This window comes from Clarias gariepinus, chromosome 15 (assembly GCF_024256425.1).
Source record: "Clarias gariepinus isolate MV-2021 ecotype Netherlands chromosome 15, CGAR_prim_01v2, whole genome shotgun sequence".
In the NCBI taxonomy this organism is placed as follows: Eukaryota; Metazoa; Chordata; class Actinopteri; order Siluriformes; family Clariidae; genus Clarias; species Clarias gariepinus.
The window spans coordinates 10,774,123-10,918,301 of record NC_071114.1 but is presented as its reverse complement, the minus strand read 5'-3'; the positions used below and the strand labels follow the sequence as shown (position 1 = coordinate 10,918,301).

Sequence of the window (144,179 nt, the reverse complement as noted above, 5' to 3'; positions counted from 1 at the left end):
TTTTGGTATTGGGAGAGAGAATGGAAATCCTGCCAGAGATCAGCAGAGAGCTCTCCCTGTGAAATGTGAGCCAGTGATTGGGTCTGAACGTCTGTGGATTGAAGAGCAAACAGAACATGACTTAAAGAATGACTCAATGGCATGAAATACGTAGACGGCAACTAACAGATATTGTTGATTAATTGTGTATAAAGCACAGATTTAGATAGGGAATGACTTTATGCTGAAATATGAACCAGCACATGGAGATATGGATAAGTACAGTTGCCAACTTTGAAATTCTCCTGTCATCATTCACTTTACTTTGCTCTCTGCACATGAAATGAAGCCAAAAGTGGCATAGAGTGGCTTTTTCTCTGGCAGGAAGAGTCCTCTCAGAAGTTGTTAATTTATTACGGCATAATTCACAGGCGTGAGTGCGATGTGGCGAAGAATGTCTGGACAGGCTGGAACCTCCTTCATTAGCGCTAAAGTCTTATGTGTGGAAATTACTGACTCAATCAATAAACAAAGCCAACGCGTTGAAATATTTATCAGGGTGCAAATCCATCTTCGCCAATTATCTAAACATCCCTCGTCCCTGTTAAGAGTAATTCAAAGAGCCCTTTATGGATGTTAGTACACCTTATGACTGACAGCGTCCCTTTTCCGTACATAAGTGCTGGCCCATTAGTACCTAAAACTGTCAATAAAAGGAAGTAAACTCAGACGGTCTCGGTAAGCGTCTCTCCATACAGACATGCTCATCCGGACTTTGCTTTACCGAACCAAAATGAGCTCCAGGCGTTTGAATGCCGCTATAAAACGGAATCAATTCCTTGTTAACACATGGATAAGTACAAATTAGGTTTTGTTAGAAAATACAATGCGATAAAATTAGATGTGAACTCATAAAGACTTTAGACCAGAGTGTAAATGTGCTTTGCATCTATAAGTATTTGTTTATTTGCTTTTATTTAATTCATTTATTTATTTAAACTAATTTGAAAATATATGTTTTTGTATAATACTAATTTAAAATTAGAAGCTTGTGAGAAAGTGTTTTTTTTTTTTATTATTATTATAACCACCCCACCCTCCCCCATTTATTTATTTATTTATTTTAATTCCTGCTTGGTATAAAGAAAAGAAAATGCAACCTGCAAAACAAATCTAAAATATTTAAGAAAGTACTGAGATATTTATGTTTCAGTTTAGTTTTTTTTTTTCCTTAAAAAAATTATTAATTAGTTTGTTTATCAAAGATTAAAAAAAGCATTTTACCAAGCAAGGATTAAAAGATATTCTTTAAAGTTTATTGCGGAATATATTTGGGGTTTATAGGGGATCAAAATCAAGCACTGTTCAGCAATTTTGCTACAAAATGCTTAGATTTTGGTGCTAAATAAATAAATAAATAAATCCTGCCACATACAAATAAGAGCCACTGTTGTAGTGCATTTGTGAAAAGACGCAGTGATTTAGTTGAACTGTTACAGGCCCAGAAGTTTACAGGCTCAGGAAGATTATCAGTGATGTATGGCAAAAGGTTTAAAAGTGTGTTGAATGGGTTTGGCTGCTACTGTTTGAGATAAACATGATAAATGTTGTGGTGAATTTCAATTCTGCTGAGAGTTCATCTCCAGCATCTGTTTCTCTGTCAGCAACTTCTGGCTTGAAAAGGAACTGAGTGACAGGGCTGATGAGCAGTTTATAACTACGTGTGTGCTAAGGATAAGGAACGAATATATTTAACGTTTAAGGTGAAGAAGAAATTGACATAAAGGATTCCTTTCCTGAACACACCATTTCGTGTTCATTTACTCCACACACACTTTATCCTCTTTTTCACCGGTGACTGAGTAGCACAACCTTTCGGGATGGCAAGAAGATGCAGTGCACTGATGGTTGACCTGGCGTGTCTGAACCTTCATAGACCTGCAAGCTGACAAGTTTTTTTTTTTTTTATTGACTTCCATGTATATTTCTGCTTCTTTTTTTTTTTTTTTTGCTGCCAAAAGTTTTGAGGTCATGAACAAGAAAGCGCATGCATGCTTGCCGTGTAACAGTCTGTTTTATGACACCTTTTAAATATTTGATGGTCTTATTAAAAGCATCTAGATTCACACCTTATCCGGAATGTTTGATAATTACTTGTATCAAATATATAGTGAGTTAATTAAACCTTAAATCATGTTACACTTTTAGAAAAAAAAAAGTTAAATATAGAAAGTTCTCAGCTTTGTACCTCATAAAAATTCTATCCGGGTAGAATCCTCAGGCAATGAAACTTCCTCGGAAAAATTATTACAAGGATTCCAAATGAGTTTTAAAAAAAGGATTATTATTATTATTAGTGGTATTAGTATTAGTATTAGTAGTTGTGGTAGTATTAGTATGAGTAAAAGTCATTATACTACGATCCAAAGGCTCCTTGAGGATCCTTTATTTCTCTTCAGCAACCTTTATTGCATAATATTACAAGCATTTTGCTGTGTGTGTTCCTATCTGTGCATATTACTAATCTGGTCCTTCTGACTGGGCAGACTGGCCACTACACAAGTCCCCAGCTGCAGCTGAAGCCGGCCAAAGTAAATGAAATAGAGTGTGCTGTTTTATTGTTGCCTTTCCACTGTCTCCTGGAGCCAATCCCACCTGCTAAGCTTAAGATCTAATCTGGATATTATCTAAAGATATAAAGAACTATAACGAGCTCCACAACACAATTATTAAACCAAGGCAGGGAATGGACATTATAAAAAAGCATCTTATTGCACCCCAAGAGACAGTAATATTAAAAATGCTTATGAAGGGTAGCTTTTATATAAAATATAATGTTACAAAAATATGGCATCGGTTTCAGATTTAACTAATCAAACCTTCCTGAGTTGAACTGAGTGTTGCTGAAGCAAAGAAAGCGATAGGTTATTTCCAAACCAGGACTGGAATCTTGTGTAGGAAATGGATTACAGTAGTAGTGAATTGTACAGTATGTACAGTAATTACATAATGTAATTAAGGAATTACACAATTTAGTGTTTATGATTTTACGTTGGCTTTCGTTGAACTTCTTTGATATAGTGTATATCCTAATCCCAAATCTTGAAAATAGTATAATTGATGTTAAAATAAAAAAGAAAAGAATTAGATTTTTTTAAATGAGATATGTTAAATATTCAGTACTGTATATGGATGCTCATTTACTCTTTAAATGTTTTTTTCTGCATGTACCAAAACAACAACAACAACAATAATAATAATAACAATAATAATAATAATAATAATAATAATAATAATAATAATAATAATAATAATCATCATCATCATCATCATTATTATGATTATTATTGTTCATATTATTATTATTCATATTATTATTATTATTGTTGTTGTTGTTAATTACATAATTTTTATTTTGCTGCTGATATTGTTGCGTTTTGTGTTTTATTATTATTATTAGTAGTAGTAGTAGTAGTATTGTTATTATTATTACAATTGTTATTATTATTATACATATCATTAAAGCTATCCTTGTACAATGTCCTTTATTTTTCTTAATATGCTGTTTTTTTGTTTTGTTGCTGTTGATATTGCTGTTGCTTTTTGTGTTGTTCTTTGTAATAATAATAATAATAATAATAATTATTATTATTATTATTATTATTATTATTATTATTATTATTGTTATTTTTATTATTATTATTAAAGTAGCAATAGGTATGGTGGTAAAAGACCAAATCATTGTGCAAAAGAATAGAGAAATGTTGAGCAAGAGACAAAAGTCCTCTAAATTTGCAGTCATTAGAGAATAATCCCGTGTTGGTGAGATATAAAGTGTTTCAAACAATTTCTGATGCTTTCTCTCTCTCTCTCTCTCTCTCTCTCTCTCTCTCTTTCTCTCTCTCTCCTTTTCTCTGTGACAGTATTGTTCATTATATTCCCTGTAGTACAATAACGTTCATTATTTGACCGGCTCACTAACATGAAATCTCCTCTGTCAAGGGCATTACAAATCATCAAATATTCTGATTTGCTAAAATGTCTGCTCATTACGATTGAGCAGAAGTGAAAGACAAACACACGCCTAGTCTCTGTCATACGCCCCTCTGGGTAGGTGGCTGCTTAGGTACCAGAGTTTGAGGGAGACTTCAGCAGGATATGCGCTCATTACAGAACCTTCTCGTGTTAACATTAGTTTTAACTCACATGACAGTGCTGGACATTGCCTGGAGCAGCACTGAATAAAATATGCTGGTAAGGAATGAGAGCGTCATGAGATTTTAATGATTTTTCATTTGCTGCTTTGCAGTGAGGACATGCAAATTAAACGGTGGAAAATAATTGGGCTTGGATCTATCATAATCATTGGTTTCAGCCTACCATTATCATTATCATCACTGTAATTCTTACAGTTTATCATCCATTTTCAGACTGACCCCAAATAACTAATGTCACTAACACTGGGGAAAAATCTCTTCTCCTTCAAATTGGACGGAGCTGTGAAGCTGCATATTACGTTTTAAATAAATGACACTGGCTAATTTAAGATAATTAACATAGTAAGAGATAATTAAGGGGATAATTACGATAATGGAATAATTATGCATTTCATGCAAGAACATGCTCTGTGTTTATGCACCAAACATGTCAGTTTTTGGCACTGACAAAGCTCCATCCGAGGAGTGTGTGACAGCTACGAATCTCAGACTGACAAGTCATCTAACATCCAGTTTCTCTCTTTCCTCATCAGGGCATTCCTCTTCATTTCTAAGGTTTTTGTGGTGCACAGATATTAAATTTAATCATCATTATCAGTGTCATCGCAGTAATTTAACCTAATGTCACGTTCCATTGTTTTACCGCTCATTGTTTTCTCTGCTTCACTACTAAGCCAGTTTTTAATTAGTGGAGTGTGTCAAAACATGAACACAAAAACCCATGCCAACAGCTGCATCTGTACAATTTCCATTCAGATATAATGGTCCCATGCAGATAGAATGGCTTCATGCAGATTTTCTGACTTTCCAGCTGCCTCGTGTCAAATCGGCTCACATTATTCTACCTTCTGTTTCGAATTAATTCTAAAAATACGGCTCCGTGTTTAGTTTGATAAGCCCCAGTTCTCCCATTTTCGAGTTGTAGACAGAAATGTTAAACGCTCTAGCACTGGGGGAAATCTGTGATGGATTAGATCACATCAAATAAATGTTTGTTCACCTTAAGCCTAATCATGTTCCGATATACAGCTTTTATCTTCTCCTGCTAAATCTACTGTAGAGATGAGGTCGAACAAAGTTGAGTCATTTACTCACAGCCATGTATTCTTTTAATATCACAGCCAAAACACTGAAATACCTGAATCTGAATTATGTTTTATTTCAGCTGACAAAACAATTGAAGTAAAAAAAAAAAAAATACACATTGCATATCTATGTATCTATCTATATATGTACATACATATACACACAAGAGATGTTCAAGTCAAACCGGGACTTTTTCATTTTGCAGAATAACAGAACACAGTTCTGAGAATAAAAACTCCTTTTATGTTTTTATATAATCCGCTGCTACACCACCATCACACCACCATCCCATGGTTCCACTAGTGCTAGATGCCATTGAGGTAAAAAGTTTTCTTATTATGCCGCAACCATGATCAGACTAATTATGATGCTTTACTCATAAAAACGCTGGCCTCCCAGGAACTCCTTCAATCATGTGGAAATGGCTTGGAACATGGTAAGGACTTGTCACAGGGAATGTGGCAATAACTCCCAGCCAAAATCCTTTAAGGTACAAGTGTTGTCCACTACAAATACAAATACAATACCTAGTAGTGTATACTTTATTTTTTATTTTATTTGGGGCCTTATTTTTGTTAAATAAATAATAGCACAGTGAAAATAGCTATATTTAGTTTGTCTGAGGTTGTACAGTATTTTACTATTTAGACCCACCAGTATCAAGAGGGCTAAGTGAATTACAGTTTACTGTACAGTTTTGTATGCTTGCACAGGCAACAGCTATGTGTTATAGATATTTTTTCTATAAGTTATTAAGTACAGAAATACAGTATATTTGCAGTATATATTTGCTGTGTTACTGTGTGTATCATAATCCCTACTGTACATACAGCACATACCTCTCTGTACTGTTCTAATGCTGAGCTTGTATTCACACTTTATTCCTTAGCAGTGCTCTAGTCCTGTTTTTCTCTTTCCTTTTTCTCAGCCTTGTCATGTTCTGCCTGGTCTCGACCTGTACACTGTATTGGGTCATCCTTTGTATGCTGTGTATTTTCTGTCCCTGAAAGAAATCATCTCATATTAACTGAATAGGAAATGTTTTTTTTCTTTGTATTGTTTTTATTTATATGCAAATATATGAATATAAAATGTTATATAAAAAAATTTAACATACAAACAAATACACTCCAGGCAACCAGTGTCTATGGTAATAGCACAAAAACCCATGGTTATTCTAATAATTTACCCCCAATATTTTCTTTATTTTTTAATTAATAAAGTACTTTAAATCCAAAATCTCAATAATAGGTTTGCAATTGTTAAGTGTTTACTTTTAAAATCACAAAAAAATATCATGAAAAAAGAATAAAAGAATGAGCCAGATTTTGTATTTAACAGGATTAAGGGAATGGTGTTGGAATAAAAAATAAAAATGTCCTAATCTATAACGCACAGTTCAAGGTGGGAACATGTTTCTGACATAAGATGGTAAATATATTCACACTATAATACAAATGTATTCAAGGTAAAGCTAATCTATAGAGGGCTGGGAGATGGCTGCTGGTACAGTACAGTAGGTGCGCTCACACATATCGTTGTGAAGGACACGCTACTTAAAGTACGTATATACTTATATTTCTAAATGTAATATCAGTCGTGCATAAATGACATCTGAATAATGGAATTACTCAACGAATAAAAAATTCTGATCTGAAAGGAATTGCACACAAGGACTTGCTCTGCATTTATGACCTTGTCTGTCCAGACTCTAACCCCTGCAGTGGATTCCATTGATTCTTGGTAATGTCTAAACAATGAGACCTTGCAATTATATTCAAGCATCTCTTTGTTTAATGCATTTGTATTCCACACTTATATAATTATTTATTTATTTATATAAATACTTGCTGTCCACTCTATTAGGAACATCTGCTTTTTTTAGGCAGTAATCTAATCGGTCAATCATGTTGCAGGAGTAAAAATACACAGAATTCAATCGCTTTAGTTAATGTTCAAACATCAAAATCCGAAAAATGTTTAATCTCTTCGACATGGTTGTTGATAACAGCAGGGCTGGAGCAGGTATTTCAGGAACTGCTAATCTCCAGGGAAACAAATAACAAGCTGTAGACGTTACACACAATGCTGAGAAATAAATACAATGTATCCTTGAATACAGAGACTGCATGTTGAAACGCCTTGTTGTTAAGAGACCAAAGGAAAATAACCAGCCTGGTTTACGTTCTATAGTAACTCAAACAATCACTCTTTACAATGGTGGTGCGGAGAAAAAAAAAATTTATGAGCAAAACATCAAACCCTGAGTTAGATGCACTACAATAGCAGGAAAGCACTTCTTCTTCCACTCTCGTCAAACCGAAACAGGATTTTGAGGCTAACATGGACGCAGATTCACTCTAACTGGACAGTTACAGCCTGGAAAAAGGCCAATTGATTTTTTTCCTCCTAATCTTTAACTGTGCAGTCTTATGCACCTATTAAAAAAATGTAATTAGTTAAAAAAAAATTGTTTTATATAATTTCCTTAACATTCAGCAAACACAATATCTGGGTGTTCTGAGAACACTTTCATTTTATGTTGTTAAACATGCTTACACTGATGCTGCAACATTATAAGTTGTAGGAATCTTACCACAATGTACTGTATCTAATATTTTCATAATGTTTTCGTCTAACTGGAAACACTGCATGAACAATTGCAATAACATTGTGTACAAAATAAAGTTCATAGAACCTGTTGAATATGAAACAGAACATTCTGACAATGGTCTCTGATGATTAAATACACACACACACACACACACACACACACACACACATACACACACACACAAAAACAAAACAAAAAAATACCCAGTGGATATCTATGTATCTTGCAGGAGAAAAAAAAAACACATCTGTTTTCAATGCCCTTTTTTTCTGGCAATACGTATATCATTATTTAAAAGACACAGCATAAGTAAAAACAGAAGGAAAACTCTTTCAACTAGATACGAAGCAGCAGAAGACTTTCATTATGTTAATATTACTCTTTAGAAGTAAAACTTACTTAATAGCAGTCGCCCTTAATGACTGCACTGTGTAAGATATTCGCGAAGCACTGGCTCTTCTTCCAGACAGCATTATGCACAGCGCCGTTTACCTTCAGGGACATGGAGGAAATGGATTAATAAACTGACCTTAATGTGCTGTTGCTTTCTTTCTTCAGGGGATTCTCCACGAAGACAAGGAAGAGCAGGGAGACGAATCCAACAACGGCAATATGTTGTTTGGCAAAAGACACGCACTGGATTTAAGCAGCTCAGTCATGGCTGTTTTATGTAGAGTAATTAGGCATCAAAATAGCTACTAAGCTTGAAATGTCTTTCAAGCTAAATATATACTGCCACTGATAGATGAGCAAAAACAAGTTTCACCCCATTATGTAATAAAAATACGAGACATTTGACAAGAGTTGAATCTGTGCTATGTGGCATCCAAGGTCAGTTCTGTCCCACACAATCGAATGCATTAAAACCCACAGAGCTGGACTTCCACCTTCAAAGGTTTATCGTTTTTTCACAGCAGCACAGCTATGACAACATCATGAACGTTCCCAGGAAAATAAATTCTTTGAGAGTGAGCATGCATGATATAATTTGATTGCTAAAGATGCAGTACTTCAAACCTTAAACATCTGTGATGGCTCATGTTCCTCAGTAATTTAGGAATTATTTGGCATTGAGACTTTAAATTGCATCTTGTTGCAGAGATCCATGACTTAACAGGAAAATGATCATATTTGGAAAGCCACTCCAAACTTTACAGTTTAGCATTAAAAAAAAAACTATAAAAAGAAAAACCAACAGCTTTTAAATGAGACATGGTCAGGTTCGACTGGTCAGGTTTTGGGTATAAGCTCTTTCACCAGCCGTAACTGGATAAATAAAAAAGAAGTGGTTGAAACATGTATGTAACTGAATATATCTGAGATGTGGAATAAAGTCCAATTTTTTTAAGGATGTAAAACATCAATAAATGAATCTAAAAAGAAACAACAAATGCATAATGTTTATTGTTTATGTTAATGGGATGTGGAATGAGATGATTTTAATTATAAATTATTTGTTTTGTATGACAGTAAAAATATAACTACTTATTTAGACACCTAACATAATAACATTATGAATACAGTATATATTTACTACACAGTGATGTAAATGATTTTTCGAAGAACTGAATTATGACCTGCCATGTAATGTAAAAAAAAAATAAATCTAGAACTCAAAGCTTGTGATTCTTTAATAGATTATTAATAGATTAAAATTCTAATGGTCCTTCAAAAATGCTATCTATCTATCTATCTATCTATCTATCTATCTATCTATCTATCTATCTATCTATCTCTTATGTGTGTATATATATATATATATACAGGTAGGTAAAGACAAAACTCTAAATGATAGTGAAAAACTCTTTCAGATGACTTTTCACCTTTCTTTACACTAGATGTGCATTATTAATAAAAATCAAATCGCACATGGAGGAACTTTGTGGCAAGTTCAATATGGAAAGTAGCAGCGTGCATTTTTGTTTATTTTTTTTCAGGTGCTAAGTGTCTAATTTTTCCTTCTTGGGGCTTTAATTGGCTTAACAGTAGTGCAGTTAAGGTCATTTGGTCAGACTGTCTCAACTGTAATAAGCCAAAGGTTGTAAATATATGTGTTGTATAAATTTAAATTAGAAGTAGGTGCTTTTTCCAGGAAGAAGAAAGTAGAGAGTCGCCACCCCACTGGCTTCCTGCAGCCATTTGGGCTGCATTACTGTAGGTTTCATTAGGAATCTGGATTGGTGGCCAAAGCCCGTCCTTTGTTCTGTGCTTTCGATGCTGCAAGGCTTCTTATTGTAAGCCTGGGACTTATTAGAACGCCTTTGACCTCATTATCCAATATGGACCCAGCTGTATTTTCATTTTTAATAAAAGCGCAACCAAGGGGGAAGGACAGAGAGAAAAAAGGCATCTCACCATTAGAGAATATCTTCATACAGATGTGAACGTCTGCAGGAGATGGAGAGGACACTCTGTGAGACTCCAGGTGTTCCTGCAGCAGGTGTGTTGAGGATTCGAGAGTCGCTGGCACTATCCACTCAGCACTATCATCTCCGCTTCAGAACGGAGGCTGGATTCTTACTGACCTCTTCCATTGATTACCTCATTAGTGTTATGAAAAGAAGGGAGGAGGAGAAAAAAGCAACACCTGCACTTTTCAGGAAGTGCTGATTTCTTCTCTGTGGAAAAGCACACGTTTTGCTTCACAGCAGGTGGCTGAATGCATTCAAAGCATGTGTGCTGAGCTAAAAAGAGATTAGTCAGATTAGTCATTAAGATTAGTAATTAAGGGTGGGTTTTTTCATAAACTGGGGAAATTTGCAGGTGAGCGTCACTAGTTTAAAGCGGAATTATCTCTCGTATTCATAGCTATTTCGGTGGATTTCTGTAAATCCTAAATTTAAGCTACAGATTTATCTCCTATATAATTCCGTTTAACCTACAGATTTGATCAGTGAATCTCCTTGTTAATATTTATCCTATGTTGCTATGTAATGTTCATATGTTAATCCTTGCTAGCTGACACCTCATCCTGGATAATCTTATTTTGAAAAATTATTTTATGCTACAGTGGACTCTAGTCAGTTTAAGTCAGGATGTTAAAGTTTTATGTTACTCTATAGTGTTCCATAAAGAATTATAAAGTGTTGTCATTAAAAAACAAAATGTGCCTTTACTGCACTTTATAGATTGTGTATAAAATCAAGCTTTAGCACCTGATTCAGTAAGTTTGTGTAACTGTTTTTAAGCAGAACTAATTGGAATAGTTCGGTTAAAAAAAAATTGGACATTTGCTATGCACTGTAGAGGAAATCACAGCTGCATGACTGAGTGCAGGGGTTTGTTGCAATCCCTTAACACAAAATTTAATTTAGTGTAATAATAATACAAATAATAATAAAAAAACAAATAATAACAATAATAATAATAGTAATTATTATTATTATTATTATTATTATTATTATTATTATTGTTGTTGTTGTTGCTCTATTAATAATAATAATAATAATAATAATAATATCAACAACAGCAAAATATTATTATTCATTTGTATTATTATTATTGTTGTTGTTGCTATTATTATTATTATTATTATTATTATTATTATTATTATTTATCATCATCATCATCATCATCATTATTATTATTATATGGACACTTTTAAATATCGTGCCTATTTTGCCATGCCTTACACCTTTTTATTCCTAAACTTAAACAATAAAATTCTGGTCTTGTGTATTTTTTACATATTGATATTATGTCTATTTCATGGAAAAATATAATAATAAATTAAGTTTGCAAACTTTATTTTATTTAATTAGCTTAACCTACACCTACTAGTTCTTACCATTATTTATTTTTCTTCATTCTACATATTTTACTTTAGCAGAAATCCCGCCTCTAATTTCTACCAATCCACTATACCATTACAAAGCAAAACATTAAACCCGAGATTGTGTTAGTTTCCCTTGTGCCACCTTGGCAGCTCTGGCTCCTCGGGGCATGACTTCTGTGGGTGTGCTGTGGTGTCTGGCAGCAGGACGTTGGCAGTGGGTCGGATTTGTTTGTCCGGGTGATAAGCCATATTTAATTTAAATAGGTAATTAAATATAAAAAGATCTACATACACTCAATAATAAATAATATAATTTTGATAATAATAATAATAATAATAATAATAATAATACAGCCCTCTAGTTACACTTTAATTTGTGGACATTATGCAGAGAATCACTGTTACATATTTATGACATGGTTATTTATGTACTGTACTATGAAGTTCCTGGCCATCACTTACTGTACATAACCTGTGTACAATAGCCTTAAATCTGGGGTTTATTTGTGGCTTTGTGTAAACATATTTATTTAGCTGTACTTACTATATCTCTCATACACGTGTCTGCTCAGCTGATGGGAATTTTAGGCGCGATTACTTTCAGTTCCTTTAAAACATTTACATTTGCAGCATTTAGCAGACAACCTTATCCAGAGCGACTTACAAGAGCTCAATGCTTGGTTTATATTCTGTCTCACTTGAATAAGCACATCTGCCAACTGAATAAATGTAAATGTAAATGCAGTTGAAAATGTAACATTTCAAATATAGTCATGGCAAAAAGTTTTGTGCGAAGATAATAAGATGGTGTTGCGAGGACTTTCCTTGTTTCAAGTTTCTCACTCTTTTTACTTAAGCAGTTTAGCTTTTTGGTTCAACAACCGATCCAGCAGAGAGCTAAAATACAATCCTCCTTCTCAATCAATTCATCCCAACCATCACAGGACAAACATCAAACACACTGATCGAACACAGCGCCCCAGCCTACGTTATGTGATCAACGCTCGCTATTGTATATAGAGTCATCGATTTTTCAAATCACTCCAGGGCACAGAGAAGACACCAATCTCTCCAGCAGCAAATCTTTAGGAGCATGGTTCATTTGATGTTAACAATCAAAAGCTTACTGTCACATCATATACAGGTAACATGTGATTGTCTGATCCTTTTCTAGTTTTTTCTTAGAATAAATGTACATGAGTAGCAATAACCAGAATATAGTATACTGTATACTGCTTTTATACATTTATTTATTAAAAGTATTTAAAAAAAAAAAAAAAAACACTGATAGGGTTGTTTGTGGACCTCTAATGACTGAAGGAAAAATCCCTAACAAAAGCTTCTATTGCTTGTAACCCTAAGATAATAATATAAGATATCCACTAAATACACTTCATCAATAAGCAGATACAATATTCAATGTATAATTATTAAATTTAAAAAATTATAATAATACTTTCTGCAGTACAAATTGGCATAAATACTAAACAAAATACATGTTATTATCAACATTCTTCAAAAACATTCAATGCTGGATTTTATTATTTTAATACAAACATAATTTAGGCATTATAATATACAGTATATATATATATATAGAGAGAGAGAGAGAGAGAGAGAGAAATTTCATTCATTCATCTCGCTATTATCTAGACCAATTTTTCTCACACATACACAATTTATTATTATTATTAATATTTTTATTAATTTATTATTATTATTTTATTATTATTATTTTTTTGTTTTAATTTTTTTCCTCTTTGTGAAGCAGCTTTGAGACAATGACCATTGTTAAAAGCGCTATATAAATAAAATTGAATTGAAATTGAATATATATATATATATATATATATATATCTATATATATATATATATATATATATATATATATATATATATATATATATATATACATCAATATATGCTGCTATATTTAATTAAGGCCACGTTGGAAGTGTTGCAGTACATCTCAGTGGTCACTATGTTCTGCCACCTGGCTTATTGGTAAATGAAGGATATAAAATGTGCACGCGCTGCCTTGTGAGTTGCCTGTCCCTGCAGGAGAAAATTTTCAGCAGGGAGTCATCATTCTTAAGCAGGAGAATGGGGACAAATGCAGTTACTGCTGCTGTTACACACATTATTGGCACAGTCTCAGGAGCTTTGGTAGTGTGCCACTCGCCAAAACCAGGAGAGTCCCATAAACTCTGCTGGTGTGATATATATGACAGTAAAGATCTGAAAAGTCATTCACACTGATGATATATTATAAACCACAGTGGTACAGAGGAACAATTGTTCATTGTGGGTGGAAACAACACAGATATCAATAGCTTACTGTACAGTACAGTGCAGAGTTTACTATTCAGTGTCAACTTTAGATAATATTAAGCGTGAAATTCCCAGGAGATTAGAAGTTAGAAGTTTACATTGTGAGTTTATACAAGGCGTACTGATCAGCCATAACATTAAAACCACCTGCCAAATATTTTGCAAGTAGCTTACACCATTAAAATATCCCTGATGGATGGATGGATGGATGGATGGATGGATGGATGGATGGACGGACAGACCGACCAGCCATATCATTAAAAGCACTGACAAGTGAAGTGGATAACATTGATTATCTACTTACATGTACATCAATCTGTCAAGGGGTAGGATCTATTAGGCAGCAAGTGAACAATCAGTTATCGGTAGATGTGCCAGAAGCAGCAAAAATAATTAAGCAAAATGATCTTAGAGTTTTTCAAGGGACACACTGTGATGGCTAAACAGTAGCGTTTAGAGCATCTACAAAATTAAAGATCTTCTGGAGTGTTCCTGGCATGCAGTAGTCAGTATCTACCAAAAAAGGTTTAAGGAAGGACAACCAGTAAACGGTGACTGAGTCAAAGGTGTCCAAGGCTCACTTACTGTAGGCTTAATCAATGGCTAGCCTGTTTGACCCAATCGCCCAAATAGTTGCTGTAGCGCAATTAGCTAAAAAAGTTATTCCTGGCTATGATAGGAATGTGTCAGAACACACAGTGCATCGCAGCTAGCTGTGTATGTGCCCAGTCGGAATGGAAAATCATTTAGGAATGGTTTGAGGAATATGAAAAAGAGTTTAAGGTGTTGGCTTGGTGTCCAAACTCTCTGGATCGAAACCAAATTCAAAGTTTGTGGGATGTGCTGGACTAAAATGTCTGATCCATAAAGGACCTAAACTAAAGGATCTGATGCTGTGGTGTCTGATACCATAGCACACCTTCACAGGTCTTGTAGAGTCCATGCCTTGATATTTCAGAGTTGTTACAGTGCGGAACCTACAGCATATAAGGTGCTGATTTTGTTGTTATTGCTAATATACTGTATATTCTTTATATATGTAAAACGTAAATCCCACTGCTGTAATGTGAACACAAAGCACCTGTCCTTACTCACATCCCCGTAAACACAAATCTCTTGTGATCAGCATTATTAAAGTCTTACAAAGTTAAAGATCCGTACTATTATTGCCAAAGAATGCACATTTTGCATTTTTGTTATAAGTGCACACTACTGACTATCAGGCACAAGCACTGATAATATTGTCAAACTTGCTGAGATGGTGGAATTACCTAACTTGGGGGAAAAATGTTTCCCTATCCTCCTCTTCCTCTAATTTCTACACTGTTCTACAACGGAATATTCCACAGTAGATTGATAGAACTGACAAACTGCCACCATCATTTTCAAGCGTAATATTACCATACAATGGGTTTTATACTACGCCAATAAATGCCTACATCTGTTTTCATACACGAGACGCCTGCCGTTACGTCATACAGATGGAAGCAGAACGGACCATCTGTTGTGAATGTTCTCCTGATCTACATGTCATATTTGGGCAATGAGAAACGAGCGTGCCTAGCGAGAGCCATCATTAGACCATAAATCTATAACTTCCTGACAGACTAGCCACAGGCCATTATCTCCGCTTTAATTCTTCTCATTGCTGCTGCATGCAATGGAGATTTTTTTTTTTATCTTTCCCCCACTTTAAATAAACACATCATCTTCCCCAATGACGATGAGTGAAGTCTCTAAAGGAGTACTAAAGATATTCCTTTTCCATTTCTTCCTACATTCCCTTTATGAAATGAGCCTGCTCGTGCTTTTTTGTGGCTTGCTCTACGCATGCTGAAACAATACTGTCCTCCATAAAGGACCATCTGGAAATCAGATCACAATTTTCTACTTTATTTGAGGTAGCAGCAGGCAAGATTCCAAACAAGCTCAACAGGAAGTGATGTTAATGATTCATCCATGAGTTTAACGATCTAGTCCCAAACTGGCACTGGTGAAAAGAGAGGAACAATCTAGCTAAAGAGGGAAAAAAAACGAACTGTAATTTGCTTTTATGGATAAATGTGATGGTGAACAGACAGCCATGCTTCTTCATTTGAATTTTGGGACCTATTCACTTAGCTAAGAGACTTCTGAGAATTATTTTTTTGATTGTCATATGAATCATTAATGGGCTCTTTACCAGAGTCTGGCTCTGACATATCGGCATTGCTCTTATCATTCAGGAAGAAAGTGAGAAATGAAGCTCGCACTGTTTGAATTTGTGTGTTAAAGCTCATTTATAAAGTGTACTACATATTAAGGTCTGCATTTTTTCCCCTAATAACTGGGAGCTGTTTACTTGATCTATGTGGGTTTGTGGTCAGCAGTCGTTTGGCATAGATTAGAGTCTCTCAGAGACTAATAATAATAAGTTCCGTTCTCAGAGGCTATGTGATGCGCAGAACACAGTAAGATTAATGTAAATGCTCCTTCAGGATGTTAGTTAGAACCTACAGCGTGGGTTTGTCTTGGATGTTAAAAGGGACGACTGAAAGGAATATTACATGGAACATAAAAAGAAAAAAAACCTTAAACCTAGACAGGATGTATAAAGTACATTGTGTACAAACAGAAAGGTTTCAGGATGATCCATAATCTGTCCTTCTTTGAACTTTTTTGTTTAAATCAGTTTCTAACGTGTAAAAGGCTAGTCTAGCAGAAGCATGTAATCATGCCTGAGGTAAAGTTGGGAACTGGGACCAGGACTCAACAATTTTTTTTCTGTCATGTTGGAGGAAGAAGGTGCAGTAAAATAAAAAGCTGTCGAGACATAAAAAGGCCACGTTTATTAACCCTGGAGTGGATTGCTCATGCATGTACCTTTACCACCTTCATCTTGGCCTTCACTTGCAGTAATGGCTTTATCCTGATCGGGCAGGCCACTTTAGTCTAAATTACTAATTGGGTTATATTTTGGGAAATAGAACCAACTAAGTTCATTAGGAAAAAAATCCTATGGGAGCAGGCAGGAGTGGGATTAAGAAGACAGCCCCGCACATGCCTGTAACCGGTGGGTTTCTACTTAATGATGTTGTCAGTGGATTTGGTGGCTTTTCAGAACCCTTGAATGATGATGTCCCAGATGACCAATCAGTGACCACAACTGTTTGTTCACCCACGTACTGCTTAGTTCTCTAAATGTTAAACTCTTATCAATATCTATAAGCACTAAACGATAATAATTTTCTTCCTTTCGTGATTATTTCCCAACTACCTGCTAATAGTTTGTTACTACCTACTAATTATTTAATAAATGACAGTTTGTTTGTGGTGCCAGTACCAAAAGCATCTTTTTTTTTTTTTAAGAAATAAGTTCTATACTCTATACAATCAATAAAACTCCATTTTATGTTTTTATGAAATCTTAATTTTTTATTTATCAGGTATTGATATGCTAATAGCTTAATGTTAGTGATGGGTCATTCATGAACAATTCGTTCTTTTTGAACCAGTCTTTAACGTGACTCAGAAGAACGAGTAGTCTCAGAGAGAGCGATTTATTCTATTTCTACTGGGAACGCATGCGCAAAGCTTCGAAAAACCTCTGTAGGTTATGTACAGGAAACAGAAATCAGTAGTTACCTTTGAGTCTTTTGTTTCGAGTCGTTCGTTCTTTGTCACGTGCCTCCCATAGACACTATGCAGTGCAATACTGTAGATTCAAAAGGACGAACGACTCAGACTGGAAGATATGAGAGGTGAGCTGCTCATTCTGTTTATTATAATGTGTCCAGCTGTATTTTAATATTTTCATTACTGGAACTATAGCCAAAATTTGTGTATGTAGACGTGTTGGGGGTCTGTTTATTAAAAATATAACATTTTATTTTATTTCAGATCAAAAGAACAAAATGAACTAAATGACTCGTTCATTTTGATGAACAAGCTTCAAAGAACCGAGCCACTAAAATGATTCAAACTTCCCTTCACTGCTTAATATATGTCTTTACATGGACCCTAATATTTTACTTATAATCAGAATAATAAAAATACATCATGTATCCAGTACAGTCTGACCTGATCTAGCCTGATCAGAATGAATTTTCAATGAAAACGAGAGCGATGGTGTAAACCTTTGATAAACCGTTCAATAGGTACGGTAAATATTAGCCGTGTGAACACAATCCGATCGTTTTTTCCAGGAAGGAAATTTTGCTTCTGTTCTCGATGGTTAAATCTTAGAACGACTCTCTCCCACCTGTGTTTACTTCCAACTTTTATCTGAGGAAGGGGCATTGATTGGCATTGACTCACCATGTAACCAATTATAGATGAGATTGAATTCATGTAAATAATCATAACAGAAAAAATGGGATTTTTTTAGAAAAAGATGAGAAGCCTAACCTAAAACAAAAAACCCTTGTTCCTTCTTCTTTTTTTTCTTTTTCTTTACATTCGATTAAATGCTTCACAGTATGCAGAATCACTTTGCGCATGTCAAAAAAGTTACTTGACGATCAAATGCTTTGCTTAATCTTACATGTAAACAGTAAAGTTGGAATCTCGGTCAATGATTTCAACCTGAAGAATTGAAACCTGATGAAATTGCAAATTAGTCTGTGACATCAATTGCTGACTCCTAGTGACTTCTCGTGAATGCATTAATTACTTTCCTCTGAAAAGCCTAAAGGGACTAAGGCCAACCTACAGAAGCATACAGTAAAATTTTAAAAGAGACATTTTAGCTATTGTGCAGACATGTCTATACCTATACGCTTAACACTTCCCCAGACATAATGACTTTATAATACCATACTGTATTTATTTATAAACATCATTATGCTTGTGGTATATGAACTTAAACACATGAATAACTTCAATGCTTATAAATAAAACAACACTTCAGGATCATTAGTTTAAAGTATGTGTTAATGACAAACTTCTTCAATTTACAGGCTTGCCTGTTTACACGATACTAAAAACCTCAGGGTCGATTGAAATGTGTAAACTGAGATGCGAGAAAAAAAGCCTTAATTTAAAGGGATGAAGGCAAGATTTCAAGGCAAGATTCCTTGCTTAAGGTGAGTTTATTTGAACAGACGATGCTTCTTCTGTAAAAACCTAACCGTCTGTGATAGTCATCAACCCAGATTTGAATATACATGGAAGTGTGCACATGCTACACGCATGCACGCGAACACACACACACACACACACACACACACACACACACACACACACACACACACACACACAAGCACAGACAACTGAAATATGTTCTAAGCCTCCCGAGCTTGCAGCAAGCTCAAGAATAATCTCCTCAACACAGACCACCTGCTATGCCACCCCCATGCCTTTTTCATAAAATTCATGTTGCCACCTTCTTTTCTTTCATGGTTCAGCAGATTCCCCCTCTCCTCACAGCTCCGCTCATCGCCGAGGCCCAGATCACCCACACTGAGCGCAATCAAATAGTAAAGCCGCTATCCAGATGGCCCCGCTCATGTCGGTTTGCAAACTTCTTAGCATAGCTGTTGGCTTTCATCAGCAAGACGGTTCCTGATTAAAACTCAGACTGTCGGAATGCTGAGTTTATGAGAACTGATTAAAATCACAGAAAAAGTACGATTCTGCCCTACAGCTCGGAATTGTGGGATCGGATCTATCTGCGTATGAAGCAGGAAAAGGCTTCATTTTATTTCGGCACGTTTGAGCAGAATGTTTTGTGTTTTTTCGTACTAATTTAGCGTACATTAATCCATAAATAATCTACTATAATCATTTGTGCTTTATGATAACTGCTGTTGGAGTATACACTAATCCATGCTGAATCCATGCTGTAAAAAAAACACACAAAAAAAAAAACAAGCAAAGAACAGCTTTAACAATTAACCTGAATCGGAATCCATGCTGGTCTACACTGTTGGCTCTTTTATTGTTTTATTGTATTTCTTTCCTTTCAGTGTGGCATCAGCGGGTACATGGTTTTAGGGTTAATTTTCAGCTGCACCCCAGGGAATGCATATTTAATTCGTTAGTCAAATTTGATTAATTTTTTCTCCATATAATGAAACTGCAGTCATTATAAAGAGCTGTTAAAGGCGGTTGAGGCACTGGACCTGAGCTAAACTCAATCACTGCATCCACTTAACATTTCAACTGCAGCAAATATTCACTTGTCGGCTCAAACAGGGATCAAGAAAAACAAAAACGAAACGAAACTGTTGAAAGGCGTATTGTCTCAGATGTTCAAAATAAATGTTTAGCTTGACCTTTTCTTGTGGACAAGTTCACATCTGTTTGGTTGTTTTCATGCACACAAAGCAGTTTAAATTACAATGATTTGCTCTGTCAATACTCAAACAAAGGAGAAAGTGCAGACGAGTGCCACATTAAGGGAAAAAACAGTGGCTCTGTTACGTTGGAATATTTTGAGACCACTTGTCTCCTTAGAGGGAAAAGCTGCAAATCAGTACAATATGATTTGTCCTAATCTGATAATAGAATATCATATATGGTCTATTGTAGGATTTAAGTGGTGCAAATTTTTTAAAGAAGACCGTACAACTGTGAATGACGATCCCACCCCAGGTGGCTCAGAGCCCACTGCAGCTGTTCCAGCGAGCATTCAGCGAGTGGAACGCCTGATCCTTAAAAAATCAATGGTATACGATAACTTGTCTGCAACTTTCCGAAGAGATGCATGTCTGTGGGAACTGTACACACATTCAGCTATTGCCACAACCCCTGTACAGACTTGACCTCGCTTTAAGCCATTTCCTTTATTTGTTTAAAGGAGTTCCAGGGAGGCCAGCATGCCAGACGTGAGGCTTGATCATGGATCTGGCACATTGAGAAAACTTTCCTTTACACCTGGTCGCGCATACATCTGATTGTATGTGCATCCGGGAGCCGTTCAAAAACCTGTTGGAAAGCTAAGCAAGTTTACATGTTTTTGTGTTTTTTTCCCCCTTTTTTGCAAGATTTAGTGAAATAGCACCACAGGTTACAGGAATGTTATGAAGCAGATAAGCAAGAAGAAATTAGAGCCACTTTAAGTTTCAATTTTAAAGTAGCCGGTAACAAGAGGAATAATAAATTAATATTTAATGTCTATTTATGTCATATTTTACTTTATTTACATGTCATCCCTAAATGTTTTGATTGTTTTTATTTGCAAAAATAAACGTATATTGTTGGTGAAATTGGTAATATTGGCTGAAACGGATTATCTTGGGTTAAGATATCATTCTGCAACATAAAATTTCGGCTTAGGAACTCATATGCCATTACACTAGTGAATTTTTTACACTCATAACTGTGCTCTGTTAAAAAAAAAAAAATGCACACCACAAACGCACGCACGCACACACACACACACACACACAGAATTAAAATTTGCCAGAGGACTGATCTGATATGGTGTTTCAACTCAAACCACATTTATAGGAATATTTTAGCCCAAATGTGTACACTGAGAGAAAGCAGATGTGTGTATGTTTTATTTTATTTTATTTATTTTTTTGTGTGCAAATCGACTTGGAGTCTCCATCAACTGTTTCCTCCATCACAGTCCAGGCTGCATTTTTCTCTTGGTGCATCATCAGAGCGCACTAATCAGACAATTGTGCTCTTATTATTTTTTTCCCCTAGTTTAACAAAAACCGTCTCTTCTAATTACACAACAAATCCCGAGGGATTTCCTCCAGAGATCGTAATCAGATAATGACAGTGGAAGAAGTTGTGTGTTTATTCACCACTGATTAATCAGAGACCTTTAATTGCTACGTCTTCTTTTCAGCAGTTTGTATCCAAATCAGCAACCTGGAATGAGAATGAGACAAAAACATGACATTGATGGGACAGAAATGGGTGACAGGAGCATGCCAAATGATTAAGAATAGCAGATTATTATTATTATTATTATTATTATTATTATGTCCTGTTATACTGTTAGAAATATGGTTAGAAACTTGGGCGTCAACAGTCACTTTCTAACAATGGATACATTTCCTTTAATAAAAAACGGAATTGATATTTTTATAAATATTGTTGACCAAAAATATTACATTACTGTATGTGCTTAGAAATCGCAATACTGGAATACTTCATTAATAATACATGTTAATGCTAAATTAAATATTATGATCAAGTGTGCACTTGGTACTATAATCTCTAAAGCCAAAGGAATGTTTCTTGACTTTTGTGAAAGCAATAATTGTAACATACTGTTCATCTGGCACAAAGCTTGTGAGATGAAGCAGGGAGTCTGATAATGGCTCAGACATACCGAGAAACCTTTCTACTTTTACCTTGATGGTATCTAAGCACTAGTGAAGCGCTGGGATAAGTGTATTAGTGTAGCAGCGGATTATACTGTATAGAGAAATAAAGCTACAGTAGTTTTTACTCTCGTCACTGTTTCCTGTTATTTTGTACAATCACAAGTCCTGGTTTGACTTGAATACCTGTAGTTCATTATGTTACAAAGAAAAACATATACCCATTAAGCTTCCTATAAAAAGAGTTACTAAGATTTTTACCAGAGGCTGAAATGTTGTAAAAATACACACATTATTAAGTAAAAGTGAGAAAAGGAGCAGGCTTTTGTTATGGATGTTCTACAACATTAAATGTTAAAAAAAAAAAAAAAACTTCCTAGAAAAAAAGTACAATTAAACAAATTGAAATTAATGTCGAATTGCTGTAAGAATAAAATGCTTAGTGACAAATAAAAATATCTTAAATATATAGTGGTTACAGTAACTCAACTTTGTGTTGGGATCAACATCATAGTACCAAGACATTGATTATTTTCCTATAACAGCCTTGTCATGCTTTATTCTTTACTTTATACATCATGGCATCTGCTGCAACGTGTTTTAGTGTAGAGATAAAGGTGTTATGCATTCCTTTTTTCTTTCAGGATGTCTTGTTTTTAGAAACCTTGTCACATTTCAAGCGAAAAAAATAATACCCTGATCTCATATACTAGTTTCACATAATGTTATCAGTGGCCACATCAGATTTCCAGATAGATCAGTATATTATCACACCTGCTTCTAACCGAGTTGGTTTAAATGACTTTGCTGTTATAAGAAAATACTGCTGCAGATAAAGAAGACTAGCTAAAGCTTTGCCAAAACATCTTTTTTTTTTTTTTTATTAAAATGCAGTCCAGCCCGGCACCAGGACACAACGTGCGGGAAATAAACTAAAACAAGCTGCCACTCGGGGCCACTTTGTCCTATCACACAAAACAGCATTTATTGAAATAAATTTGAATTAAGAACATTCATTCCCAACCTCCCCCCGAGGATACACACGTTCCTTTTTGTTCGGGCTGAGGTGCTTGCTAATACTGCAGGAAGAGCAACTCAGAAGCATGCAGCGCTAGGTTTTATATCCAGTGGGGGAATCATGTTTTAGTGAACAAACCTTTAGTGGGAATTGAATTCCAGTATAGTGAGTGCGAAAAGTAGAGGATTAATAAAAATGTCACCAATGTTCACGTTCATGTGTGGAGATGTCAAACGGTCTACACATTTGCATGCGGTTTATAAAAAGCAGACTAATTAAGAAATATATATTATTTACTGTTAAAGCCCTCTTTTAGATTTTTTTTTTTAATTGCACTATAAAATTTTGGCATTTGGTAGGTTTGATCATTTTTCCATCCTGAGTGAGGATGTTCTAAATTTTTCTTTTTTAAACCATAGGTCTCATGCCAGGAATACATCTACTTTACATGAATACTGATGTCTTTTTTATATTTTCGCTCAAATGCACACTGAACTTCAGTTTGACACTGAACATAGAAAGGTGCATTCGATGCCTGAGCTATAAACTGAACAAAGACAATTCGGCATATTGGTTGAATCAAAAAATCTGAGCTTCTTGCGTTCGAGTTACACGGCTTTTCAGTAACGAGGCCATTTCATCCAGCTCAAAGAAAAACATGAACACTGCGCTGTGCTGTATAGTCTAAATATAGACCACTATCACCAAGAAAACCTCTCGACCTGAGACTAATCCAGCAAGCAGTCAGGTGATGACTCACAGCTAGGGGTTGTACAGACTAATTAACGAGTCAAGTTATACATTCATTAGTCAGTGCTGTGGGGACAAATGTTACCAACTTTGAAACTCTGTCCCTGTCTCTGCTGACTTTTTAGATATGGGATTGTTTTGCATCTGATCTGGCGTTTTTCCTCACAGCACTATTATGCAAGTTTGTAAATCTAAAAAAAGTGGTGTTTATGTAAAGCATAAGCATCAGCATTGTTTCCCAAAGACTAACCACTAATCACCACTCTTTCCCAAAGGCCAATCAATAATCACTAATGTTTCCCAAAGACCCGTCACAGATCACTATTGTTGCCAACATCCAATCATTTATCAAGATGGTTTCCAACTACCAAGGATCGCTATTGTTTTCCAACAACCATTGTTTTCCAAAGGTCAGCCCTGATCACCCAAAGACCACTCACTGATCACCAATTTTCTCAATAATCAATCACAGATCCAGATGCTTTCTAACAAGGAATGATCATCATTATCCCCAACTACCAATCACAACCCACAATTTCTTTTTTACCCAAAGTCCAGTCACTAATCACTAATTACTATTTCTTTCCAAATCGAATCACAAATCGTTTTAAACTCTTATCTTGGTAATATTTCCTTCACAATTATTTATGCATAAAAAACAATCATGTAAATGGGAAAGAATGCAGGACATTCTGACTTCACAAAGTAAATTCTACATTCTACTGCAGTGGGAAATTGTTTATTTTTATTGTATCTAATTATGTTCTAATAAACCTTTATCACTATTATTGTTGATTCCTTATGGTTAAGTGTCAAAATATGCAGGGAACTTATTTATTTTTAATCCATCTCTTGCTTGCTTGTAAAGGAACTCTGATGCTAGGAATCAACACTTTCTCTTACACATATTTTCATATGAACTAAGTATTTATGACACTACACTACCTTTGATTCCAAAAATATCAGGAAAAGCTTCTATGCTCATGCGGTATAAACAAATAAGCAATTTAATCCATAGTGACCCTGACCAGAAGAAAGCACTTATTAATGAGAAATGAATGAAGGAGAAAATCCAGATCTAAACCAGACACTCAGAGATGCACGGAATCTATTCATCATTTAATGGCCTTTGTCTCACAGGCTTTGTATGTAACCCCCTTTCCCATGCACATGTCACGCCTCCATGACTTTTTTTTGTTGGCTCCCACAGGATCCTATTTCCAAGGTGCAAGTCTAGTTAAGCATTCCACATTTATGTCAAATGGTTTTAAAACAGGGTATTATAATAGAGAGGGTTATTATTTCACACATTTGTTGTGCTCATTTATTCCTTTTTTTTTTTTTTTTTGGTAACTGCATCAAATAAAAAAAGGAATTGAAGCTGGAAATGTAATTTGCAGACTTTTTATTAAAGTACATGTTCTTTGCACTAATATTATTGTCCTTTTTTTGCTTCAATTATGAAAAAATATGACTAGTCATCTGACTACTTTTCTGAAAAGCAAAATTTAAAACAGAAAAACAGTAGATTAAACGCTGTTTAAAATGTCTGCTTAAAAATAGAGTATTATGCAAAACTCTTGAGCCACCCCTAATTTTTTTCATATTAAATAAAAAGAAAATAATTATGTAGATTAGAGAAATGAGAACAAATAATTTACTGTGACAGGATGCAAAAGGCAATTAAATTTTTTTTGTTTATTTAACAACCTCAGCAGCAACCTCATTTCCCCTCTCGTCCGTTCCAACCACTCAGCATCACTGGTATACTAATCACTTGATTATCTGTCATCATCTGCACCTGTTCTGCGACTTACTGTATGCCTTAATGTTCGATGTTTTTTATGCTTGAATGATTCCTAGGTCACTGTGTGGTTTAACACACAAAATGTATTCCTCTGAAGCTGCACAGGTACAGGGACTGAAAAAATGAGACAAAAACATGTCCTTCAGGAAGCCGGAAGAATTATTCCTCAAGACTACATTAAAAATACAAGAAAGTCTGGCTCTTTGAAAGCAAAATATGAACAAATGAGGGGTCAAGACGTTTGCACAGTACTGTAGATCATAATGCTTTGAGCGACTGCATGCAGCTTTTAATATGCATCCCATGACCAATTACGTGTGAATACCTGCATTAGCCAGAACACATAAACAACCCTTTCAACCACAAATTAATTTCTTACAAGAAAGGTTCTGTAGGACTTGTGCTTTATTAAAGCTGATCCTGGGTCCAGAAGATATTACATTTTAAAGGAAGAGCTGCACCCTTGTGATGACTTGCAGAGAAATGAGATGACACATAGAAGTATTAAATTCACATCACAAGGTGACCTGTCATGAATGGAGATTTGTCGGAGGAGATATTGCTTATGTAAGATAAGACACTTTTTTATTGCTGGTTATGATTATAAGTACTTGACTAGCAGGTTTTATTTATTAAAGAACAAATTCACAGAAAAACAACTGAAGGAGAAATAAGTATCAGTGTTTACATTGATTTTACCAGCACAAACATCCGCACCGGTAGGCAGATGAATATTTGAAACTGATCTAATGTGACTTATATCCCAATCCAAACGCAGCCAAGAGCTCCTGAGGCATTATGGACCAGAGCTGTATGACAATTTCTGTCCGAGCATCCATCTGGAATCTTAATGAGAATCAACAATACATCAGAGACATTTATTATATCTATTTCTGCTTCTTTCCATCACCCAACATCCCCGCTATCAGCAAGGCAACATACGATCAATGCTCACTCGCATTCAAGGTCAAAACATGTCCCAAACCTGATCAATTAAAGAAGTGCTGATTCAGTGAGATTTTTCTTTCCTCTTTGTTTTAAAATAACATGATGCATCCCTAATAAAAGATGATAACAAAAACTTTTTTTTACACCAGTGGAAAGGATATGAAAAAACGTGGCATTTTTTTTTTTTTTTCTGCTGCTGTTTGATCTGTACCTGTCAAACAAGCTTTAGAGTTTAGGGTTATAGGAGGACAGAGCACTGTGTCAGACATGACAGAGTGTCATGGAAGGAGAACCTTAGATGGATCCGAGTAAAGAGAGTTTCGGGTCATTGGACAGGAGACATGGATGATGAGGTGAGGATTTTTTTTTTTTCTTCAGATTGTCAAAAGGGAAACGATACGAGTGCTGAGTGGAAGTGAACAGCAGATTTCTTATCATTTCTCAATTAGCCTGTCTGATAAGTAAGGAATAAAACATGAAGGAGGAAAAGTCGGTGACAAAATGTTGTGGTGGGTCACCTTATAGTTGACTATTTTCCAATAGACTATAGCATTTTGTCAGTGAAAGTACTAATCTATTGTAGAATGACACATTGCACTTTTCCCCTATTTTATAGCTGAATTTAAGTTCTGTAAAATTAATTCTTGCTGCTACTTTGTATGTTTTTTTTCAGGACTGTCCGCTTCCTCAGCTTTTGGATACTTAGTAATAATTATAAATTCCCTCTCACTCGTGTTAGTTCCACCTGCTGGTTCCACCAGCTGCAGAAGAATATGTGTTGGTGGAACAAAGTAACTGGTTAAACAAATAAATTATAATCTTTTGATATAAACTCTGTTATCTAAAAAATAATATCACACCCGAGGACTTGCTGTTGTGCTGCATATCAGCCGTGCTGACATTTAGTACAAAAGCGTTCCCTCTTGTGTAATATTGCTTAATTATAAACCAGCCCTTTTTTTCTTTTCAGTTAATATATATCCTCTGGATGTCTCTCTAATATGTCACTGTAGTCTAATGTAGTAAAAGCCTTGCAGCCGGATCGGGTTTGTAAGCCATGCTGCTATTAAAAATAAATAAATATAAAACTCAACACATTCTTGGCCTGATCAGAAAAGTTAATTCAACAGCGCTGTTGTTTAATTACGTTTTAAACCAGAGTCAGCGTGAAGTGACTTTTAACCATCTGCTTATGTTCACGTAATACAGTAAAAAGCTTTCGCAGTGAACGTGTTGCAAACAGCCTTGAAGACCCTTTGAAAAAAAAGTGTGCAGATACGCACTTGGTGAGTTGTCACAATAATGGAAATACTAATTAATTTGAATTAACACACTCCTTTGGGCATGGACACAGGCACACACACACACGCACACACAAACACTAAAGTTACTTAAATAAAAACATGCTATAAATATAATAGCCAAAAATTCACATTTATTTATTGTTAAACAAGTGTTGAACTTTACATTATTTGTATGGGCTCCTTACTAACATGTCAATGCAAAGAATGAACCAGTGCTGTAATGTATTCACAAAAGAGTTCAAAAGTATCACTGAGAATAATTTAATAAATAAATATCGGAAATCTATTTAGAAGAATGAGTCTGGAGAGCCTTGTGTTTGCCTGTGGACTTGAGTGACTTTCATGTCGTCCGGATTCTCTGAGAATCTTTTAAACAAAGGCAACAGAAATCCTAATTTCCTCCTAAAGCCTGACGCTTTGGTACAGCAAACTCATTTTCCTGAACAAGATAGAATTTGATGTCAGCAACCTCTCTAAGCTCTGTGTCCACTCATTTCATCTTAATCCTCCCTCCAAACACACCGTGATGAATAAACTGTAAGAACAAACCATTTTCTTATAACATGTGCAACTTTTTTTTCCCCACACAATAGTCTCTTCTGGATGTCTTAATTAAAGTCTTAATTAAAATGTTTTCTTCTCATAGTTAAGGTTGCCTTTTCATTATGTACCTGAAATACAACAAAATATATTTTTGTGCCTTTATCCTTGATGGTTCGAGTGTACAACCATTAAAAGATAAGGCCTGGGGTTTAATTTGCTAGTGGTTATACAGCAAAATCTGATCTTCATTGTAAAGACGGGGCCGTTGATCCAGACTACTGAACTTCCCAAAGAAACAGTCCCATTAGAAGCATCTTAGAACACATCTCTGCTTACGTGCTGGAAACTCCGTTTTTGTATATAATACAAAACTGGATTTAAGATAAGTGACCCTATGTACAACCTCTGACAAACATTGTATGAGCTGAAACAGGAAATACTATTATTTGGTATATTTTTCTCTTTTTTTATGTGAAATCATTCCATAGTTCTGAGTCAGTCAACATTGGCAGCGCTAAGACTTCGCGTGTCCATCAAATCCCATGTTTGATTTTTTTTTTTCCAGTCAAATCAGTGCTGATTTAGACAAGCAGAATCACACTGCAATGCAGCTACACCGGACTACACGTCTTTGGGGATGTCAGCGGAACAGTGGAGAGCTATGTTTCTGAGGGGAAAGTAGTGAAAGACGAGAGGGGGAGATGAAGTATGAACCTTGTTCTAAACCCTCCCCTAGTACCCAGTGTCCTTGTGGCAACTGGTGCAGATTGTTTTTTGAAAAAAAAAAAAAAAAAAAAATTAAGAAAAAGAACATATTAAAGGCTTGTGATGAGCTGCATCTGTCCTTCCCGTACGTCCACCTCTGGCTCGCACTCCTCTTTAGGGGATTGGGGGCTGGGGATTATATAACCGTCACTGCTTCCCCTGCTCATCTGATAGTAGCTTTGCAGCTGTTGGCCGGCCCCTAAATCGGGCATGCTCTTGTAGAAGGCGTCCTCGTCCTCGCTGTGTTTGGAGGGCGAGAGTTGCTCTGTCTGGAGGCCGCTCTCGGTTAAGGGCGGGTCTCTCAGGTTCAGCTCTCTGGAGTACAGGGAGTCCGTAGTGGGTGGCTGCAGGCTGTGTTTTGTAGCTGTGGGCTCGGTTCTCGCTCTCTCCTGAGTGTAATACAGGAGCGAGTGAGTCCGCTGGGGGATGAGAGGGGCATCCAGGTGGTGCTGGTGGTGATGGTGCAAGCTTAGACTCCCCACCATTAAATGGCTGCTCTCGCTGTCCACGGGTACCAAAGATGTAGTTTCAACCACAGTAGCTTCCTCTTTTCTACTGGTCCCTCCCACAGCTGCATTCCTCGTGGACAGATGAGGCTCGTGCCGCTGTTTTTTGGCGAATGTCCTCAGGTTGCTGTGAACCAGGTCTGAGATAATCATCTTCTCGAAGGCAGCTTCGTCTAGGCCGATGCCGCCGTTGCCGTAGTCCCCATTCCGAAGCGAGTAGCTATTATTGAAGTTACCATTTAGCGGTAGAGTATCCATTGCACTTGTATCCCTGGCATTGTTCATTGAGTGTCCTACAACAACAGAACATGTGAGGAGGGGTGTATATTAGTCACTACTGGCCCTGTAACGATAGAAAAAGTTTAAAAAAAAAAAGATCAATTATGTTGTTTAGGACTGGCTTTAGATTTCAAGCATGACACTTAAATCTAAAGCATTTTTTATGATGTTAAATGCATTCTCTATAGTCTGCTAGCATGATAATCAAGATATCCTAAACAACATAAAAAAGAAAAAGAATTGCACAAACATCACAAACACATTTTAAAGAACACTGCCAAAGTGGAGCCACAGATGGGCAAGTTAGAATATTAACATAATTCATCAGTCTTTCAGCTTATTTTGGGAGGGGGAGTGAGAATGGGGTTCTGTGGGGAGGTGGGAGGATATGAGAAAAAGGAAATGAAAAAAGCACATGGCCAAAAAAAGGGACCAAAAAGAAAAAAGAAAACCACAGACAGCCAAGTCTCTCACAATAAAGAAGCCAGCAAGCAAATCCAACAGCACGACAGACAGGCAAGTGGAAATGACTAACTTGAGACAACTCACATCATGTCTGTCTGTTCAGGCTGTCTGGCCTAAGAGTAGCTGATGGACAAAAGAAAGAAACAAAAAAAAAAAAAAAAACAACAAAAAAAAAACAACAACAACAAAAAACAAATGACTTCATTGTAAAACATGATGTAATCACTGACAAAATCAATGTGAGCAAGGGTTCATCAAATTAAGTCTGATAGACAATTAAAGGCTTCTCTCCTCATTAAATGTCACCATTCAGTTTGTTTTTGCGAGCTGGGCCGTTAAGTCTGCAGCTAATTGAGTGGGTACATGAGTGTTGTTGCCTTGGGCAGGTGAAGGTTGATCTGAAGCCTACGTTCTCCTCACAGCTTGCAGCGAAAGTTTCAAATGTTTTTTTCTGCCCTTTTCTGTTTTTAACACCATAAAGACTACGCTAGGTTAACAGTTATCAGCAGCTCTTTAAATTGAGGTCTTGGGACAAAAAAAACAAACAAAAAAAAACATGTAGTAAAATGGTGAAGCAGACAAAGAGGGAAGCATTTGTAATGCCTAGCAGGGGTTTAAGATCGAGAGAAAGGGGAGTAAAAGGAAAACATTCTGTTGAACCTTACAACTATGATATGTGTGAAAACTGAACTGTGTTTTGCTGTGAGATGGCTTCTCAGTGATAACAGCCAAAAATAATTAGCATTTAGAAAAACTGGCAATCAGTGTAATTATGATCCGGAATAAATACGTACACAAAGCAAAATTATAGCAACTGCTATAGAAAAAAATAACTTAATTTTTGCCACACTGATATCCTGGTTTAAATTACCTGCAGACATTAATAAAAGTGATCCAAATGATATCATCCATTTGTGATCATAGTAATAATTTAATGAGGAGTGAAGTTATGATACTGCATCTCTAACACAATTCCAATTACGCACAGAAAGTGGAAAGTATTGAGACTAAGGCATTTATTTATAGCTCATTACTGGATGGAATGTGTTACAAGTAATACTGGGGTAAAAATGCTATTTTTTAAATATATATATCAGAGTTATATTAGTGTTAGTGTTGTGGCTGACTGGTGTATAGTAATTGTTTATTTATTTAACCAATTATCTTTAAATATAATTTCTATGTAAAAATGTTTGAGTATTTATTTAAAATAAATAATAACTGACCAAGAGATTGAAAGCTTGAACTATTTAAATGATATTGCAAGCATGTATGATAATAGTATACTCGTTACATTGAATAGTTTTTCGATGTTACTTTTTAACCTTAGACCTAATCCTTTATTCAGTATATATCAATATATATAACCTACTGTCATGAACGCACATTTATTTACAAATATATTTTTCGTGGGCGATGCATTTTCTAATATTTTTTTTATTATTATTTATATTATTTTAATAATATAAAATATTGTCAAATATTTAAATTATCTAAATGTATTACAGTTATGCATTTGTAACAGTCATTAATCATATCCTATACAGCCAGGGGTTATTGCCATAATCATAAATTATATAATAAAATAAAATAATTATAGTTATAATAACTAATTATTATATTATATATATATTATTAAATATTAATTATAATAATTATATATTAAGTCATATGGTATTCACCTGTAATAATGCAGACACAGGGTTAATGATAATTTTAAGGCTACTTTCTAAGGTTACACTAAAACTATGATCATACAAGCAACATAGTATTCATATTTGTTAAGTCATTAACATCTAAAATACGTTCGTACGACAAGTCCAGTTATTGAATAATTTTTGGCACACATATTAAAGTGTGTTTTTGCAACATAAAAAAATTTCTTCCATTCCTTGTGTTACTGACATCACTGTTCATACTATTACATTTTTAGCTTCTTATTGATACACATTGTTTTATCATGATTATTATGATTATTATGATTATTATTAGCAGCAGCAGCACTGTTTTTATCATAAATCTTAAAGCTATTTAATGTTGAGTGCAAAATTAAATTAAAGAATTGGTCAGTCTGGATAAAGGCCATATTTCACCTTGTAAGAATTTCTGAACCGCTTGCTCACTGAATATAGATGGTCTGAGGCTAAATCAGGGTCTGTGCCTTTTTAGAAAAAAAAATCATGCTGAAAAAAAATTTACATTTGATAGGCAAAGTTAAGTTTTACTCCCATACTTGTCTCTCTGTAGGTCGCTACAGCCATGCAGCAAGAGGGAAAAAGCAGAGCAAATAGATATTAAGGTTTCACATCAATTTCCAAAATGTCACAGCACTTGAATGTCACACCCTGGGGCAGGCTTGTAAATCACAGGGACATATGCTTTAATTGTGTTTTAGGCTGAAGCTAGGGAAATGGACACCAATCAATTTTAACTTGATTATGCAGAATTGGCTTTAATTCCAACGGAAAAAAAAAAAATGAAGAAAAGGAATGGCTTCATGCCGTTGTCATGCCACATTTCTGAGGAAAAGCTTCAGCTTGCTTCATAATATTCACCTATTATTCTCTGAAATACAATCAAATCTATCACACAATCAGAAATCAATAGCAACAATTACAGTGTAATGAACTGTGAACAAAATGTATACAGCAGTGTTCTCTCTAATAAACTAAAAGGCTGTGTCTTGGAATTGTACACAGTTTATCAGAGATGACACTGAAAAGTTTTAAGATTAATAATCACTTTAGGTTTGTATGACAGAGAGAGAGAGAGAGAGAGAGAGAGAGAGAGAGAAAGGGAGAGATACAGCACACCAGCAAAGGCATCATCAGAGTAGAATAGAGGAATGCAGTGGTTTAGTAAGCACACCTGGAGAGTTAAAGACAGGAGCCGTAGGAGAGTTACATACGACCGTTTCGGCCAGTAAGGTATTATACGGGTTGTTAGTGCCTTGAGGTCGTAGAAGAGGATTTGTTAGTAGATAATTGGACGTCATTCCTGGATCAGTAAGAGAGAAGGAAGAAAAAAAAAGTTCAGAAAACATGTACAAAGATACAAGATCTTATAATTAATACTTAATCCTGACCAAAATCTGAGTTCATTCTAGAGCATTTATTACAAAACATTTTATTTCCAGAATCAATCTTTTATTTAGCTTTGTTTGCTTGTTTTGATGAAAGGCTAATTATTACTGAGCTGCTTGGTATACCAGAAATGTTTACTATGATCCAATCTGTTATTACAAGCACAAGCCAGTTGAATTATAAGGTGAAAAGGAGCTACCAGCTTTAAAGAATCTTAACACTTATCTGGACAGACTGGTAAGCATCTCATTTGACTGTACTCGTTTAGAATTTCATTTTCACCCATAAGACGCATATGTTTAAAAAAGAAAAAAAAAAAAATCCCATCTGAAATATTTGTGTTGGACAGTACAAAGGAAGAGAAGCATGAAGAGCGGAAAAGGATGTCAGCCTCTCCTGACTTATGCATGCATGAAGGACTGCTTTAGCATACTAGAGCAAGCCAAAGCGATGACTAAGGAACACAACCTTACCACTTGGGTCAGCTAGAGTTGAACATCATCTTCTCATCATCATACATTTGTGCCCTGGCTAAATAATAAATGACATTTTTTTTCTAAGTCTTTCAAATAGCATCCACTAGGTCATTGTACATCTTGATTAATTGATGTGCCTGGGTGTGTGTTAGGAGCAAAGGAACTAATGAACTTAAAATGTGTAGCTCTTCTGAACCATGTGACTTTTAGTCTAGACACACACTGTTATCTTCTTATAAACCGTACATCATGCAGAGATGTGTGACAAATTAAAGAAAAAAACTAAAGAAAACAAAACAGTGACTCGGGTATGCTGTTGTGGCACACACCTATAAAGCGAAGGATTATTCCAAATCACTCTAAGTTATTTTGAATGATCATTTTCATCCTATCGGGATAACAGTGGCCTTTACACTTTTTAATTACACTTTAAATTGATTTTTCTTTATTCTGTCACCCATCCAAGGTTTAGTACTACAAAACAATGAGTCTATTAACATTTACTGACAAAGGAAAACTATAACCTAACATCACTTCTCTAATTTATTAGTTCACAAAAAGTTCAAGAGACTAAAATGATGTTGCACTGATGGTTTCTGACTGACCTTGGTTGAGGGTTGATGTGCTGTTGATGTCCCCTGAAATAAATGAAGATTCCGACTGCTTTCTTACAGTGTCGTTCCACATTCTTCTGATTCGACTCTGTTAGATTAACATAGACAGTGTGTAAGAGAAAGCCTTAAACCAAATTATCGACAATTTAATAAACATCAGATACAGGTCATTATTTGGGAGCATGTACATAGAAAAACCACCATCTGTCAAAGCGCTTTAAAAATCAATGCACTTCTTCACTGCATGCTGTAATAGAATCATTACAGGTTACATATATTACATGTTTTATATGATCAGTTCACAACCTTGCTTTCGATTCACAACTGTGCTTTATCTTTCCTGAAACCTAGAGAAAAAACTGGGTCAGCTCGGTTCTTCTAGGCGCGGTGTGCTGAGTTTACCTGTGTGCCAGAGGAGTAGCGAGCACTTGTCCTTGTTGTTGCTGTCTTCGTGGAACTGTGGGAGCTCTCGCTTGGCAAGCTGCTGCAACAAGATGTGTGGCGGAGGCATTTGCTGTACTCTCGACGAACCTGCAATTCAAAAGCCATTTGTGATCTTCGAGCTCCTGAATGTACGTTTCTGTTAACAACTCAAAAACTCTTATAACCAATTTTACTAACTGTGGTAGAGTATAAAAGGTGGGCTCTAGATTTAATTAAGCAGTACAATGTTCATAGGAAACCTAAGGTAATATATAATAGACTAAAGCTCACTTTTTTCTGAAGCACACAGTAGAAGATGAAGATGAACATGCCCTGAAAGCTGTTGAAAATGGTAAAGAGATAGGCCAGCACAATGGACTCGCTATTGATGAATAACAATCCGAAGGTCCAGGTAAGAGCCAGAAGACATAGCAAGGCAAATGCTCCTAAAACCCAGGACCTGCAAACAAAGACACACAACAACAACGGTGAGCCTGCGGGGTGTCATTGAATGTGAGGCTTTACAATAGGCACTGATGATGGCTCGAAAGTAAGACATTTACTAAAACATAAAAATAATAATAATTAGAATGTGGGTGAGGGGGTGTGGGGGGTGTGGGGGGGGGTTATATATAAAACATATATATGGTGTAATAAAGTTTTAAAAACAGGTCCATATCATTTGAGCTGGGGCTGGGAGAAATGAGAAATGTAAGGGAACAAAACCAAGATTTGAATAAATAAGAAATGGAGAAATATGCACGTGTATCAATCTGGTTCTCAGTCATATATTAAGATATTTCGAGTGTGGGAATTATGTGTGTGCCACACTAGCATGTGAAGAAACATGTCATTTTGAGCTGCATTTAGAAGGAGGAGAGAAGGAATATTTGAGGACTGCAATCATTTCAAATAGGTCCATTACACTTGAGGAGGCGCTGACAACACATCTTGGCTAGCTAAGAAACCAAAGAGATAGAGTTAGAAGTAAGAAAGGAACTGAAGGGAAAAAAAAGGAGAAAGGAGGAGTGGTGTGTGAAGATTCAAGGGAACCTTCAGACACCCTTGCTGACAGATAAGAGCACTGACAAACATGGAGGATGGGCATTTTAAACTGAGGATGAAGGAGCTGGAAGGTCAGAGGAAGACTGACGAGAGTGGCAGAGTGATGAAAGGGAGACTACGAGGCTGAGAAAGAAACGTCTAGCTGACAGTCTTACTTGATAAATGGTTTATTATCTTCATAGCTAGAGAGCGTGGTAAGCAGGGAAGAGAGACAAAATCGGGTCAGACAGATCAGAGTCCAGTTTTTAAAAAAAAAGAAAGAAAGAAAGAAAACTGTGAAGCTGGAAATTGTACAGAGATGAAGCTGGCAGGGTCAGAGGAAAGATGATGATCATTATCGTTGTGTATGTTATAATGATGTGGATGGAAATTGTGCTGAGCCAATTCACTTACGCAGAGTAAGATACTGTACAAAATGTAGAACATATGCTTTAAAGTGAGTCAGACAAAAGCAGTACTGTAATAAAGATTTACAGTCGTAGTGGGCCCTCTTTTTCTTTTTTTTTTTTTACATCTATACTTCCTTTTTCAACTAAACAGCAAAACCAGAAACATTTGATTTATTCAGCATGTAATATGTGAGCACAGCTATACAAACAATATGGGTTAAAACAGGTCGTCGTGATAAGACGGGGGTCTAGTGAAATTTCATTGGAAATGTGCCTGTATATATTTCTGCCATGAAAAATTTACAACGGCGCTAACGTTTTATGAGTGGCCATCATAGGTTGTGATATATGGCAAGAGCTTACCCAGGTAAATCTGTATTATAGTAGCCATCACAAACGCGATAATTACTGGTTCGGGTAAGAAAAGGGTGACAGAGAGAGAGAGAGAGAGAGAGAGAGAGAGAGAGAGAGAGACAAAAAGAGAGACAAAAAGAGAGAGGGAGGGGGTAGATGAAGAAAAACAGGAAGAAAAAAGAAAGGAGATGCCACAGATTAGCTCTCTCCACATGCAGCATGCATATAGTGCATCCAGTGCCATGTGGGCTACGATCCTTGGCCCTGCAAGCTCAAATTATTTAAAAAGTTCTGACAGGATACAAGCAAAATTATAACACATCCAGGTTTAATTTATTAATTTTTTTTCATTATTTCAGGAGTATAAAACCCTGTCAATCACTTTTGATGAAACTCAGGATTTTGTCTTTTGAGTGAAATAAGTGAGACAAATTGAAAATTAAGGCATGTTTGAATATTATTACTAGACATTAAACAAATGATAACCACACTTGCAGGACCATAAAGTAATAAACAGACATATTCTCATTTCTAGTACTAAAACAGGTTCTGTTATTTTCCAAATGAAACACATGGAAACGCTGTTAATCTCTCTCTCTCTCTCTCTCTCTCTCTTCAGCACCCTGCTAAAGACAAACACCCACACACAGACACTCACACACCCCTCTATTCTACAGGGAGACCTCACCATGAAGACTTTAGTGAACACTATCAAAACACGGGAATCTAAAAAGAACTTTTTTTTTTTTATATATTAAAAGTGATATGTTCTGGACGTAGCTGACATTTAAAAAACAAAAAAAATTAGAAATATTTCTTCTGTCCTGTTCTACTATGTAACATGAACTACACAGAAATATTAAAACTCGGAACAGCTTCACTTACTTTATGTTTTCCAACCTGCTGGAGTCTGGTTTCAATGAAGTAGAGTGCTTCACCATTTTGTACATTGTGATGACCAGGAAGATGAGATTAAGCTGTTGAAAAAGAGTTAATGCCTGTGTTAATAAATCAAGGTACTCTTAAAAAAAAAAAAGAAAAGACAAAAAAATTTCAACTGTGGCATTCTCGAGAGGAGGAAAAAAGAGGAGGGGGCTAAACATCGCTGCAGCCCGAGTGAAAGTGCCGGAGCCGACTGCTGGGTGATTCTATATTGATAAAGGTGTGAAAAATGAATGGCAATCCGGCACGCTGCAAGATAAACACGAGCTCTGTTAAGAGAGAAGTGAAAACACAGAACAACAGTAGACAAAAACAATTATTTAGGGATGTAAATGGGGCCAGACTCAAAAGGTGTGAATGAATGAACAGTATGTATCTGTACAGCTCACGCTCTTTCACTCCCGCACTCAAACCACACACATAAACAAAACTTGCTGAGGTTGCAAGATCCTTTTTTATAATGTGGCATGGTATGTGCTGTGAACGCTAAAAAAGAAAGGAAAAAAAAAAGCATATTCATAATGAACAGCACCAGAAGCTGGTGTGAAATACGCTTCGGCACGGCGACTTGCTTCTTTTTGATGCCGCACAATCTAATTGATTTGTACACTGCCCTCAAACAGCAGAGATAATCAATATACCTCCTCCCTCACATCAGCAGCTGTTACACAGGAGTCAGTGACAGGACACAAATGCCAATGAAAGAAGGAAGAAAGGGATAAAAAGCAGAGCAGAACAAAACAAAACAAAAAAAACGGCGTATCGGCCCTTTTTGGCAGATTGCCGCGATGCCGGCGTGACGTTGTGTTTGTTGGTGGCACTGGCGTGACTCCATGTACTGAAATGCCCTTCATACACTCTCACACTGCCTGGAGTGGTGACATGGATCTGATGAGACAGGAGAAGAGGGAGTGTGTGTGGGGAGCAAGGCAAGCATACACTCCACCATACACACCACCAACTCACTTTCCCTGCTGCCGTCCCTGGGGCTTCCGCTACCTTTGTGAGAGCTGTTCCTGACTTAGCTCCTCTCTCTCTCTCTCCCTCTCCCTTTCTATTCTCTCTCCATATAGAAAGCCCTGAGCTGTACTGTGGAGAAAGCTTTTTACCGCGCTGTGGGAGTCGGCGTGTGTGCCCAGTGAACTCTGCATGAACCGGATGAAATATTAAAGGTGCAGATGGAGCTGTCCGGATGATGCAAACAGCTCACGATGTGTCATGATCCGATGCCTCGAGACCACTCATTACTTCCATGTTCTTCTTTACATAGATCTAATGCCCCTTTGAGTCCCAGAGGGAGCCAACCTCTGGCTGCCTGCACGCTTCCAAAAGCTTCCAAGAGCCACCACTTTTAAAAAGCACTGTAAGAGGAGCAGTGTTTGTCAAAGCTACAAGCTCACCCTAGGCCTTTCATGCTCTATTCAGCAGAAGTGCTCTATTTTTCCTCTTTTGCTAGAATTAGGCTGCTGCGAGAGTTGCACGTTGAATAATGAGATTGTCTTTGTGTGCATTTTTCCCCTTGCCTCCCCCCCTCCCGAACCGCTTTTCTCACTGACAAGGACAAAGCCAATTTGCTGAGAAACCCTATTTCTATTAGTATAAATGTACACTGTGCTAATAAAAATAGGGTCATGGGTTTCAGGGGAAACCTTGGTCCCGGTGACTCCCCGGAGAACTCCTCGCACATTGTCGATTGGGAGAATGGACCGCGACAACTCCTTGAGAACTGTGACTCCTGCTGCTTGAATCCTCACCAATAAATCAGCTTCATAAGGGGCACGGGCCTTGGGTTGAAGATGACTGGAACATGGATTCTGGTAATCAGAGCTGTTGCAAACACATACATCAAACCGGCATATGGTTTCTGGCAGAGAAGTGGCTAAATGAGAGTGTCTCACATGCCTCTGAAAAAGAGCCCTTTGGAGAGCTTTCAAACTCAGGGTGATGCCTAATCTGCAACTTGTTAGTGGAGCATATTCTTTAGCAGTCTTTTTTTTCTTCTTCTTTTATCAACGTTTCATAACTTTCAGCACGCACAAGGACCATGCTCTCCCCAGCTACTGTAAGACAAACGGCACTTTCCATTACTGTAATCTCGGCGTCTGACAGCACTCGAGGAGGTCATGTCGTCTGCGCATAATGAACTTGGCCTTGGTCAAACATTTCTCCACCTTTGTCACCTCCTGTCTTCATTTTCAGCGTGACAAGCATTGACCCAGGACAAAGATTAAAGAGGGAAAACAAATAGATAGCAAAACTCTAAAGCCAAACAGCTCATGTAAATACCACCTGCTAGAATCCCCCCCGCCTCTCTCTCTTTTTTTCTACATCCTTCTCCTCCTCAGCTTCCCACAGGCCTTTTGCTTCAGTGGCTCACCAATCTACTTGGAGGCAGCGAAGTCATAACCAGTAAATAACGGCATGCTCGAACAGCAGCTGTGTCAATATGATATGTCATGTATGCCCTTCGTCTGAATGCTCCTTAAAACCAACTATAGAAATGCTGTAGGGGAAACGCAGCTGGCAGTGCTGTAGTATAAGGGAAAGTTACCCGAAAAAGTCATGCTGCAAAAAAAAAAAAAGAAAAGAAGAAAAAATAGAGAAAAGAAAATCTCAGTGTGCCATTTAATATCGGTCCTTCACTAGCATGCTGGGTATTTTTTGAGGATAACACTATACTTTAATGCTCTGTTGTGAAAGCCTCTCTGCATCGTGGCACAATTATTCCCACAAAAACATTACTCAGGCCTTTCACACCAGCTTTTCTGAGTGCTCCTCTCCTACAGTGGGTTGCATTGACTGGGTTTGCTGAGACTGAACTGATCTGCACAGAAATCGAAGCGCTACGATCGGCTAAATCAAGCCAAGGAAATAACAAAGGCAGCCTGGCTTGATGTTTTCACACCATGGCGCTTCTTGTCGCAGCATCTGTCATTGGCTTGGAGAAGTCAATTATTGCTTTAACTATGAGGTGTATCGTTCTGGCCAGGTCTGGAGGCAAGCACCTATTTTTTTTTTCTTCCCCCCCTTTCTTTTCTTTCCACTTGGTATGCACACACTTTCCAATGCAGATGCACATGCAAACAGAGCCAAGAATAAGACTGAACATACCATAATGATTAAGGTAACAGGTCCAATAAAACTCCAAATGAAGTGGTTGTCCAGTCTCAGCCAGCATCTACACAGAGGGACAGACCACATGTATTAAAACCTAATTTAGCCTGCAAAAACATTACATATACTGTGTTCGGTATATAGTACGCTTCAAAAGTCTTGCACAGGCATATGCAAATACATGCTGTAGAGCAAGGATGTCATAAAAGGGGGAAAAAAACTATAAAACACAGTAAAAAATTAATTTATGGAATAAATTAAATATGTGGTGTGAAAATTGTTCAAGGACCCTTTAGTCTCACGTACGATTTGTGGAGTTTTATGAGTAAATTAGCTACTAAGTTAGCTACCATTGACTGTTTATTGAGCATCCTGCAGAACTCAAGTGTTAAAATAAAAAAAGGAGAAAAAAGGGTGCTTAAGACATTTGCACAGCACTAATTTTATATATATATAAATCATTCAGTATTTTCATATATAATAACTGTTTTCTTATAAAACTGCACAAATCTGTCTAAAACTGATTTTAAGAGTTTTTACTCCAAATATTAACTGTTTATTTTATTACTCTTTATTGCTCTTTATAGAAGTTTAATTATGCAGAAATGTTTTTAAAAGCACCTTTTGCTTATGCCATATTTCTGTATGTGCCCAGGGCTTCTGCACAGTACTATAAGTAAAACAGCTGTTAGGTTTTACTGAGCTTGCTGGAGAATATGAGTTCTTCTGGTAACTTTTTCACACTCGCTCCTTTCTATTTTCATGCACATCTCAGGAGCGTACATTAGGTTTTTGTGTTTCCATCTGAAAACTGGTCTGTCTTGTACTATATATTTTTTTTCTATACAGCCATGCATATATTCTCCTGGAATGTTATTTATTTATACATTTTTAAGTTTTATATGGAAATACTGAATGATTTCGTACATAATTATGCAGACATGATAAACATATATAACAGAATTGGTGCAGCATATAATATGGTGCCTAAGACTTTTGCACAGTACTGTATATACACACGGTATATATAGCACATTTATTTAAAAAGCGATGTCATCTCTTGATAAGGATTAAGAGGAGGGGGGGAGGGGGGGACCTCACTAAGATAGCACATTGTCTGGTGTGGATCACATTACGATGTTGTAGGCTTGGCAAGCCAGTGTATACATTACTGTTAAATGCAGCTCAAAGATGGTAATTGTCTGTAAAAGTATCTAGGTGCTCTTGTCTGTGACCTCCGGCAAGAAATATTGATTACCTAAATTAGTGCAAACTTACACTGTGCTAATAGAAACCACAGAAGACATTTTACACACACACACACACACACACACACACACACATTTTTCTTGCTATCCTTACTTGTGAGGACCTTCCATTAATATACTTATTAATGCGGCTAAAAAAAGCTGTTACACTCATCGCATCACTTGTCTCACACTGCAGTGTTACAAAGAAAACACAGTTCATTCCATAAGCACTCGTTTTCTATATATATTTATCTGTAGAAATGTGTGTGAGCTGCATTATTGCCTTTAGCCATGATTAAGAAGAAGCTTAGACAAGGCAGTGTGACCTGTATTAGGCACACATTAACACACACACACACACACACACACACACACACACACACACACACAAAGAGGAGCCCTTAGTACCTCTAGCCTGAGCTAAAACGCTATCATTAATCTGTGTAAAAGCCTTGCCATGCAGCACTTGTCTTTGTTAGAGTGTGTTTTACAAACAAGAGCCCGCTAGAGGCTTTTTGAGCCGATAAAAACCACAGTCACTTCAGGTGTCCTCTTAAAGATTTACTGTGTGTGTGTGTGTGTCTCATCAATGTTGCAGACAGCGCTTCTTGCGCACGAGAAAAGTTAAAAGTTGCCAATCCACAGCAGACTCTTCCACAAACACTGATTAAAACCGGATATTCGCATTGGCTTACGCTTTCTCCGTTCCGTAGCTCTTGTAATCCACAGCCGCGGACACGCCCACGACGATGGCGGGAAACAGGTAGCCCGAGACGTAGTAATATTTCTTTCGTGAATATTCGCTCTCAAAGATGTCCACGAGCATGAGATAGAGATGAACCCCCTCCAGACACATCCAAGCAAAAGAGGACAAGAAGAAATAATGCAGGATGCCGGCGACGATCGCGCATCCAATCTGTAAGACACACAGATGTTATAGCAGGACGAATGAAAAAATCTGCTTCTTAAACCTCGCGCGTGAACCTGTGAACAACACTGTGATAATGGTCTCAATTAAGTGTTATTTGCTATAAAATCTTATTGAGAAACCAAACGCTATAAAGGTTGTGTTTAATAGGAATAAAAATAAACAACTATGATTATAAACAAACAAGAACTCAGTGACGGCGCAAGGAATCATACACTCTGACCCTGCCTCGCTTCTTTACTGCATTCTCTACAGAGGACTACAGCTGAAATATGAAATCGTTAACTTTTTTTCTTGGAGGAAGAGACTCAGTTTGACACGATGTACGACAGAAATCCAAAATCAATGTTTCGCCTTCAGCGCTTACCCTGACTTCTGTCACGCTGCGACCAATTAGGAAGAGGAGCTCGGCGATGAAGAGGTTAATGCAAAGGTTCTTGTGGATGGTGTTCCTGTCACTCTGCAGGCCACGGAAGAAGCAGAATGTGAAGATGCACATGGCCAAGCAGACGAGTGAGACCACAATGCCCACACGAGGGATGACCGTCAGCAGCAGCTTGTGCTCTCTGCCTGGGCCCTGGAGAACGACAGGATGGATGGAGAGGACATATAGGGAGGAGAGATGAATAAAACGTTTTGCCAAGGCGATGATAGATCATGTGTGTCACAACCATCTGTTCGAGCTTCCTAAGAGCTACAAACACCTCCTGGATTGTATATATATGTTCAACACGAATGGGTGAGGGTTACTGGGCCACCGTTTACTTCCGACCCGATCTTACCAGCATTTCCTGATGAGCCATAAGGACAGCGAAATTTGTGAGATGGCTGCACGAGCAGGTCGTGTGGGTTTTGTTGGACTTAACAAGCTTGCAGCCTTGTGTGGACCAGTATCCCATCATGCTCCTTTCTGAGTAATTCCAAAAGGAGCAGTTTGAGTTGAAATAGTGTTGCATCTGGCGAAAAAAAAAGGCAAAAAAAAAATTTATTCATGATGTCATGCACCTAGATCGTATAGCATTAATTCTTCTCCTTACAAAAAACGCGCGGCGCTCGACGTGCAGTGCCGTTGCGAAACAAGTGAGAAATTAAGCATGGGACCATTGATTATATGAGCTTCTAATAGAGAGTATAATGGTTTTAAGGCATGTCTGTGAAAATCACACAATTACTTTGATAGAGAGGAAAAATCAAGCAGAGGCTTCCTCTGGGAGCACTTCTGACCACTTTAAAAGACAAATGATAATTGGTCTTCTGGTAATTTCATCCCACATTGTCTGGCTAATCTGGGAGTTAATTTTCCAATTGAAAAAAAAAAAAAGGGGGAATTGTATCACTTACGTCCTAATGTCGACAAACAAATTAGTATTCATTAGGAATTTTGTCAAGATAAATAATCAACAGTTCATTCTTAGTTAATTTCATGTTCAATGGCTTTAACAAATGCATCCCTGACCTTGCAGGGTATTTAAAAATGAGGAGAGTTTACAAGCCCCTTATCTTTTCTGTCTGCTTTCCCACCGCTCCTGCTCTTATGACTTGTGTGTTTGTTTAGCTGTGAGACTCACATCGATGTGTTCCAGGGTGAAAATCACTGGCTCGGTTATATAGACTCGGCTGGACTCCTTGTTGATTGAGGCAGCGATGACATCCGAGTTTACGGCTACGGTGAGGTTGTGGCCGTTCACCTCGCTGCCCAGTTTGATTGTTGCATTCTCAGTACTCAGGAACTGGCCCAGGTTTTTGTACAGAGCAAAAACCAACTTGGCAACACCTGCGATTTAAAAAGAAAGAAAAGAACATGAAAGAGATTAAGTGCTGATGTACAACGATCAGGTTTCTGCAGCCCACAACAGGTAGGTATTAATATATATATATATATATATATATATATATATATATATATATATATATATTAATACCTATATATATGTTATATATATGTAATAATATATATATATGTTTTTGTTCTTATATATATATCTCATATATATAAGAGTCTGTATGTACACAGAATTTCACTTGGTGCTCTGCAGCCCTGTGAACGAAGTGCGAGCGAGAGAGACGCGGCTAAAGTTCAGGAATCTTATTTAAAAGAAAAGACGTTGTGAGACGAACAGCTTCAGATAGGGCTGCAATATATGAGGTAAAACTGCTGATATCCAGGAGCTCCCCAGATATGCCGAGTCATGCCCACCGTTCCAGCGTTATTAATACGACTAAAAGTCTTTAGACAGTCTCGCCTAAGGGATGGCGTCAGTGCTGTGTTATAAGTCTGAAATCAATAAGTTGGTGTGCTGTGCTCCTGAAGGAAGCGAAACATATTGCCCTGTGCACGCACCACGCAAGCATGGCTTCAACTTTAAACCAAGATCTCTCATGAAGACTTAGTCTGATTTTATAAAGAAGTGATCAATGATCAGGAAAGTGGTCAAAGTAGAACATGAGGGAATTATGGAATTATCAGGATGGACATCCAGTGTGGTCTGTACGATTTCCACTCAGTCCTGTTAATTGTCTTCCTAGCTGAGGTTAACAAAAGTGACTGCTGAAATACAGCATCCCTGCTCCTACACACAAACAGTCGCTTATCCAATGATAAATGCTTTAAGTCATCTTTGTCCAGATGTGTTTGTTTCTACAGAAAACACACGTACCATTTCTCTAACGAGTTTCCTACACACGCGTTTATTACACATTTATTTTTAGCCGAGTCCAAAAGAGGCAACATAAAATGGCAGGCTTTTGCAGCAGTAATTATGCGAGAATGGAGGCAACCAAAAACAAGTTGCCTATTCCAAAACTGCAGGTACACACCAGGAGGGAATAAAAAAATAAATCCATGTATACATGAAAAAAAAACATGCTTTGGAACTTAATACTTTTCATGCCTTAGACGCATTTCTTTTGCCACTGCTGTCTATGTTTGTGTGTGTGTGTGTGTGTGTGTGTGTGTGTGTGTGTGTGTGTGTGTGTTTTTACCATTCCGACTGTTCAGTTTAACTGTATTGGCTGTCAGCTGGATAGATATCCCACCCTTGCTGCTCTGGGGAAACTTGAAGTCCTGCACCTGGCCATCTGTGCTCAGCACATACACATCCAGGACTGGATAAAAAGAGAGAAAAGAAAACATTTTGTCCTGAGGCTTTCTTATTTATAATTAATTATCTCACCATTCCTTGATTTAAAAGTAAGCTTAACATGCTTTCCATACAGAAAAATAACAAATCAAAATTACCTGCAAAAAATGAATTGCATTTGTTGACTAAATTTAGAGAGGAATATCTGGCACATCCAAACACACACACACGCGTTCTACTATTAAAACACGGACTAAACAAGGACATGCGCATATAATAAAATCAAATATCAACATGATTATCTCTCTGTATCTGCATTTTTGGTAAATTTACTCTCAAAGTGCAAAACACTGGGTACAAACAATTACACCCTGATTGTAACCACCTATTTCCATTTATCAAGGCTGATAGTAATTACTGACTTCATGACTGCAGGCGTATTTCATGCCCTTGAAAAGCTGGAAAAGTTATTGTTCAGATGAGACATCAATGACCGGAAGGCTAGACTATTTTTGAAATCTATTATTTCTTTTCTGTGACGGGCAAAACAATTTTGTAAAAACATAGAACCTGATAATAAATGAAGGAGGGGGGGGGGGATGAGTGTGGCAGGGTGTGTGTGTGTGTGTGTGTGTGTGTGTGTGTGCAGGGGTAGCTCAGTGGTTAAGGCAGTGGGTTTCTGATCTGAAGGTCCCAGGCATCACCAATTTGCCACTGTCGGCCCCTTAACTGCTCAGATTTTTAATGAGATAAAATGTAAGTCACTCTTTATGAGGGCATCTGCCAAATGCCATAAATGTCTTTAAAAAAAAAAAAAAAGCCTGAAACCAAAAGTAGTTCTAGAATCATGCATCTTCGTTATGACCTTTGCTTAGTTTTGTAAGTGTACCGTGGCCTCAGTAGCTTGTACACAAGAGCTTTGTCTGTAGATTTAAGGCCACATCCCAAAAGACCAACTTGCACTTAATTAAATTAAACATGGATTTTCGCCACTGAATAATCACTTTGCTGCAACGTACGAAGCTTAATCCAAATATGATTCCTGTTTAAAAACACAAAGTACATGCACTTTTAAAATGTCTAGACTGGAAATCCCATTGTGGCAAACAAGACGTATTTTAGATTAGCCACATTTACCGGCAGTACTCACTTATATTGCTGGCTGGCACTTTCACTATTGCTGGTTCCATTAGATTGTCAGCAAGGACGAAGGCTCCTTCTTCGAGAGTGTCTAGTAACATGGTGGCAGCGTGAGTCTGCTCTGTGATATTCATGCCTCTCCAAGACTTCAGTGCTTCTGGCCGGAGCAGGTTGTCCACGGTATCCACGATAGCCTGCGAGCAAAAAGGAACCGTCATGTTAGCACTGATAATGATGTCGAAAGTCAAAGCTTTTGATTTATACTAGTGCCAGATAACCTATGTCTACAAAAACAAACATGCATGCCTTTACAACGTGACTACCATGTTTTGGGTAATACAGTTTCTTTAAAAAAACTAAAAAAAAAACTAAAAAAAAAAAACTAAAAATAATAATAATAATAAAAAAGACGGATCTGCATAAAAGCATATTCCATCCACCATAAGCACAATCAGTAAGGAAAAGACAGAGGGGGAGATGCTGATTGTGAGAAACTGGACAGTAATACAGTTTTTCCATATGTTTTGGCTTTGTACTTCAGCACAGTAATTTCAGCACAATTTAAATAAAATAAAGTGCTAAATGCCAGGGTTCATTTTAAAGGTAATTACAACCAGTAAAAAATCTTTAATCATGGGATTTTCCCAAACAAAACGTAGAGAACAGCATAAAAGTTCCCAAGCGCCGTGGTGCATGTTGCAATAACAGTCAGAGCACTATGCTTCTTTCATAGAGTCAAACATGTAGTTTACAAATAAATCAGACACATATTTTTAACAGCTTTCTGAGCTTTCAGAATGCGATCTAACCAAATACTGAACATCCTCCACCGCTCACTGCCACACTTGCTGTGCACATTTGCATATATTCCAGTACATACATGGATAAGTCCTGCACTGACATCACCGTCCTCAATCAACAATCACTCAGGTTATTCTTCTATTCTTTCAAAGTTACATTAACCATTGTTAAGATTTCAGTGATGTGGCAAATACAAAGCACTATAGTATTCACAAAATAAGTTTACTTTAAACGCATCGACACAGTTGTCTCTCATCAACCCGTTTGCGAACCGATGATTTAATGGATCATCAGGCAACCTATCTAATTCAGTGTTCATTGGTGTGACATAGTTTTAGGGCTTATAGTTTTATTATGCTTAAGGCTTGCAATGATAACATCTTACTAGCAGGGGGTACTCACACAAACTGTGGGGGGTCAGGGGATGTCGCCTGCACAATACATCAGTAATTATTCAAAAAAACACCCCAAGCAGACTTACGCACTCACAGTTTTCCTATGTGCTAATAACATGCAAATATATGCGGAAATTCTGGATCTTACAAAACAACATTATAACTCCACAAATAACTTAACATAACAATGCAAAATAACGTGTCTATTTATCCAGACTGCTTCACAATGCAGGAAAGCCTCCCGCAGTCTACCTGTGATTTAGCAATTTGCTATGTGGCTCCAAACTCCTGCTCTTTATCCATCTTTCATATTCACACCTGCAGGGTAATGCCACTAGCTGCTGTTGACACTGGTGTCTGACTACCAACAGCTTGTTACTCCTAGTACCAGGGTTTACAGTTTTCTGCATTTCTCAAGCATTTATTCTTTTAAGCATTTTTAGCCCTATATTTTTTGCTTCTGGCAAATTTACCACTGATGCATGAAAAAATACAACAGGTGAAAAACTGATCACAATATGATTCTGATTATTGGAAATGACCCAACTGTGAATAAATTATAAACTCTAATACCGACTGACATAAGTCATATGTGACGTACCTATGGTGTATAGTATAAAATCAGTATGTCTACTATCAATTGTTGTTCAATTACACACTAGACTTTTTCCTAACTTTTAAAGTGGAGTGATATTTGGTTTTGTATTTCCCAAACAGCTATCCTAAGCTGTTCGCACAAAACCGTTTCAAGAGGTTATTAACAATGGAGCAAAAAGAAGCACTGAACAAGCTCTGTGCATGAAAACAGCTTGTCAGAGAGGTCAAAAGAGGATGGCGATAATCGCACAAGAAAGCAGTCGGGCCACAACTAGGCTAATCACATCCGAGTTGAACACTGCTTTGCTAAATGCCATCTAAGGAGCACTTACGGGACGCTGCCACAAATGGGCCACAACATAGGAAATGGGAAAGTGTGGGAAAGTCGCCTGGCCGTGGAAGAATTGAGATTTCTCTTGCATCGTGGATGCGATGCACGTACGTCTGAGTCTGTGACGGGTTATCACAAAGGTACTAACCGAGGCAGTTCCTGGGGCTTAGGTCCAGGAACATTTTATGTTGGAACGCATTTGTAGACCAGGAGTTACTGTAATGGAGCTCGCTGTGCTGAATGTCATACATGCTTTCAGTGAAATACCATCTGTGACAATGGCAAAAATAGACTCAAGGTGTGAAACTCAACCTTGTGACTGTGTGACTGCTGCTACACCACTTAAAAAGCTTTTAAAAAGGTACATTAATGTAAATGTTAGAAAGCTCAAAATGCCCAGCCTCCTGCATGTTAGCTTCTTTGTCTACCTTTATTCCACACTAAAATGGCAATCTTTATGTAATTTGTTTCATTTCTGCTATTTTACATAATGGTAATGTTCCCTGTAGCGTGCTGAAAAACACAGGACGGTAACTTGTCCGTGAATTGTGCAGCTCTCGCTCTGAAACTCTTATTTTCCCCGAAGGAGAACCAGAGCCTATGGGGTAGACGATGTTTTCCTGGCACACATTTATCCCTCCATGGTTACAGTGTATCCACACTTGCACATAAAGCATGATAATGCACCATGTCTCAAGGCATGTATTGTCACTGAATGGTTGCAGCAGCATAACAGCCATTTCTTTCATAGCTTTACTGGTCTGTTTAACCTTCACATCTCAATCCAATAAAGCATATTCGGTACAAAGTACAAAGCGCTGCTTACCGCAAGATTGCGCAGCCATCCAATTTGCATTAACTGCACAATGAGGTCATTTTTGTGTTTGTTCGACAGCATTTATCATCACTTCATGCGATCCGGAATGCCGGAGAAGGCTCGACGCACCTATATTGGATGAACAGAATGGGAATTGCACTTCTTTTTTTATTCACAGTTGTCCCATTTCACAGGATCATAAGTCACTAGATATAGTGACATCTTAGGTAAAAAGCTTGTGTTTAACGCTTGCTTAGAAACCCTGCCAGGCCTGTAACGCTCAATAAGGTTCAGGTCAGGCGATTCGACGGCAGCCATACATCTTCCGTGCCACCGCGTTTCGCTGTTCAGCTGATAAGCATTGCAGGGTGCCCTTCTCAATACATCGCAAACTTTTACTCTGGCCCGGGCTCAGTGTGCATGAGATTAGTGTTATGCTAAGTCAGCCCCCTTTACTCCACCTTTACTGATGTTCCTTTCATCACAGAGCCACATTCAATTCATTTACTTTGTGACACTAAGTACCAAGTGGTATTCCATCACTACCTCGTTCCTCCAACCAAGCCCTCCTCCGTTTCTTTCTTTCCTTCCTTCTCTGTCCTGAATAGCCTTAATAAGATCACATATTTTATTAATTAATATTTAATGAAATGCGGCGAATGGAGAATTTGCGTCATCCTACCCTGATTAAGAGATAATCGTGTTACACGTCTGAAGCCTGTGGTTTGAAATCTGGAATTTCAATTTGGAATCATTACAGTAGCTATAATGAACCTTGTTACATTGCTTATATAACGGCTAATGTCTCCGTTAAAAGACAATGTGCTGGAATAGAAAGCCCAAACTAATAAGAACCGTGTCACTGTCCAGTTACATGCTGCACCTTAATCATGCCTTAATCCTCTCCTGACAGGCTGCTGTACGATGCAGACTATCTATGTGTATAGCATACTTTGCAAAAAAGTGCATCCAACCAAAATAATCTGCTGATTTAGCCTGCGCGCTCACAGTGCGCATTTAAAATATCACTAGACCCTAAGTGGACCACAGTTTTTTGTTTTTTGTCTAAATGAAAAATAATGTACGATCTTGACATAGCATAGAAATCAAAACATTTTTTTAACAGCTATTCAAATTGAGAAACAATGAACAGCCAAGCTGCAAATCAAATGCTGACACATACTGCCATGTACCATAGCAGGAGACAAACTGCACTGATTAGTAAGAGATGATGGTTCCAAGTCACAGTATAGCTGGCACAAGCTTGGAGGGCACTTGTAGATCAAAATTCATCAAGTGATGGAGAAAATGAGACGCTACATGGCAGTGAAACATGCCGCTTAGCAGTGGCAGGGAAAGAGGGAGGAGTGGGAGGAGGAACATGTAAAGAAAGGAAAAATGGTACCGTTGGCACAAGTATACCTTCATATATGCCCTGCATGTCCTTTCTCGCTTTTGAAGCTTTTTTTATTAGAAAGGAGACAAAAAGACAGATGAAAGAAAGAAAGAAAGAAAGAAAGACGTTAGAAAACACTGGCCCTCAGACACACATAACTGTTCCACATGGACTTCAGCAACACTAATGAGCTGTTTCGATTGCTCGTTCTCTTGTGTGCATTAAGGCCAAATTTAAAAGGTGGTGTCTGGCCAAAAAATCAAAATCAATATACTGCAGACGATTACATCAGTTGTATGCCAAATTTCTAATGCTTAACGAGGATTTAACCCTCTGAAGTCACAGTTATCGCTGGCGATACCAGAAATAATACTAGATTAATTATCTAGAATAACAAACTCAGAACCAACAAGAAAAGAAGAAAAAAAAAGAAGTGAATATGAATTTGTTCTGAGTAAAACACCGCACTAATGCACCATTTTTGATTGGTCTCAACACAAAAGAGTTAAAAGAATTCGTCTGATCATTTCTACAAGCCTTGAGTAAAAATAATATACTGCTGTGTGTGTGTGTGTTTTTTATGTCCAGTAATAAGTGCAACAACAGAGGGTAAAGTCGTGAAGTTGCTGAGTCAGCTCCATGTGCCTAAAAGTAAAGTTAAAAGACAAAGATAAATCTATTTCTACCTTGTTGAAGCTCCGTCCGGTAGAGTCCTTTTCGCTTGGCCTCAGCTCCTGTAGTTGGGCATCCAGGATGTCCACCAGCTGTTCCATGAGCCTCATGGTGGAACTGATGTCGCCGGGGAAGATGGGCCCTTTGGTGTGCTTTGCTAGCTCGTTGGCCAGGTTGGCCGCGTTCTCCCCACTCCGAATCTGAAAGATTGTGCAAATTAGCCGCGCAGCAGGAGCTGAGAAATATCATTCTGCGTCTGCAGGCCTCTCGCCCCTAATTATGACATCTTCACGCTGTGAGGAAATATGCTTCGCTAACAGCACCCACGAGCCATCGCTTAGTAATTAAAAACTGATAACACATCCTGTGCGCATTAGACAGGGTTTTTTTTTTTTCCCTACTAAAAAAAAAAAAAAGTTAATTTTGCTGCCGCGTGAGGTGTGGGCAGTCCATTGTATCTAATGGCAGCCCATTCGAACTTCAGTTTGCAGAACACATTAGCCCTTTAAGAGCACGCATTCAGACGATGCGTTATCAGATCGAGCAGCGGGGCGCCCTATTGGGTAGCTCGAGGCTACGTTTCTCAATCTCAGCCAATGATAGCGAGAAGCCTGTGCTCAAAATTTGGCACTGGGGACTGTTTTATATTCATGACGGTGAGCTCAACAAACTCTCTGAGCTATTAGGAATATTTGTATGTCTGGTGTCATGCAGCTGGATGAATACAAACCTTCTGAGCCACTTGATTGACCCAGTGAGAGGTGCAGTTGCTTAGATCTGGGCCGTTAGGGTGCCAAGCCCCGGTGGAGAGGACACACATGTAGGAGGCAGTGCCTGAAAATAAACCCACTTTAGGACTTGATTTGTTATGTACATGTGATATCACATCCATGAAAGACATGCGGTATAATACTGCTATTTCATCTGTGCATGAAACACCTCACTCTAAAACATACAACATTCTCAAACAACAAGTAACAAAGCCCCGGTCATGACAAGTGCTCTGCTTCATGCCTCTTTTAAGTGAATTGCATTCGGTGAAGCAAACACACTTGCCTCTGGTTCCTTTGGGACATGGTCGCTCCACAAGCATGCCCCTCTGTGTCTGAGGCCACAGGATGTCCCTTCGCTCTACGCTGTCACAGAACCGCTTGGGCAAAGGGAACGACTCCAGGGACGGAGGTGTGGTAGTTCGGGACGGGGCCGCTGGGGGTTTAGGGGGCTTGTTGCCAACCCTGGTCCCCGTAGTGTTTATGGTTGTTGTTAGGCCTCTATGCTGTGCTGTTGTTGTTGTCATCGTGGTGGTTGTCATTCGGGGTGGTGCTGGCACTGAGGTGGCATCTGAAATAGGTGGGGCTGAAAAAAAAGAAAGACAAATTTAGTTCAACCTGTTTTTTTTTTTTTTTTTTTTATAGCTTATAAGAAATGCAAGTTCTGCTGCCAGTAAATCTTTGATCTGGAATTGAATTATAGAAAGAGAGTAATATGGAGACATTTTTTTATGACCTATATTTTATTCCTGGCACATGGCAGAAGCATTAATGATGGAACAACAATGCTTGCGTCTGCTATTTTCAAGAATGCTCAATTAGATTTCAACAACAAAAAAAGGTTATATTCCACGTCCATTTAAAAGACAATACGTGATGGACGAAAACAATCATTGCTTCTGAAATGCACACGAAACCATGCATTTGGTGTAACTCGTCTTAAATGCTGTACTGGAAAATAAAGGTTTCTGTCAAAAAAAATACGTTCAAGATTTCTTGTAGTTAAATTTGCATCCTATCAGGAAAGCAAAAACGTCAATAATGCCATCCTTGCTTTGATAAATGTCAAAGTCTTCTTCGCTGCTGCCAATTCACATTCGTGAGTCATTACCCACAAGTTTGTACCTATATATAAAGCTGGCTGAAGTGCATAAATAGTGTACGGTGAAAACACAGAGCTGTTAAATCACAGCATGTTTAAATCTAAATAAATACTGACCAATATCTTGTACCTCCAGCTGGATGGAAACAGCTTAGTCTGGCAGCCTGCTGATAATAGCCCCATGTGAGTGTGTGTGAGATTCCGGTCCGGTGTGCGTGCGAAAGAGCTTTCTCTTTGAGATTGGTCATGACCTACTGTGAATTAGTCTCAACTGACCGGGTGGAGAGCTCTGGTTCGATTCAGACGGCAGAACTACTCCAGACTCTCCACCCTGAAAAGCTCGATGTTTCCCCTGATCAGGTTTTTGGCGCTGTGCCTGCCGTGCTCAAACGTTCATTACTCCTGTTCCAGTTTTTTCTCCCTGACACTCAACATGTGTACATTTTTCCTGCTTGTGGTGCTGAGGGAAATAACACACTGCTAGATATTCTCAAAACAGAGCTTTTTTTTATATAACAAAATCAGGTGTTAACACAAGCTGCTCCCTGAAAAAAATATGATCTGCCAATACACACTGAATTCCATCTTTGTCTCTGGAAGCGAGGGTCGTTGCATCTTTGTGATGTGCTATGCAGGTGAAACACTTCGTGACGTTTGATGCCGGAGTGAGCGCCAGCCCTAGGGATTCGAGGCGACTCCCAGCCTGGATGCACTGTTTAAGAAAGAGACTAAAAGTTGTATAATTATCGTATCCGCATATAAATAAACGGTTATGCGAATTTCCTTTATAATGAAAAGCTCACACAAACACCATATTAATCACTGTTGCCATGGGGACGCATCCACCATGGTACTCCATTATAAATCGCACTAAAAAAAAACCTCACATAATCTTTTTATGATTTTAAAATTACCACTGAATTGTTACATTTTAAAGTTGGCAAGCTGTACACACATCGCCTTCAGCTGAGATAGCCCCTTGTCATAAATTAAATGTAGTGTGTCAGAAAATGAAAACACATGCTTTCCACTAGGGGTAAGTAATTACTCGTTCCCTTGTTCTGAGTCGTCAGTAAAACCCACATTAATGAGTGTAAGTGATACCCACACCCACTGTAATACATGCCAATTGCCATGTTTTTTTTTTTTTTTGGAAAGGACTCAATTCAATTCAATTCAGCCAACTTGGAAAAATCAACACAACCTCGTCTGATCCCTGCTAATGTTTATTTAATGCTGCAGACATGTTTGTAAGAAAATAACTCAACTTCATTTCGGGGCAATTAGCGATGTGACTTACTGCAAAACATAAAAAGTTTAAAAAACACAGAAAAAATATTATCTCATCTCCTCGCTGGAACCTTCGTTCACAGACTCACAGAGTCAAATAAGCATGCAGGCACGTCTACGTGTTGTGAAACCCATCTCATAAATCAAAGCCGCAGTCGTTTAATCGAACCGCTTTTATTCACAAGTTTTACTGGACCTTATAAAACACTATAGTGTAAATATCACCAAAACATTTGAAAGGAGAGATCGGAAAACAGCACGGCTAATGAAAGTATAAATCATGTTTCCGGTTCTTACACTCCCATAAATTGTAGCACTGCAGTTGAACTGTTGCGCATTGCAAGTTCACGTTTGTTTACAGGTAAGATTACGCACAAGCCTGTTTTGTCTCTGTCTGAAATTCTGGAACCGCTGTAACATATTTTGCAATGAGATGAAAGGAAAAGGGAAATGCATTAAGGTCAGCATCGTCTTCCCACGTCTGACATTCTCTGATTTCCTAAAAGAAAATGACTACATGATTATCATTCGAACTCGTACACGTACGGTGTACGTCGGATTTCTTCGCAGTGCCGCTGCTGGTCGGAGAGTTACTGGTGCCCGGCAACTGAGGTTGTTGTGGAAGGGAAATAACAAGCTTTCCAGCTCATGTTTGTGTGTCACGGCTAATTTCACATGCTGAGTGAGCGATGCAGAATATTCACCTCCGTGTTGTTTAAAGTCTAGAACTGTGTTATGCTGTTTGCACACATGGAGACTACCTTAGCGTTGCACAATAACTTCCAGCGTTGTGCAGCTGCTCTGTAATTTGGACTGGCAAACTAGTGTGTGTTCAAGTACACAGCATTTACTTGTACGTTTCCTGATGGCCTGCTGGTTATCAAAAACATTCATTTGTAACCAGCGTTCGGAATTAACAAGCTGAAAACAGAAACATGACTAAATAGAGTGTGTTTTTGTCTTCCTAGATCAGGGAACCAATTCTCTCTCTCTCTCTCTCTCTCTCTTTTCTTTCTTTTTTTTTATTAATGGGCAGTTTGTGAACCTAGAGCATGTTTCCTTTTTCCATGACAGCAATCTGCTTAATTCATTTTTTTAACAAGGGATTTCAATCAGACTCAAATTGGTCCTGGGTGTTAATAAAATTAGTCTGTTGGGTAATACTGTATACTTCATACATACAAGGCATTTGTACCCTCATGGATATCATTATGCCACCTGCTTATTATGCTTAATAGGTTTAGGAATTCTGGAAATAATACACTGCCTGGACCAAAAAAAAAAACACCATTTGGATTTAAATAAGCAAATACTTAAGAGCCTTTAATTGGATAATTACTGCAGTGATTAATATGTTTCAGCTGGCAGCATTTTTAAAAACCCCAACAGATACGGCTTCTCGTTTCTTAAACAATAATGTGATGAAGACGTATCCTGTGGTCGTGGAAAAGGTGTCTCTGTGATGTTCAGAAGGGTCAAATTATGGGTCCTGCAACAAGCAAAGAAAACAACTATGGAGATTTCTGGAATTACTGGCGTTGGGTTAGGAACTGTCCAAGGCATTATAAAAACCTGGAAGGATAGCGATGAACTGTTAATTTTAGGAAGGAAATGTGGTCGGAAAAGAAAAGAAATCATGAATGACAATGACCAGAGGTTACTTGAAAGCTTGGTGAAGTTGCATCATATAAAACAAGACAGAAATCGACAGGATAAACCACAGCTATGTTTAATAGTGAAACTAATAGCATTTCCATATGCACACAATGTGACGATAACTAAAAGGATTGGGACTTCTGGAGCAATAGAAAATAAGTCATGTGGTCTTCTGGGTTCAGACTGCTCACATCCCAGAGCGATGGTGTCCACTAGACAGGGCTCTGGAGGCAGTCTTATCATCTGGGATTGCTTCAGTTGGTCAGGTCTAGACTCAGCAAGGTTATGTGGCAAATCAAATAAAGTTGGCTGACGACCTAAATGTGTTGAATAACCAGGTTATCTCATCAGTGCATTCTGTCTAGCCTGATGGTATGGATATATTCAATGATGAAAATGGCAAGATTTATCCTGCTCACACTGTGAAAAAGTGTTTCTGGGAACATGAAAAATCGGTTTTGCGCACGAATTGGCCGCCATAATCCTGACCCTAGCCCTAACCTCTGTAGCCTCTGATACAAGATCGCAGCCAGAAAATTGAAATCTGGGTGAAAATAAATTTGTGATGTTACATAAGGTTGTAAAAACAATGACACGGCTAATGCATGCCAGAATCAAAGCTCAAGACAGTCCAAAGAAATATTAGAGCGGGAACCTTGGGACTTGTTGACTGTTTCTCATAACTCACATAGCTCGAATCTTAAAACTCACAGTTGGGGAAGTTTCTCTGAAAGGTTGCATATGAAACAATAAACTGCTTTAAACTGTTGCCTCTTAAGTGGACTGAAAATTGAATTTTGGAAAGAGCGAGAAACTTTTACAGACACGACACTATCTTACTGCTGAAGGTTTTTCTTGTGCACAGGTCGAGCCAGAGACATTAATCATGTCTGCGTGACTGTTTGATCAATCAATAGTCTGTGCTATTTTTAGCCTGGCATATGTGATACCTAGGCAAAAGATTAGCCCGATTCTTACCTAGGTACCACAACAGCCGAGTACAGTAAGTACAGCACCGCTCACAGGGCCGGTGTAATTTGTTAAACCTTCATGTACTCAAAAAATGCTGTTAATTATATCAAGACCACATTGCGGTGTGGGCCTTTTTTTTTGACACTTCACTTCTAGCCCTCGACGTTGTATGCTTTGGCAGCGATTGTTCACTCGACCACTATTCACACAGCACCCAGGCATTCTCTGATATTAATTCGCCCTCTGCAACAACAAGGACCATTTTTCTTAAGCTCAATAGACCAGCAAACCTGAAATTAATATGTCTGTCGAACAGCAAGCCCAAAGGGAGCCTTCAATTAGCTGTCAAGGAAGAGGACAGGAAAGAAATATTAAGGGAAGAAAGCGAAGAGTTATAACAGGTATATTCATAAGCTGCGGGGATGACAGACGCTCGTTTTGTACCCCTTAAACCCCCTCAACTTCTTATAATAAATCGGGAATCACCGCTGGGTTTAAGAGATTCATTGGGAATATAAAGGCAATAATCTATGATGTGAAAAGGGGGATGTTTTGTCGTGTATGTTGTCAGCGTACAAAGTCTGTGAGTTGCGCTTTTTATTCTTTCTCGAGCTCTGACTGTCTGTGCACAGTACGGTGAAAAATTAAAAGTGACAGCCAGTGTATATTCTATATTATGCTTAATGGCCACACTCAGATGTGCGGAGCTCGCCCGTTCGCATGAGTAATGCCTGGCCTGTTAGCTGCGCCTCGTTGTGTTGAGTAACTGCAGCTAACGGATGCGCGGTTGAAAGAGGTGCACGACGAGATCGATGCCTGGACTAATTTTCGAAGAAGATGCACGAATCGGGAGTGGCACGGGGTCCTTCGGCACACCGCTGAGTACATTATCAAGCTCCAAACCCGAAGACAAGGACTCCTGCTCTGATTAGTGCCTCTTCTACACTACACCGAGCGAGTGTGTTAAACAATGATCTTCATCACCACTGAAACATTGCTCCCAGGTGGTAATCAGCCACTAATGGAGAGTGCAACAGGAACCAGGGAGTCAAAAAAAAAAAAAAATAAAAAAGCACAAACAATTACAGGCTTTTGGGAGAGGGGTTGAACGGGGTGTCAAAAATTAAAGTTCATCCTCTGAAAAACTACTTAAAAATCACAGCAGGATGTGTATAATCCTTCAGCAATAATTAAAGGAGCTTAGTTCGTAGCTGTGTAATAGTGCTCCTAGAACTATAATAAACAAGTAATTTCAAAAGCTCTTTACAAAAAAGCATAATACAGAATAATACCATGCATTGAATCTAATTAGTTTTGTTACACGCTTTTGTGTACATTTTTTACAGCCCTTAAATTAGCTCCGTCTTTACTGTAACAGAGTTACTCAGATCCTCAGAGCTTTGACTCTCTTTTCATAAAACTGCTTCAAGATAATATCACTGCAGTATACTGTAGTTTTTGATACGCCATAAACGCATGTGCTTAGATCTAAGACCGTGTCTTTCATAGAGATTTTCCTTTCTAGAGTATTAAATCTGCAGTTGACTAAGCTGTATGTGCACGCGTGCATTTGTGCTCTCTGCACGTCTCTCATACCATGAACAGTTGACCTCCCACTCACTTCAGCCACATATTCACTCACTTACTCACTTATCCACTTATTCACCCACTCACACTTATTCATTCACTCACTCATTTACCCACTTCATGGACTCAATCACTCACTCATTCATACACTCAAGTCACATGCTCACTCACTCACCCACTACAGTCACTCATTCACCTACTTACTCACTCCTCCATTCAATCAAGTCACATGCTCACTCACTCATCCATTCACTCACTTACAGTACTCACCCACTCCAGTCACTTATTCATCCTCACTCACTCATCCACTCATCCACCCACACACTCACTCACTCAACCATCCACTCAAGTCACATACTCGCCCACTTATTAACCCACTCATTAACCCACTCACTTATTCACTCACATACTCACGCACTCAAATCACATACTCACCTACTAACTCACCCACACACTGACCCACCCACTCACTCAAATTTTCCCATATCTTTAGTGTGCATGTCACTCATTCTGCACATGTGAAGCAAAACCAGCCATGATACGCAGGACAATATTTGCTCTGTTACAGTTACATCACATTTCCATGTGATGCAGAATCACATGAATCCATAGAACCTTGTGAGTGATTCACCCTATCACCCGAACAATTGCAAGTCATCTGTGGCTGGAAGCCAAGGAAGCACATTAGCTACATTAGCTGGGTGAGAGGAACAGCACACTCTTTCCCTTGTCAATCACAGCGCTGCTAATACTATGCACATGTGAGCACATGTATGCAGAAGAGGGTGGACTGCACATTTTCCTCCAAGTGGGTTACACTATACCACCAGTTTAAAAAGATGCGGTTGGCTAGCTTCACATGGCTTTTAGGAAGCTTGTGATCGTCTTCACCTTCGCTGGGTCTTGGTTGTGTATAATACTGGTCAAACTAAAATAGGGAGAAAATGAAGAAAAAAGGAAGGACATTGGCCACACTTTTACAAAGCTGAACAGAGGTTGCGTGTGTGTGTGTGTGTGTGTGTGTGTGTGTGTGCGTGTGTGTGGTAAATGGTTCCCCAGTGCACAACGACTTGGTCAAAACTAGAGCACTGGTCATGCCTGATTGACCAAGCTTTTAATAACGCTAGTCAAGTACGTCTTATTCAGAAGTTATTGACCTTAAGCAAAGAAATTAATCGGACATACACACAAACGGCAAGATTTTAATTAATATACATCATTGTTGAGTAAGGTATTCAAAAATATTTGGCTGATCAGTGCCTAGCTGCCTAAACACAGGTACTACAAGTGCTTTATATATAAGAAACCTTATACAGAAACCCTATACAGTACACACACACACACACACACTACACCAATCAGATGTCCATATGGAATCCAACCTTACTGGACTCGTATCATAATAATACTCAGTTGAAACATTGATCCTAATCATGTACTACAGAAACCTAGCCATCCATGAAATTGCAGCTCGACTCCAGCGCATCAATTAGCAAAAGGTAATATATCAAACTAAAAGTTTGATCATACATTCAGAGCTCGTTTTAGCTCTAGGAGAACAGTTAATGATTTAACTACCCTATAAATCACATGACCGCTTTTTTCCTCGTCCATCTTATTTAGACATTTGCCCAAACAGAGTGAAGCAATAGTTTTGGGATTGATTCCTCTTCATGACGCTTGAGGAGCAACCGATAGCACGGAGCCCTGGATTGCCTGAAAACACTTTAAGAGAAACTATAGCTATCTCAGTTAGGTGATTATCGAGGTTTATGAGCTAATTGTAGGGGCTGTGACAAATAAACGCTCATTAGTAAGTCTATAAAACCCATGGCAGGCTGGTGTCGAATAGTTTAGAAATGGCTGGTGCAGAAATATACCATAAAATAGACAATTTTTAACTTCAACAGCACAGAGGGTCAGATAAATGAATGGTTATATTTCTCGTGTAGAAAGCCTTGCACTGTTGAACTTTATTTTAGCGCCTGGCTCAAGGAAACTCCTACCTTTTGTTCGGAGTGAAATTTCTCAAAGGGTGTAGGCTTTCTGCTGTATGCGCTAAAAGGCACGGTAACTATAACAGAAGTATGCCTGCTTATGCTCGTATATGCAAAAAAAAATGGTTTCGTCAGATGGTGGCTTACTGTAATAATGTGTGTGCTGATTTAAATGCAAGTCTCAGAGAGAAATCTCCTCAGCCGTATTTGTCCCCTGGCATGTGGGAGTGAGAGAGGAAGTGCTGTTTACTGCTGGTCACGCTGAGGTGAACCATCAGCAGCTGTACAGACTGCCACCCACATGCTTAGGAACCCAGTGTGAGCTAGGAGAAGCAAACAATAAGGAAGGAAGAAAGAAAGAAAGAAAAAGAAAAAAAGAAAGAAAGAAAGAAAAATCTTGTCTGGTTAGTTGAAAGCATTTATTTTATTCAAGTGTTACTTCTACTTTAGAAATAACGGCATGTTAAATAACGGCAAGGGGAACTCAATCTCTTTAACTGGGAGGATACTGTATATATGCTGTGATAGCAGGAAAGGATTAGGTAATCCTGGACCTTATTTGATTCAGGTATGTTTATTTGCACTGCATTTGAAGTATTTAAAAATACAGCAATTAATTTTGTCATTAGTATTATATACACTGAAAATAATGTTAATGTATTAATATATTTAAATTAAGGGCAGAATTTCCCAAAATAAATAAATAATGGTAATAAATAAAATTGACTGATCAGACTCGTTTAAAAAAAAAATTCAATACTAAAATACACAGTACCAGTCAAAAGTCTGGACACGCCTTTTAATTCCATGGTATGTCGTGCTTTTTATTTCTTTCTACATTGTAAAAAATACTGAGGGCATCCAAAATAATCTAAGGTGCTGTCTGTTTATTATTATTAATTTTTTCCTTATCAATTATATAGGTTTTTTCTTAGGGGGGCTGGGGAATTCATTATTGTTCTAGAATATAAAGAAAAAAAAAATTAAAACTTGTGTCCAAACAAGTACTGTAAATAAGATAAGATGAATTTAACATAGAAAGCTATGGAATTTGTAAACCACTTTCTAGACATTTCTTCTCATTTTCAAGCATTTTTCAATCAGTTGGCAGGTGATTTTGCTTCTTTTCTAGAAATAAGCAAGCAAACATGAGCTGCAAAATTAACTGCCAATCAAACAAAATTATGTCAAGCTTGAAATTAATAAAACATGTCCAGAAATAGGTATAATAACCTTGTAAAAAGTTTGCTGTGATTTTATTGCACAAAGAAAAATTCTACCTAAATGTGATTATTTATTTGCTAAGACAGTTTTTTTGTGGTCCCCCTACCCATAAAATCATTCACTCACAGATGGGTGTAGTGCAGCAGGGTGTAGAATCTAGACTAAGCGACCTGTGCTGTAGTTATAGTGGCGGGATGTGACATCACCTAGTTTGACATAAATACAGCCCCTGACCCCCTCAAAAATAAAAATTCAATATAAATAAACCCATTTGTTTTGGTAGAGCAATGTTTAGTTTATTTAAAAATGTGTTGAAAACCTGACTGCACCAACTCTAATAATTGGTTAAGGTTTGCTATGCTAAAAGATTTCATAAATCTTGCCAATCTTGTGTCTTTTAATATTTTCAATCGCTACTTAGCTGTATAATGTTTTGGGATTTAATACCCAAACACATGTGTGCTATTTCACTACCACACACACACAAACAAAAATCATTTTACATATCTTTGTCTGATCTTTGGAAGAATATTTGTAAATGTATTGTATTCTCCTACCACAACTCAACCGTTTGGATGAGGGTTGTACTAGGGAATATACATGAATAAATAAAATAAATAAATAAAACAAATTTTGCCCCAAGAAAATATAAAATGCAACCTCCCCCAAAAAAGTCTGGATGTTAAGGGATTATTTTCAGTTTACTTTATCTACTTGACTTTACTTGTCCACTGAGTATCAACGAATTAAAAACTTACCGGCAAAATAAATTGGACATAATATCTGAGCTCATTTTCAAACTATTTCTCCATCTTTCGTCATCAATTCACAGTCACCCAAGAATCAAATATGCAACGACTGCTTAGGTCTGCACATTTTCTTTCTTCAGTGTGTGCTTTTTTTTCACTCTCCTCTCTCTGTCTTCTTAATAATCTTTCATTCATTAAAAAGATATAGACTCCAGAAACGTTCTCTCTTCACAATTACCTCGAGTCATTCTAATAATAGCAGTGTGGCACCATTTCAATCCCGACTTAACTGCAGAACAAAACATCTATAAATATCAAACTTTCTCCTTCGCATCGCAATGCAGCAATTATAGCTCAGCATGTCTCGCGCCGGCAAAAACGCAACTTGAAACAATTTGCTCATGGGTGAAGAACGGGGAGAAGAAAAACGGGCTACAGAGAGGGTAGTCATCCTTCCCTTCATTATTCAAATCTAACCTAACGTGTATACTGATCGTTGTCCATGGGGAACGAAACCCAGCTGCAGATGCGATTTAGTTAGAGTAAACTCCAGCTGCACGGCACACTATGCGTCTCAGTTAAAGACTCCAGTCTGTCAGTATTGAGGACAATGAATACATTTAAAAACCCTTGAGTCTGAGTAATCTGTGTAAAGTTGCTTGACCTGCGGATTTTAAAGACATTTATCTGGAGTCTTACTCAGACCTTAGCATGGAGGATGAGTTGGATTATGATTATTAGAATTACAATTCGTCGCTCGTGTTATTCACTGTTCATGGTGAGAGTCAGTTTGACACTGTGGACTGCGAGGTGTCGTTTCTGCTCTTGGCAGATAAATTAAGAACATGCCTTGCTGAGGTGACGTGGCCTCTGAGACTAAGCTCTGTCTTTCTTATCGCCTCAGCAAGCGGCAAACTGTTTGTTTAAGAGCTGATAGTCAACCGGGACTTTGTGCCTTTGAGAGAGATCTATTGTTGCTCTGAGAGTGCTTGTGTACCTGTCCGGACAGGTATGTCTCTACCTGGGCCTCCTGCGAGGGCAGATCTTATTCTCTCTGTGGGAAAAGAGCCGGTTACTTTGGTCCCTTAAGACTAAGCACAAGGGAAGCAGGTAGCATCTGAAGAAAATCTCCTGACACAGATGTCTTATGATATGCTAACTGAGCTCATGATGTTGTTTACTGTTGAGCCCAGTAGCCTCGATTTTCCATTGGCCGCTTCCGAAACGCATTAAACACCGATTAGATCTGAAATTTAAAAAATCACTCAGCCGTGATTTTTAACACAGACCTGCTAGAATACTAGAGAAATACTAACCGACTGGCATTTGTACATAATCGACAGAAAGCGCTTACCCGTATATATGAATTAGGATTATGTTCTACACTTGTCACACTCTTAATGTTGTAACGTGTGCTGTCGCGTAAGTTATACTACGATAGTTAAGGAGCCGACTTACTCCAGTCAGGTTCCTGGCGAATCCCAGGACGCACGATGTAAAACACCTCTGATGGGATGCAAGATTAACGCAGGACACGCCCTACACACGAATATTTACACCTGGGGTAATTTAGAGTAGCCGATCAAGCTACTAGCAGGAAGAAACCAGAGAACCCAGAGGAAACCCACATGAAGCCTGGGAAATCTGCTCTGACTTACCGTGAGCTGGATCAGGTGGTCCGAAGGCCAAGTTGTAGCGCAGGACGTAAAAGTTATTCCACACGTAGAGCTGGTTGTCCCTGGGGTTGTACTCCACGGAGGCGATGTACTGGTACTGGTTGGGGAAGTGAATGTCCACGTACTCACCGCGGCCCTGCTTGGTGTTGTACATGTAGTCGATGACGCCTTTGCTCACTTCACTCTCGTTGTCCTCATATGTGGACCGGACCACGTAGAGCACGCCGCAGACCATAAAGGCGTTAGAGGCTGAGCGCTTGTCGTATGCAGTTTCCCAAGTGGCCTCAAAGCGCAGTGTGTAGGGGTTCAGCTGGCTCAGGACCATCATGCCATTGTTCTGCTCAGTGGCATAAATCACCCACAGGCCATTCTCGTCAACGGCCAGGTCGATGTCCGTCTTGCCGCCCCACTTGTACGGTGATGTGTCGTGGTAGTTTGCGTTGTTGATGATGGCCTCGCCGCTCTTGATGCGTGTGCGCAAATCGAACTTCACAATGTTGCGCGTTCGCTCTTTGTTAAAGAACACGGCACCGTCGTACACCACGAATCCGGTGCCGTCCACTCGATGGGGAAGTTTGTACGTTAGGGTTTGTCTGGAGTTCTGAAAATCATCGAGCGACGAGTACTCGATTAGTGTGTCGGTGCGGTATGGTGTCCAGGGCATGAAATAAACTTTGTCTCCTGCTTGGAGAGGATCTTTGCACCAGGCACCGGCTTGCTGCTCCGCCTCGTACAGAAAGGAAGGATCTCCGACAGCTTTCAAAGTTCCGGGACAAACAAAAACTAGTGGCAGAGAAGAGCAGAACAGAGAACAGTCAAGCGTGAGCACATGCAGGCCAGGTGTATTGCAATTAGAAGGCCAAGTTGCCAGCCTGGCACTACATCAGCTTGACAATTGGATGGTCTGAGAGGACAGGGACAGAAAACACACACTGGAGTGGCTAAGAAGCTGAAGTTATTCAGCATTTAAATGGAATAAGAGGGAGTTTATTTTAGTGTGAAGAATCTGGATCTGAAAGTAACTGAAGCTAAAAAAAAAAAAAGAAAAAGAAAAGAAAAAAAAAGAAAAGAAAAATAGTATTATGTGTTTGAAAACAAAGTCTCCCTGCTGTTCTGGACATACTGTACACCAAAGGGAAATCAGGGTATTAAAAGGCAACGGAAAGTCAAAGAAAAAAAATAAATAAAAAGAAAAGAAAGCAACCAAACGGTCCTGTAAATAAACCAAGGCAACTAAAAGACACTTGGTAAAAATAAAGAAATTAAAAATGACAGGGAGATTTTCAACAGCACCATACAACATGTCTGCAAATGTGTACACTGAGACATTTGGCATTTATGTGGCCTTTATGCTATACCTAAGAGAGGCTTTCTTTCTGACTAAATGGTGCAAATGTCACAACCATTATGATTTAAAGCAGCATTACTTTTTTGAGGTGTTGCAAATTTTATTTCTTTCCTGAACACGGACACAATAATCAAATGTGACAACAGCAGCGAGTGGCAAGGTAGAGAGAGAGAGAGAGAGAGAGAGAGAGAGAGAGAGAGAGAGACAGATAAATTAATGAGAAGACAGAAATACAGAGAGAAAAATACAGACAGAGAGAAAGATAAAAAGAAAAAAAACAGACATGATAAACAGGCAGAAATAGAGAGAAAGAGAGACAGATAAAAAAAGAGGAGTCTGACAGATAGACAACCAGGCAAATAGTGACAGAGAGAGAGAGAGAGAGAGCGAAAGAGAGAGAGCAAAAGAGAGGGAAAAACAGAGATGGTGAAAAAGAATGAGAGAATGAGAGATAGAAGGAAAGAACGACAGTTAAGGCAGTGAATTTAATAGGCTAAGAGAAAACCTGTTACCATGGCATGCTATGGGGGGGTTGGAAAGCCAGGCAATAAGAGACCGAGCCAAACAGAAAGACAGATAGAGCACCCAAGGGTAAAGGGGAGGAGGGAGGTGGAGGGGGGGAAACCCCGACAGACTCCAGCCTCTCGGCTAACACATCGTAGCTAACATTTAAGTTGCAAGTGTCTTATCATATCTTTATAATGAGTGCTCCTCCCAGTGCTGCAGTTTTACTGACCTTTACTGAATCAAGAGGATTTTTTTTTTTCTTAGAGCCTGCTAGGATCAGAAAGGCAAAAGTAGGGATAGGAAGGTTTTTACAACCATATGCCACAAAGAAAAAAAAGAAGAAAAAAAAGAAAGAAATGAAAAAGGAGCTACAGGGACTTTAAATTATGTCAGTTATTTACCTTTTTGCTCCACTTCTATTTTAAGCGTGGGGAGAGAATGAAAGGGGTGCAAGGGGGGAAAGAGAGATTAACATGAATTAACTATCATGTTCATGAACACATGCAGTTAACATGTCATGAGTTAAAGGACATCATTTACAGTCGTACACCTAGTCAGAAAGAGAGAGAGAGTTAATTTAGAGGCACTCATGCAAGGTCATTTGCTCCCCTAATTAGAGAAAAAGACTGCGTTAGTAATTGAGTGGTAAAAGAAGTGCAACAGGATTTATTGGCCTTATGCAGACAGGATCAGATCCGTAACCCTGCATGCTGGAAAAACAATTCCCAAAAGGAGACAAGTGAAAGAGTACGATATTTTACAGTTTAGCTATTTACAACACCATTTTTTTCTAATTTAAAATGATTAGATTTAACAAATAATAACACTTCATGCTGGACTATATATATAACAGCAGATATTCCTTAGGAAACTTTCTTAGCATCTATTACATAAATAATGTCAAAAGATTATTTATTTGTAAAAACAACCCTTGGAAGGGTAATAAACAATAGAACAGAAGAAAACATCTAATCCAACAAAACTATGGGATTTACACTGCAAAAAATGAGAAAAGTAAAGAAATACTGAAGACATAAAAAGTAATGTACTTATTCTTATTATGAGATCATATAAGTTTATAGGACAAATACAAAACCATTAATCCTATTTCCAGATGTACCTGTTTACAGATACACATCCTAATCTGATCTCCTAACCTTGTTGCTTTTGGTCTGTCGGCTGCTCCCATCAAGGGGCGCCACAGCAGACCATGTGATCTGCACACAACTTGGCACGGTTTTCATGCCGGATACAGTTCCTGATGCAACCCTCCCATTTTATCCAAGCTTGGAAGCGGCACTGCATCCAGTGGCTGGGTTTTTTACAAATAAACCCTGAAATAAGCCAAATTACCTGGCAATAAAAACATTTTAGAATGCCTTATGGTTTAATAATATGTTTACTGAAGAACAGTCTAATCAAGTTATAATATTAGCTGATTTATCAGGGTTTCAGCTATTTTTATTTGCTAAGAAATATATACTCGTTTTTTGCAGTGCAAGAATTGTGAAAAAATAAACCTTTGTCTGAATAGAGAAAAAAAAAAACTATACAATAGTGAATCAAATTATTATTTAATATAAAATGTTTGAGACAGAACAACGCCAGCATCCTGTAAATTCAAACAAAGAGTTGTCGTGTTAAATAAATGGGCAGTGCTGTGGACGGCACATAAGCGGAGAAATCTGGAAAAGGGAATCATATTAAATCATGTGTTAAAATTAAAAACAAATAAATAAAAGTAAATTGGCACATGAACACAAATAAGAAACAAATCCACACCATACAATTTATCATTCATTCTAGCACACGTCAATATCTGGCATAATTACAGACTCTTGACTGTTGTATTTTCACTACATTCCTTTTTGTCTATAAATTAAGAGGACAATGCTGTCCTTATAAAAATAAAAAAAGGAGCTTGGAGAAATGGGATTTACTGTCAGACGGCTTTCATTTTTTTAGATGTGTTTTGTGCTCCTCACTAGAGATCTCGATGTGTGTAGTAGACAGTCAACTCCCAAAGATACTCTCCTTGTAGACGGGACAAGTGAGTCTGATAATAATATAAGCATCCAAATGCCTAATGGACCAAAACAATCTGCCCTGGTGATGTGATAGAAAATCTTACCACAGAGACGACTTTGTTCAGTTTGACTTTTGTTTGTCTTTTATAACAGCGTCAGTTCTTTTTCATTATGCCTACATTACAGACACCTAGCAAAACATAACGGGATGTTAACTGTTATTAATGTCATGTGTTTTACCCTGAGACTTCACGCTTTTTGGGTCGGGGCCTCACTACTTTATTTTATGTGGTGCAACTCACAGTCTTCTTTTCTCCAAATGAAATAAGATAAAGCAATTGATACAAAAATCTGGAATGATTTCATTAAAATGTATGAATGACAAGAAGTGAAACTGTCTAGAAGCCTCATGCCTTTCTCACAAACTGGCATACTTGCACAGGCTCTCATCTTTTCTATCAGAGTAAACACACATTTAATTTGACATTGCTGAATTAAAAACAATTATTAACTGTTCAACCTAGTTAACAGAGATGGGAATCACAAAGGAGCACACGCTACAAATTATCACGATACTTAGGTCCTGATTTGATCTGTTTCCTGATTCCTAAAGTATCACGATTTTATAAACATCCTCATTCAATATTAGTTTTTTTTTTTTTTTTTTAGATTTTGTTACAATTCTAAACAACCTAATCAAACAGTCCGCCTTTACCAGACATGATGCTGTGCTTCCTGCCAATGTGTGAGTAGTTTAGACTGCATCACCTGTAGGAAGGAACTGCAACATTTTACCAAAAGCAAACCGTTAAATAAAAAAAGATTTTGTCGTCGCTGAGGCGATTCATGCATTGCCAGACAAACGAACTAGGACACATCACTGAATCGGTTCTGACCCAATTTCTGACAGGTTAGTATTTAATTCCATATATTTATTGGGGGCGTCTGTAAAAACTTTTATCCAAAAATGGTTAAGAGAACGAAAGACTAAAATTTAAACAGACCTGGTGTACAACTTGTTAAATCGAACATGTTATTATTAATGTTGATGTTAAATTAACTTAAAAGTTAATTAAATCTACTGTCTTTGTTTGAGGTGTTGTTTTTTTGCTGCCATTCTCCTGCTCAGCATCACCCCTAGGGAAAAGACTGCGATGTAGATATTAGGCGACTTATTATTTTTTAAGGATATATTGAAACTGCACTGTTTACTGCACATTACTGCAGACTCACCTCCAACTCCACCATCCAGCTGAGTGTCTGCTGCGACTCCCGACCCCACAGCCGGTAACATTATTACGCCTCTGAACCCTGAAATTGGTGAAAATGCTTGTCCTGTCTTTTTTTAGGCTCTTGGGTCTGGACGATTAAATAGTTTATCGCGATATTTTAAAATGGAAAAATGCGAGCGATCGATATCACGTAAGCCTAACACCTAAAGTACAGACACTACTGGGAGTTTGGTAACCTGTGAATCTATAACAAGCTTTAGATTTGATTTAATCATCAGACTGCAGCGCTTTTCTGTGAGTCATCTGATATTCTTCAGAGCAGCGTGGGCCATGTGGTACAGCCGAGGGGTCAGAGATTTGGTCAAAGTTTTTATATTTGTTTTGGTATTAATTATTGAGCTCTTGTAGCTATCTACAGTAAACCTCAAAAACATAAAAACATGTAGTCTATAAATAATGTCAGCTTGGACGTCATGATTTTCGCTGTTGGATTTTTTTTATTATTATTATTTTAAGAAATAAAAGGCTCTCTAGCTACAATAAACAGAAATTATATTTTTTAAAGCAAAAAACTAATATCTCTATACTTCAGGAATCAGTTTTAAGGGCTCTGTGGAGTTTAAGCTACAGTAAAATGAATCTCTGCCTGCAAATGCTTCACGAAAAGCAACTATTATTATGTCTAGATGCTTTCTCCTGCTCTTCACTAAACAAAGCCTTGATCTTATGATACATATTTTGCTTTCGCATACTAAAATGCGTAAATAATGCTAAAATTAAACAATATATCCCTAAATATCATCTAGGTGTTGAGGAGCACATATGACATCTAAAAAAATCAACAGACTAACAAAAGGACATGGTGGTCGCACACATATGGGCAAAAGTATGTGGACACCTGACCGTCACACCTGTACATGGTTCCTCTGTAAAACTTTGCAACACAGTTGTACATGATGTCTTTGTGTGCTTTGTGTGCTTTTCTGTAGTGATTTAGTGTGTTTTAGCTTTTAAATTTTCTCTTTTCTGGAACTAAGAGACTTAAACCTGTTCCAGCACGAAGACACTCTGTGCACATGGCAAACTTTACAAAGATGTGATTTGTTAAATTTGAAGTGCAAGATCTGGCGTGTCCTGCACACAGCCCTGACCTCAACCCCACTGAACAGCTGGAAGCCTGACTGCACCCCAGGCCTCCTCAGAGCCTGATATCACTAATGCTTTTGTGGATAAACGAGCACAAAAAGGAGACTAAATCAAAAATGTGATGTAAAGCTAGAATTATGTTTGTGAGAATCAAGTGTCCACAAACTTTTGGCTATAATGTATGTGTTAAAAAATGAGTTTTTTTTTTTTTTTACAAAATGAGAAGTTCTTTAAAGAGAAAAGAAAAAAAACATAATAATAATAATAATAATAATAATAATAATAAAAAAAAATTAAAGATCTCCCTCAAAATGATTACTGACAAATAAACTAAGTAATTACTGTTCCCTTGTAAGGGCTGTTTAACATTCGCTTTATAATTATTTAAGCTCAGTTGGTTCTTTAAAAAAATCATAAATAAGTAACTAAATGAGTAACTTATAACATAAGAAATTATAAATGTCAGTAAACACAAGGTTTACTTTCTGCATAAAGAAAATGATGGCTCATACTTACTATAAGGGACACATTCATACTGGACCTCAAGGTATTTGTAAGTTCCTGGGCAAGGGTCAGGGAAGACATCCGTTCCCGTAATGACAATACACTGGGTTCGATTATTGCACCTAAGGGAGGAAGGGAAGGAGAGAAAGAGAGAGAGAAAAAGAGAGAGAGAGAGGGAAAAAAAGACAAAATGTGAGTGAGTTACAAAAAGCAGGGGGAAAAAAAATCAGCTAGAGATTTTAGAGTGTGCACCTTTAGAGCGCACCAGTGCTCGACTGCCAGTAATGCAATTGGTCTTGTTGTGCTCGGGTCAATATGAAACAAACCGCGTCATTTGAGTAAAAGGCCAGTGGATTCAGAAAAGAATGGCTTTGTTTGGGATGAAAAGAACGAGACTGAACATTAGCAGAGGGAACGGACGCCGCAGCAGCCGACTCAGACGAAACCAACAATCCAATCCAAAGTGTTCACTATTAAATCAGAAAGATTTTAGAGGGTGTATTACAGGCTGATTAATCAGAGAGAACAATGCTTATGAAGCGTTTCCTGTTCGGTTTTATACGATGTATTGTAGGCTTGTCCGGTTCGGTTTGTTAATCATTTCGCATAAAATAAAGCACAAAATAAAGCATTATAATTAGGGATGTAAGTTGTTTAGTCACAATGTAAATGATGATTGATTAATCATAGTGCCTGGCATTTTTAAAAGTAGATCTCTCTCTAGAATATTAATGATACAGACTGGATCACGCTGGGTGCTCAGTGGGACTGTCTTGTTTAGGATTTTTGTTGTAAAAAAAAAAAACATTCCTCCCGCCATGGCTCCACTAGTGCCCCCAACAGTTCCCACAAACCTACACAACCACACTGGGCAGTTCACCGTCCTGATGAGGCTTAGCATTTTATCTGTCGTCTGTAGCCTTTAATCGATATCTCTGTCCATGCGCGAGTGCCTACTATTTCAATTGATCGCTGAAAATCTATCTACAGTACATCGGTTAATGCTGTAGTATTTCTGCACTGCCCCTCTCTCTCTCTCTCTCTCTCTCTCTCTCTGGTGTGTGTGTGTGTGTGTGTGTGTGTGTGTGTGTGTGTGTGTGTGTGTGTGTGTGTGTGTGTGTGTGTGTGTGTGCGCACATGTGTATTTTTGGTAGTGAGAACAGATATGCCTGCCCTGAAAAACAGACAATATTTTATGAAAGAAAAGAAGGGTAGTTGCTAAAAGGCAAATTGATTCCTAAATCTGAACATCTGCCTGTGGACTAAAAGCTCCTCAAGCTGTGACAGACGAGAGAGTACATTTCCACACGACGCGGTGTCCGAGAAAACGGAAGGAAGCTGCTCTAGTGTCTTGCTGACTAAGTCAGTTACCTACAAGGCAGAGCTTTGACATCTACTGAGGTTATCTGTAGGAAAATGATTTGAGACAGGCTTCGAAGGCAGCACACGTCGACATGTTGCCAGGATACCGACACACGCTAACGGTCACTAACCCTGAAGTCCGCAGGGGAGACGAGGGGTCGGCCATACGATATAGATATCAGTCTGGTTTCTATGATGTAGGATTTCTAAATGAAAACCAGCGGTTCAGTAATGTTACATTTCAAATGCTGTTCTGATTATCACAAATAAATGATTAATAATATATTTAAAAAAAAAACTACTACTACAGATATATTTTATTATTTTAATATACAGTACTGCACAGTATAAACACTGATATTTTATAACTTTGAAAATTAAGTCCAAGATATTACCAACACCTCAGCTACTTCCATTTGTTTTGTGACAAAAAAAATGATGCAATTTTATGATATTGATATAATATCACCATATGGGCTAGCCCTAGGCGAGATGCAAAAACACACAATTGGAGAAACGAGTATGAATATTCTGTGACTACATCAGACAACACCGGGAAAAAATGATTAATGTATCAACATACAGTATTAAAATTAAGGGCAGACATCCCACTTAAGTAAAACATGTACGTTGAACAAAAAATAAATAATGGTAAAAACTGGTTACTGTTAACTCATTACAATGAAATATATTTACAAACTTAATTTATTCCAGTAAAATAGACAAAATATCAACGTGTAAAAGCTACATAGGGCCTATATAAATATTATACACACATATACAGTACATGGCCCTTACTGATTTTATTTCTTCCTACATAATAAAACAATGCGAAATATGCAATAATCTCCTGTGAATATTTGATATTGAGATGTGTTTGCTACTTACGCTCTGTAAAGCCTTCGTATTGGTGATTTTTTTTCGATAATTGTTGTTTTTTAAAGTTGGTAACTCTAAATAAACTTCTCTTCTGCAGCAGAGGTAAGTTTCATCATGGTGTATGATGGCTTTTGCAAATGCACTTGACAATACTGCAGATTATTCCTGCAGACCATCATGTCTTAAAAATAACAACTGACTGTTATAGTTGGTACTTTATTAGCTAAATCCATGTGTTATTTTATAGTTTTGAAAAATTTCAGAATTGGTCTAGAACATAGAATATAAATCCAAACTTTTGTCCAAACTTCTGACTGGTACTATATATATATACACACACACACACACACACTCTGTATATTAGTGTGTAGAACTAACAGCTCCCAGTCTTACCAGAGTTTTTGTGGTGAATTATGGGATATGCAGTATGACAGTAAAAGAGTGTCTAGACGAAACACACCATTCTGTCTGGGCACAATGTCTGAATCCCCCACTGGCATTTTACTGACCATTTTGTTCTTTGTATTTTTTTTTACCTTTACTCAGCCACTAGCTAGAACAATAATTTTTTTTGCTTTCTGTGTCTTGAAAAATACAAACATGGCAACATTGTTATTCCTGACGGATTGCTGTATGCGCAGTGCCGCACTGTTCACGCAGTTCCTAAAGCACAGCTGTGTTCAGGAAATGGTGTTGGTCATACTGAGGCGCAATGACAGGACACAAACAGAAGCCATGGTGTGAAAACTGTCCCTCGTATGTGCTTGCCTTTTATTAACACTGCACCTGTGATAACAGATATGCACGTCAGGCCTATTGCTTATATTAATGAATTATAGTGCTGCCAGAAGTTGTAACACACACCTTTAGTTGTTGCATTAATGAGCCAGTTGGCTCTTTTTATTTGTGATGTTGTTAATGAGCGTCGTGCAGTGCGGTGTGTGATATATTTCATTTACTAACGCTGTCTATACATTTGCCCAATGGAATATAAGACTGAATTATAGCTGTTTGTGTTTCAAGGACAGTTTATGTTCCTATGAATCAAACACTGGCTTGTAGTGTGTCACCTGAAAGGTTTTGCATGCCGATGAAAGGGCGTATGGGTCTCATGTGTCGCGTATGTAATACCTCCTGTATATAATAAACCTGTTTTCTGATTTGTCAGAAGGTATTGATTTTTTTTTTTTCTGTAAAAGCAGATTTTTTATTACAATAACAGGTTAGCATTAACATGCTTGATTTAATACAAAACAGGGAGAGGAAATACAATGATAGTTAACAAAGGTAAATATTGGAAGCTTAGAAGCTTTCTGTAAGGAGACAAGCATTTAAACTTAGTATTTGTGGAAGATGTCTCCTGGTTTTGGTTTATTGACTTTTAGAGAAAGAAAGAAAGAGAGAGAGAGAGAGAGAGAGAGAAAGAAAGAAAGCTTGGTAAGGAACAGGTATCAGAAATGATCTTCACAGTTATTCCACAATATGAAGTGTACCTATAGACTAATTTGGCATTTTAGATCAGCTGTTAGGTGTTACATGAGTTCTTCTGATAACGTTTTCACACTTGCTCCTTTCTATTTTCATGGTAAACCCAGCATTAGAATTCTTTTGTTTCTATCTGAAAACTGACCTATCTGATAATATGTATTATTATAAAAACAACTTCTGTAATATTATTTATTCATAAATTTGTAAGTCATGCTTGTAAATAATTGTGATTTTTCAATATAATAATTCAGACATGATAATATGGCCTTAAACCATTCCACAGTACTGTATATGGTATATAATGAAGAAAAAAAACTCTTGAGAACTAGCTGGTATAAGAAAATGATCAACTGCAGGCTGCTAACCATGTCACACCACCCCATACTTCCCACCCTATTTAGAACAGCCCATGGTTTATTCCTTAACTTTATTATAACATGTAGCACAATTTAAAAGCAAAGAAGCAAACTCGACATCAATTGCATCAGTGGGGATGCCTCCAACACCAACAAGTCTAGTCGTGCTTGTTAATAATCTATAACAAGAAAAATCCTTAAAATGAGCATCAAACATTAAGGAAGCTTTTAAAGAATTTTTTTTTTTCAAATCTCTGACCTTTCTAAATCTAAATAATTCATGCTCTGGTTACAGTGATTGTTCTACATAAATCCTACAATCATTTAACCACTACTTCCTGAGATATTGTGTTATTAAAAATATCAGATGGGTGGACAGATGGACGGACAGATTGGCGGACTGTCTGAAAACAGAATAACTCTCCTGCTCGTTGGTGGATGCATGAAAAATGGGAAAAGTCTAGATGATATACAGTTATAGTAACTTGATGGCGTCACTCCAATGAAAGATCATATCTAATATTTCATCATGTATTTAGGAGCTAATCTTCCGGTATTTGACCTTTAAGGAGAGCTAAGCATCGCCTCTGTGTGAGCCTCGCATGAGCACAGCACACGGCACACAGCACACAGCACACGGCACACAGCTGATTAAAATCTCCTTCCGAAATAGATCCATGGCTGACAGCAAAGGTGTTTACAAAGAAGATGAGACTGTCTTACAGTGATGACACATTTACAGACACAAACATATATACATATTGTACACATACTGTATACACACACACACACACAAGCACATGCACACACATACACACACATACACACACACATACACACCTCTTGTCACTGAAATTTATGAAATGTAAAACTGTAGAAATTTGCACTGAATGATTTCTGCTTTACACTTCTCACAAAACTTGCTATAAATTTACTGTGAAGTTTAGAAATTAGTGATAAGACAAAAATAAAGACTTTACAATTGTCAGATATTTCTATGATGTAAAATGTTTCACAATGATTAGAATTGCTTATAAACTGCCAACTATATGCAGTATCAATATTGTATTAGAGTAACAATCGCTTCAGTCACAATAACGGCTTTATGATTTTATTTTGATTAAACTCTTATAAAAATAATATAATATATATATTTTAATAAAAAAAAATATTATTGAAAAAAAAATTATGACCTTTTTAATGCAAAGATGCATTTATTTCTGTCTAAAGAATTAACCAAATGTCTAAATTGACAAAGTCAGTGAAAATGCCTGTCTTCCAGAGTGTTGGTTCAATGCTACCAAACAGTTCTTTTTAAAGCTTGCTGGATTGATGGTTGCAGTAAGACATTGGAGTTTACAAGTGCAGATCTCAAAGGCTATCTGTAAAAAAAAAAGTGTAATCAAGTAAATGATGTGCTTTACACAATGCACCTAAAAAATTGCTTATCAAAAACTATTCTAGATAACATAGAAGAAAATTATTTTTAAAATGTATATATAGCTCATGAAAATAAAAAATCCAAGATCTTAAAATATTAGATTATTCCCTAAGATCAATCACAAAAAGATATACAATACAGAAATGTCTAACTTCTGACACTGTCTGAAATGTAGGTTCATCTACACACTCAATACTTGTATGAGGCTCCTTTAGCATGGGTTACTGAATTAGTGAATTAGTGCAGCATGGCATGCAGGCGAGGGAAAGTAGGTATCTTAATTTCCATAAATCTCTCTCTCTCTCTCTCTCTCTCTCTCTCTCTCTATAATATAATATATATAGTATATATATTAAATTCATTCAATTTATTAGTCTACAACATATATAGTTGTACTTGATTTTTTTAATTAACACTATTTATTTGTTAAAATAAAAATGACATTATAATATAACGTAATGCTGCTCAGCCCTACTAATAATCGCACAAGCATTCTACAGACAAACTATCCATTTACACACATACACTAGTACATATGTCAGCATTTCAACTTGACTCTTTATATACATTTTTACATATATATACATATATGCATCTTTATGATGAAATGATTCTTTGCTCCATTCTAACAAATGTTTTTCAGTAGATGATAAAAAAAAGAACACAGACATGGTCTTGTCTGTATATATGATGATGAATGAAGGAAAAACTTCCAGACAGGTGTACTGCATGATGCTATTACATGTCAAACACCTCTGAAAGAGGGTTCATGGATAACAGTTACAAAGACAAACTTTCTATAGGAACAGCAACGAGAAAGATATCTGCATTTAGATTGTCAGGACTGGCATCAATGCATAGGATTTTGAAACTGTGATCATAAGCACGAATGCAGTGAGATGCCCTTTTAGTGTGTGATGCATATGGGAAAACAGAAAGGCAATCCTTCAGCTGAAAGATACGTCAATGCAGGATCTTAAGAACAGATCGAGAAGAGCGCATCCACAAGTACAGAGAGTAGGATATTATACATAGTGGAAATTCGTCATTTTAAAAGGGATCCTTCATTACATTCCTAAGAGGTTCCGCTCTACACCAATCGACTGGAACCAATATGACGAAATTAATACAAAGTCCCTGTGACTTAACCTAAAATGGAACGTTTCTATCCTGATGATTGTGGTATCTTCCAGCATGGCCCCGCCCCTATCCCCAGGGCAAGAGTGTTCACTGAATGGTTTGATGAGGATGAAAATAATGTGCTGTGGTCTTCATGGTCACCGGATCTCAACCAAGCCAGACACCTATGGGAGATTTTAGACTGACGAATTAGCCGGCTCTCGCAACAAAACGCCGTTCGAGGGAATATCTTTTAGAGAAATGGGGTTGATCCCTCCAGTGCACTTGCAGAGATTTGTACAGACTTGCAGAGTAGTAGAATTGTGCCATACTTGTCAACCCCTCTGTAAGACTGAAGAGGAGAGAAGGTCACTCTAAATGCCACAGCGATTCTCAGTAGTAGCAGCAGTGTGTCTAGGAAGAGAGGCATTTTCTGTGCAACTGCTTTTGTGGGTGTGGAAGGCAACAAATTGACATCGTCGTTAAACCTGCAATTGCTAATTATTGTCATATGCCTGGGGTAATTACAATGAACCAAGACGAAACAACTTAATAATCACGTTCTTCTTGGTGCACACTAGGAGGCAATTAATGCAACATAAACTTGCGCTTGAATGGTCCAATCATATCGAATCACTTTAAATTAAACCACTAAAACACAGACAAATGACTAATATGAAAAGTAATTTGTCTTTTTTTTTGGTGTTTATCTCATTGGTACAGTGTCTCACACAAACATTTCACACCAAGTTGAAGCTGATTTTTAATTCTTCAGAAGTGCTTTTAAGAAAAGCCTCAAAATCATCTTCATCACAAAAGAGGGGAATGCACTTGTCTGCAGGCCGTTGACCGGAAATATTAATATATATAGATATATAAAAGTGCACATTTGTCTGTCAATATTCAGACTGAGATGAGGGTGTATCTGTGAGAAAGTCGTGTACTTTCCTTCCTGTCTCATGCATCACGTATGAGAAGTCTAAAGCAGACTTGAGGACTTTATGATTTCTCTGCAGTAATCAACCACCTCTAGTGATTAGAAATCAGGGAAGCGTCTCAGTGTGCTTCTTGATTTCACAAACAAGTGCATGGCTTTTTCTTGGTGTGTGTTTGTTTGCAGATGTTTCCATAAAGAGAGATAGAACAATTTAAAGAGGCATTGTGTAAGATTCGACGTGAGTGAATGATATTTTAATACTCCAACTTGTGTCCATGAAGCACTGCTATTCGGATCACCGGTGGCCTGTAGTGTCTAACAAGCATTCTGGACCAGAATTCCGTTTTCTGATAATAAAACTCATGTAATAAAGTAATAAAAATGCTAAAAAATAAATGTGTAGATGTAAAAATTGACTACTACACCCTTTAAGATATTTATTAAAGTTATAAATACCCTGAAATATCACTAGTGTGTGTGTCTGTGAGAGAGAAAGAGTGAGAGAGATGAAGCATTTTTGCCAACAAAGAACACTAGATGTTTATTTCCAAAAAGAAGGCAATGATAAAGTTGTAATCTAGTAAAGGAAGGAAATGTTCTGTCATATAACAGAAATTTTTAAGGTTAATATGTTAGTTACTAAACCAATATTTTTGAGCTTCCTTTAACTAATCTAGCTTGATAACCTTACTTAGCTTTACTTAGAATTTTAGACGCTGAGCCGATATTTAGTCTCCACCAGTGCTTTGGCCGTTCCAACATTGTTCCCACTATGATTGCGAGTTTTATCTCTGCTGAAATGAAGCATTGGGTTCTAAAAATTAGCCCACATCTTTTATTAATGCTCGCTAATCAAGCGTCATGATGGATGATTATGATGTTGGTGGTGATTCATTACTTGGCCAAAAGATATAACAACATGGAAAGTGCAAAACAATGCAATTTCACATCTGGGCTTGTGCAAACCTAAGGAGGCACATCCCTTTGAAAAGTTTCCCCATGTAGATTAGCACCCACTTGAGACGGCTAATTGCCTGCAGCTGAAGGGCCTAATTGAGCCGCTGCAGTTTCAGGCCTATTTTCATACAAATCATGGCACATGTATAATAAGCCAAGCGGAAATACAAACAACCCACGCTGCCTAGACCTACAAAACACATCAAAGGCCATGTCATGCGCAACTTCCTGTTTGCCAGAGCAATGCTAGAAAAGAGGAATTGCAAGGCTCCAGATGTATGGTAGTCAATCAATTGGAAAGCGGATCCACAAAAAGCGAGATCTTGTTTGGTTTTTTAAAGCCACGTTTGAAACGATTGTTGAGGATTCTAGAGGGGGACGTTCTCCGTGCTTGGTTCTAAGAGCGTTTCTATGAGTCAATGCTGTGCAAGCGGGACGCCTGATTATAAATGGAGCAGATGAGAGAGAAAAAGCAGGGCTTGTAGAATGCAAGCACAGAAAGTTTCAGAGGTATATTTCAGTCATTTCAACAGACTGAGCATTTGACAGGGAACGTGCAGAGGAAGGGGGACGGGAGGAAGAGGGATTGACACTGACACTCTATGGGCCGTAATAAATAGATTTGGAATCTGGCTTCGCTTTTGGTATGGATGTTTAAAATATAATATAATCAGGAATATAATGACCTGAAGTCTTTGGTGTATTGTATTCGCGGTATAATTTTGTTGCACTATGATACGATATTATCATGATACATACATACTGTACAGTAGGTGCTGATTTAAATTGTATTGTAATTTTGTAAGTATCATGATTTTATTAATTTCCTGATTCTTTTTATTTTTCCAAATTTTGTTACAATTCTAAACAAACTTAGCAAATAATTTTGCCTTATTACACAGGAGGTTGTGCTGTTTGATTAGTTTAGAGTCTGTCACCTGTAGGAGTTAATAAGATGGGTAACATCGTATCGCTTCAAATGTAAAATTCACAATTTAAACATGAATTTCGAAATGTTAAAATATTTTAAAAAATCGATTTCCAAGTCAGTGTGGCAATACATGAATTGACCCGAAAGAATCTCAATATGTAACTGAATTGATTGATATCTCTAGCGTTTATCCATTGCTGTGGAAACCTGGCAGTGATTAGGCTCAAACCTGAAACCCAGAGCCAACACTGTCATCCTAAATGTACACAATGAAACAATAAATATTTTAATATTATGTATGAACAGCATTATGGATATTTCTGCAGGTATATATATATATATATATATATATATATATATATATATATATATATATATATATATAGCTTTTTTATTGTATGATAATAACGAACTTTGTGTTTTTTTTTACTCAACCACTAGATGATATTGATATAAAATAAAACATTTTTATACCTACTAATATTTTGTGAGATTCAAAATCACACATTACACCTGGTTTTAGCATCTGTAAATGCTCACCATTGATCATTGCTTTTTTTTGTGTGATGGACATAACTCACAATCTGTAACACCAGCAGCCGAACAGAAAGCATGTGCTCTCCTTAAACATTCTAGCTGCATGCAAATTTTATTTGCACTGTTAATAAGAAACTTTGTCGCAATGCAGCGACACAGAACCTCAGACACAGATTAGAGCTTTATTATGCGAGCCAGAGGCGACAGTGGCATGGAAAAATCACCTGAAACGAGGGTTTGGTGTTGGTGAAATTTTGTGAAGCTGGAGCTGAACAGGAAAAGGGTGTAAAAGAGAGAAGTAAGAAATTTGTGTAAAAATACAATGCAAGTGCAATTTAAGTGTGAATCAATGTTGAGTTAACCGTGAAAGTGACATAAACCATAAAAACCTAAAAAAATTTTGTGACAAAATTATTATTTTTTTATTAATTCTTTCACAATAAGCTTTTCTGTGATATTCTGGATTTTGTCTAATTTGGTGTTAAATTGTATATTTAATGTATACAATTATAAAATACTATAAAAATGCTAGCTGTCAGTCACTTTTGCATCTTTACATATATTTGTTATATGATTTTTCCTTTTTAGTGTTTACATTTTCAAAAATCATTTTTAATATAAATAGAAAAATATTTTTCTTTACAAAGTAACACCCAAAGTTTCCTTTAAAATGCAACACTACTGTTTTACTGACGGTTTGTTAGCATATACTGTATAAGTTCTGGTATACAGTATTTAATATACGTTAATATATACAGTATGTAATATATAATTTATTTGAGAATTGTGAGATACTATTTGTCATGTCATTTAACCCCTGTAATATTTAACAGGAAACATTCCACTAGCATTAGCAAATTGGGAAAAAAACTCTCTGCGGAACGGAATGCCCCCTCTGTGGCGGCTCTAGTAAATGCTAGCTGTCAGTCACTTTCGCTACTTTCAGAAACTTGAGTAAGCTTAAAACTGTCCTTCACATAACCACTCAAGACAAGTATAACATGTAGTATTGTGGGGTCGTCGTATGTTATTACAGGGTGTCATATGTCAGTGAAATATGTCATATTGTATTGTAGGACGTTATATAATGATGTAGAATGCCATATAGTACCATACACGGGGCGTTCAAGTCAAAATAGAACTTATGATTGTGCAAAAGAGAGCAAAATTATCTTTATTTCCCTGCTACAATATTGCACCTATCCCAGCATTTCACTATTGCTTAAAAATTCACTAGTGGAACTGGCTTGAAGTGAGGACAGGTCTGTATGAGGGCTATAGATCTGAGTTCCTATAATGTACAAGTGAATGTTCACATACAACTGAATGTAATGTGCCTTTATTCACAACAAGTTCATCACGAGTCCCGGTTCGACTTGTACGCTCCTCGTAGAAAGTTGTAATATGGTATTACAGAATCTCACAAAGTGTTGTAGAACATTGCAATATTTTAAAGAGTGATATAATATTGAAGAATGACATTTATTGTAAAATGTGATAGAGTATTCTAGGAGGGTCAAAAGTAATCAGACTAGCAATCGTTAATATTTTAATACTTGGATGTATTACAAATTCCCTCCTTGTTTTGTCAGGCCTTTACTGGAGCCGCTTCTGCAGTTGCTCCTTGCTTATGGGTCTTTGTGCTTGCAGTATTATCTTTAGCAGGTGAACCGCATGCTCAATTGGGCCGAGGTCAGGGGAACTCACTGTACTCCGAGGCTCTGTTTGTTTTTGCAGCATTGACAGTATCTGCACAGAGAGTACAGCTCCATACACTTCAAAATTCATCCTGTACTGCTATCAGCAGTCACATCATCAATAAACATCAGCAACCCAGTAATATGGGAAGCCATTCAAACCTATACCATTTAAAATGCCTAGATAACATGGTATGCTTTGGATCATCATGAGCCCCTGCTCTTTTCCTTCTCCATACTCCTCTCTGCCAACCATTCTGGTACAAGTTAATCTCGGGTCATCCTGGGCAGTTTATTTTAAGCATTTTTTCTCATGTGGCTTTTTTTGTTCCTGAGTGATACAAGTGGCTAGTAACTTTAGTTAAACTCCCTGTATTGACCTTCAGGCAAACTTCTGTTGATTGCAGACTCTGACAATGATATACCTACCTCCTCCAGAGTGTTCTTTACCAACAAAATCATTCTGTGATCATCCACTGTGTCTCTTCCACAAATTGAGCACAAGTTATCCATCAATTTTCAAAGACCAGATTCGCTGAATGTTCATAGGAACGCCTGCAGTGGGCTTAGAGCCACCTCAGCCAGGATCATCATTCATTTAGAGACGGCTGTGGCCTCCAGACCTTTTAGTGTAGCTGTGTTCACCAAATAAGAACAAACCAAATTGTTGACTTGGTCACTTCTAAAGTTTCTGATAGCTCGGGTTTAGTTTTTCAGCTTAAGGACTGTTTCGTTTACTTGGCAGTACCTTCATGGAGCGCATTTTGTGAGTTCTTGACCTTTGATCTCTTTAATTTTCAAAATCTACATTTCAAGCACTGACTTGATTGCATCATTTCAATTTCACTGTGGTGGTGTTCAGAGAAAGAAAAAAATACACTGCATGAGTGCATGTCAGCCTGTGCATCATCCCGCAACAGGGAAAAGATTCTGTGCTTTACCCACCTTTGGGACATTATCTTGTAGGCATCAGGGAGGTAGCAGTTGATATTTTCCATCTGGAAGGGGTCGGCGTCGCAGATCTTGTCATCCGTGCGCCCGTAATTAGCGCTCTCAATCATGATGACATCACTTCCTGGACAGCGCAAGTCAATTGGGTAGCCCTCGCAGGACAGCTCCCTCCTGACCAAACCAAACGGCAGTGCGGCCCGACTGAAGCCTGGGGTGGAGGGGAACATGAAAAAAGAAGCAGTTAGAATACATAAAAAACAGAAATATAATCACTTTAACACAAAGTATATCAAGGGGAAATGTGGGGGAGGATGGTGTGAGAAACACACTGGACAGCTGGCGTTAAGACGAGTGAGACGTTCCGAGCTACATGAGACACGGTGCCAGTTTGTGGGAAAAAAGATCACCGATGGGAAGTCAAAGTAAACAAATCAATATTTCATATCTATGGTTATTAATAAGGATGCTTAATAGTGTACATTCTCTAAATATTCAAGCTAAATCAATGCAGGTAATCCCATTTATATATTATTATAATATATTATACTATAAATATTATATATGTATATGTATATATATATATACATATTAAAACTTATGGGTTGAAAAAGATGGAGCCTAACATGCTTTAACAACATGAATGGATAGTTCTGACAGTATGATAGTAGACATGTGCATGGCTGCAGAGTAAAAAAAAAAAAACATGAAGGCTGTCTGAGCATGAAGAGAAAAAAAATCAATACTTTGTGTTCTGCAAATGCAAGCAGTGCCAAATAACTGAGCTAAAGGGGGGGTGAAGCAACAAATCATTTAGAGGACATTTTTCTTTCAGCATTGTTCCTCGCTAAACATACTGTAAAAAAGCTCATTTCTAATCCTGAAAATAGCACTATATTTAGAACTTCACCTAAAACACACAAGCTTATTAACTGTGTGACAAAAATGAAATAGATCCAGTGAAAATCGTATTTACTCTGCCTTGCCCGCTGTTGCTGCTGTATGAAGCGGGCGTTTTGGCGTTTTTGTAAAAATAAGTACAGTTTCATTGGGTCTGTGCGCAGAATTTTGTGTGTGTCCCTCTGGGTGCTGGGTGACACCCTGTACTGAATCTGACATCAGAACTTTAGGCACCTTAAATACCAAGAAAAGGAAAATGCCTACAAACAAACTGCAAAAATCTATGGCACACAATGCTTTGCGCTAAACCTGCTTCATGCTGCGATTGGAGTCACGTCTATTTAAAGCATGTTTCTACAGACCGAGCGGACAAAGTCAGACGAAAAGAAAAGGGAAAAAAACCCTGAGGGATTTCCGTTCACAGAAACAACAGCCTATTGAATCTCTAAACATCTCGATGAATATAAAATCAGTTCTTGTCCCTTGCTGAAGCTGACCTGGTAAAACATCTGGCTGCATAAACGCTAAAAATATGGTATAACATTCACATTAAGAACACTGAAAACCGGAGAAAACTAAAATCAGGTTGGAGTTAAGAAAGACCGAAATTTATACACACAACGATACACAGCTCTAATTTTTAATTGGGATCAGCTGAATTTGGAGGAGAGATCCACAGCCTTGACCTCTGCCTGCTCAGCCACATACACAGCAGGTTGGGATGCACTGGGTGTTCTGATACCTTTTTCGTCATGACCAACACAGATTTTTGTTGTTGTTGTTGTTGTTTTGAGCTGCATTGGCTTCTCTGTGGTCTGGCCTTCGGTCCTCACTGGTTTACTAGTATTTAACCGATAATCAGTGTTATTCAATTCACCTAGTGGTGGCGTTAAAACTACAGACTGACAGAAACGAAATAAAAAAAATGTACAGAAGGCACCTATTATCTCAGCATACGTCTTTTCATTTGTATCTTGAAATACAGAGAATTTCTTTTTAAAAACATGTTCACATCAGAAGTTGACAGGATGTTAATTTCACGACAAAAAGAGCCCCCGTAACTCGGAAGGCCCTTTTTTTTTTTTACATCAAGCCATTACCTGTGTCGCATTTTTTAGACAAGACAGGATGTTTTTAGCTGTATCAAAAGTGTACTGACAACAAAATGGGTTCAAATGACTTTAAAAAGTCTACTCAATCAAAATGAGTTTCTGGCTGACTGGAGTCAACAATCAGAGGAGACAGAATGTGTGTTGTTGCTCTGTTCTCTTTTTGACTTTGGGCATTCCTTATGTGACGGTTACAGATTAAGACAGAGAAAGAGTTGAGAAATGATAGGTATTTACCTCACTTCCAAGCTGTCAAGCTGCGATCATTTTTGGAATGAATTCTGGGGAGCGCTTTTGGGTGAAACGCAATTTATTAAATGTTTGCGGCTTGCCAAAAACAAAATCCAGGCAGGGACTCGAGACTCGGTGCTGTGTTGAGGTTGGTGCGTTTCCAGTTCGAGACTAAATTTAGATTGTGTGGGGTCTCTTGTGGTATAAAAAGGTCTATCCTAAGATCAGTGGCAACTTTTAATTTCAACACAGTACACACTAGGACTGAGAGCAGAACTTGTTTTTGATTTGCCTCCATTAGCGTTTGAAGGTTGACTTTTTTTTCCACTGGATTTTATTCAAACTCTGATGAGCGATCACATGACTGGTTCAGAAATCAATGAGATTGCAGTATAGTCCATCTGACTGAGCTGCATTAGCTTTGGCCTCGCTACACTGCGCTGGCAGGCCCTTTGTGGTCCTCTGAGGGGAAAAAAACATCAGCATGATCAAGCGTGCCGTGCCAAAACCGCTCATATACTTCATCTGAAGAATCCTGCTAAAACACTTACAGTTCACAGCGCTGTGGTTTTGCTATATGGTACTGGACTTTATTGTCCTCTGCTTGAAGGAAACCAGAACATGTTGAGGGCGTGGGATGGACAAGAACAGACGAATGAGTAATCAGGCCATTGTTTGGTGGCCTGAATGGACAGAGCTACATATAACACGTAATGCTTTTCCTGTTTTCGAGTGTCGGATAAATGAAGCATGGCCACCAACGTGGTTCATACGTCATGACTGCGGATTTTCTTTCATAGAGACATTGATTAGACTTGGCATCTTTCAGGACCTTTTTTGAAACAGCTGGGGAAATCCTTACACAAAAATATTTTTTTTTAAAATAATAAATATTCTTTTAGACACAACAATATAATAAAAAAAATTGTTTCAGCCACTCGAACAGGAGTACAGGGTCAATAAAGCAACGTCTGCACCACTCCACATTAACCTGCACATCTACAGTATGCTACTTATCTTACGTCTTGATTTAATTTTGTGGACTACATGTACAGTATTCTGTGGCGTGTCTATATGCAGTAAAATGTGTGTCCTAGCATTTTGATTCCGGGCCGCTGCTGCTTTTATGAGATGAGTCCTTGTTTTATGACATGATTTGTCATGTTTTGACACATTGATTTACTCTCGCAATACCCTTTTTGCTCCAAAATATTTGAAACCGAGTCATTTTAAACTTTCAAGAGACACTGTTTTTTTTTATTCAAGATTTCAAAATGAATACATAAAAATTCAATAACCGAGGAAACTGTATACAATATCAGATTTATTTCCAGTGAGCCCATTACCTGTCTAATTAAAGCCACTTTATTGATGCAGCAGCACCCAACAGTGTTGGATCCATCCATCCATTCATGGTCTATGCGGTTTGAGGGGATGGCGGCGCTTATTCCTTTGGGCATAAAGTGAGGTACAACCTAGATGGGGTGCCAACCTCTCGCATAAGCAGACACACTCACTAGGGAATTAAAACTAATTTAACTGTTGATTCTCGCGCCGACTGTGAACGCACTGACATACATAAGTGAAGTGTATAATAGCGCGATGGCAATCACCTTCACGAACAAAAATCTCCTACAGTAAGTGTGTGAGCAGTTCATTCTTATCGCAAGCAAGACAGCCGCTAGAATCAGAGGCAAGGACTTTATGCTGGCGAGGGCGTGGTTGCTTTGTGAATTATAAGTTGGGTACTTTTTTAAACCTTCTCACACACACACACACACCTTATTGCTGGCTTTTGAGTTCTCTACATGTGTTCTTTTCTCTTGCACTTTCAATTTTTTTCAGCTCACAGCAACATGAACACAAATTAGCCATATATTCCTCAGGTGTGTGTTCTTTACCAACTTACACCCCCCTCCACTTGACCACGCTTATTCACCACAGCCTATAGCTAAATAGGAGATATTGAGTAATGGTGCTGTTGGCAATCTGAAAACCTCTCCAGTACCTCTCCAGTATATGTCTAAACGCCATATCATATCATCACAATTCCTCAGCAGATGATAATGCACGGCTTCAGACGGAGGCTGAATTGATGTCTGCCACCATTTCAACTCAGCAACGGTTCTGCATCACACTGGAAATAAACATGCAATTCTATACATTTTAAGAAGACGACATTGCTCTTTAAATAGAGCTGGCTTGCAAACAGCGATAAGCCTGAGAGCATTCTCTGTTTCCCGGTAATTAGTCAGTTCACTCTTTGTTTTAGCTACATATGGTGCAATACAATGCGTTAACAATAACAGAAAGACTTTGAAAGCAACAAAGTTTTTTTTGGGGGGGGCTTATGTGTTGGAGGGCTCAAAGTTAACAGTGCCAGCATTGCTGTACAGACAGACAACAAAATATAAACAAACCAGGAATTGCATCAGCCTTCCGTGCATGCCCATCATCTCAGGATGTCAGGATTTAAGACTTTCACCCCATCAGGTAATAAATAAAATAAATAAATAAATAAATAAATAAATAAGGAAAAAGAAATATTGTGCTGCACTGTTCTGTACTGCTACTATTAATCTCACACAGATAAAATTCGTCCCAAGGCTCTGTCCCAAACCCATAATGCACACTAAGTGTAACACTTATATAGTAATGACATCAGCACTAGAAGAGCAGTATGTCATTCTGGAGGATATCCAAGTCGTGTTCATGATTGCTTAGTTTTACAAAAGTTACATGAGAATCATCTTTTTTTTCCATCTCCATCTGTGCTCTGTGTGTGTTTTGTAATCTAATTGGTGTAAAGCTTGACACAAGGCAGGCAGTTCAAACTCACATCAGAGGATTAAATGATACTGATCCTCATGATCATGAGTGCTTCAATCATACACTCTTGTGTGATATAACTGAGTTTGAAATACTAAAATGATTAGCTAAAATAACACGTTAACGGGTAACAAGTCACATTCTGGCTGATTATCGCAGCGCTCTGAAATTAAAGCACAAATAATCACTTTACCTGTTAAAGAAGGAAAAAAAAGCTCAAACCTCTTATGGTAGATCAGAGTCATTCATGCTGTCACTACCATTTGCTCTCTCTCTCTCTCTCTCTCTCTCTCTTCTAACTGGATGTACTGTAGCTCATTCTGGTCACTGTGGAGTTGGATTTCTTTCGTTGTGTATCTGATCTGGCTTATGATGCTTAGATGCACAAAGATTTCCCACTATTTCTGACCTGATCCTGACCTCAATTCAGGATCGTCTGCCTGACTCGCAGATCAGGAACATCACATTACACAGAATGATTACTCCCTCAGCGCAAAAATCTTTTTTTGTTTGTTTGTTTGTTTTAAACTTTTTAACAACATACACTGTAGCCTTAAATCTAAATTCTTATTTCCCTTACAAACCAAATGTGTAACTTTCACATAGCAAGTTACAAAATGCTAGTAATTCACTCCTCCTCCAATTCCGGTCGGTGACTGACAGCGGTATCTTCGTGGCAGGTTTTTAAATTATACACATTTTTCTAGGGGCATGATGCTCACAGCAAGTGGTGAAAATAAGACTGTGGTTCGTACACACTTGATTGCTGCTGTGCCACTTTCAGGTTGTTTAAAAAAACCTAAACTGATTAGCATAGGATTGTATTGCAAGCAGCACTGCAGCGGTGGAAAGCAGCACCGTTAGGTTTCGGATATAAAAGCAGCTTTACTTTCCTCAACAAACAATTTACCTTCTTGGTTCTAGATTGTTTCTTATCCTTGTTCATTATTTACAGTGCTTTTATGTCTTTTGAGAAGTGGCTTGTTTTGTCTTATATTAATAAATTGTCACCTTGACATCACAAATCAGCAGTTACAATTATATAGCAGGAAATCAATCTAGTTAACAGCTAATACTCTTTAAGAGTGAGTTAACATACATTTATTAACGGTTCTGTAGAATAGATGCGCAATCATCAAGCTTGAATATTATCTAGATAGCAATAAGATCAACACGTTTTGTGTTTGTTTAAAACTTTTTCACATTAGACCCCATAATCATTTCCGAAAACACTTGACCAGAAAACCTGGTTCGTTTTGATCAGTAAGAACACAATTGTTCCGCACTTGAGAACCGGATTGAATCAGATACGGAAGCCAATCCTACTCGATCATGGAAGTAGATGATTGTTTAGAACATAAAATGTAAATCTGAAATGTCCAGGTGCGCTTAGCATGCACCAATCTCATCCTCTGAACTACACAATCATAGCTGATAAAGTAGAAAGGCACGCGAGAGCATTGTTTTGACATTTTTTCCAAAATATCCATAATATTAGGCATAGTGCGAAAGTTAACTTCATCATTCTGTTCATCTCTGCTTGTAAATACGCAAGTGCACCCGAGTACAAAGAACAAAAACAATGTGAACATGCCTAATGTGAAAATGCCCTTAAGGTCACATGCAAAAAAAAAACTGTATTATTGAGTTGTACTGTTATGATGTTTTTTAAATAAAATTTCAACTGCCGATTCTTCCCATATGAATTTATCATGTGTGTCACGGCCAACATTTAGTCCTTGTGGAAGGGCAGGGGACAAAGGCATCTTCTGAAACGCATAAACAACCTGATAACACAAGGCCAAGTGCTGACCAGAGAAATCCAGCATTAATAAAGGTCTATGGACTCAAGATCTGGCCTTCACCTGTTCTACGCTTTATAAGAAAAAAAAAAACGACAGCTACATAAATTGTTTTTTGTGTTCGGAAGCGATTTACAGTCTAAATCCCCATGGGTCAAAGTGTTTGGAAGAAACTGGACTTTTAGTTTGAGCAGAACACAATTCATGCTGACAACTTGACGCTTTGCTTTTCACAGTGTATACTGTATAAGCATGACTTCTCAAAAAGATCTTTTATTTTCCTGTGTCTTAAAAAGACCATAGAATTATCAAGTCTGTTTTTCCCCCCTACTTCTTAAATTGCACTGTCCATACAAACCCTACCCTGACATATTCCTATTTAGGCCTTTTAAAACAAATCAGAGAAGCGTGGAGCGCTCACCAGGAGCCTGGGAGAGTGAGTGAGTGAGTGAGCGAGCGGCCGGCCCTCCTACTCTTTCCTCTCCTTCTAATTAATCAACAGGCTTCAGGATCAGAAGCGGTAAATAATATATTAAAGGGAATGCTCGATTCCATCGCCATGGCAACTGGTATGGCTTTGTGATCTCCGCCCGCCGCCCTGGCCTTGTTGACACCGAGCGTTATCAGGCATTCTGGTCAGTCACCACGAGGGTCGCTTTTCAATTCCTTTCAAGCAGATAGGTAGCCAACTCTGAACCCAGGCAAACTGGCCCCACACTGGTGCACAATGGGAGTCTTTCACAGTCGAGGTTTATCAGTCGCCACACTGTACACGACTCCGTGGGTATGCTCAATGCCACTTATGGGGGGGAGGGCCTTTTTAATCAAGGTTCAAATGCACAAATGACTTCTTGGTCTCCACTTTACTCCAGTGCTCTGCTCTCATGTAAATATTTGTGTAAATACAGGGAGCTATTGTGCTGTGGTACTTCAGCGCTGTAAAATGAGCCTTGTGTTACCCGTGTTTTTAATTACGAAGGATTAAAGTAAAGGAGCAAAATGGTTCAGTAATCATGCTACGCTAAGGTGACATAAAACATTTTCCAACATTGCTTTAATAGTGCAAACTCGGAGAATGTCAGGTTGTAGACCAAGATCCATGCAAGTGGTTGTTCCGGTCCCATAATTCTACACTAATTCACTTTTCACCTTTGGAGTGACATTGGCCCATTCGGAGAGCTGTAGCCGGGCAAAAATGCTAATTTGACGACGACGGAGCATGTCTCTGTGGTGCGATAATATTTTAATCTCTTCAACAAGCCAAATCAATTGGAAAAGTGACCATCTGCCAGGACATAACCATGACTGGAGTGGAGGTAATGAACATACAGGGAGCGATTAAGATCGTCATCATCGGTAGCAGCATCCTGCCGTAATCTCTCTCGCAAGAAAACTGCTGAGGCACCAGATGACAAACGTATGAGAGTCGCATCGGCGTATGACCTAATAAAAAATATTATGCCTGGACAGCGCAGGGATGAAAATATTTTTTGAAGTGTGCTGAGACAAAGACAAACAAATAAACAAATAAATAAATGAATAAAATTATTATTATTATTAAAAACAAAAACAAAAAATTCCCTCATTTTAATAAAAATCGCTGAGAAAGGCTGTCTGCAAGCTCTGGTTTGTGTTTTTGCACAGACAGTACAGAGGGATAACTAGATTATTTAGGCATGACAGTGCACTCTTTCCCACTCATGCTCAACAAAAGACGCAGGACTTTCATGACCATTGTCAAGCCTCATTAACACAGCTTGGATTGCCCTTTGTCCCGACAATACAGCGTACAGCTGCTTAGAAATGAGCCAGCGTTGCTAGCGCCGCTATTATCCTGCTCTTACGCTTGACAAAGCTGCTTGCTGAGGGGATTTCGAGGGGCACAGGAAAGCATATCATACCGAATCGGGCCGAAGCAACAGGAAACGCAGCTTGAGTCCTGCGCGTCTTTTCACGTTTGCCGCTTGTGCTAAATGCTGTGGATGTCTGCGGAAAGCGAAGGCGCCCCGAGTCACCTTTCGCCCTGCGGAGCTGATTCTGTAATCCAGCAATATCCTTTAACAATGGCCGTGTTGTCTTAAGAAGTCAAGGGGGGGAAGGAGAAAGAGATGAGAAAATATTGTGGGTATTAATGCAAATATTCGCTACTGGTGAGAAGGTTTTGTTCGGGTTCACCTTAAAGTAGGGGGTGCTCCATTAAAGCTCGGCAGTTTAACCTGAGGACACGACCTTCGGTGCGAACATCTGTGGAATTTCTGGGTCAAATCTTAGCATGAAGAATTTATTAAGCAGAAAAAGTTGAAGCCATTAAATTCTTTTCTTTCTTTTGCATGCTGAGCTGCGTGATCACGACGGACCAAACCAATGCACTGCCTGTCTTTTGTCCTTTTCATCTGATCTGGTTACAGACAGACTTTAAGGCAGGGTGAAAAAGCAGAGAGAGAGAGAGAGAGAGAGAGAGAGCGAAGCTGCATATGGGTAACATCCTGTGAGAAGGCATCTACTCTCTGATATGCAGACCAGAGGCTGGTGTGGTTCCTGGATTCAAGATTCATTGGTATTCATGGCCACGGTTTGCCCCAGTTCATTTACATCTCTCTCTTCCATAGCAACAGCGGGTGAACTATCAGGAACATCTTTGATACAGGTGTGTGTGGACAAAAAAAAAACGCTGTATGCCGTTTAGCTTCGGACAGATGTTATAAAAAAATATACCCAGGCTTCTACCTTTTTATGCTGAGGCAGTTTTTTTTTTTTTTTTTTTCAAGCCAGCCTTACCCATCAGAGGATGTTTAGATAGGATCTGCAGGCTGTCGCAAGCCCTTCCCCCGCCTCCACGCTATGATTTGCTCTCTCTTGTTCCACGGGAGATACGCACGAACCCACAAAGACAAATTACTGTGTACATTACCAGCATAATGGGAACAATGTCTATCTACATGAGCATCAAAAGAGTCTTATCAGTTTTGACGGAAAGACATTCCGAAGCTCTGTGTAGGATAAAATTATCAATGTGATTCAAATATAACAGCTTGCACAACAACCTGTGTATGGCAAGCAAAGTCAGTCCTGTTCGTCCCCAACCCCCCCCCCCCCCCCCCCCCAAAAAAAAAAAAGAGCAGTGGAGTAAGGACGTATGTTAAACATCCGAGTAAACTGAGAGCCTGTGGGTTGTGTGACCTCAATTGATAGCAGGCACTCATACATGGAAATTAGCCTTTAAGCTTTAATTAAACACAATGCACCACATCAAGGTCATAAATTTGTCTTTTACGACGTTATTGACGAAGCGTCGTCTCCACAGACAGATGGTGGCTTTCTCATGCTGCCTCAAATTTGTAAGCCCCAGAGGTAGTCTGGAGAGACTGCAATGATACCGTGATATGCCTTTATAGCCGTGCAATGTGCCAAAGCTCCTTGATGATGAACTAAAAATAGTGATTCCTGAGATATCTCATGGACTGTCAGGGACATGAATGATTATTCACTGATTTCTCATTGGGTTTCTCTTTAGCTGACATGAAGAAACCACCCTGAACGACCTGCATATACATTTTTATAATTAATGACATCAGGGCGGCATGGTGGCGTAGTGATTAGCACTGTGGCCTTGCACCTCTAGAGCCAGGGGTTCTATTCCTGCCTCGGGTCTGTGTGGGGGAGTTTGCGAGTTCCCTGCATGCTTGATGGGTTTTCTTTGGTTCCCTCTCACAGTCCAAAGAAATGCAGATTAAGTTAAATGGCATTCCCAAAATGTCAGTCTTGTTTGTGTGCCCTGCGATAGGTTGGCACCATGTCCAGGATGTACCTACCTCATGCCCCAAGTCTGCAGTCGGTACGAAAGATGAATAAATAAATGAATGTGATGGATGAATAAATAGATGAATGAACATGTGATCTTCCATCTTTTCCATTCCATTAACATGAAGAATAAAGAAAGGAACTTCCTGCTCCTCGGACTAACAACGAGATCTAACTGTGTTCACTTTATGTTGGAGATTGATGAGTTTTTGTCTGTAATTAAATGCCACTGTATCCATACAGACGGCACGGCGGCTTACTAATTAGAACTGCCGTGTTGCACCTCCACGGTTGAGGGTTCGATTCCCGCATCGGGTCTGTGTGCATGGAGTTAGCATGTTCTCTCTGTGCTTGGTGGGTCCAAGGACATGTAGGTTAGGCTAATTGCCGTTCCCAAATTGCACATAATGTGTGAATGATTGTGTGAACTGGCACTCTGTCCAGGGTGTCTCCTGGGATAGGGACAGGATAAGGCGGTATAGACGATGAGTGAGAGTGTGTGAGTGTATCTAAGCATGAGATTTCCCCTTCATCACCACCCAACAAATTAGCACCAAAATCACCAAGCACATTACAACTATTTCAATGTGTGTCACTATTATTCTGCTGGCTTTTTTGCACCAGTACTAAAAACAGTGTCTCGAATGAGTGTATCTATTACAGTCAAAGAGATTTTTTGACTTTTCAGTTGAAACCAATGACACCAGAGGAAGAATGCTAAGGACAAGAATTCTCCCATTAAACCATTTTATGCTCCTATAATCAATAAGAAAGATTTCTACATATATTATCATAGTAAAGAGTGCATGCATACATTGCGCCCTCCTTTCACTCTCCCCCTCTCTCTCTCCATCTTTCTCTTCTGTCACTAAGCACAATGTGCCCTTTCGTGTCAATGCCTCAGCGACACATTATTCAGACATCACTTTCCCTGACCTCCACCTGGCATTTAAACTCCCGGGCCAGGCGAGTGTTTGCTCTGACCGCCGTAGTCGAACAAGCTCAATCACTTAAGCAAGCTTTTGACCCCTCTGCAAAGGTCTTGTGAGGGCTTCGTGTAAAAATTCAGTTTAATTTAAACTATTATGGAGATACTTCACCCAAACATGACCTCGGTGCCGGCCTTTTCTCCTCATATTAGGGTAGTCATTTGTCTGGATTGAAAAATGCATGGCACAAAGGAGCGCCTGCATTATGCGGCAGGAGTAAAGTGCTACATTGTGTGGTCCTAACACATTCGTGGGTTTGGGATAGAAAGCTGTTGAGTCTTTTTTTAGGAACTAAATCTGTTTGACTTGAAATTTTGCTAATGAGTATCTTGCACATTTCTAGTTGTCTGCACATCATCTGTCTGGGATACTTAGCTTGTAGGGTGTCGAAAGCTGCAAGGTGCTGTCAGACTGAAATGAGCAAAGGTGCTTTTGTTGTACTGTCACGAAAGACATCTAAAAAGCTTTGAAAACTGCAGAACAATGATGGAGATTTGCATCGGAATAAAAGAATGAGCACGGGCCTTGTGAAGAAATTTCCGCGTGATTCCGAGATGTCCGTCAGAACGCGGTTTTATCAGATTTGCTAAGCTGAGATACAAACGTAATAATTATACCACAGAACTGCTGGATTCTTGAATCTGATTGGTCAGGAGGTGTTGACAGTCGCAGGAATGAACTCGTCTCATAAATGTTTCACAGAATTAAATTTACTACAAATAGTTAAAAACTGTGAAGTGTTGTTTATTAACAAATAAAAAGAATTTATGGAAATTGCTGTAGTCTGAGAGGCATAAAACCCACTTCTGTTCTGTTCAATTCCGTACATAAGAAATTACATTCTAATCAAATTGCTTCTTTCCATCCTCCATTAATGCCCGACTATAGTGAAGTTTATAGAGTGCACACTGCCCCTCGGGGTGTAAAACCTCAACCTCTTTTACTAGCATGTCAGAATGACAGCTTTGCTATCTCTAGCTCGGAGAGATAAAATGACTCGCCGGGTCAAGCACTCGGTCACTGTGTGAGGTCACTGGTTCTCTTTGCAATCAGAGACACACTTGGACAGTTCTGCTCCCCATGTTGCACCCACAGTCTGCCTTGGAATGTTATGAAATATATCATTTACAGTATGCTGCTGTTTTGTGTGTTACAGCACTTCAGGGTAAATATTAGTAGTAACTTGTAATACTATACATTAGAATTGGGAGAAAATGGTTTTAATAAAAGGGAAATCATGCAAGTCGATAACATAGATTACGCAAAGTGAAAGTCAAGGGGAGGTAAGGAACAATGTGGGGAGCCAGCTGCCTGCAAATGTACCTGAAATCAACGGAAATCTTTTTCATTAGATTCATTTGATCGCTATAAAAATGCTGAATATAGGTAATACGACCTGTTTTTACTGTTTTTAACTTTTCGTGTTTGTTGTGTGCTGATCTATATAAATATAAGAATTTTATTTATATTGGTCAGACATTGTCAGAACTCGCTCTTTTAATTATATTTTTACATCTCATACATTGGAGGACCCGAGAAACCCCAGAAAATGTTCTGTCTGTATGTCTGTATGTCTGTGCAGCCAGCTTTTGTCAAAGCACAAAGAAGTGAAATCAAAATGTTGAGTAAAAGCGATGTTATGAACAGTTACGTTCCGGATTTAATAAACTACTTTCAAATAAGCCATTGGACTACGGTTCGGAAGATCCCAGGTTCAAACCCCACAACCACCAAGTTGCCACTGTTGGGCCCTTGAGCAACTGCTCAGATGTGTAATGAGATAAAAATGTAAGTCGCTCTGGATAAGAGCATCTGCCAAATGCCTATATGTAAATGTAAATGTAAATATTACATAGTGAGAAGAGTTAATATAACATTAGTAGTGGAGATGATAGTGGTGGTAGTCATGTGATAGTTAAAAGTATCGGGTAGTGGGAGTGGTGGTGGTAGAGGAAGTGATGTTAGAGAAAGTGGTAATAGTAGTAGTAGGTGGTGGTGATAGAGGTAGTGGTGGTAGTATTGGTGATACAGGTGGTATTGATGGAGGAAGCGGTGGTAGTTATGGGAGTGGTGCTGGTAAAGAAGGTGGTAGTGGGAATGGCAGTGGAAGTAGTGGTGTTGGTACAGGAAGTGGTAGTAGAAGTCGTCGTAGAAGTAGGAGTAGTAAATAGTAGTAACCTGGGGTGAACAAACCATCTATTCCTTAGCTGGCTAACCGTTGCATTTATACAGACTAGAGACATGAAATAGTTTCTGAATCTTGCACGATGCCAGGTGTTCCCCAATTTTGATATACTCGCCTCACAAAGACTATATTTCTATTACAATACTGTACATTTATGTGATGATTTGTTTTATCCGTGTCTCCACATACCTGAGTGTTTATAAGTCTATAAAGTCTGTCAGTCATCCATGCATACTAAATAATCAACATAGTACAAGCTCTTCTACTGACAGCCAGGTCACACTTCAGCCGCTGTGTATAATCCAGCAGGCAAGAAGATTCAGAACAAGAAGCGTGCACTGTGGTGTTTTGCCCTTATGAAGCACATACTTTTTAAACATGCATACATAAATAAAAAGGTTTGCAAAAGTCAACCAGAAGTAGATTTTTTTTTCTTCCTGTCGGATAATAGAGGATAAATGCTGGTGTGTGCTTACAGCAGCAGCACACTGAAAAATTAATAACCCAGACACATAATAATAATCTGCCTTGCTCAGGTTCCCAGGCTACCCTTATTGTGATTGTTGCTGTTATTATTATTATTATTAATGTTATTAGAATTAACATTTCGTTGATCCCAGTGAAAATAACTCTGCCGTTAATTTAAGAATCTACTGAAGAAAAAAAAATTGGCTTTTGATTATTAAGCTTAGGGTCAAGGTAAGTGAAAAGTGTATATGTGTGTATTATTTTTAATCAAGCATTTCATCAAATACACGGATGGAAAAAGAATTTAAAAGCAGCTCCAGGCTCTTGGCCTAGTCTGTCACTAACTGATCATGGATGTGTGTTTGTAAAAAAGAAAACAGTTCAGTAGTAGCAATGAAATTCTAGTCACAGGTTTCTCAGAATCGCAGGAAAACAATAAAGACGCCTGTGTGACCCTAATGTTGCATTTCCTAATTCCGCAATATTAACACAGCAAACAGGAACCTGGCTCTACTTGCCCTTTGACCCTGAAATACATAGGCTGTTTTTCTCAGAGCACCCCAAGCACCTTCAAAACAGGACCGAACAGAGTCATACTCTTCCTGGAACCTGGTTTAGAAAAGGCCCACATGTGTATCTCACTTGCTGGTCAAAAACTTGCACAATTGCTGGAAAAAAAATATTATCAGATTGAGTCTTCAAATGAATCCGAGTTAAAAGCGTTTCAGACAAAAACAAAAAACAAAAGAGGAATGAAGATTGTTATCGTCCTGAATACACAGTACATCCTTTACATACAGTTTGATGCCACAAAGTCTACCAACAAGGCCTTTTATGGCCACGCTACAGCCAGCCCTCATGGTGTGTGCAAAAGTAAAACAAAACAATAAAGGTTTCATGGCTCGCTTCTGATGGGATGTTATCCACAATAAAAAAGGAAAAAGAAAGAAAAGAAGGAAGGAGTGCTATAGAACAAATCTTCATGTTCTTTCTAGACTTTCTGACCATGTGGTCTGTCCCTGTCTCACACTGTTGTGGTGATTACTCAGGGATATGCCTAGACAAGACAAAGGCAGTGAAAGAAAAACGCCAGGGGAGATATTAAGGCATGTGGGTAAATGAGTAAAGGTAACCTGTATTATTATGCAGAAAATGACTGTCTTTCCTCTTATATAGACAAAAAGAATCTTTTCATCGCTTTTTTAAATGACTTAATCCCTATACAAAATCTCTTCTGTTGTTAATTGTGATAACATGAAAAAGAATTCTCTTCTCTGTCATTATAATATTATTATAATAATATGTAATAATCTTCTTTGAACAATTGATAATGAAATGTGTTTGCTATTTATGCTCTGTAAAGTCTTCCTAACGGCTCTAATCTGAGGTGCTGTTTGTTAAGTAGTGATTTCTAAGCCTGGTAACTCTAAATGAACTTCTCCTCTGCGGCAGAGGTAACTTTTGGTCTTGATTTCCTGGGATGGTCTTCATGAGAGTCAGTTTCATCTTAGATGGGATTTACAAATTCACTTGACAAAACTGTTTCTGCAAGAAGTATTTCAGAACAGCTGACCTTCATGTCTTAAAATAGATGTTGTTACTTAATAACCTAATGCTTTATAATGCAAATAGGAATGTGAAATCTAAATATACTTATAAAAACTTTACAGCAGTGAAATACATAGAGAAACCTTCCCTAGCTGTGTTGAATAGACATAACTTGTGACACTGACCCTATTTCCTGTGATCGCCATTTAAGGATCACTTCTTCCTGAAGAGGTTACGATATATTTGACAAGAAAACTGCAGAATACAAAAAGAATTCGCTGACAATCACTGTAACTATTTATATAATTGGTAAAAATTTGTGTGTATTTATCTTAATATTAGTTTTAGATACTTCTGTTCTAGATTAAAACCAATGTGTGATTTCTTTGTCTTTTTTGCATCAGAGAAACATTCAAAATGTAAGATATCTATACTTGCAGCGGTATTTCTAGTTTTTATTTGGTTGTACTTTCTGATATTATGTTGTTGAGATTTTCTGCTGTAGTTTTTAGTAATTATAATCCAGCACTTGTGCAAAATTCTGCTTTAAACTATGTAGGTTACATAAATGTCAAATTACCCACAGTCGAGACAGAGAATGTCCACATGGGACTTTAGCTAGTTGTGTAACTCTCGCTGACTGACAACAATCTGCAACAACCCAGTTACAGAAAATGTGAAGAAGCCTCAGTGGCTTCAAGTTTTAAGCGAAGTAAGTTTTCTCCCTTTTCCCAGTCAAAAATAAGCACAATAACAGGAACTTACAGCAAAAACACAAGAGTAACTATTCATGTCTATTTAGCAACTGTTTGTACAATAATATTATTGTATGTATATTTAAATATGTTTTTAAAAAATTATTGCCACTGTGAACCTTTTTCTCACTAATCAGTGAGGTCTTACAATACATTAATATTAGTTATAATATCTTCTTTGTTGCCTCCAGCACCCTTTTAGAACAATAACCCCTTTCACACAGAAATTGCATTATAAACACATGAAGATGACTCTCTTAATATTCCACTTTCATTCACATTTGCTAGTTCACACAGAACCCATGTATACAATGTTCAATGTGTACTTTTGAACAGGGTTCCAGCAGCGTCGAATTCTGATCTATAGTACATGCATCGGATACCACGCTGCTTTTAAAACAACAAGTCTAGGTGAAGTGAGTGTTGAGGTGCCTCTGCTAGCTGTGCACACTATCATCCCTCACCAAACGCTGCACTGTGCTCTACACTCGCTGTCTTCTCAATTCACTGCTATCTCCCACTGATGAGGTGCTCAACTACACAAAGACATCCTGCTGCCTTTAACTTCCATCTTTATGCTCTATGATTGCTGGCTGTTGTGGGTCGCAGCCTGTCATCATCTATCCAATCATAGACAAAAAAATGTGTTCTTATAACTAACTATAATGCAGAAAGTGGGATTTCTCAGGAAAGCTTATTTTAACATCTTACTCTTACTGTTAGAACGAGCCCAGGGTTTTCAACTGCACTCTAAAACACTTCGATATTTTAATGCGATCCATACAGCCTGGCCCTGCTGATCAGCCTCGATCTCAGCTGATTTTTCTTAATTCACTACAGCTTTTTCACTAATTAAGCGCAGCAGGTAGGTCTGATCTACATTTTATATATAGATAACGGTGTGTTAGCTGCAAGCTGTTTACTGTTGTTTAAACCTCCCCACAGCATGCTGTACATATCACACGTCACAACACGTCAGACCCTCGTTCCATGATTGTGGGCTCTTCCCTTTCACATGGATCTTGTCTCATTACCTCAGCTTCCAGATTAAACAACATCAACCCCCTGATTCAGCCTCTGTTCCTTTCATTACCCTATAGTTAGAATATTTTTGAGTTGATTGTAATGCAAATGGCAACAAAATCTTTCATTTCAGAAAGTGTCATGTCAATGTTTAATCATCCAACTTGCAGCATTGTACTTAGCTGGACAAGCTGCCAAGAGACTGGAAAAGACAAATTACTTTTGGCTAGGTCGTGAGAGTTTCGTCCAGTTTATATTAATACCCATTTGTTTCTATAAGCATAAATTTGTTTGGCCAAAGCTTTCCAGTTCTGAATGCAACGTCCTATTCAGCACAACCTCAAAATAGACAAACCATTAATACAGACTGAATCGATCCGGGGTATCATCCTAGTCTCTTGGGGGAGACGATCTCAGACATTCCAAGTTATAAGTAGCAAGTGTTGGGTCTTGCTTTTTGCTTTTTTTGCATGACAAACACAAACCAAAAGCTAGACGTGATGGACCTTAATCCATTAAACCCCTTCGGCCCCGCCCTTAACGGTAAATCCTATTGAGGTGTTTGGAGGGGTGGGGGATTCAGATGCAGTCGCACCTTGCTCAGACCAGCTCTCTGTCCCATTGTCCTCTTATCAGTCCTATCAAGAAGGACTGGCTGTTGATGAAAGACCTCGGCTGCATCGAGAACTGATGGCATATTGACCCAGCGGCAGCTTAGCACTATGGGAAGGCAGATCCCTAAGCCTGATACAAAATCCCTCTGTCACATGAAGGGGAAAGCAGAATGAAAACCCCAAAAAAAAAAATCTAAGAGGAAATAAAGAGGAGGCTCACAGAGGATGTTTACTGTGAAGGACAGAACAAAAGGACTGCACTCAGAGTCTGTTTTAATAAAAGTGTGTTTACAACTAACTCTAATGAGCAGAGGGAGCAAGACTCCAGACTACTCGCCTCAACTTCATTAAGGCCTTTAAGTCACCCAGATAAATTTATGCTGATTGGTCTTAGAAAGAAGATTTCCCAGAAACACAGAGATGCGGAGCAGTTTTTTTTTTTTTTTTTACGAGTTGAAACGCTTTGTTTGTGCATAGACTAAATTTTACGGTATGTCAAAGGTACAAGGCTTTTAAAGTTGTAAGCTTGCCTGTGCACATTCAGTTTCACAGAATGATTTGTTTTCACAGTCAGGCCTAAATTGCAACTTGACTCCCACAAGTAATACAGCATGGCCTGTAACAAATCTACTAAATATGGAGTGGGAAGCGAGGACGGCTGGTGAAAAATCTAACCAGGGCTCAAATTTTCCTCGTCTTTTGAGTCTCCAGCAGGAATATTCCCGTGTTACATGCAAAACCCATGGGAACGACAAAAGCACATGACATAGTGACACTGTGTTTGGCAGTGAGCTCTCCTCCCTCCTCCTCCTCATCTCTTCATATTTCTCTGCCACCTAAGGAGATACAGGCACAGTCCTGTCAATCCCAGCACTGACACCGAGCCCAGAAAGACCTTCTCTAATTCCATCTGCACACACATTCATGTAACAGGAAATCCAGCACAGGGAGGAAGTGAAGAGAAAAAAGGGAGAGATAGAGAGATAGAGGATTGCAAAATCTGACACGGTCTACCATTAATCACCACGTATTCTTTCACTACAAGGGAAGACAGGCACCTCATTCTGAGATGATTCGCAGCTCTCCTGTACAGAGGATCACTCTCAAGTCCTGCTGAGTTAAAAAAAAATCTTCTTCTGAACGAGATTTGGCGAAGATAAATTATTAACTCGAAGTTATATTTAAATACACACCCATTATTTGTTGTTAAGATTGAATAATTATGACTGTCCTAAGCTTGTCATCTAAAACACTTAAATAATTAATGGTTGCAAAAACCTGTCACCACTGACGGTGATGCTTACAAACCAGACTCTAAATAATGCTACAAAAAACAGTATCTGTCTGGGAACCAGTGCTGATTTTTCATATTTCACAAAAAAAAAATAGATGACAAATATACTGTATTAACAACTCCAAAGAGTTATAAATCATTAACTGTCGTAATTAGCCAATACATACACTCAGAATGTGTATTTGCTAAAGGAGACAGAATGCTGAAACAAGGTGAAAATCGTTGCTTAAAAAAAAAAAAAAAAAGATTGTCGTGAATACAAATAATCTACATGCAAGTGTACAGACAGCAGTCAGCCCTGTAAAATTAAATAAGTAGGATGGGATGCAAAGTTTCTCCGGATATGCTGGTAAAGGGGGGTTTGGGGGGGGGCGAACCCTGAAGCAATTAATCTTTCAAACCTTTTGCGAAAAAAAAAACAACAACAAAACTTGCAGCCATTTATGGCTATGGCAGTAACCCATTTAATTCAATTATAAAATGCATTAAAAAGATATTACGGCCGGGGCGGGGTGTAATGAAGCATGTTTACTTGGGGATAGTGTTTATAATGAACAGTTGTAGAGCTTAGCCCTTTAGTTAGAGCAGGACATATGACAGAACACGAACGCCAGAAACTAGACAGAGAAGTCGGATATCTCACCTCTAAACCCACTGAGAGTAAAAGAGTACATATCCGATGGTAATAAACTTTCATTCGTGTTTTGGAAAGTGCCTTAAAGTTTTGCTGAAAGTTGTTAAAGGCTCTGGCTAAACCATTCGCAAAACAAAACATAGCAATTATAAGGATTTGTGGTGTCACTTCCTTCTGAACGATGTGTGCGTGATACGGTGAAGAGCCTCTTACCTTCAGTGCAATGTAGAGCGACCAAAGCGAACACCAGACATCCGAGGCTCGGGAGACTCCACACAGAGCAGGCCATTATGCTCGGCTTGGGCGCTCTCCTCATGCTCGCTCGAACGTCACCGGAGTCACAACAGCGCTTGAGAACTCTTCCCAAAGACGCTCATCATCTTCAGGGTCTGCACCTGACGAGCACAAGGGAGAAGAAACATTTTAAGGCTATTAAAACACAAACGTTGACAAAACCTTTAAATATTACCTAATATAACTTAATTTTAGGTGGAAACATCTCTAATATAACTTAAGATATGTCTTTACCGACCTATTCCTCCATGCCGTTACACGTGACTGTGTGTTTTATTTTATTTCATTTTCACAGAAACGCTAAATAAGTCGGCTCTAAAGAGTCCGTCCCAGACTACTCAGACATGTATCCATGTTTTCTTAACTGTTTTGGTCTGTCTGCCTGTTTACGGCACCTCCTGCCTGCCCCGGTGCTCACCCCTCACAGGGGAGCGCAGTCACTCCGGTAACAAGTCACTTAGGAGCCCATTAAAAGCCTGTGTACACCCCTCACACGCTCTAGAGCGTGCACCTCTGCGTATACGACTTTAATTATTTATTCACATTGCTAGATAAAAAAAGACCCTTCTGTTTTTAGTTGCGAGATCTATTATCAAGGATGCCTATTTTTCCATCAAACCCTTCTCGGAGACGACTTACTAACACGATATTTCACGACACACTAAAAGACACTGAAAGCACAGAATAGTGGTGCAGCAGGTTGCCGGCGAAGAAAATAAATATATCACCCAGGAGGGCTGATCCCGTAAACAGGCAGATGGGTGTTGGGCTAAATCGACGACAACAGCCCGCTACTTTCATATCTTTGTGTCATGCTGAGAGTGGTTAACATGCTGATCAGTCTGAGGCACCGAAGGCACACACTAAGGCGGTCTGTCTGACTCCCCGCTCTTCTCATTAAACACACTCGAGTCTCTCTTCTCAGCTGGAGGCCTTATCTTGCTAAGCTGTGGCGAAGACCGCCGATCAACACCTGTTAAGTGCTTCACACAATCGGTGGTGATCGAACCCCAACCGGAGCGTCGCGGGGAGTCCTGCTGTTGGCATTTTCCAACGTTTTCTCACATCGCGACAAATTACGCTGCATTCGCATGCGCCGGGTTTCGGGCTTGGAAGCTCGACGCTGGGGCATCCTTATGCGATTACTACGAAGAGAATTCGGGCTTCGGATATAAAATGACAGCTTGCACTCATGTTGTGTTGTCTACGTATGAAACTAACGCAAACAGATGTTTAAACGCTTTGAAAGATGGAAAGCCAGAGGGGCACCAACCCAGAGGCTGTAAACAGCTGTGCACACCATGCAGCTGTGCTTTAAAAATCAGAAGACATCATCAGACATTCGAAAAGAGGAGGGAATTTCAAAAGCACATTTGTTGCTTCCGTACAAAAGGGTGTGAAGAGGGGTGGTATTAAAACCGAAGGCGAAAGGACAGTTTGAAATGGTAATGCCTAAATAGGGAAACAAGGCCCAGATGTGAAAGAATGCAACATTCTTTTGACCAAAACCTCCTTGTTGTCTCTCTCAGGAGATCATGGGTCACCAGAGTATAAAGAAAGAGCAGGCCATTCAGGGCAATGAGGCTCGCAATAATGGATTGGAGACATGAGTGTGAGGAGGGGCACGCGAGGGGAGCTGGGAGATGTTACAATACAAGATTGACAGCTTGCAAGTCTTGCTTGACCTCTGAATTAACTCCTACGCTTTCAATAACCTAAAAGAAACAGTCAGGATGCTGAAAGAATATGACAAGTCTATTAAAAAGAGATGCATGTTATTCAAAAATAAATGCAGAATGCACGTGCATGGCAGAATAAATCTGAAGATGCCGAATCTTTGCCATACATAATGCTGTCCACTTAAAAAGTGGAGGCAGCAGAAAACAGACTGGTTTTTGTTCTTCTAGTGGTGAGATATTGGGTCAGTGATCAGATGGCATTAGTGTCCCACTGAGCCAGATATCGGAGAGGAAAATCAATCAATGACCCCTCGCAGGCCAGCTGATGTAGCTGAACGCATGCTGCTATGGCTATCGCTCCATCTGACTGCTGCTCCACCAGAGACACTCGATTAGCAGAAACAGAAGCAAAGACAACGCGAAATAAAACACATGCACCTGGAGAAAAAGGAAACTCGAAGCATCTAGTGGATTCGCATCGACTTTGGTTATTAAATCACGCCAGAAATACTACTGCCTGATTTTCATCTGGTGTTGTTCCACTCGCTAATGAATCTCTTTGATGTTTTACTAATAATTCTTGCTGCATATAGATGTCTATATACATCAATTTTACTGCCCACTGCATTGATCGAAAAAACAGCAACGCCTGCTGGCCGGAATGTAATGGGACAGAACAATGTCCTAACCCCCTGATGGATTTCAGACATTAAGTCATCTTTAGCTTATAAAAAAAAAAAATGTGCAAAGCTTGTTCTTAATTTTTTTTATTTCTCTTTGTTTTGACTGGAGCGTAATATTTTCGTACCATTACAAAAAATAAAGGAAAAGGACGAGCATGAAAACATACAAATATGGGAAAAAGTTTGTTCGCTAGAAAAAATAAACCCGATTCAAACTGGGTCTGTGATTTTCAAGTTCTTTTTCTCAAAAAGAATAATTAGACTCATTAATGAGAATAATCAAACTCTCCTTTTGCTAAAGTTTTGTTTTACTGATGAGTGATACAAATCCCAAGCAAATTGCACAAACTGAAAATTGTAGATTCTTCACAACACGGAGTGCGCGTTCACCTAAAACGTTTAGTCGGCTCTGCTTCTTTTGATACGCCTTTCTATTTTGAGATAGAAACGACATGTAAAGCCTAATAATCACCTGAGTAACACAGAGGGAAATCCTATTAAAAACACTGAGGTACCTGTACCTGTTTCTGTCTGGGGATTATCATGGACGTGATATGGGAAGGTAACGAAGTTTTAACGTTGCCTTGACATATTGTTAGCAGTAATTTTGATGTTTTAGTGGACGAGAAGTGGATTATCTCCAAATGAAATTTGGAAATGTCATTTCCATTAACTGATAGCGTCACATTCCTCCTTTCAGGTTGCAGACGATAAGGAGGTTCCTGCCACAGCCGTTTAACTGTGGCTTTGCTGAGCACTTCTCGGCTACGGCGTTAATGGGCTGACATTAATATGGCTAGATAAATAAGGAGGATCGGGGGGAAGAAGAAGAAAAAAAATTCAGAGGACCACCATTATATAGGTATCTCGCACTGATAGCGCCTGTCAATCGTAAAAAAAAAAAAAAAAAAAAGGAGTCCTTGACGCTCTTTATTTCTCCTTCGGTTGGTGTAGACAGACAGGGATATTTTTTTTTTTTACACAGGGCGAAACTGTCTTCCTTACTTTGTATTGCTTTTGCAACACAATCAAAGAGTAGCCGAAACTACAGAGTCTTAATGACATGCTGAAGCACAAAGCTCGTCAACTCAATTTCGACAAAACGCATCCATTTTTAATTCACTCCCAAGAAATAAAAGGTCTGTTCATGTCAAAACAACAACAAGGTAAACGGCTGGAAATGAGCGCACGTGTTTATGTATGTGTGTGTGTGTGTGTGTGTGGCTGCGAGTCCTCACACTCTGTCACTCGGTGCTCATCTGTCCCGATACGTTTGCATTACTCCTGCAGCATCACGCTTCACTGCCTGCCCTCTTTACACATTTATTTTGCCCCGGTCTTCCTCAGACACTGAGCTAAAAGATCTTTAAAATATTCATACATACACACATACCTATCTCTGTGTGATACACACACCCGGCTAGGCTGTGTGCGCGCGTGTTTGATAAACACGTACCAGGTACACATGTTAACCGAGCGTAATACAGACGTTTTAAAATGAATTGCTCCGGCGGGCAGACGAAGAACGCTTCTCCGAATGCCACAGACGAGCTGCTGTGAGAGAGAACAGCCTTCTCTGTCCCTCTATTAAGCATCAGATCATCAATTATTCACACATCATCGTGAGGCATTATTCAACAGCATGATTAATTTTTTAAGATAGCAGGAAGTAACACAAAACATAAAAAAAAAGTGAAGCTTTTACAATGTGTTGAAGTAGAGATGACATTTTGGTCAGAGGTAGTAGAAAAAAAAAGGAAAGAAGAGGAGGGGGGGGTAAAAAAATGGAAGGTTGATGGCTGTTTAGGGAAATAGTGGTTGATGTGAGCGATGTGTAAACCCCAGACAGGACATTAAAGTAGTAAGTGATATCCATAGTGCAAATCCTCTATACCCTGTGCTGAACGCAGCTATTTCTGTTCCGGGTTTCTTTCTCTCTGTTTTTTTTTTTTTTTCCACGTGCGAACAAAGAAACGGTGATGTCTTGCTAGGAGATGGAGATCACGCAGTAGACAGCAAATCATTTGAAAATCTGCAGACAAAGACGGAGGGTGTAGTGTGCTCCCTGAGAGAAATCAGTTGTCAGGTCTAAATCTCTCCTGACAACACAACCAGCAGTTAATGCCGCCTGCTAAATCTGACCGTATCGTATTGACCTTTTTCAAAGGCTCCTGCAAAACTCGAAGCCCATTAACTCTCGGGTTCAAACTTAGGACTGCTTCTGTATGCTTGGAAAACACAGCTACGGAAATGATCCGATGGGTTGGAAACAGCCGGGATTTCAAATTAACACTGCTGTTGCCCAGGAGGAGATATTTGTCAGGAACGGGGGCTTGGGTAACTTTGGATGTTAGCAATGAGATCGTTAAAAACTCAGATGGGGTTGTTGTTGTTGTTGTTCGGTTGTTGGGGGGGCGGGGGGGGGGGGGTTAATGTCAGAGACAGGAGGGTCTACTTCTTTCACAGAAGACCACACATCCTGTACTATTTATCATTACAATGATACCCAACAATGATGTGAAGTAGTGGGGGGTTAAAGCTCAGTCTTCCATCCAATATAACTTACAATTCACAAGCTGACACTTTGATACTGGTTGAAACTGAATCTGATATGATGCAATACATTTCTAACTGATATAGTACCCTCTGATCAATACGTGTTTAGGATCGGGGCAGTCCTAACATCAATGATTAATATTAATGATGTATACAAAGAATACTAAAAAAAAAAAGAGGGTTACAAAAAAAATCTCCTTGCTAGCCCGGTAAATTATTCACACATCTGTGAATATATAAAATATGTCCTTTTATCTATAATAATCAATTTATGATTTTTACAATGCACACTACCTGTCAGAATATGGACAAGTTTTATGCAATCCTGTGAAATACTACTTTACACTGCTGCTTTCTTCTGGGCTAAAAATACAATTTCATAAGAACCACTTCACAAACCCGAAGCCATGAAATGTGGCAGCAAAAGAAGAAGAAAAAGAAGAGTTTTCATGACTGCTTGAGAAACAGTTTCCTAGTTAAGCAACTCATTCAATGATCATTTATTTAATAAATATATTGTATAAATATTTTTATTGTATTACCATACTACAATTTAAAGATTCCAACTAAGCACTGCACAAATAATCAATGCAAAATCTAAATCGCGATACGGACCTGTGCAATCATTTAATCAAGAATAGGCTGCAATTCATTACAGGTAAAATACGCATAGTCAGGAATTCATGTAGTGTTAATCAGTAATTGAAGTATTTTTTTCATTTTTTTAAACTAATTTTGAGCAGATAAATAAAATTAAGCAAGCATCCAGTTAGCGCATATAAATGTATGAATACAAAATGGTGCGTTTAATAGTTATATATCGTGTTTGAATCACCATCACAGTATGTCAAAATAATCACAATCTGATTTTTTTATTAAATCGTCCAGCCCTAATTTCAATACTGAAATGAATAAAAAGCAATTCAAAGAAAGAAAAACACATTGATATTATATGGCTATATCGCCCAGCCGTACTGCTCACACTCATGCATTATTGTGTTTTTCATATTCTTCTTGCGCTCAACTGCTGAAATTACTGCTTTTGCTATGAAGTGTTTAAATAAAATTATTTATTCACACACCAACACACACACATATATACACACACACACACGCACATATATATACACACACATATATATGTGTGTGTGTGTGTGTGTTTAAATAAATAGATGTGTGTACACATATATATATATATATATATTTATATATATATATATATATATATATATATATATATATATATATATATGTACACACATCTATTTATTATATGCGTGTGTGTGTGTGTTTATAACAAAAGCAGTAATTTTAGTTGAGCGCAAGAAGAGTATATATATATACTGCATGAATATATATATATATATATATATATATATATATATATATATATATACACACATATATATACGCACACACACACGCCGCACATACACACACATACTTCCTAAAAATCCTAAATCTTCCTTACTCATATCTCCTGGCTGCTTTGCTCCCTACAGTCTGTACCTTCACTCTTGCCAAAAAATACAAAATTAAAAAAAAGGTTGTTGAACTGTACCCTTGTCTGACGCTGGGATGGTCAATCTTATAATTAGTAGCTTTAACAGGTATCTTTAACCTGGAAATGTAGATACAGTCTACCTTCACATTAGAAAAAAGATTTTCAGTGTTGCTCATAATTGCTGTTAAGCTTTAAAGCTATGCTATGGATACAAAACAATGAATAGTACAATTGTTCTGCAACTGCATGAATAGTTCACTAGACTGATTCACTAAACCAAAATTGTATCCACTTAACTCATGTGTACTTGAAAAAAAAATGCAATTTCGTAATTCACAAACTAACACAAACTTATTCACCTTAGGAACAGTTACACGTGCTGAGGCATGAGCAGGGCTTAATTCTCCTCCCAAACTTAATCTTTAGGCAACAATGCCAAGCAAAGAGCTTTTAAGTGAGACTTCAGTGCAACAGAAAGAAAGTGGGTTAGAAAAGCAGGCACTGATGGCCCACTCAGTCTTTCAGAGGAGATCCAGTTACATTGTGTATGGTGATCTCTCTCTGCCAGGTCTTTAGGCTGAGGACGGGGGAGAAGGAGTCGGCGCAGCATTTCTCCCTGGATCGTTAGCTTCATTAACATGTGTTAACCAATGCTGCCATCGCTGTAATTGAGATGCAAACGGTCCCACGCTGGATTTGTGCATGGGCTGACCCAGCCTGGTTGTACTGGTAAGTGTTAGAGTGAAGGGACGGCTATTCATCGCCGCTCCGCAGTATGCAATCTTCGGAAATACTACACTACACTACAGCTTTCTTCTGTGCTAAAAATACAATTTCATGAGAACCACTTCACAAACCCGAAGTCATGAAATGTGGCAAAGAAGAAACAGAAGAAAAACATACGTTTCCATTAATGATGAATAATACAATGCAAGATGATTTCATTTGATCCTTTTTCGATTTTAAACAATATCTATAAAAGCTATTGATACTAATGAGGTGTCACTTAAGTAAAGTAACTTTTATTACATTTCAGTACTACAATTCTGTGACACAATCACCAAGGGAATGCACTTTATTGGGAACCTCCCTGACATCTGTTAATACAAAAAATGCTGGGAAATCCGACTGCTTTGAGAAGGGGAGTCACGCAAGCGACCTGAATTCCAGGGTAATGACCTCCATTCAACAGACCATCAGTCTAGCCAGAAATTAAAGCACGAGGACTGCCGGGGCATCGCTCTGAATGGAAATAGATTCCACTCGCAACACCGTCGTCCTTTGCCACAACAACAACTGGGCTGAAGACACAATAATCACTCATCACTCTCTTCTCATTTCTCTCCCCTCTGCCTCGCTGAGTGTCTCTGGTTGCATATCCGTGATGGTTATTTGTGTTTGTTTTTATTCAGTGCGAATAAACTGAAAGCTGAATATCATGAGCCCACACATGGGAAGGACCATCACTGTCCGGAAATTTCAAACGCAGGTAATATTATAATGTGTAAAGCTGCAGTTAAGCCTGGGAGCTCCTTTTGTTAAAATGCATAAACAAATAGATGACAAATTAAAAGGAATATATATATATATATATATATATATATATATATATATATATATATATATATATATATATATATATATATATATAAATAAAATGTCTTTCCAAAATGTTCGAGATGCATTGTGCCCTGGTGCAGACGCTACATATCTCTATAAAACCAAATTGTTCTCAATTATACTCCTTCATTTCATATTTTGCCTCTGTCTCTGTCTCTCAGTTGGGTTGAGATCTGGTCACTGTGAAGGCTTTAGCATATAATCTACATCGTTTTCATGCCCATGATCCATTCAGTAAGCCCTTGTGTCCTGTAGATGGAGGAAGTGTTATCTGAAAAGAGCATACTGAAGATAAAGTCAGAATAACTGGCGATTGATTGGCAGTGATGATTCCCTCTGAAGGAATAAGTGGACTAAATCCCTGTGGAATGCAACATTTTTCATTAGTCTGAATATTACAGCTTATGTAACGAATCAAAAAAAAAAAAAGACAAAATCCATAATAAAATAGTAGTCAGTAAAATAAAATACCTAAATAAAAAACATTACATTCCTAACACTTTGAGACGTATTGCGACTAGGATTTAAACTGCGATATATAACCATTAAATGCACCGTTTTGTATTCAAACGTATTTATCTGGGTTAACGCCAAATAATTAGACAAATGATCTTGTTAAGAATATTTTAAATAATATTTGTTTGTCAACTCAAAATCATTAATAATAATAATAATTATTATTATTATTATTAATTATAAATTCCAGACTCTGCGTATATTACCAATACTAAATTTTATCCTTTCGCGATGAAACAATTGCACAGGTCCATATCGCGATTTCAGCTTTGTGCGATTAATGTACAACATAAGTAGCCCTAAAGAATAGAATCTCACTCTGTTACACTTCACTTCAGAAAGCACCGTGTCCCTGGTTGTATTGTTGTATCGTATTTATCTATCATTACAGCTTTATCAGGAATCAGTATCTCATACTTTATAAAATTTGTATTGTGCTCCTATATTGTGTGCTAATGATGAGACTATGAGAGCAGTGTTACTCACTCATGTACTGAAACTATTTAAATCAATATTTTGCAATGTATAAATGCAACATTGCAATATTTATATGATCATATCTTGTATGTGAAATCATCAGGTCTTGACCCTGCTTCCGGTTAATGCCATGATTAAAAATGAACAAAAAAACAACAACTAGGCAACTTGGTTAGACATGCACTAACTCATTTTTCTTGTGCACAAGGCGAGCAAAAATGAATTTAGCACTGATGTGTCACAGTTAGCAAGACAGCCAGTGAATATTTACGTTTCCTTTATTTTTAATTTGTCAGCTCTGAATATATGTAAAAAAAAATAAATAAAATAAAATGCAGGTCTGAAATGCAGATAAAACACTAAGACATGCACAAAAACTGAGCAGAACCGGATGAAAAACGCACAAAATGTCATCATCATATGTTAGTCTGGGTGTTGCATTAGGTTGACAGAAGCACTTAATAATAATCAAGCTGTGAGAGATCTAATAAATCTTAGTAATGATCTATTGCAGTTTAATTTCATTAAGCCTAATTAACAGTTCTGAAGTAGCATTAGCTGAATAGAATGACGAAAAAATATATATTTCTTGAATTGTATATATATAATTTAAATAATCCAGCCTACAAATTTAACGTCAGAATCTATGGATTAATTAACGGACATATTATCGATGCACATTATTCATAAAAGTGCTTTATTTGTTAATGATGCTTCCTCTTATTTCAGTTTTGTATAATTGTAACAAACAGCGCTGTGTGTAAGTATAGAAAGTATAAGTTGTGGCGTATAAAAGAAGATGGTGTCTTTCCAAGGGTCTGTTTGCTAAAATCCAAGACACCAACATCTACTTATATGTTATTGAGAACAAGAAGCCATTTCAGAGCAGCAGAATACATTAAGCTCTGGCAATACAAGATTACCCAATTCGGAGACTAATATGGGTTTAGCTAAGGTAATTGCTTAGGAACATCACTTGCAAAAATACAGACAAAAAGAATATAAGGTTAACTATATACATCCAGGGCGCAATGTCAACTTTTTTTATAACAGTCCATAAATAATTATAGAGTACATGCCACATGCACACACAGTTTGGGTACAAAGCAGTGTTTCTCTCAGATGCTATCGAGCGTGTTTCCATCTCTCCCTTAATTGCACTAAAGTAACCAGACACACAACCGGGGGACCTCGGGAGCTGGGAGAAACATTCCAGAGAGATCTTATCGTGGCGCAACAGAAAAAAGGCAGACGGAAATGCGGCTAAGTGGCTGGGCTCGGGGGCTGGACTACGTCGGGCAGCCCGAGGGCCTGCTGAGCACGGATCTGGAGCTGACTCCCTCCAACGCAGGCCAGGCTCAGTGCTAATCAGCTCTGGGTAATGACTGATGAAAACATCATCAGAGACTGGCACTCGAACCCAATAAGCGCAAAAAAAAAAAAAAATCTGACGCTTGGACTTCAGAGTGATTTAGGGATAGTGTGCACTGTGTGTGGGGAAAACAAAAACAGGTAGGATAAATAAACAATTGCTCATAAATGAACTCGTTTACTCTGAATATAAAATCAGTTTGTAGTAAATGAGTAACAAATTTTCGCTGCTGTTTTTCAGACCAAGAACTTGAAAATTTCAGCTTGTGCATATGCCACATGAGCTTTTATTCAGTATAATCCAACATCTAATTATACATCCTCGGTACTAACAATGTCTAACTGTTTTATATTCCTAATAATGCAATAATTTTTTTTTCTTTTTTAATTCCATGAAGAAAGATACTTGTTAAATGTAAATTAAATTCATTGTCCGCAGCATAAATACTACATCCATGTGCGTGAGGATCTTTCTACTAGAATACGAGTGTTAACTTAGTGTTAGGTCATCCTCAAAATCTGGTTGGCGTCATGGGAAAATGTAAAAAGAAAAAAAAAAGTGGCACACAGTACACACTAGCCTGACACTACAAGTGAACTACTAAATTTATGCAGTTTCTGATGACGGAAGTACACTTTTAAGAATTTTTTTAATCAATTTCTAAAAAAATGATTAATAGTCATAAAACAATAAATTTTCTCGCCTTGTGAAAATAATTCAGATTTGAATGAACACATTCACACAGTCAAACAGTGTTGTGGTCAACAGTCCAGTCTATTTAACCGAACCTGTTTAAGGTAAAACATTTTCCAGACTTCCTGTGTGCTGTTTCAGACTGGCTCCATGGCTGTGTGTGTGTGCGTGCAATTGAGTGTACGTGTGTGTGTGTGTGTGTGTGTGTGTGTGTGTGTGTGTGTGTGTGTGAGTGTGTATGCGCACGTGTGCGTACCCTTTACAGACCTGCTCGTCCCGCAAGTGACCCTACAAATCACTAGTGTGTTTTTTGCTACTTCAGTAAAACGCTACACCTTCTGCCAAATAAGAAAAAGACCTTTACCCCTGCGCCGCTGAAGGACACACATAAAGCAGAACTACGTCACGGCCCGCTGAAAGACTTTTAAGAAACATTGTGAGGTCTTTCTGAGGCACAACACGGTGAGATGTTAACAATAACGAAAATTTCAATGACAAAAATCCATTAGATATGTTGAGCTGCACAAAACACTTCAACTCGCATGGCTTAAAGAGATTTCAAGACTTACAGGCCCCGAATGCTGATTGGAACTCAAAAGAGGACGCGATCCCCTTCGTCTTTCTGTGGACCGACTGCGAGGCGCTCCCTACAGAAGCGGCGCCATGGCTAAAGAAAACCCATCCAAGACTGGAGTCATTTCATTGCTCTCAAAATGATTAGACGTGATGTAAATATGCTGGAACTTTGATCGAGAGAATATGAATGAGTAATTGGTAAACCATGCAAAGCCTGGAAACTGAGGACATTCAGTCACAGTAAGAGTTGATTCATCTCTAAAATGGCTTTGATGTTGTTTCTAAAAGCGTTGACGTGATGTAACAACATACCTCTACTTTACTTTTATATCAAACCGGTTCAACTCTTTAATTCCATCTGTGAAGATTTGAACACAAAGTTAATGGTACCTGAGTAATATAAAATAAAAAATACCTTAAATAAATAAACAAATAAATAAAAAAAACGTCTAAAACTACACCTATTTTCAGCACGGTTTCTGCTTTGTGGCAAATCCGAGGTTAAAAATAGCTTGCGGCGCTTTCTGGTGCCGTGGGAAGTTTTAGTCACCCAAACAAACAGCAGACGGGTTTGGCTGCCTCGATTACATTTGGCACAGAGGGCAGAAGAATGCAATTGCTTTTTAAAGCCTGCGATTTGGTTCGTACAAAACATTAAACTTTTTTAGTGATGCCCCCGTTGTGAATGTGCGACCATTAAAAGGCACATTTTGGATAAGAAACAGACCCAAGTTCTTGTAGCCATCCTGTACAAGCTGGGAAATAGCCTGGCCGCTGAGATGGCTTTTCATCTCCTGCCATCGTGGTCGCCGAGGTTAATCGCGCCTCTCTCTTATTGGACCTCTAATGTTACAAGCGGTGGCACTTGCGACTTGGAGCCGCCGACGGCCATGTAAGGTCTTGTCTTGCTACGCTTGTGCTTGTGTCGGCTTGGGATTAATCCCATCCTTGGCACAAGACGTTCCCAGTCAAACTCAAATGCGAGGACCTTTCACGTCAGTCTGATTTAAACGGCTTTATCTGGAATACGGCTTTCTTTTCTCTTGCATCCTAGTGCTTTTCTCTTACATGTTCCTATCCGAGTGGCCGACGTGTTTGGTGCCCTGCCCGGATCGCTCTACCAGAAGGGCAGGATCTCTTGCCAAGAGAACAACAGCAGGTGCAGAAATGGCAGTTGTCCGGTTCGTGATCGCTTGTACCGTGGACAAGATGAGAATCACAGAGTTAGCTATTCACTGCAACCCGTTTCTAGCCTTGCCCTGGAAAACGCGGCTTGGTCTGAGCCTAGACATCTCGATGTCCGTGTTTATACAAGTCAGCCACATGGATAGTGTCAATATGAATCTTGGCCTTGCTGAAAAAGGGCGATAAGTATAAGATGCCGTTTCTGCATTTTTTACCACACCGAACGTATAACGGTGTCAAACGCACAGGTTAAACGGGAAAGCATGTGCAACGGGTGCCTATCACAAAGATCAGCACTTGGCTGAGGAGTAATGACTTTCCTTCTTACGTAATTAGCTGAGAGCAACAGAGTTTATTGGCTTGAATTAAATTCCTCTATCTTGTGTAAAGTGGCAAGTGTACTGCCTGAGCTGATCAAAGCAAACGCCCCTGTGATGTTTGCTACAAACTCGTTATTATCTAATCAAAAAGTAATATGTCATTATTGTGTACTGACAGTTAATATTAGTTTGCGTTTGCCCTTTTTAGTTGCATGATAAAGAAAGAAAGAGGCATGCTGCCTGAAATTGAAAAGCGCCATTAAACCCATGCTTTGGTTCTCTGAGATCAGTGCCTGATGCGCACACAATAAAAACATTTACTCTTTGCTTTACCGAGGTTTGCCCAGAGGCCTCGAGATAGAATGTTTCTTTCAGGTGGTAATATCAGCTACTGTAGTTATCAACACCTGGCCATCTTCATGAGAGGTGAATGAAACTAAACAGAAGGCTCCGTTGTTGGAGCAGGTGTCCTGTCCCTGCAGAGAGAAGTGTGTTCGGGGCTGGTAAGATCAACATCACAACTATTAGGTCTAGTCCTCTCCTCTCTTCACTGAGTTTCAGATCTGTCCCTGAGCTGTCTGGGATAACAACAGAAGGCCAGATCTCAAGCTGAAAGTAAAAAATAAATAAAAATAAAAAAATAAGAAAATTATGATAATACAGTTTTTCAGAAACACTGACGACACAAATACTGATTCTACGTCACACAAATATCTCTTTTTATTCTGATCCGTAAATTTAATCTTTTGCTTTTTAAAAAAAAAACAATTCTTAAACAATTTACAATAGCGCGATCCGAAATACTTCAGCGGAGAATATTCCATACACCACTGCAAAGTTCAAAAGAAGTAAATGTAACAAGAAAATATCGACAATAGCATACTTGTTCAATTAAGACAGAAGCAGTGGATGCTTATGTTCATATCCATTGCTTATCCAAGTTTTACCCATAATTTCAATTATAGAATAAACTACATTCATGAATAATAAAAAATACAATTATTCAACTAGCAAAATCCTTTAGACTTTAAGGACAGCACTACTGTAATTCAAGCTGTACATTTTCAAAATACTAATCACTCAAACTCTGCCTGCATTTTAAACACAGCTCACAGGAACAGCAAAGCTTCAAAGAAATTGCTATTTTTGCGCACGATGCTGTATGTATAATTAAATAAATAAAAACTACGCTGAATCTCGTCCTTGTCTTTGACTCTATAGCATGGAGTCTCTGCTGATGAAACCGTTACACAGAACTTAACATGTATTCCTTATATCAAGATATATTATATCATATGATTATAAATCATTGTTGCAGATAAAACATGGCCTGTAATATAATATCTGTATATAAACAAAGAGAGAAACTTTAAGCTACTATTAAGCCAAAAATGGTAGAAGTTATCACTACCTGATCTGCGACGACTCTGCCTGATTTACACCAAGTATACGCTTTTCACTGAGCGCTGTCTTCCACTTTAGCATCTAAATACACTTAGACGCAAACCTAAAGCTAAATGAGATTCATTTTGGTGAACAATTGCAATTTAAAATAATAAATATCTAGTTTTACGCTGAGAGCTCTGCAAACACGGTCTAACTAACAAAACTGAAGAACAAGATACAACACTACACGAATACAAATGCATCATGCACGCTACTCGTTTCCATTGAAACCTAATGCAACCTTTGAGTATGCCTTATTAGCGTTGAAATTAAAGTACGCAGATGAAGTGGCAAATCACATCATGAGCGCGTCCGCACATTCCAATCCCAACACAGTGCACTTTTTCTTTTAACGCAGCATGATTTAGGGTTTTATTTAGTAATCTTGAGAACTCTTAACGTTTAATAACCGCCTGCCAGTATTTGGCTGAACGCATTACTAATATCGTTGTGCTTCCAAGAAAGCGAGGCCCGTGCCCAATGAGCAGCTCAAACCTTTTCCCACAGCTTGGATTACTCATTTGCAGCAGCCTTATCTACGGAGAGCATGAGCTTTCGGATAAACTGAGGATTAAGCGATGCTGTATGGCAAGGTGAATTGTACTGGACAGGGTCTGCATCAGCAGTGCAAATCAAAACGCTCCGAGACGAGTGCTAAAGAAACAAAGCATGAGGATCAGCCGGAGCAGGCGTAATGAACAGTCGCAGCAGCAGCCACAGAGGAAAAGTCGTCCATTTTTGCCTTTTTTTCTCTAATGCAAAGCCAGTTGAAAATGAAACCAGCTCTCGATGAAAAGTGCCAAGCAGAATTTCCAGCAATTACAACGTGCTATTTTCTATTCTCTCAGAACTTCTTTTTTTTTTCTTCAAATAAAAATTTATAGAGCCGCTAGCAATAATATAAAACTTCAAACACTGTATGGAGCTTACACTTTCTTTCCATTCGAGCTTACTTTTTTCTCACATCTGTCAAGGACAGCGTTGCGGGGGGAAATTACACTGCAGCCCATCTCACCTCACCGTCCTGAAATAACAGGTCTGTCTCGTTGAAAATGGGGCTTTTAAGTGTGGATGCGATGCGCTGTGGTGAAAGCCGGCAAAGACACAACCCCTTCTCCCTGGCAGCTGTCTGCAAATTCTCACTGCCACCTCGGCCTCTCCCTCTCTCTTTCCCTTACTCGTCACCCCCCCCACCCTCTCTCTCTCTCTCTCTTTCTGTAGTCTGGCCACAGCCAGTGTTTACAACGTCTTGCTTCTCTCCCGTGACAGAGGAATTGATTTTTTTTCTTTTTCTAATTTTGCTTAGAAACGATGAGACAGAAAGTTGTCATGATGTCACTGTGAATTCATGGAAGAGAATGCTATTGTGTATTTCATTTGCATTTAAATAAAAATCAGCGTCCGGGTCTGAAGATTAATGCATTTAATCTCCAACTTAAAACTAGAAGATATATACAAGACATCCAATATTATTACAGTCCCTATATAAAAAGGGGAAAAAACACTTATTATGTTGTAATAATAATAATAATAATTAATAGTAGTAGTAATATGAGCAGAATTTAATTATATTACATATATTTTTCTCACACAATCACACGTGTATTATATTCATATTTAATTAAATTTATGAATTAAAATTTTTTCCAGGTGGACCTTCAAACAGGGACCAGCATCTGACCATGACATGACTGTATTTTCTCCAGACACACTGTGCTTTCATTTCATATCCGTTCTTTACTGTTCTGCTCCTCGAGCAAAATAAAGCAGCAGGCCATGAGCCTCTATTCCTCCACTGTTTGCGAAGCCACTACATAATCTGGCAAGAAAGGAAATGCTTTAAAACACAGCCAAAAAAAGGCCACTGTCAGGTCCTGTCAGTGTTTGAACTTAAAATGACTGATTAGCAATCGTAAAAATAAACTGTGCCTTGAACATGGGCCATAAAATACAATATTTGTGCCTTGTTTATTTTCTTTAAAACACTGAGTAGTCGTTAGCAGAGAGTGGATCTGAAACGGCATGCAAACACATGGCTGAGTAAAACTGGGCGAAGAAACAGTCTGATCTGAGATTATTACATTGTGCCGTGCATGGCTCAGCTGTAAGGAACGGAATTGATTAGGTATAATCACTTTTTCTCCACTTCTGCGTACAGGCTATTCCCTTTCCTGCTTGATCACTTGCGCCCTCTCTTTACTTGAGCAGTGAAAGGCCAGAGTTGCGGCAGAGTCGTGTGAAGCACCACTCATACGCATATTTCATTTCACATGGTCGAGCTTTCGCCCTCTACTACATCTACATGCGTACACATTAAGGACCAGCAGCCTACATCACTTAAAGCTAGTATCTGGCCTGGAAAATGCAAATGAAAGAGTGGAACAACATTTTCGTGCCTTGTAAAAGACGCCACATCCTTACTGTCGACCAAAAACCCTACTACTCCTCTTTATTTCACTATCCACTTCCCTTTTTTAAAAAAATTTTAACTGAACATACGGTTTCAGTGTTCACTAAAAGCCTTGGCTCTTAAGCATATTCATTTTCCAACACTGCTTCGTTTTCATACATTTCCCTTCAATGTGCAGAGAGAAGAGAAAAACACTAGCTCCATGCCCTTGGCAGATATAACATTATAACAATGAAAGAAAGCAACGCGTCGCAAATCACATCCAACAACTCCACAGATCTCCTAAAATTTTAACGCTAGTGAAAACTGTGTGAAGAGATGGCAAGGCCTTTCAGAACAAGAAAGAGACATTTCTTTCTTGCAAACAGTCACAACAATGCAGTTATTAGACGCACGTCTTCGATTCTGCACCACAGCATCCAAACAAAATATGTCAGCCTCCGAAAACTTAGAGCAGAAAACCTTTCACTAAAACGGCAGGTCATTTTCCAGCAACTTCTACTTCTGTTGGAAGATGCTGTAAATCGTATTTACCCAAAACTCCAAAAGGAATGTGTGTGTGTGTGTGTGTGTGTGTGTGTAAGTGTGCGCAATTCAGAAATAATTTTGCTCTCTTTGACAACATGTGCAGAACAGATAGTTTAAAGGGAAAAGGAGAACGCCCGGGAGAGTTTTGCTCTGAAGCAAACAGGACGGGACAGTGTTTTCACACGGAAACACAAAAGAAATGGAGAAAGTGAAGCGCACGCCTCCCAACCCACCCGCTCCACAGGGCCTGCTAAAACTAAAGGGCACAGGGCTGGAGCGTCTCCTATTGAAACGCACAGGGGCCACTTTGAAATGCTAATGGTACAGCTTCAAACAGGCCGCATTCACACGCGCATGAATTCAAAACATTTTTTGGGAGGCCAGAGCGTGGCTACAAAATGCCAAGCGCTGTGAAATATGAGCGGCATGAAATCTTACATTTTAAAAAATAAATAACGATAATTACATATACGCACACATATGCTATGCATATATACTGTATAATACCACAGATTTCAGATATTTATATAACTTATTTAAAAAGTATCTCACACCCTACTCCATTTGATGTCAAATGTTTTTTTTTTTTTTTTTTTTTTTTTGTTGTCGTGCTGTTTTTGTCTTGTCATTTGTTTTCTGTTCTGGAAGCTCTGTCACTAAAACAAATTCCTTTTACGTGTAAGCGTACTTGGCAATAAAACTCTTTCTGATTCTGATTCTGATTCTACACATGGCATGGGGTGCCACACAGGTAAAAGGTATTTAGCATTGTGCAGGAAATGTACTAGCCTTTCCTTATTAATAACACGCCAAGACTCAATTTGCTTAAAAGAAAGTTCTATTCTCTTCCTCTTCTACCATGCTGAAAAAAAAATAAATATATTTACCAACAAAAACACTATTAATTTTTTTAAGGGTTTAATATGTTTTTGTTTTTTTTAATAATAAAACTTTTGGCCACAGTGCTGAGTGAAAGGCAGGCACTGACATGCTTACTCGTGTGCTGTCTAGACTAAGGAGAATGAAGTTTGGCTTGAAGTTATGCCATGTATCGAACCCCGAAGGTCATGGTTGCCAACTTTTAATGCGTTTCACTGCTAGTGCATGGATTAGTGTGTCCTAGTGTGTGTGTGTGTGTGTGTGTGTGAGAGAGAGAGAGAGAGAGATAGTAAAATCTAAAATGCAGTGAAACGAAACAGGTTGATCTATAAGAATAAGTAGGTAAACCTTTAATTTTACATGTGTATCTCGGAGCGCTTGATCCTAGACACGTGTCTGTTTCTAGATTCCAGATCAATGATGTTTTTGCTGTTTGTTCCGAATCAAAGGTTAAATTGCTACATTTAAAAAATAACGGTTTAGAAAATAACGTCGAGGCCTCGTTCTAAACTCCAAGCATGTAAGTTTTGTTGCCGATCCGCGTAAGAGGAAAACACTGTGTAACAAAGAATGTGACAATTATTAAAAGGTAACATTCACAAATCCGCTGCTTCTCAAGGGCCACGCGCACGCGCCGCACGCGCTTAATAGCTTCCATTCATCCTGTGATTAGTAGCGCGCGAGACGCAGACGCGGCTCCGTCCACATCTGTCTGTGTTTTAATTGCAGCAGCTTCTCAATTAGCCACGCGGCCATTTTTAATTAGCGCTCACACACCCGGGTTAAAAAAAAGGATACTTATTATTATTTTTAAATAAATATTATTTGCATTTACACTAACAGGTAGTTTGTTGCCCAAACTTCTAAACAATGTGTATGAGTGAAACAGCGCTGGCACGCGCGGCACACATGAACTGAAAAGTTTGCCGCACAAACCGGGAAAAACACACCGCGATAAAGAGCAAAACACACACTCTCTTACCTGTGGCTGAGTTTCAAAAGTGTGTGTCGGAGCGCACAGAGGATGCACAAGGAGCTTCTCCGGGAAGAGCTGAAAGGCGGCGATGCATGCCCAGCTAAACACCGGTGTATATGTGTGTGAGTGTGTGTGAGAGAGAGCGACGGAGGCACGGTGTTGGCGGTCACCTCACTGTGTGTCTGACTCACTTCTGACTCCCTTGTAAGTCAAAAGAAAGATGCGCACAAGTGGAAGAAGAAGAAGAAGGAGGGGGAGGCGACGGCACCAAGGCAGCCGGTCCTCTTCAGTAACTGTGGTTAAAGAAAGCACACAGCAAAGGAAGAAAAAAAGACGTGTACATATATATGTGTATGGTTATGTATTAAAAAAAAACAAAGACAGAGCCCGGCTGGTGGTGGTGGAGGGAAGCGACTCCTCCGTGCTGTGAGTCAGTCAGAACGGCTTTTTATTCGCGGTGAATTCCTGCCGCTCGGCTGCTGCGGGTTTCATCACGGCAAGAGCAAGCTTTCCGAAAAGGTGAGGAAAGCAGAGCTCGCGCGCACGCACGCACATACACACGCGCACACTCATTCACACACGCGCAGAGTGGGGCGCGCGCCGGATGGTGCGCGAGACAGGCTAGTCACCGCGAAAACCCGAGCTGGAGCTTCAGACCGGACTGAACCGGATTCCCCCCCTCTCTCAGGAGGTTTTCCTGGAGTTCTGTATAAGCTTAAACAAACACAATTGAGTGAAATTTTTAGGTTTAGCCAAAAATGATATGATAGCTATGGCAAAACAGATTATCTTCCCCACTGTTGGTGTACAGTGATTTTCCACCCTGTTTGAGCCACTGAAATGCTAACACGGTGGTGATGTGTCTGGAGGGGGCTCGATCCCTCTCACAGTAGGCAGTCTGCACTATTCAGCCAATGACTGCAGCCATTTTTTTCCTTCTGTAACTCTAGAACACAACTAAAATATGAGGCAGAAAAAAAAGTGTGGATTGCTGCTTTTTTTTCTTCGGCTTCTTCTCCCTCTCTCATTTTCTCAACTTGACCTCAATCAGAAACAGAAAACCCAAAGCCGAGCTAAACGCTTAGAGAGGAGGCTAGCTCGGAGTGTTGGCCTTTTTCAAAAGATAATTTCCGTTTTACAAAAAAAAAAAAGACCCTGTTATATGATTTGCCCAACGCTTCACAATGACACGGTCTGCTTTAAATAAAAGAGGCCACAGCAAGGTGAACTGCGCTAACCAGTCCTTTCACTGGAGCGTGCGATCCAGACCTGAAGAAAATGCCAGCCGATGTATGGCTACACCGAAGGCTTTTCCACACCTGGCTTTAATATAGCATGTCGGCTAACTGCGCAGGAGAAATATGAATTTGAATCACATTTGCCAGGTGAAAGTAGGAGGATGTGATGGGGACGCTTGTGTTTTTGTAAGCATAACTTTACATAATAATCGATCGGTTTTCAGGGGACAAAAGAGAAAACAGATGGAACGAAGGTCACACCATGGCAAATATTCATTCTTTCTCCAAGCAGGAGCGATGAGTATGCATTAGTGTTAGCGTGAAAACATATGTGGAGTGTTCTACGGCAGATGACCCCAGGAAGGGTTAAATACTGTAACAGAGTTTTTATAAGCTCTTACTGCTCTTAACTTAAGTAAGAATATTAATGTTATATTTAACCGCATCATACACATGCATTTTCATGTGCACAAGAAATTTCTGTTAATTTCTAAATCATAAAAATCATAAATGATCTTATTAATAAATGTATTAAATATCTATTAAGTTAAAAAGGACTACAACTTTAGATTACTTTTTTTGTAATTTGTTGAACTGTAACTAGTTCTTTAGCAGCATTGTAAGAAGAATGTTCAGGTAGTTGTTTTTCTTTGTTTCTTTGTTTAAATGTTTTTTTTTTCTTCTTCTAGTGCTGGTTTCCAAGGTTTATGCAGGATTTAGAGCAGCTTTGATTGAATTCAGGTTTAAATCCTCTTGTGGAATATGGCCAGATTGCCGTAAACATGGAATAAAAAAGCGATGTTTATAGACTTTAAACATTTTCATCAATGTTTGTTGGCAACTTTGCAACTTGGAAGCCCAACATCTTAATCCAATGTTAGGTTTAAATGTTAATTCTTGTTTAACTGCATAATTGAAAATGTTTGAAAGAATGAAAAATAACGATATGTTAAATAATAAATGAAAATAAGGGTTAATTTATAGTATTGTTTGAAAAAAAATGATTCACGTGCCTTCAATATTGAAGTTAGTATTTATAGCAATAATATTCAATAAATATGAGGGGGAAATCTATTCATTTACATATCGTGATCCTTTTGTATGGTAATTCATGTATCGCCACCCTGACTCCAAAATCTTCTTTTTACATACAATTTAATTTATACAAATGTTTGCATTTGAGGTGGTAAAATGTAAAATTGCAGTTTCTCTACAATGAATCCCTGCATTAAACTATTAACACAGCGTTGTTATATGTTGTTTTTTAGAATTGTAACAAAATCCAAAAATAAAAAACTCAGTCGAGACATTTATAAAATCACGATACAATACAAATTGAATCTGCACCTAGGTATCGTGATAATATTGTATCGAGAGGACCCTGGTGATTCCCATGTCTATTAATTAATATGATCTTTCTAATAAAATTTCTAATGGGTATTTAATCTGTTTTCACTAATATTTATAAGGTAAAAATTTTCTGAAACATAAATAACAAATTTCCTAGCAGAAAATATGTGTACTTAAGTAATAAAATATAAGGTGCTATTTAAGGCCATAGTTTTCTCGTACTGAAAATCAGTGTAACAGTGTTGAGTTAGTTAAACTCTCTGTTACGGCAGGTTAAATAAGCACAATGTTCCTTAATTTACCTTTTTAATTCTTTAAAATTTTAATTTTTAATTAACATTCATATTTGTATTTTTTCTTGTTCATAATCATGATTTTCTTTCTTATAGTTTCCTAATCAACCATTAAATTTCAAAGAAATTATCACAGAGACAAAATTGATCATACTAAAACTATTAAATACTAAATAGTCAATCTTCAAATAAGATAAATATGTTTGGGCTATTTGAGAAAGAATCATAATCGCAGGTCTCAGAGGAACTTCACATCCAACGGGCTTTATGACCACATTAGTTTCTGGATTACACAAATGTCAAATATCTTGACTGTTAAGAGAGAAGACTATGCAAACAAATGCAGTTCCAAAAACTGTGTTCTGGTGCACCTTATTTTTCTTTAGCAGATTGTGTGCATTTATGTGTGTGTGTGTGTGTGTGTGTACATGTGTCTTTTGTCCAAGTCTCTCCTTTTCTTTCTCTCTCTCTTTCTGAAATCAGATATCTGCTAAAGCAAATATCTGTGAAACAAATCCAAGCAGAAGTAAATGGTTTAGCAACTGTTATTAAAGTCACTGTAATTAAAACTAGATGTTAAGTCTGAACTCGAAAGCTTGATGCAGTGACGGCGACAGCCAAGTGGAAACAGATGTGCTTTAGTTGTATTCAATCAAGAAGAATGATATATGGTTACCCATAATATAAGGCAGCAGCCAGCAACTCCACTTTGCTTTACTTCTAGCTAAGGTAAATCTAGCCGTTCAAAATTGAAACATGAGCATTACAGTGCCCTGTGACAATAAGAATTAATACAATTTGTTCCATAAGTAATTTTACTTTTTTAAGATCCTTTCAAATGTACCCACTGGAGCTGTTTTTCAGGGTATTGGGAGCCATAATTAGTCTAAAATGCATACATGAATCACATGTAGAGCTCAAGGCATTGTTACTATTTGCTTACAAAAATCAAACCTTGGCAACTATGCTCCAGACACCATGTATTTATGTTTAAGATGAAACCACATGTGTAAAATCAACAATAAACTGCACAGACAAATTGAATTTATACGTGCAAACCGCAATCTGTATTGCACCCATTAAGCCAGTTGAGCATCCTAATGTTTTGTCTAAACAACATAATAGATCTTCTAAAACAGCGAAATATCTTGTGCTTTATAACATTTGTGCTTTTCATACAACAAACTAAAAAAGCGAAACCACAACTTCCTTGAACACTACTTTATAAATCAATCATAGAAGGAAAAAAAAAATCACGAGTACATCATTATAGACTCATACCTCCCCTTAATTTTAATAAGTGCAATTCACATGAGCTTATACCACCTTTAGAGTTTGAAATTAAGACGATTATGCAACACCTCCACACGCTTGTTAATTAGATAGATCAATCTTAAGAAGCTGACAAGGAAAATATTGGGTCTGTAGTCCTTATGTTTCAGCACTGGATGCAGCTGGAGACTTTGCTAACAGTTAGCCAGTTCCTGAAATGTGTTTGTGTGGGCTTTTAGATTTCAGAGAAGCCACTCTTATTATCCAACACCCAAAATGGATTAAAAGTAAGACTTAAATTCATTGGTGTAAAAAAATAATAGACTTCTTTAAAAAATAATGTGCGAAAATAGGGCTTCGCTACTGCCATAATGGAGGACCTAATCAATAATTTTATATTAATTAAGGCAAATGTTATATTAAGAGGAGGGGAAAAAAGGAACCACTCCTCAGAGGTCAATAATCTTAGGAAATACGTAATTACCTGAATTTTAATTGAGCATGGGGGGGAAAAAAGATCTTTCATACACACGCATAATTGTAATGTACTGTCTGTCCAGCACTTCATTCATATTAATTCATATTAATTCTCCTAATTTAAAAGCAACTTCTTTGGACTTATATTAAAGAGTGCAATTATGAATTCCCAATACATATAACTTATTTCCATAAAGCATTATTGTTATAAATATATTCAGTGGGTGTTCAGCAATGCATAAAATGGCCAAAATGAATACACAGCCTTGGTTTATTATGCTAATCTTAATTACAGTTATTTGGCCTTATAGGAACCCGATTAAGTGGAGCAAAAACATGAATCTTGTGATTGCATTGTTATAATTTTTTTTTTTTTCAAATTTTGTTTTAAGAGTTACAGAAAAGGAGGAGCACAGTAATTGTATGTTATGAACAGAGTTTCATGCATAATGTATAATAATGTGTGTGAATGCTAAACTGTTTATTTTTTGAGAAACCTTTCATCACATACTTTACACAATGATGTTTTTCTCCACGCAACACAAAAAAAGATTACTTTTTCTTTTTTTTTTGTTAACTTGTAACAATTCCAGTAGGTGAGTATACATACAGGATTTCCCAAAGGTCTCCATACATAAGGGAAGTAAATACTATAACTTTATTTCTCTAGTATCTTCATACACGACTTGCCATTTCTTTGTAAACACACATGGAGTCGTCTCTCCCATTCATGATGAAGTCATGTTAACACATCTGGTGTTATGCATCTTACTGCTCAATTATGTTAATTTCCCCTATGTACGGAGACTTTTGGGACACCTTGTATATTATATACATTTGTAATACTGACAGAGCGATTTATGCACTTCATGCACACCAATATATGCACAGCAAAATTTGGCATTCAGCCAGAGTTCTGATCCATGTCAAAGGCCTTAATCACGCCGTTTTAAATCTATTGCACATGTACGTCTATTGCACTTGTTTTCCCAGAAATTCTTAAGAAATCAAAAGTTACTATACCTGATGTAGGATGTGCACAAAAATATTTCTTGGGTCAGTGTCTTGACATTAGTCCTCCAGGAACCTACGCTTGGTTTAAAAGCTCGAGAGAAATGTTTGCATTTCCACAGCAAGAGCGATAACTGGCATTCGATTAATTTGAGATCTGCCCTGAAAAATACCACCTACCAGCAAGCAGTTGTAAACACAGCCAGAGGATATAATTCAAGCAAAAGAGAGTGACCTCTGTATGGTTCGGAGTCCGAAATTCATTTTTCCCACAAAAGACATCCCTGCTGCTCAGGCTTCACACTGACTCCATTAGGAAGATAGGATTATGGGAACGGCTCACTGTGCAGCAGAGCCTTCCTTCAACCGCTCTGATTTTAATGTTAATTCTGCTTTTGTAAAACTACAATGGGCACAGTGCACAAGAGATACCCTTGTCAACAAAATCTCAAACGGCTACACGCAGGAACGGAGTCCTCCTTCGAATAGAAATAATCCTCATTTGAGATCGCTGCCCATTTCCCTGTCAAACTTTGTTAACCCGTAGGATCCGCATGAGAAAACAGTGTGCCTCAATGTTTTTTTGTTGTTGTTTTTTTTGCCCAAGCTCTATTTCAAACTATCATAGATATTGTAATATGACAGGCCACAACATCAAACCCTGTGTATTTAAAAATCAGTGTTGTTTTACAACATAGTAAACGTGCATTCAGGTTGTCTGGAAGCAATATCGTTTGCTTGTTCAGTGGCAGTACCTCAGTAAGCTGCCGTAAGGCTACAGTGTATGTTATTTGATTGAGTCCAGCCCCTGGAGAGGGCCTGCTTGTTTAGGAGCTGATGCATGAAACAGCAGGACTCCTGCAACAGAACAACCAGCAGGAACTAAATGTTAACCTGAATAAACAAACTAGGCATCTGGCATTTGGAGCAATTAGTATGCGTTCCCTTCTTTTTTTTTTTTTTTTTTTCTTTTTTCTCCAAAGGTTGAGGATGTCATTTATAAATGTTAGGATGCAGGAAAAACCTCCTCAGACACTAATGTGCCTATCTTGTGTGCGCATAGCTCATGCCAATGCTGCTTTGGCTCAAAATAAAAAGAAACCGTCGTGTGTAGAATAAAGCCGGTGATGTCATCAGTCACTTGTCATTCATTGGCTGGAATTCTTCCATATGTAGGGCACCAATCGAGAAGCCGAGCGGATGAACGATCCAATTGCATCACTCTATAGCCCTTGAGAAATTTCTGAGCGAATCTTAATATTAATGCTCATAGTGCTGAACCCCCCCCCCACACACACACCCCATCCCACTACACACCCACCCACACACACAAATCTGAAGTGTAGACAGCCTTTTTTTGAAATGTGCCTTGCCTGGAGTATATTATTCCCCTCTTCACCAAACAGCTTTCAAAATGAAACCACTCACCGACTTTCACCCATAGATTTGATCGAGGGCATCTGCGCTCCATTATCCGTCACGCAAATAAAATATTGAAATGAATTTGCAAAGATAATATAGGCAATACCACAAAAGCTTGGTGCTATCCATGTGTTTCTTCTAGTCATCTTTTAAGCATGGATATGAACATATTCATTTTATAATAGTCCTTTTTTTTTAACCAATAACCTTTTTAAATTAGCGACGTAGACATTAAGCAAGTATACAATTTTTAAAGTCTAGAATTACAGAAATGACTTTGTATAAATAATCGGATTTGTTGGAAGTCTTGGTTGCATCATGGAATGACAGTTTTACAATAAAATTCTGGCTACAAACAGAAGCCAAGCTCAAGTCGTTTGGACTTCTGTATAATTTGAAAAGCTACAGTAATTTTCTTCGTCATCATCCATCTAACATAATGGCTCTCAGAGTCTATAAAAAATAGCTGGAGGGTTAGTGACTTTTGTATTTAGCTACAGTTGTGTAAATCACAACCCACCATTATCAAGGTTATATTTATTATCGAGTTCGGGTAGATATTTTTCAGTTTGACTGGACACTTGGGTTGAATGAGTTCCTTCAAACTCCAATAACTAAAAAAAACTGATGTCTGCAAATAATTTCAGCTCGGACCTTTTGATCTCGGTTGGTGGAAATTTCAGGACGAAACAGCTCTATGACTTATCCTAAATAGAGTTAATATTTTTGTATGCAGTTAAATAATGATTACGAAATAAATCAGTACTGAGGGGATTCGTGGAATTATTTTTACAATGTAATATGTCTCTGATTACGAAAAACTTTGAGACCGCCCGCTCTAGAGAAAGGTTCTGTCCTCTTTTAAATGGCCTTACTTGATATTCTTCAGGAAATTGCTACATTATTCATCATTGCACACAATTAACTCCAGAGGAAGCATCCCTGAATGTTTAGCTGTGAATTAATATACTATTGCGCTACGCTTGAGATTCATTAATCAAACATTGTGATTATGCAGATGGGACACTGCAACAGTCAGTCATACTCACAATTATAAAATGAAGAAAAGCTTGCAGAATTTTAAAAATAATATTTGAGTAAGATTTTTTTTTTATATATATATAGAAAGATATACAGTACTGTGCAAAAGTCTTAGGCACCATATTATATGCTGCACCAATTTTGTTATATATGTTTATCATGTCTGCATAAATATGTACAAAATCATTCAGTATTTCCATATATAACCTAAAAATTAATAAATAAATGACATTACAGGAGAATATATGCATGGCTGTAAAGAAAAAAAAATATAGCACAAGACAAAACAGTTTTCAGATGGAAACAAAAAATCCTAATGTACGCTCCTGAGATTTGCATGAAAATAGAAAGGAGCGAGTGTGAGAAAGTTACCAGAAGAACTCATATTTGTAAACTGCACAAATCTGTGTCTACAACTTCTGATTTTAAGCAATGAGCTTTTACTCCAAATATTAACTGTTTATTTTATTACTCTTTATTGCTCTTTATAGAAGTTTCTTTTATGCAGAAATGTTTTTAAAAGCACCTTTTGCTTATGCCATATTTCTGTATGTGCCCAGGGCTTCTGCACAGTACTATAAGTAAAACAGCTGTTAGGTTTTACTGAGCTTGCTGGAGAATATGAGTTCTTCTGGTAACTTTCTCACACTCACGCCTTTCTATTTTCATGCAAATCTCAGGAGCGTACATTAGTTTTTGTTTCCATCTGAAAACTGGTCTGTCTTGTACTATATATTTATTTTCTTTACAGCCATGCAATATATTCTCCTGTAATGTTATTTATTTATACATTTTTAAGTTTTATATGGAAATACTGAATGATTTCGTACATAATTATGCAGACATGATAAACATATATAACAAAATTGGTACAGCATATAATATGGTGCCTAAGACTTTATATATGATCACAGATATAAAAAAAAATAATTTTACTTTACTTTTAATGCCTTGGTTATTAACGGTGCATTTTTTTATGTTAACTTGGTTTGTCGTCTTGTATTTTCTTTCCAGTCCCAATAATCTTTAGGCAGGCGTGGCAGTGGAACCTCATTCTCTGTGGATGATCGTCGTAGACAGTTAGACAATTAGCTTTGCTTTCACAAGAAGCAATGCAGAAAAGAGAAGAAAATAAAAAGGAAAGCATATTTTGCATAAGAGCGGGTGATGGTGGTGGTGGGGGGTATTGTGGGGGGACCAAGGCTAGAATGCGAGTGTTGCTTTTGTTTTGTTTTTTTTAATCTGGAAACGAAAGCACTGCAGAGTGTCGCACTGTGCCACCAAGCAGACCAAAAAAAAAAATCATCTCACCAAAGTCATTCTGACAATAAAGCTTAAGCTTAAATAGGTACAAGGAAGATATTCTGCATAAAAATGAGAAGTCATAGAAAGTTGTTTCTGCTTTTCATTTTCTCTGGAAAAGGGGGCTTGCTTGGGACTCATACAGGTTTTTGTTGTTTTTGTTGTTGTTGTTGTTGTTGTTGTTTTTTTAAGTAACACATGTATCATGGCTGTGCTGGTGAACCTACACTTACTTGTTTCTACCGTACACATATCCAGCACCTCCTACCAGCATGCTATGTTTATATGCTCTGTTCTTTTTTTTTTCAGAATGTCTATGAATTGGAAGATTTTTTACATTTTTTTATTTTATGCAACCTCAACATACATGGGTTTCTTGCTTCTTATAAAGGTACAATATATTCTCTGTGCACTTCTCTCTGAACATTGAATGTGGATTGACCCATGAGGCAAAATAACAAGACAGCATGCGGGCAAAACAACAAAAGAGCATCGCCTAAGATACTCTAAAGCAAAAGCATGTGAAATATTTAAATGAAAAGCGTTTGCGTTTTTTTTTTTTTTTCCTAGCGCATAAGCTGATAGAAAACCCTTTCTGTTGGCACCAGACTGTCTGACACAAACTCAAATTGATTCCTAATTGAGTTTGTATGGATTTTGTATCCGGCTTTTGTTGGTTACATTAAGACCTGACTAGTCTCATTTTACTACGGCCTGTGTGGATGAAAGGCAACTGTTATAAATGTACGACAGTGACTTGCATTATGAGTATTGAAACTGTTAAAATAAAGGGGAATTTCTTACAATTTAATAGACTATGAAGCACCAATAATTCTCCAAGAAAAGAAAATATCTCATGAGGATATTACAAAAACTGCAGCTTCATTTGGATTTCTGCGAGGCAAAATCAGTGCATCTCAAATGCTTCTAAGATGGGTTAGTGTTTGCAAATGACTTTTCTGTGCAGCGAAGAAATGTGTACCAGGATTGGAATAGAAGGGCAAACACAGATGTGTTCTTATCCTAAGGGATGTTGTGAGCTATAGTGGGAAATGTGGATTTCTCTGAGGCTGGACTAGGACCAAACTGTGCCTGCACCTGGCAGCAGAGCAAGGATTGGCACCGCTACCCACATGCACAGGGAAAGGTCTGTGGAAAGGTCTGCCAGGAGGGTAGAGGGCACTGAGAGCTCAGACCACATACACAGCTAGTGTTTTGGAGTCCAACTGCAGTAAGAGCATTGTTGCCAGGACGAAATTTAACCTAATGAGATGAGGCTGATGTTGTGGCCGATTAACAGGATTGATCCCCAATCTTCTAAGTCATTTTCCTCAATCTCTAACCTGTCATTAGGGGCGCACCGTGATCTGCCCTTCTCTTAATCATAATCTGCCGTGTGGAGTTAGACAATCTGACCCATGCTGTACACTAGGGAAGGGCTCCTCTAGCAAGGTTATAAGAAGGTTGCAACTCATTTTGATTTTGGAACATTGTGAAATTAGTGAAGCAAAATAAAGAGAAATGAAGTAGATCTGCTTTAGTATGGTGAAGGATAGGAAGTCACAGCCAGATGTGATCAATCAACAAATTGCTTCTTGGTTACATAGAAAACCCAAGAACGGAGTAGTCTCAAAGTGAAGCCAGACACATAACAAATGACTTTTCCACCATAATTTAGACCTCTAACTTGGAGGAAGAGTGTATAAATGTGATCTATACAATAATTAGAACAGACTTGTAGCATATGGATTGACAAATTACTAGGCCTCTTGTTTATGTAGAGACTCTACAGACAGAATAGTCCACAGTGCGTGACAAATGATGTGTCTCTTTGATCCGCATAAATCAGCTCACTAAGCTGGGAAATGATTTCGCACTAGGCATGTTTCACCATGTTCTTCGTGCCACCACTATATCAGAGTATAATAATGGACAGACCAGCAATGACTAATGGCTGTCTTGAGTAAAATGTGACAACACTCCAGTTTGGGAAAAAAACACTAAATAGATGTGACAGAACCAGACAACATTTTTAGTAAGGACAGTGAGACCAGAATACAGTTCAGACAACACCAACCTGCGTGTCTAACTTAATATAAAGAGTTCAGATTAAATTCTAGGGTCCTTAAGCTGGTGTTCTCAAGGAGTGGAATGATCCACCGCTGATCCACAGTGAAGATATAGAACCAGCAAGGATAGAATCTATCCATAACCATCAGCTTCTGTAGCAGACCCTCTCACAGGCATTTATGTAAACTCTGTATCTAATGGTAATTATGATGAAGGGGAATGTTTTCAGAGATGCTCATAAATTTCATAGAATTTTTTTTCACAGCCTTTTAAAAGTCAAAGTATGTTTAAAGAGTGTGCATGTTTATTCTTCACTTCAGGTCCAAAACAGATGGCTCATCTGTGCAGAGCTAAATTCTAATTTTAGTCCATCTTTAAGGATTTTCTTTTTCTTTTCTTTTTTTTTTTTTTTTTTGTAGCTGGCCGTGTGTAAAAATTATAGTTGTTTACTCCTGCTTTAGCAGAACATTTAATGGTAGAACCAAACAGTGTTTATTAAAGAGAGGCCTGAAAAGCCTTTTAGGGGGGAAAAAACTACATCTAGGCATTTGACAGACACCTTTATCCAGAGCAACTTACATTTTTATCTCATCTTACATCTGAGAGTTAAGGGCCTTCCTCAAGGGCCAAACAATGGCAACTTAGTGGTTGTGGGGTTTGAACCTGGGATCTTCCGAACCGTAGTCCAATGCATTAACCACTGAGTTACCCCTGTCCCTATCCCTTTGATCTACGGTTTCCAAGTGGGCCAACAGAGAATCGTTCACCCTATTGTTGAGGCAAGTTCAAATTTCAGCGACGCCACAACCACTGGTGTAGGGGAGGTGGATTTATGAACTTATGTATGTGGAAGAGGGTGGATAGCACTTTCCTCCAAATGTGCGGGAAGTTTGGGAGAAAGTGGGGAAGGAAAACTTACCTAAAGAACTCACAAGAAACCTTTTAAGTGATTGTGCCAGCAGCTCTGAGGATATCTTGTCAGGTGGACGCATGAAGGCGAGCAAGAAAAATGTTTGTGAAGGTTGGTGGAGAATGTGAACTAAATGTCACCATCAATGGTGATCCTGTGCTTAATCTATGTCATAAAAGCATTCCAGAGAGATTCCAGCGAGAATGGAAATACAACATTGTGCTAGAGTGCAAGCAGGACCGTACAGTTACAGGACAACAGAGCAATCAGTTAGTTCACACAACAGGGAGATGTCCAGCAGTTCTAATAATATTTTCAGGCATTTTGTTGCAGAGTAGCAAGTTTGGAAAGCAATAACTGTGAAGATGCAGGTTGGGTGAGTTGGTAATATTCTTGAGCGAGGTTGGGGCCTCCCCAGCTCCCAGCTCTGTGGTCTAAACACTTGATTGAAAAGAACTCCAGCGAAGTACTTCCAGCAAGCAGTGTCCCTAAAGTGAGCTGTGTCAACTGAGTGGCAAAAAAAAGAGCAACAGAACCATTAAAACACTAGAAGGAACTTGGTCCTGGCATGTATGTGTGAGATTTTAATGATTTGTTTATTTTAATCTTACATCATTTGTATAGATTTTTTTTGAAAGGTTACAAGAGAATTTATACCAATTCTGAGTACTTACCATTTTAAAGTGGGATTAAGTACTGTCTGGAAAGAAAAAAAAAAACACTATACAGTATAAAACACAGCCAAGGTCTACTGTAGAATTAATAAAATCTCCTTGGCTTATTAGAATGTCCAATTATTTAAATCAAAAAGGAAGGCGAGAGTCTTCTGTGTACTTAATTTAACTGTCTATTCAGAGGGTCAGCTAAGGGGGTGAAAGCAATTTAACACACTCTACAGAGACTTCACATTCATTTTGGAACAGACCGACGTCGTATTTTGTGTTTATTGGTCTCAGGCACTTAAGTGATAAAGCACACAATGCATGGTGGAGTTTTGTGTCAAAGAGAAATCGCTGGAAAATTCCTGCCCTATTAATTTATTGAGGCTTAATTACTTTTTTTTCTCTTTTTTTCCTCTTCACCGCTGGAAAATGACTTGTAAAATAAGATGGTAATTCTGCTGATAAACTGTGGCATTTTGTGGGAAAATACCCAACGCACGCAATGTAAAGTGAAATGCTTTAATATGTATGTACAAACACTCATAGCTGTGATGCGTTAAGCTAAAAAGATAGTGACGAAAACAATATATAAAGGATGTTTCAACCTTGATTATCTGATAAACAAATGTGTTTTATGCACTATAAGAAACTAAATGGATAGACTAAATGTACTGAATGTCTGTGTCGAAAGAGCTGGCTGAGCTGAGCATCCCCTTATAATACAATATGAAGCGTTTCCGAATGAAATTATTTTCAATGTTTTAAATAGTAAAAAAAAAAAAAACAGAAAATTCTATTTTCCATTTCATATCTACATATTATGATGTACTATCACTTTTCATTCTAACAACAATAATTCATCATACACAAATGTGGATTACTTTTTTTTAAACACATGTTCCAGCTGTTCAGTAAAACATAAATAGCCAGATATCTCTGTTCTCCCATCCTTTAGGAGCGACAGTCACATAGACAGACTACACACCAGCTGCAGCCATGAAAAAAGCGACTTCACATGTCCCAGTGCCCAGCGAACCCAGCCCAGAGATAAGCAACTGAACTCGAACACTCTAAAGAAGTGCCCTGGCTTTTTCCGCGAGCGAATCCTTAAGCAATTCTGCCATTTTTGCTTCACCAATCATATGACATGAGGAAAAGGAGCTGAGGAAAGGAAGCGGTTCGAGAGGCTCTGGAAGAAGGCCAGGGTCTGCCGTCATAGCTCTACCACTTTTATTTTTCTCTCCGCCGCCGCTCGAGTAGAGACACATCTGAGAGCAACAAGGCACTAATTACAGCCCAATGATCAGAGGCTTGCTGTGACATCTTGTCAACTGACCTCCCTTCAGCTCCTGCTGTCACCGGCTGCATTCACAACATTGGGGGGTGGGGACCGTGCTCAGGTGCCAGTGTGTTAATAGTGTGAATATGAATACTCTCTCTCTCTCTCTCTCTCTCTCTCTCTCTCTCTCGCCTGTTTGTGTAATGGGACACGGGATCCAACCTGTCACGGTGTAAGATTTTATACTTTTAAATTCATATCAACTGACTCAGTTTTTTTTAATGCATATCAGCTGACTCAATATAATTCATAAATAAATGTTGTACCTGTGTTTGTATCTGTTTGAAGCTTTAAATATCCATATCTCAATCTGTATTTGTTTTTAAACCCAGTTTTAAATATAATAAAGTGGGAAGGTGATTCTCAAATTAAAGGAAAATAGGAAAGGTAGAATTTCAGCTGAATGTCAGCATAGTCTATAAGTTTTAGCCGTGACAGTTTCTCAACCTCAGCTACATCACTCGAGTTAATACATGTCCTTAAAAAAACTGGCTTAAAATAAAAGCCAAATAATAATAAAAAATGTAACTTCATTCTAATCTATTTAGTTATATCCCTAATAAAAACATTAAATGTAGAAGGAGGTGATAGTGAGTGCTCGTTTCTTCTTCTAAACCGTTAATGTATTACCACTGTTTCTTTAAATTCAGACCATTTTTTCCTTATATCCAGTCAGTCCAATAAGTAAAACCATCTCAGTTTTATGACTCGGAGTATACAGCACAGCACATTTTAGTATATAACCACTTTATTGCTGCCTATACCGCGTTTTTAATAATGCTTACAATTATTCGTTGCTATTCCAAAAATAGATTATCTTTTCATTTACTCTAAGCATAATTAGATTATCGAAACCTCGAGTAGCTTCCAGTGACCAATGTAGAGAGTATTTACATATTATGCAGCAAAATGTGTTTATCATGTAATGAAGCAGAGATGTGTAGGATAAATCTGTGTGTTATCGGTTGACGCATCGATTTATCAGCTAAATAGTACAAAGAATAAACCTTCAGGGATTGAGTTTTAAACGTAGACATATGCTGTAGGTATATGGTAATTACAGTACATGATTCATGAGCATGATGTCATTTGTGACAAATTGGTGGTCTCATTATGTATTGAAACTAATCTGGGTTGAGTTTCCCAAAAGCATCAGAGCACAAAGATAATTGTTAAATTAGCATCCAGTGTGCATCACATTGAACACACTATCTCTCTCTCTCTCGCTCTCTCTCTCCCAGTTACAATTTTCTTAACTATGCTCAACACCACAAAACAAAACATACATTTAACCAAACAAGAATGATTACATTATATTTTGTTCCATTTTATTAATATTAAGTCATAAAACCTGACCGAACAAATGAAATATTTTAACGTGTTAGGTAAAGTTTACATAAACATTTTAGGATTCTCATCAAAATGTGATGTATGGTTTCTAATTATTGGATTTAATTATGTAAAGTGAATGTAATCAAGCCACATAGTGTTAATGTAAAGCAATTACATAATGAAATTTTGCAATGATGTTCAAAGGAAATGTTTAACATGAAAACAATATGAACAACATGATTATAGTGCAATGCTGTGTAGTTTTCTTTTTAAACTTAAATACTATTACATTTTTTTTAGAGTATTTAAGTTTCTTTATATGTAGTCATGTACTGTAAGAAAAAAACAACTGATTAAATGAATGACTTTATTATTGGTACCTACAGTAGTCTCGTAAATAGATCTTCTAAAGTGGTGACAGGAAAAGTAACTGTGACTTTGGTGAATTTTCCAAAAACTTTGCAGCACAAGAATGATGGTTAAATTGCCGACTGCTTTACTCTGAGCAGCCTTTCCCTCTACAGTTACAATGATCTTACCTTACTGGGGCTTTGGGGAAACTTTGCTTTTGGGGGACCATGACCTTTCTAACATACACTGAATCTGAGGATGGATGGTCGCAAACATTCGGGACCATTCAGCAATATGTTGGATGAAACCACAGCAGCCACCAGCTTGTGAGAAGTAAAAAGAACGAATGTAACTAACAGGAATAGAGTGTATAGTTTTAGCCTATACAATAGTTGTCCTGCATATGTGTGACTAATTAATAGAAAAACAAGGGCAGTGTCTCTTCTGTGCAGCAGGACACAGGCTGGGATTGTATTGGAAGAAGATCCCAGTGTTGGTGTTCATTCCTCTAAGTTTAACTTGATAACAGACTCTGCATACTGTGGGTCAGACATTTCTGTCTGGTAATATCTCATCAAAGTGTAACAAATAGGAATTAGTCTTCCAAACAATACATCCTCCAACTTCAGACGTAAATTACAAAAGTACACAATATAATACAAAAAAATAACTTTTTACTTATTTGAGGTCCTTCGATGGCTAAATTTTGCGTTTAGTATTTTTTGAGGAATACAACTATATAATATTCTTATTTCTTTTTTTCTTTTTTTTTTTAAAAAAAGGATAAAGGTGAGTGTTACATAAACACACACATACACACATGCTCACACATACATACATGCACACACAAATACACAGGTCACTTCAGAAGGGATAATACAGAACGCTCCAGTGATATGATGCATTAAATGGGTGTGTGTCGATATCGGGTGTATAAAAGGGGGGCATGGATGTCAATATTGGATGTTTCCTTTCTACAGAGGCCCAATCAAACACACAGCATGCTTCCTGTGTTGTTGTTGTTACAGCATGAGTCAGCAAGATGCAATTGACAAGTAAGGCTTTCTAAACCCTGCAACTTTCCACAGCGCTTAGTCATTTGAAAGACAGGAAATAATGCATCGTCTCATTTGTATGCAGATAGCGTACAGAATATTCATTATAGCCACTGAGATAGTGAGCAAGCACATTCTTTCTTTTCATCCAACCATGATTTTAGTTGTATTTTATAGCTTTTACCATTTATGTTGTTTCCCAAACGGATAACGCCACAGCACTGTTGAGGGCTCAATTCTGATTGGTCAGAAAGTGTTGATTTATTTTCTATGATGGTACAGCTCATAGTCTCACAAAGTAGAAAAACGAACATATTAATGAAAAAATGGTTATTTATCATTTGTTGTAGGAGTCTCCAGCGTCAGTGATTTGTAGCAGTTGCAAAAAAAAAACCTTTAGTTAAAGTAGAGCTTTTGTCTTTATCAGTAACATGATAAGATGCATTCTTTTGTCTTATATCATTATTTTGTCTTATCGTTTCATCTTTTTGTCTTAATATCATGACTGTATATATATGACTGTATATATATGACTGTATATATATTTCGTCTTAATATCATGACTATATATATATATATACAAAACTACAAAAAAACTTATAGCAGGTAAAATATCTTGACATTTCAGCTAATGCAATTAATATTTCTGTTGATTACATCGCCTTTACATAAATATAATTTTATTAAGCGAAGTATTCTTGTTCATTACAGTTTTACTATATCAGCAGCTAACTGTGCATGTCTTTCTTGAAGTGAATAATTATTTCTAAAAAAAAAAACACTTTATAGTTTTATATTAGTCATCTAATAATATGATCGGGAAAAATATTAAATAATGTCTTGCTTCACTTGCTAAGAAATACGTTTTTACAGCTATAAAGGAATAAAAGTAGATGATGTTTAAAAATTGTACATGATGTTTACAAAGATTCAAGATTCAAGATTTAAGGAACTTTATTAATCCCAGAGGGAAATTGCTTATGCTAGGTTACAGTTGCTCACAGTTGTTATCTAAGGAAAGGTAATAAAGGTAATAAATAAATAATAATAAGCCCAAAATACTGCGTTATAAGAGGAATAAAACACTTGATTGGAATTCAATCAACTTTGCTTTTGTAACTACATCATGGATTTATTCCTTGCATGGCAGGAAATGTCATTTTTACAGGCATTGACAAAAATACTCCAGCAGCTGTGTTTAAATGGTATGTACACACATTTCTCCAAATGCTGTGTTTTGGATCATGAAAAGTGAATTATGCAGCAGATTTTTTTTAATTAAAATGTAATAGTGTAAAAATTAGTGCACAACATGGTTAAATGTATTTAGAATTTTCTCAAAACCCTAACCCCACTCCTACATTTGAGGCTGCAAAATACATTTTTAATAAATAATGTTGCAGTAATACTGCTTTTTGACCAACAGCAATGGCTCTACATGAATATTTTCACTATTCTGTCTGAGAATAAAATATTAACAATTTTTTATTGATAGTCCTTGGGTGCTCAATAGCATATAGAAGGTTTCGAACAAATAATCAGCACAACCAAAACATCAGGCAACCCTGAGGTCTACACGCATTATGCATTCTTTGCTATGCAAAGTAGATAAAACACGTCTCCTCATAAAGGCAGAATTATCGAGTCATTAAGCGCCATTCCACTTCCAATATTATTTCCTGTTTTCGTATTTGCAGAGCACATGATGACACCAATGAACACACTCATTAGCCGGCGAGTCTCTGAGATGTGCGCCTGTAATTATTAGGGGTGCGGATGATTGCGTTGGAATTGAAATGTTTATTCCAGCTGACTGGACTGACAGCACGTAAAGTTGTGCTATGTTTCCGTAGTCTTTAAGAACAGAAGTGAGAAAACCATAACCATGGAGAATGCAGCCATTTGGGCCCAAGTGCACGATACAATTGTGCTTCAGAACAGTTTATCCTTCATTTTGAAAAAAAAAAAAGGGATGAAGTGGGAACCAAGCCAGTGCTGAATGGCAGAAAGCGAGATACTGTATATTGCAATCCAGTGACAATGAGTGTCAGAATGACTTAGCTAAGAAAGGATATCCAAGCCATTCAATATGAGGCAGACTTCTTTTCTCTCCCTAGCAACTGAGACAATGCATGAGACAGAGCGAGAAAGCAAAAGAGAAAGAGAGAGAGAGAGAGAGAGAGAGAGAGAAAGCAAATAGG

The 144,179-nt window shown here is 38.0% G+C and overlaps 1 protein-coding gene across 23 annotated transcripts; it reads right to left on the bottom strand.

Annotated features, from left to right (window-relative positions):
* Window positions 1–29,418: 29,418 nt before the first annotated feature.
* Window positions 29,419–125,520, bottom strand: adgrl2a (adhesion G protein-coupled receptor L2a). 23 transcript variants are annotated; one of them, XM_053512888.1, is made up of 25 exons: window positions 124,860–125,520; window positions 105,353–105,534; window positions 84,955–85,168; window positions 72,318–72,427; window positions 67,798–67,812; window positions 65,524–66,324; window positions 53,575–53,874; window positions 53,249–53,352; window positions 52,533–52,718; window positions 51,873–51,911; window positions 47,520–47,703; window positions 46,272–46,394; window positions 44,858–45,063; window positions 44,072–44,245; window positions 43,657–43,866; window positions 43,057–43,277; window positions 41,109–41,175; window positions 37,941–38,032; window positions 37,065–37,109; window positions 35,539–35,707; window positions 35,227–35,355; window positions 34,816–34,912; window positions 33,520–33,648; window positions 32,885–32,902; window positions 29,419–30,200 (listed from the first exon to the last, which is right to left on the bottom strand). In XM_053512888.1, exons 2-25 carry the CDS (start codon window positions 105,453–105,455, stop codon window positions 29,452–29,454), a joined length of 4,485 nt encoding a protein of 1,494 aa, XP_053368863.1. In that variant the 5' UTR covers window positions 105,456–105,534; window positions 124,860–125,520; the 3' UTR covers window positions 29,419–29,451. The 23 variants fall into 23 exon arrangements, with proteins under 23 accessions (XP_053368863.1, XP_053368865.1, XP_053368867.1 ...); XM_053512898.1 differs by lacking the exon at window positions 32,885–32,902 and adding an exon at window positions 30,736–30,774 and having other exon boundaries at window positions 30,120–30,200; XM_053512901.1 differs by lacking the exons at window positions 32,885–32,902; window positions 33,520–33,648 and adding exons at window positions 30,736–30,774; window positions 34,208–34,265 and having other exon boundaries at window positions 30,160–30,200.
* Between the last annotated feature and the right edge of the window lie 18,659 nt (window positions 125,521–144,179).

Coding starts and splice junctions, on each gene's coding strand:
- adgrl2a (XM_053512888.1), bottom strand. CDS start 105,455: ATGAGGAGAGCGCCCAAGCCGAGCATAATGGCCTGCTCTGTGTGGAGT. Junction 72,428..84,954: donor TACAAGATAATGTCCCAAAG/GTGGGTAAAGCA, acceptor TTCCTCCCTTAG/GTGCAATAATCGAACCCAGT. Junction 35,356..35,538: donor ACTGTGTGCTTCAGAAAAAA/GTGAGCTTTAGT, acceptor TTTGAATTGCAG/GTTCGTCGAGAGTACAGCAA.